General features: G+C 41.0%; 9 protein-coding genes and 2 long non-coding RNA genes across 15 annotated transcripts in view; 5 read left to right on the top strand and 6 right to left on the bottom strand.

The window, feature by feature from the left end:
- Window positions 1-5494: 5494 nt before the first annotated feature.
- Window positions 5495-13043, bottom strand: LOC134219724 (serine/threonine-protein kinase pelle-like). The gene is made up of 5 exons (XM_062698562.1): window positions 12591-13043; window positions 12396-12505; window positions 11715-12307; window positions 11010-11139; window positions 5495-6138 (listed from the first exon to the last, which is right to left on the bottom strand). Exons 1-5 carry the CDS (start codon window positions 12765-12767, stop codon window positions 5622-5624), a joined length of 1527 nt encoding a protein of 508 aa, XP_062554546.1. The 5' UTR covers window positions 12768-13043; the 3' UTR covers window positions 5495-5621.
- LOC134219725 (uncharacterized) lies at window positions 10411-11014 on the top strand. The gene is made up of 2 exons (XM_062698563.1): window positions 10411-10731; window positions 10794-11014. The coding sequence occupies exons 1-2, from the start codon at window positions 10450-10452 to the stop codon at window positions 10998-11000; spliced, it is 489 nt and encodes a 162-aa protein (XP_062554547.1). The 5' UTR covers window positions 10411-10449; the 3' UTR covers window positions 11001-11014.
- A 17204-nt stretch (window positions 13044-30247) lies between the features above and the next one.
- LOC134227335 (thiamin pyrophosphokinase 1-like) lies at window positions 30248-32762 on the top strand. Of its 3 annotated transcripts, none has more exons than XM_062708735.1 (4): window positions 30248-30478; window positions 31334-31503; window positions 31581-31744; window positions 31895-32762. In XM_062708735.1, exons 1-4 carry the CDS (start codon window positions 30474-30476, stop codon window positions 32363-32365), a joined length of 810 nt encoding a protein of 269 aa, XP_062564719.1. In that variant the 5' UTR covers window positions 30248-30473; the 3' UTR covers window positions 32366-32762. The 3 variants fall into 3 exon arrangements, with proteins under 3 accessions (XP_062564719.1, XP_062564720.1, XP_062564721.1); XM_062708736.1 differs by having other exon boundaries at window positions 31368-31503; XM_062708737.1 differs by having other exon boundaries at window positions 31376-31503.
- Window positions 32763-44925: 12163 nt separating this feature from the next.
- LOC134228016 (asparagine--tRNA ligase, cytoplasmic-like) lies at window positions 44926-77005 on the bottom strand. The gene is given in 4 exon segments (XM_062709777.1): window positions 44926-45436; window positions 45438-45827; window positions 45929-46796; window positions 76766-77005. Coding segments are annotated over 4 exon segments (1659 nt in total). The 5' UTR covers window positions 76785-77005; the 3' UTR covers window positions 44926-45054.
- A 123-nt stretch (window positions 77006-77128) lies between these two features.
- Window positions 77129-78529, top strand: LOC134228017 (uncharacterized). Its single transcript, XM_062709778.1, has 2 exons — window positions 77129-77273; window positions 77386-78529. Exons 1-2 carry the CDS (start codon window positions 77195-77197, stop codon window positions 78522-78524), a joined length of 1218 nt encoding a protein of 405 aa, XP_062565762.1. The 5' UTR covers window positions 77129-77194; the 3' UTR covers window positions 78525-78529.
- Window positions 78526-81257, bottom strand: LOC134228015 (nibrin-like). 2 transcript variants are annotated; one of them, XM_062709776.1, is made up of 5 exons: window positions 81198-81257; window positions 81072-81130; window positions 80427-81002; window positions 78852-80359; window positions 78526-78680 (listed from the first exon to the last, which is right to left on the bottom strand). In XM_062709776.1, exons 1-5 carry the CDS (start codon window positions 81206-81208, stop codon window positions 78624-78626), a joined length of 2211 nt encoding a protein of 736 aa, XP_062565760.1. In that variant the 5' UTR covers window positions 81209-81257; the 3' UTR covers window positions 78526-78623. The 2 variants fall into 2 exon arrangements, with proteins under 2 accessions (XP_062565760.1, XP_062565759.1); XM_062709775.1 differs by having other exon boundaries at window positions 78526-78654; window positions 81198-81255.
- A 10209-nt stretch (window positions 81258-91466) lies between these two features.
- LOC134228018 (uncharacterized) overlaps window positions 91467-144179 on the bottom strand; it is a 593534-nt gene continuing 540821 nt past the window's right edge. Inside the window, exons 1-5 of one of the 2 annotated variants that reach the window (XR_009983820.1) lie at window positions 93092-93425; window positions 92901-93021; window positions 92450-92831; window positions 92271-92385; window positions 91469-92167 (exon numbers count right to left, since the gene is read on the bottom strand). This is a non-coding gene — a long non-coding RNA (uncharacterized LOC134228018). The other variant, XR_009983819.1, reaches the window with a different exon arrangement.
- Window positions 98880-117922, top strand: LOC134226710 (adrenodoxin-like protein 2, mitochondrial). The gene is made up of 2 exons (XM_062707667.1): window positions 98880-99326; window positions 117265-117922. The coding sequence occupies exons 1-2, from the start codon at window positions 99133-99135 to the stop codon at window positions 117599-117601; spliced, it is 531 nt and encodes a 176-aa protein (XP_062563651.1). The 5' UTR covers window positions 98880-99132; the 3' UTR covers window positions 117602-117922.
- LOC134227519 (adrenodoxin-like protein 2, mitochondrial) lies at window positions 121197-121742 on the top strand. The gene has a single exon (XM_062709074.1). The coding sequence runs from the start codon at window positions 121212-121214 to the stop codon at window positions 121605-121607; it is 396 nt and encodes a 131-aa protein (XP_062565058.1). The 5' UTR covers window positions 121197-121211; the 3' UTR covers window positions 121608-121742.
- LOC134227629 (uncharacterized) lies at window positions 137044-139229 on the bottom strand. The gene is made up of 2 exons (XM_062709262.1): window positions 138422-139229; window positions 137044-138013 (listed from the first exon to the last, which is right to left on the bottom strand). Exons 1-2 carry the CDS (start codon window positions 139000-139002, stop codon window positions 137470-137472), a joined length of 1125 nt encoding a protein of 374 aa, XP_062565246.1. The 5' UTR covers window positions 139003-139229; the 3' UTR covers window positions 137044-137469.
- LOC134220182 (uncharacterized) lies at window positions 141605-143501 on the bottom strand. Its single transcript, XR_009981796.1, has 3 exons — window positions 142881-143501; window positions 142263-142810; window positions 141605-141735 (listed from the first exon to the last, which is right to left on the bottom strand). It is a non-coding gene; the product is annotated as an uncharacterized LOC134220182 (long non-coding RNA).

Below are 144179 nucleotides of genomic sequence, written 5' to 3' on the forward strand. Positions count from 1 at the left end.
ATGGTGGGGTGCAGATGGCGGACGGTACGTGGAGGAGGCGATTGAACCACGAGTTGCAGCAGCTGTTGGGAGAACCATCCATCGTTCGTAACTAATCAGAGGGAAAACTGGTTGCTTTGCAAACGTGTTAGTCTAGTCATGGCCTACCGATGCTCAATTCAAATAGGGGAATTGGGGGGAATATGAACACCATAAGCAATTTTGTTATTTTTTACTTTTAGAATCAATTTAGTACATAATTAGTGTCACACAATCAAAATAGGATTAATTTTTCATGAAGTATGATGCCAAATTGTATGATATAAAGCATAAAATATTGATTTTTATCTTATTTCAAAAGTCATCCTTGATGGATGCAATCTCAAACATGTGGGTAAAATGAACATATAGTGGGGGTAGTATGGACATACACAGTGGGGGTAAAATGAACATACAGAGGGGGTAATACGAACAGATACTGGGGGTAAAATGAACACTATTTAAAATTATTGTCTTAGCAGTGTTAGATAACTGGTTATAATATGCTTATTATACAGCTTATGTGTCATAAGGGATATTTTGGATGTAATTAGCCATGAAATTATACCCCTCCTTAATAGCTATGTTTGAAGGAAAAAGTTCAAAGTGTGGGGAGTGAGGACTTATATAATCGTCTCATATAAAATTTAGGGAAGGGTAATAAAAAACTTTAGTGTAACATTACCATGGCCTTTATTCATTCATAAAATTGAAATAACAATAACAATTCATTAGTCAAACGAAATTAAAAAAAAACAGTTCTGTCAATCAGTGTATACTACGAATAGTAGATAATCAATTAAATACACAAGCGGCAAACCAACATATCATCTTTGCTGCAATCGGCATGGAACCATAGCAAACAGCGCAGGCACTTGATCCATCCAAAACCGTCGACCGATCTGGAAAAGCAAGCACCGCATAGTTCACATAAGGTGTCTTCGAGTATTTCCTCAGACTGATCCTTCTTAGTTCGTTTTTTCGATGATTTTTTGCCCTTAGTAATCGATTTTATAGCTTTTGCTGCTTCAGATGTGGCTAATCCTTGTTGATATTCATCTGTAGTTATTTCGACTGCCTTTTCCGATTTGCGCTTCCGCTTCGTTACCCTAGGAAAAGACATTTTTGGCAAAGGTAAAATTTGCGCCGGTGTTACATCAAACGATGAGACCGGAAAAATTTCGCAAGCCGGGTCTGTATCGACGAGCTCTGGATCCTGAGATGAAACGGTAATGAATGTTGAGTTTACAGAAGTGTCACACACCGGTGTAACCAAATCTGCATCAGCTTCTTCTATATTTGCTTGAATCATTGAAAGCCCATCTGGATCAGCTTGGCTCCTAATAAGACCAGTTGTGATGGCCGAATCAACCGGAATTTCAACATGTTGCACTGTGGATGCGTCAACTATCATCGGGTTCGTTACAGTATTCTGTTATAGTTCAGTTATAGTTTCGGTTGATATCCAACTTCTGAGGGGGCAAAGTCCTGGTCGCTGAAGATCTGCCTGTTAAACGGCCAAATACCAGTCTTCCGAAAACCGCTTACTGCCACACTAGCAGAAGCGGCTTTGAGAAAAGCTTCTCCCATCAGTTCAGAGACATCGTAAAAGGTGATCACTCGTCCCGGAAAACGACGCATGAACTCCTCTGAGGTTTGTGCGTAGTAGGATTTGAAAGGCCCCATGAACGCCACATCTAATGGCTGAATTTTATTGCTGCAGTGGGGTGGTAACACGAGATTGTCGATGAAATTTGCACGAGTTCTTGCAGAAAACATATTTTTTTCGTATGGGAGCTGTGGCCGTCTATTATGAGGAGCGCAGGATTTTCCTTCGATGGGCTGACGTGTACGATGAAGTGATCCAACCAATCAAGAAGGATTTCACTGTTCACGTAGCCGGATGGATTGCAGCAAAACTTTGTTCCATTCGGTGCTCCTTTTTTGAGACCGTCATGCATGCGAACACGGGGGAAAATCATAAACGGTGGAAGATGTTGTCCTGTAGCCGACATGCACATTATGGCCGTAGTCAGTACTCCTCTTTCGCCAGAGGTGATTGATCCTACTTGTTTCTTGCCCTTCATAGCAGCAACCTTGAGCTTTTTCGGTGGTACCTGTTAAAATATAAACGTGTTTTTTACGTAGTAACAAAATTTTAAAATACTGAACCGCCGTACTGATTCCAGTCTCGTCAGCGATAAATATGCGTGACATCGGGAACTGCGTCTTTTGTTCTTTGAAGAAGATCATAAAAGACATTTACCGATGGTTTATTAAACTCTCTTGCACGAGCCGCAGATGTTGCAGAAAGTATCGGATTACGTTTCAGAAAAGCATCCAACCAGTTTATTCCTGCCATTTTGCGTTTGTGATTGAACGGATGCTGCAGTGAGTTTTTCTCGGCTAGTTCGTAAGCCAGCTTCTGCACGTCTCGCATCGTAACCCCGTAGAACCTGGACTCCAAATCTAACAAATGTTGTACCAGTTCAGTTTCCTGGCTTTCCGTAAAGACGACCTTTTTCGACCCCAAGCGTTTCTTTACCACCGGGCGCTTAAGCCAGCGGGCCAGAGTGATTCTTGGAATCTGGTACATTTTTGCAGCAGCTCGTACCGAGACACCACAATCAACCGCACGCTTTGCCTCGAGCATTTGGCTTTCCGTCCAACTCTGCCTCTCGGTTTTTCGTTTGTAAACACGTGGCATCTGAAGATAAAATGAATCTGTGTTATTAAATGTTTCACGGTGTTCATATTACCCCCATCAATAGCTGTTCATTTTACCCCCAACTCAACAACTAGGTTGAAATACTAATATAGGAAGTATTTGTTATTTAAAAAACTTACTGTTCACGTTATATCCTTAAAAATAGCTCAGATTACACGGTTTAACACACTTTAAATGTTATTTCACTTGGAAGGTGCACAAAAACCTTACTTTCTGTAAATAAAATTTTACATTACGCGTATAACCGGCTGGCTGTATTGTGGTTTTGTTTATTTTTTCACGTTTGGCAGTTCTCGATCGCTGTAGGGTGATTCAAATAGTTAGAAATACATAGACAGAAGGGTGCTGCTATATTTTGTACCGAATTAAACCAATATTTCCGTAAAACGATAACCTGTTCATATTACCCCCCCTGTTCATTTTACCCACAATTCCCCTAATGCCGCGTTGGCGCGGTTGCGTATTGCGTGTCACGTGAGACGTAAGATCGATAGGACTACGTTAGGATAGATATCGACAATGGATAGGTATTATGCATATTACACACTGTCGAACAAGAATTCAAATAACTATAAATTTATGGCACTCATCTCCCTTCTTTTCAAATAAAATAAAACTGCGCCTGCGTTTCACAGTTCAAAAATGATTGAGGAGTAAAATTGCAATTTGATTTCTTTGCGAAATTATTATTTGATTTCTTTACGCACACATAAATTAATCCAAAATTTAAGTTGAAAATACTTACAGATGAAAAAATTGAATAAAATTTCCCTCAAAACTGTGATAGATTCTTTTTTTTATTTCTCATGATTGTTATCAAAATTGTAACGACCCAAGGACTCTTGGAATTAGTTGACCTGCTCCAGACTGATGTGGAAAGTGATAATAAGATCCACACAGAATCTTTCGGCATGTAATAAGGCCTGCTGCCGGAAGGGAGTGGTAGCGATCTTCTTCTACATCTAGGCTAGGATTGCATTCAACTGTGAGAACGTTATAAAGCAACCTAATGCCTCGTCATCAGTTATCGCATACAGTTAGGCCAACCTTTTTTGCACCTTTACGCCTTTACTAAGATACGCTGCATTCAATTGACAGGGAAAGTTGCGGTGTCCCAGATGCCAGATATTACAAAATAAACGATGCAGTAGTTGAGAGTGGTCAGCGGGTTGAGCGGGTCAGCTAAGAGCATCTCGGCTGATATGCGATCGACCCCAGGGGCTTTGTTCGATTTCATGCTTTGGATGGCCGTTTGAATTTCTAGCAGTCATGGAGGTTCAGTATTGATCCAATGTATACGTCGGATCCTAGGCAGATCATGCCGAGGAATAGCAACTTAGCTGGTTACTTAAAAAAGCTTTTCAAAGTGCTCGCCAGTCAGTTGGATCGGTCAGTAGCTGACCATTCGAATCTTTCACAGGCATCGTGGCATTCGTCTTCGCCCCGTTTAAGGACACTCCTTACGGAATCCAAACTCACAAATGCTCGCGTTTTCAATGGCACACCACTCAATACGGAAGCAATGCCCAACTGTCGTTTTTTATTATTAGGGGTGATCGGGGCAATATGGGCCACCTAAGGAAATCGTTCCGAAAAGCGCTGAAAAGCTCAAAAAAGCATCGTTCAAATGTAGTTGACTTATACTAGAGAATGTTACCTTTCATATTTCGTCGATGAATGACGAAAAATGCGTTTGGAAATTGTTGGAATGCACTTTTGAAAATGTATTGATTTCAATGTGTGTTCCCGACTATTTGGGGCAGTATGGGCCACCCTTCCAAAACCTTTATTTAGGCGAAAAAAGTATCGTAATATAGAAGAATATGATATTCCTACAACAGTTGTGAGTATTCCATACCAAATAAAATGAAAAAATTGCACAACAGCGGACTGAACTGATTTGCCACTTTTCACCGTTTGAACAGCCACATTTCAATTGGTCAATGGTCATTCTTTCTGTTTCTATCGCAGTAATGCGCTGTTGTAATTTTTCGTAATGAATCTTACATATTTGATAATATTCTTGTATTTGAATACTGAAATTTGAACTTATTCGCATTTTAAGGCCAGATATCTTGTTCTATGCAGGTATGCCCATATTGCCCCATAGAGGCTGGTTTTGGGAAAAAAAAAGTTTGATGATAAATTCAGATTTGTATCAATATAAACATGTGTGCACAATATTCAATTTTAATATATCTTTTGATTGTGGTGTATTTTTGACCTGTATTTTAATCAGTTTTGTGTCAAAACCTTATTTATAAACTTGAAATCTTATAATAATTTTGCCTATGCAGTGCAAATTTACATTTTCAAGTATATTTTTATGTTTGAATTGAATTTTAATGCGGTTTTCACGTTGATGCATATGTGGAGCATCCTCTTAAAGATCATATAACTTTTACATGATAAAACTTGTCAATAGACTCAAAATGAGGGTGGCTCATATTGCCCCGACTGCCCTTATTTCACGCATGCTGCGTAAAGTCACTCGATATAATGTTTGGCAGAGTGAAAGCGGTTAGAGTTTCTATTATCAGAAAAAATCTTGTTAGATTTTGGCAACCTTTGAGAAAGTTCAAGATGCCGCAGTTTTGTTTTGGGTACTCAATCCACCTTAACCTTAACGCTTAAAATCTTACATGATTTCGTGATGGTCCCCAATTTTAAATTCTTATTTCACATCCAGTACTTTCGGGTAAGACGTTGTCCAACGTCAAAAGAAGAAGAAAATAAGATTTGGTCTAATGTTCTTTTGTTCTATTTCAAAGAAGTCATATTTAAAGAAATTTAGTCTTTGAATGTATAATAAAATCTGTTCAGTGATAACCCAAGCCATCCTTAACAATTAAAAAAAGCAACAATTTAGTTGTTCTTATTCGCCAAAGAACTCCACTAACGATTTATACACCTCCACCATTTCTTTCCGCCTATCCGGTTCATCTGCTGTGCAAAACAACCCCGTCTTCAACAGCATTGTACAGCTGGGTACGGTTCGGACATCGGCCGATCGCCACAGAACTGGATCCATCAGCTGGCGTATATCCGCGTTGGACTGCATCGCTGATGTAATGACGGCTTTCAGATGCTTCGGCACTCGCTTATCGTCGTACACTCGCTGCCCGGTGAAAATCTCGTACAGGACCAACCCGTAGCTGTAACTGTCCACCTTGGTGCTCAGCTGCCGCTGCGAGATGAACTCCGGTGGAATGTACGGGCGAGTACCGTACACGCGGGAGACCTTCATACTGGAATCGCTAACCGCCAGCTCTCGTGTTAGGCCAAAGTCACCGATTTTCGGTTCATTATTGCTACCTAGCAGAATATTGCCTGGTTTGATGTCTCCGTGGATTACCGGTTTCTGCGCGAAGGTGTGGAGGTATTGGAGACCCCTGAAATGTTGGGTAGATCTTGAATATTTGTGCTGTCAAATTGGATTGTCTTGAATTCTATAGTATAATAGATAACGGTTTCCAGTTATCCTTGCGAGCAAATGCTTAAGATTGCCAATCCGGAGAAGGAAAGTTTGATTTTCAGTCCGGTTTAGGATGACTTCCAATAAGAAGAAGAAGAAGGATGACTTCGGGTGGGATACATTTTCGACTCCCTGGACATAGTGTATCCATTGTACTTTGCCACATAAAATACATACTCATTAGGGTGGTTCAAAAAATCGATTTTGCTCCACACTGCCGTCGGACGCATAAATGTCACATGTTACAAACGAGAAAAATGTGAAAAACGCATTTGAAGTTTCAAAATGCATTCATCCTATTATCGCAAAATTTCGCTTTTTTATTGACTATTACGCAATAAACTATAGAAGAATATTTATATTCGTTGAGCCAGACTTAAACATTGCCAAAAATAACTATTTTTTCCACGTTTTTCCAATCAAAACCCGAATGTGACACTTATGCCGCGAAATTCACTGGCCAGGCGAAAAATGTACGCATATTTGTCACACCGTGAACTGAGAGATAGTTGTTGTTAATTTGTTTTTACATTTCGCGAGCGACAATTGTATTTCTTTGGTGTGATTTTTCCCTGTCGGTAGAAGTGGAACCGGAAATGGAATATCCAATACAGATAATCCAGTGGCACGAAATCGGAACAGGACTTCCTCGGGTTCGATTTAAAAAATGACACAGGTGATCGTTTTCCGTTTGCGGAGCCGGCAAACGTTCCATTACCGGTCCCAGAGGTTGACCAACCGGTTCTTAGCGGCAGTGGCGTAGTTTCAAGGACAAGGACATGCACTACATCTTCAACGTCCAAAGGAATCACGACTGTCTTTTCGAGATGATGGTTACAAAGTGCTAGCAGGTGAAGCAGTTTTTCTGTGCATTTACAAAAAGTTCTCTATTATTTATAAGAACTTATTTTCTAGGTTAGCAAGAGCATTATTTTCTCGTAAAGGGTGCTGGTCTTCAATGAGAGTTTTGCACCTGTTGGCCTCTACATATGAACATTCCCATTGTCTACGTGCATTTGGTCCGAGTCAGTTAATGGTCTCACAGACAACAAAATCCTTAGCTGTTTTTGCTAAGTTATGAAGGGGGAGGGAGCTTGGCAGAAGGAAGGTCGTGTGATATGTGCCATCACAAATATTGCCCTCCGCTCGCTTTCAAATCGACTTCTATAAAAACATTCTTCATGCCTGCCGTATCCTAACGGAACTATCAATTCTATACTTTCGCCTCTAATTCTATCATGAACATGTACGTCCAAGTTTGGAAGATGATATTAGCATTTCCATATCATAATATAATACCTCCTCTCTTTTTTCATGGACAACCGTCCATATAAATTCTGAAAGTAGGGAAAGACCTTGCATAATTACCAGCCACCCTTCTAAACTATCCACGTGGACTGTAGATGGCCGTAAAATCATGGTATATTTTATGAACAGTCCTCAGGACACATCACGCAGTGCTGTGTTTTTTTGCGTGATTTTTATACATATCTCTTTTTTTAGTGTGACAAATGTGCGTCCATTCATCCCAGTGTGACAAGTATGCGTTCATTTGTTCGAATGTGACAAATTGACTTCAGATTTTTTCGAGTTTTCTAGAATAAAACCTCTGTTCTGACAAAATATTTCAAAAATACGTATCAAATTATGACGTTAGACATCAAAATCTCAAAAATGTTAAAATGTAACATGTGACATTTATGCGTCCAACGGCAGTGCTCATTTGATTCTTTACCATGTTCTGAGTGTCCTCTGAAAATTTGAGCTCATTTGGATGAAAACTGATTTAGCACAAGCCGTTTCAAGTTTGCATGCAAATAAGTATGGGGAAATTTATGTTATCACTATACTGTTAATGACGTTTCCCCATTAAGCGCAGGTTAAAAGAAAACCTACATAGCTAAAAGGGATACTCAACAGCTTTCACCCAACGAAAACCGCATGTTGGTTAATCGTCCCAATAATTAGTAATCGATTTTAAGACAGGTTGCGAATCTTTAGTCATGATCGTTAAACTTCTTTGAGGGCATCACTGAAATATGCAGTGCAACATAGTAGCCTGAATTTGTGTGTGCTATCTTTCGCGCCACGAGCAGCAATGTTGCCTGTTGATGAGTTATGCAATTAGCTCCAGAAAACCACGGTATAGATTAAATTCGAATACTAATTATTGGAACGATTAATTGAGATGCGGTTTTCACTGAGTGAAAGCTGTTGAGTATTCCTTTTAGCTATGTAGGTTTTCTTTTAATATGCGCTTGATGGGTAAACGTCATCAACAGTATAATGAAAAAAATATTTTCCCCATACTACCGTGCTGTGCCCTTATTCCAATCAGCGCCTAATTCCGTTCACGCAAGACAAAATGATAAATAATAAAGAGTTTTTGTCTAAAAACAACAGAAAAATATCCTTGTATTTTTCTATGGTTATGTATGCATGAAATGAAATGAAAACCAGCGTCATTTTTAGCGAATAATAGTGAAAATTTAAACAAAATTTGTTGGTCGTCACTACGAGCGCCATTTTGACTGTTTCCATTAACCCACTTGTTAAGAACGTCTGTCATAATATTTAAGCATTTTTAAGTAAAAATTTGCCCTGGATTTCGAACACAGCAGCATAACAAAACAAAACAGGTAACATTATAGCGTATTACCAAATTGTTGCCTGTATTTTCCCGATAGAAAATGCTGAAAAGTGTAAAATATCTTGACCGGAATAAGGGTACATCTAAATCTACTCGTTCCTTATTCCGTTCATTGGGTTTGGAGGATGGATTCCGAAAATTCTGTGTTTGAGAATAAAATCTATGAGCAAGAAAAGGTACATCGTACATGAAGCCATATGAATGGTGAACATATGAAATTCTATCCCGCAAGCAGGCAGACCGAAAGGAATTCCGTTAACGACAGGTTATGGGACCTTTTTCAACTCGTGCCGGGAAAATACAGGTTTTTCAGTTATCAGTTATGATTTAATGATGATTTATAAAGTGAATGCTGGACAATGTTACGAAAGGGTTTCCGGAAAATACGGACAATTTTAAACAGCACAATCCATAATGGTGGCTTTCTGGTTTAAAAGCTTTATCCGGAAATTTCTTGGCGAATTTCTACTAAAAAAAACTGCCTTCTCTGAGCTGCTAATAAGGTTATGTTTTACCAAAATCCGTTAATACTTCGTAGAAGTAGGGTTATCCGGTACTTTAAACAACCGGAACTTTATATTCAATTTGAACGAAACAGTGGTACGAACAATTCCAAACAGAAACATTGCTTTGGAAGGTTCAGGTTAGAATTAAAGGCCTAGTATCCAGGCTCTAGTCAAAATTACGTTGAGGATAAGGTGTAAAACTCCGATAAGGAATCGTATATATCCTTTTCTGTGGTACCTAATGCAACTGGGCAGCTAGCATCAATGTTCATGTTGAATATATCTCGAATGGTAAGTGAAACAAACGAAAAAACAGTCAACTTGGCTATACCAAGGAAATATTATTCATTGTTTTTTTTTTAATTTGGAAGGAAATTACATTTTAAGCTTTTAATTTGCAATATTATAATAAATGAAAAGATGGATTTGTGAGAAAAATGATGTCTGGTATTAGCATCTCCAAGAAATCAAATGTTTTTCGGGTGATTGGAATTAGGAACACGAATGAACGGAATTAGGAACAATGCCATTTCAGATGATTGGAATTAGGACCACAGAATTGCTCAAGTTTGTTCTCACTATGCGAACCTAAGTCTATGAATGCATCCCAACATATTTTATTTTCAATTGTATATAGCAAATGATAATATGTAGCGAAATTGCAGCTTCAAAATACTAAACGGCTGTTTTTTAGAGCTTTTAGACATAGCGCATTGTCTTAGGTGAACGGAATAAGGGCACAGCACGGTAATTTGCATGCAAACCTGAAACGGCTTGTGCTAAATCAGTTTTCATCCAAATGAGCTCAAATTTTCAGAGGACACTCAGAACATGGTAAAGAATCAGATGAGCACTGTGGAGCAAAATCGATTTTTTGAACCACCCTAATACTCATGCAATGGCGGTTTGGTGCCAGTTCGCCAAAAATGCCACAACGTTTCAAATTTTCTGAATCTGGTCGTCTTTTCCTTTTCTTTTACACTTCTAACACCCCGAAATCCAAGTAACCCTACTGATAGTATAATCACAAATAGACTGTCATTTACAAAATTTGTTTTTTTTTTGTGCCAATATGACCAATACAATGGAGGAGTTATTGAAGGATTTGAACTATGATTTCAACTATTTATTGTACGAAGTTCGTAGAGCAATGCGAAATCTCAATTTCGAAAATCGACGCACAGTAGAAGCTTGGATACATAAACTGTCTACAGCTAACCAATCTTTGGAGGAGGTCCGCCTGAGAAATGATTTTTTGTTCTATCTGGGAAGGAATTGCGAGGAAGGAACTCTTTTACCTCCGTTCGACCAAACACCACCTCCTGGATATGTTTTGAATTCTACTCATTTAATGGTAATAATTAACTTATACTAGACTGTAATATATTTTTCAATCGATAACTTTGTGTTTTATAGCCAAGTTTAGGTACGGAAATGACGGCTTCCGCCAGTAGCAGACCTATATACGAGACCTACTCGGGACCCTCAACCTCGGCTCAGCAGTTACAAAATGCGGAACTACTCAAACGGTCACCGGACGGCGGTTCATTTTTGGTATCGCAACCAGTGCCCCGATGTGGGGCATTTTGCTACATTGCCGTTGTCAGTAAACAACCGAAATAGTACACTTACCTGGCGGTCCCTTTTGCTACCTTGATGCGATCTTCGATCGTCAACACCGGAATAGCGCTGCTTTTGGGGAACAATTTCACATCCAACGATCCACCGGGCATATATTGGTACACTAGACAAGGCTCACCATCTGAAATTTTAGATATTGAAAATATATTAAATTATTTGTGTAATTTTTTAAGAAGCATTGCCATATAAATTTAGACAACAATAACTTTTTGGATGATTCTACTGAAAAATTGGCGAACTATGTTCAACCTAAATGATTTTTAATTTCTTCTGAAATAGTACCGTGCACGCACCATACTTTGCGCAGTTAAGGAAATACAAAATTGAATAAACTCGTACAACTTACAGAAAGTAGCTATCTGCCTGAAATAATTTCCATGCTGTAGTATTATTATTATATTATTGTTTGAGAACTAAATTTGGTACAAAAATTTAAAATAAATAGTAAATTGAACTTCAAAGCAGACCCCTTATTATATGCCTAACTGTGCGCACATAACTTGTACTCTCTATCTTTCATTTAAGTTTTTAGATGCAGTACTCAAACTATGGACTGAATAACCCGTTATTAAAAATATCGACATTATAAAATATTGTATGACATAGCCTAACATCAGTATATCTACGTACATTCTATTAAATGTATATTTGATTGCAAATTGTTGGCAGGCTGTTTGCTTTGTCATCAGTACTTACAATCCAAACTGTATCCTAATAGCGAGACAACATTGTCGTGTCGACATGCGTTCAAGTACTTCAATTCGTTCAGACTCTGCCGCAGTTCAGTCCGCGCCGATTCCGTAGTGATGCCTTTGATTTTCTTGATCGCTACATAAGTTTGCTTAAAATAGCCTTTGTAAACTACACCGAAGCCCCCTTTGCCAAGTTCGTTGCTCGTGTGCCAATTCTTGGTCGCTTCCCGCAGTTCATCGCCGCTAAACTGCGGCAGCCCGCCCACTGCGGCCGCGATTTGATCCGACGGGGAACGTCTGATGCCGGGGTAAAGAAGTCCGGGGAATGGCACTGGTGCTGCCGCAGGAACTGGGGGTGCGTCAACTACCATAATGGCCGGAGCAGCAGGCGGTGACACCTTTTGTGCGAAATCGGCCTTCTGTTGGGCACTCTCCGAGTTTCCATCGGTCGTGCATTCCTGAATTGGATTTCCGTTCGTCGCTGGAGGGCCGTTCATCACTTTGCACGAATCGCTCGCTACGGGTTTCTTCATTAGGATGTGATACTTTGGTTCTACGAACCGTTTAATTACCTCCATGGCAGGTAAGATGCTTTCTCTAGAACATTAATAATTGATTGAACAACTTGTGCTGGTTTGAAGTACATATAACAAATCAGTAATAAGTTACAAAGTGTATATATTACCTGCAGAGGACAACAAACAGTTCCACAATCGTGTGGTTCAAATTGCCCCATTTTACAAGCAGCTGATCGGCAGCGGATTGGCCCGTTTGGCAGCAACACCGTCTAATGCTCTTGAATACAAGATTTAATTAAAAACTGGAAATTCGACGCATGACACGTTACTGGGAAATACCCATCATTTGGAAATCCACCTACCTCAACATCGTCTGCACTGTAGCCCATTTGTCGCAGCGCCAATCCGACCCATTTAGCATCCTGGTCTAGAAGGTTTGCCAAGCGTTTCCTCTCCATCAGCGGAATATCGTAAATAAATTTGAAATTGCTAGTGAAGGTCCCCGGACTTTCTCTGGTTTGGGGATGATTAGTTGACATTGCCCTATGAGTGCTTTCTGGCAAAGAATTAGTTTGTTCCACTATTGGATAGATATTTATCACAGTTTATCACGACAGTTGACCAATAAAAAAAATGTAACCAAACTATCATATGTATTATGAAAAACACTAACGACCAGATACCTATTAGCAAACTAGAAACCAATAGAGGTAGTTCTTTAATATTTGCTTCTGACTACTTTCACGTAGGTACATATATAGATTTGTTTATAGACGAGGAATAACACAGTGCTTACAATCTCTTACAATACAGTCACTCCAATGCATAGGTTGAACGGTGGAACTGAAGCTTGAGAGCGTGATTGAGAAATAATTGAGGGTTTACACGATAAAACAAAATAGACTAATCCGTGCATGGTTGAAAAAGAAGAAAATGGATGGTGTCCTTTTACGGATACACATGATATGGCATAGAAAGATTACTTCGTAATACTTCTTAATTTTTTCTTTTTTTTTAAACAAATTGTATTCTAAGATTCATTTTTTAATATTTTTTCTACTCTATTCCTCATGTGTTAACAGCATCTTTGGTCTTATTCTTTTTTCATAATACTGAACAATCCTTACTCCTAATTTAACACATACAATTTTTTGAACGTTTTTTTTTGTCTTAAAGAGAAAAGTTAAAAATAAAACTTCTTATGCTGTACTATGTGTATCTCTAGAAAACAACACTTACAGACAATGCAGGTAATAAACAAGCGTATTGAAAATCTTGTCTAATGCTCTGGAATAATGTTTTGACTAATAACTTAAAAATAAAAAAATGGTAACAGTTATTAGTTTTAATAAATCTTGGTATCAGTCTTTGAGTGACAATCTCTTGACACCATCAATAGGCCTAGGAAATGATATTGGGTCATCGATTTTACCGACAGCCTGGCGATCTAATAACGAAATCGCTTAAATAACTTTTCTTATAATTTAGGTTTCAATTTAATACTTTCATATGGGTTACTAATTTAAGTGTGTATGCAACGTTTTCTTATACCGTACTGGTCCTGGTACGCGAGAAAGCACTCTCCTGCGCTCACGCTCTCATCGAAGTGCCATGCCGTCACTCTGGACCTGTCAATGGTATTATCTTTGCATCTATTCTCAACATTTTGTGGCTCGTTGGCATATCTGCTAACTCTATCCGATAACGTACTACCCGACATATTTTACTGTTGATTTACATTAATTGTTGCCGAGAGATTTTGGAGCTTGTGGTTGAGAACTGAACTTTTTTCAGCAGATTAAAATACGTTGATTTGTCTGATCAGCTAAAGCTAAAGATAATGTATTACCAAACAATTCATAACAATTCTAGTTGTAATTCTTACATTTTTTTCAGTGCATCCATAAGTACTCTTACTCCAACTCCTACTCGGCAAACTTGGTTGGCATCGGCTAGCGCCGGATCCAGTGTTTAACGAATTCTTACTATTTTAATAGAACAATTTCCACGATCCCGATGGCACAGCTAATCTTTTGGTTATCACTACATACCAGGTTCACTGTGCTCATTATTGCACTACTCATATTCATACTTTCTATACAATGTAACGTACAAATCGTAACCTCTTAGAGCGTTCCTATTATTGAATTAAACCTAGCGAAATTATATCGCAACATTAATGTTCATTCATACAGCAAGTAATGTTTTCTGTCAGTGATCATGGTATGATGTTGACAAACATATTTTGATTTTGACATCAAATTGAAATCATAATTAGTTTTCAAATATGAATCATCATGGTTGATTACATATTTTGATCTCAATTGTATGATATGACATCAAAGTGTGTACTTATTTCGTTATCGGAACCAACATCAAAATTAGTTTTCGATTTGATCTCACCGATAGCAGGAAAAGTTTTCTATTTGATGTCACAGTAAGAATTTTCTGCTATACGTTTTGTTATTGGTCGTTTTAACGGTTAACAAAAAGATATCAAATTAGGTAATCATAACTGGCGATTTGTCTTATAATTATCTTTCGAAAGGCTTGTTAGAACTAGATTATGAACACTTATGAAATTTCACTAAAGAAATAAAGTAATCACATGTTTAATTGCATTTTTTTTGCATTTGTATACACGATGATATTTTTATGCCAAGAGAAGTTGAGAAGATTTTCAACCAGAAAATGTCCTAGACCGGACCAAGACTCGAAGCCATTCCGTGCCGATAGTTCGAACGAGCCAGACGTGTGTGCTGTGTCTCATCGCGGATTGTGTTCGGTAGTGAAAAGGCTATTGTGTGGTGCTCTTACCTACGGATCCAAGGCGATCGCTGTCGGCGAGTGAAGTAGCTGCTTCTGGCGACGCCAGTGAAGCAGGCTATTGTTACTGCTGCTACCTACAGCAGCAGGGGCAGATAAGTGGCAAAACTTTTTATTGTTCTCCCTTCTGTTTGATACAGAGTGGGACTGCTTAGAATTAATCAAATTAGTTTTTTTAAGTTTTTTTTTCTAATTTGCTATTAGTTTTAAGTTAGTATAAGCAAAATTATCCTTCCACCTTGCGGGGTGAGAATGGAGGCCGAGACAGGAGAAGGCAATGTGCCTGCTAAAGATGGAGGGCGCACTCGATTGTACCATGCGGCTTCGCCTGGGCCTTGGGTTGTTTACTTTCGGCAGAAAGTAAAAAGTATAGATAGTAGAATCTATAGATGAGCGAAAGCATGGCTGAGTCGATTTTTTTGCCCGTGCACACGCGCATATGACGTCACAGCCCTTAACGTTTCCATTGAAATAGTGACGTCATGCTCGTTTGGAGACACGTTTGACAGTTCGTTTGGAGACAGAGGATTTATCTTCGCTCATCTATATATTCCACTATCTATAGTAAAAAGTCTAGATTTTCTCGGCATTAAACGAGATTTGACGCGTCGTTTTCCGAAGCTTGATTTTAGCCAGATCAACAGGAACAAACTACGCATCACCGCACCTACATACCAGGTGGCGAATGAAATTGCTGGCGACAGGGCGTACAATGTTGAATATATGGTTTATGTCCCCTCGCGGGAGGTCGAAATTGAAGGTGTGATAAACGCAGCGAGCCTGACTTGCAAGGATGTACTTGCGGGAAAAGGCCGCCTAAAGAATGCAATGGAGTCTACCGTGGATATTCTGGACTGCAAGGAATTGCATTCAGCAGCCACGGTAGATGGAAAAAAGGTATATTCCAAGTCAGGTTAGCTTCGGGTGACGTTCACCGGTTCGATGCTCCCAAAATATGTTGATATTGAAAACATGCTATTTCCGGTGCGTCTTTTTGTGCCAAGGGTATTTAATTGTACCAATTGCAAACAACTTGGTCACACTGCCGAGTTTTGTGACAACAAACCACGTTGTGGCAAATGTTCTGAAAGGCATCGGGAGGAGTCCTGCCAGCAACAGGCAACAAAATGTGCTTATTGTGGTTTGAATCCTCCTCATGGTTTGCAGGAATGCCCGGTGTACAAAAAGAGCACCCAAAAAGTGAAGCGCTCGTTGGTACAGCGCTCCAAGCAGTCGTATGCGGAAATGGTTAAGTCGCAAGACACATCCGCCACAGCCACTGCATCGACTGCTATTTCAGCCACCGTTCGTGTAAGTGATTATTATGATTCCATATCCATTGATGAATTGGACTCTGACGCAGCCGATATGGATGATCCTGCGGAGGTACACGTGCCCGAAAAGAGGAAGCAACCGTCTTCCCCGGGATCGCGCCGCAAGAGAACAAAAATCATCCATAAAAGCTTGGCAAAATCTGAAGGTAATGGGGGTTTATTTAAAATCCCGAAGCAACCTGTCCCTACTGCTTCTTTTGATCCTAGTTGCAGTAAGGCATTCCCGCCATTGCCAAAATCCGATGTTTCGACATCCGGCTAGGAGAATCAACGAAAGAAAAAAAGTAATTCGCACTTCTAGTAAAAGTATTCCGTCCAAGCGAGGATTGATCTCCTTTAAGGACCTTGTGGACCGTTTTTTGAATTTATTCAATATTCCGAATTCATTGAGGCCTATCATTGACCTTTTTATACCAACAGTGGAAAGTTATCTGAAGCAATTGACTGTTTCATGGCCCCTTCTTGCAGAAATTGTATCTTTCGATGGATAATACGGCCATACAAGATACAATCACTGTGCTGCAGTGGAACTGTCATAGTCTGAAAAACAAATTAGACGTGTTCAAGTTTTTGATTCGCAATTCCGATTGCGATATATTTGCACTCTGTGAAACATGGCTTTCTTCTGAAGATGAAATCAACTTCCACGATTTTAATATTATTCGCCAAGATCGGAATGATCATTATGGTGGCGTTCTTTTGGGGATCAAAAAATGCTACTCCTTCTACAGAATTCCCATTCCGACTGTTCCCGGCTTAGAAATCGTCGCATGCCAAGTAAATGTGAAGAATAAAGATCTTTGCATAGCTTCAGTGTACATTCCTCCAAATGCCTCTATTAATCGTCGACATTTTTGGAGCGCAGTCTCCTCCTATCATCTCCAGTATTGATATTGGGTGATATGAACGCACATGGTATTGGATGGGGCGAAACGTATGACGATTATAGAGCGCCTATTTTCTATGATTTGTGTGACGATTTCAATTTGAATATTTTGAACACTGGTGAAGTAACTCGAATAGGACCAAATGGCCAACAAAGCCGTATTGATCTGTCTTTATGTTCAAATTCACTATCATTAGATTGCACGTGGAAGGTAATTCAAGATCCCCATGGTAGTGACCATATGCCGATAGTCACCACAATTAAGAGTGGCTATCAACAATCTGAGCCAGTTAATGTTCCTTTCGATTTCACGAAGAACATTGACTGGCAAACATTTGCATCGGTGGTATTGGTATTGACTCAACTGATACTCTTCCACCTTTGGATGAATATCGATTCCTTATTGAGTTGATTCAAAAAAGCGCACTAGAAGCTCAGAAACGACGCGTTCCAAGTACATCTGTCATCAGAAGACCAGCCACTCCTGGATGGGATGAAGAATGTACTAAGTTGTATTCTGAGAAATCTGATGCCTTCAAGGCCTTCCGTAAACACGGAAGGTCAGAGCTTTTGAAGAGTATTTGAGGCTCGAAAGAAAACTCAAAAATCTTCTCAAGGCAAAAAAACGTAGCTACTGGCGACGTTTTGTCGAGGGACTATCACGAGAAACCTCAATGACAACACTTTGGAAAACGGCTCGTAACATGCGGAACCGCATTTCCAACAATGAGAGTGAAGAATACTCCAATCGATGGATATTCAACTTCGCAAAAAAGGTCTGCCCAGATTCCGTACCAGCAGAACCGCTATTTCGAGAATCAGTCACTGATCCCGGTTCTTTGGGTGGACCATTCACAATGCTGGAACTTTCTATGTCTCTTCTTTCATCGAATAACTCTGCTCCGGGATGCGATAACATCAAATTCAATCTTCTTAAAAACCTCCCAGATATCGCAAAAGACGATTACTTGACCTGTACAACTGTTTCATGGAGTACAACATTGTGCCACCTGAATGGCGACAGGTCAAAGTAATAGCTATTCAAAAGCCTGGAAACCAGCGTCTAATCACAATTCATACCGACCGATTGCCATGCTATCATGCATGAGAAAGTTATTGGAAAAAATGATCCTTTCAAGAGGCGACCATTGGGTCGAACAAAATGCATTACTCTCAAATACTCAGTTTGGATTTCGAAAAGGGAAAGGAACAAACGATTGTCTAGCGTTGCTCTCTTCAGATATTCAGCTGGCCTTTGCGCACAAGGAGCAATTGGCTTCAGTATTCTTGGATATTAAGGGCGCTTTTGATTCAGTTTCCATAGAAGTACTGTCAGGACATAATTCTACCGGCTCCGGATCTCCAGGAAATCCAGGAGGAGATTGGCCGGCTGAAGAACAACAAAGCCCCCGGGGTTGACCAACTACCAGGAGAGCTATTTAAACACGGTGGTGAGGTACTGGCTAGAGGGCCGCACTGGGTCATTACCAAGATTTGGGAGGAGGAAGTTTTGCCGCAGGAGTGGATGGAAAGTGTCGTGTGTCCCATTTACAAAAGGGCGATAAGCTGGATTGTAGCAACTACCGCGCAATCACATTGCTGAACGCCGCCTTCAAGGTACTCTTCCAAATTTTATGCCGTCGACTAGCACCAAATGCAAGGGAGTTCGTGGGACAGTACCAGGCGGGTTTTATGGGCGAACGCTCCACCACAGACCAGGTGTTCGCAATTCGCCAAGTACTGGCGCGAATACAACGTGCCCACACATCATCTATTCATCGACTTCAAAGCCGCATATGATACAATCGATCGGGACCAGCTATGGCAGCTAATGCACGAACACGGTTTTCCGGATAAACTGACACGGTTGATCAAAGCGACGATGGATCGGGTGATGTGCGTAGTTCGAGTTTCAGGGCATTCTCGAGTCCCTTCGAAACCCGCAGAGGGTTACGGCAAGGTGATGGTCTTTCGTGTTTGCTATTCAACATCGCTTTGGAAGGGGTAATACGAAGAGCAGGGATTAACACGAGTGGTACAATTTTCAATAAGTCCGTTCAGCTATTTGGTTTCGCTGACGACATAGATATTATGGCACGTAACTTTGAGAAGATGGAGGAAGCCTACATCAGACTGAAGAGGGAAGCTAAGCGGATCGGACTAGTCATCAACACGTCGAAGACGAAGTACATGATAGGCAGAGGTTCAAGAGAAGACAATGTGAGCCACCCACCGCGAGTTTGCATCGGTGGTGACGAAATCGAGGTGGTAGAAGAATTTGTGTACTTGGGCTCACTGGTGACTGCCGAAAATGACACCAGCAGAGAAATTCGGAGACGCATAGTGGCTGGAAATCGTACGTACTTTGGACTCCGCAAGACGCTCCGATCGAATAGAGTTCGCCGCCGTACCAAACTGACAATCTACAAAACGCTAATTAGACCGGTAGTCCTCTACGGACACGAGACCTGGACGATGCTCGTGGAGGACCAACGCGCACTTGGAGTTTTCGAAAGGAAAGTGCTGCGTACCATCTATGGTGGGGTGCAGATGGCGGACGGTACGTGGAGGAGGCGAATGAACCACGAATTGCATCAGCTATTGGGAGAACCATCCATCGTTCACACCGCGAAAATCGGACGACTGCGGTGGGCCGGGCATGTAACTATTATGTCGGACAATAACCTGGTTAAAATGGTTCTCGACAACGATTCGATGGGCAGAAGGCGAGGTGCGCAGCAGGCAAGGTAGATCGATCAGGTGGAAAATGATTTACGGACCCTCCGAAGACTACGTGGTTGGCGGCGTGTAGCCATGGACCGAGCCGAATGGAGAAGACTCTTATATACCGCACAGGCCACTTCGGCCTTAGTCTGAATAAATAATAATAATAAGAAGTACTGTCAGACAATCTGCACAGTAGTGGATTACCCGTTATTTTGAACAATTTCTTGTATAATTTGTTGTCAGAAAAACAAATGAACTTCACACTCGGCACTCTGACAACTTCCAGAAATAGCTACATGGGCCTTCCCCAAGGATCATGTTTAAGTCCCTTGCTTTATAATTTCTATGTTAAAGATATTGACAATTGTTTGGAAGGACAATGCACGCTCAGACAACTTGCAGATGATGCCGTGGTCTCTCTAAGAGGTCCATGTGCAGCTGTCTTGCAAGGACCATTGCAAAATACCCTAGATAATCTGACTGTTTGGGCCAGACATCTAGGGATCGAGTTTTCACCGCAAAAAACTCAGTTGGTTGTGTTTACTAGGAAGCGGTACCCAGCTCAACTGACACTAAAACTGTTGAATGATGACATCAACCAATCTTTATCTTCTAAATACCTTGGGGTCGTGTTTGATTCTAAATGCACATGGAAACTCCATTTTGAGTATTTGATACAAAAATGCCGGAAAAGGATCCATTTTCTACGTTCTATCTCCGGAACCTGGTGGAGTGCTCACCCGGAAGACCTCATCAAACTCTATAGAACGACTATTCTCTCTGTTTTAGAGTATGGCTCTTTCTGCTTCCTCTCAGCAGCTGATTGCCACCTGATCAAATTGGAACGAATTCAGTATCGTTGTTTGCGTATTGCCCTTGGCTGCATGCATTCAACGCATAACATGAGCCTGGAGGTGCTTGCTGGAGTCACTCCTTTAAAGCACCGTTACTGGGAGCTCTCACTTAGAATACTCGTCAAATGTGGAACAAGTAACACACTTGTCTTAGATAACTTCGATAAAATGCTTGAACTGACTTGTCGTTCAAGATTCCTTAGAGTCTATCTCAACTACATTTCTTCAGATCTTTGTCTTCCGTGTTATAATCCACCTCGAGTTCACTTCACCAACGACAGTTCCTCAATTGAATACGATCTGTCCATGAAATACGCTATTCAAGGAATACCAGATCATCTTCGACAACTATCTATTCCCTCCCTTTTTTCAGAAGAATATGAACATGTCAATTGCATCAACAGATATTTCACTGATGGTTCTCGCATTAACGGATCCACTGGCTTCGGTGTTTTCAATGTAACTTCAACCACCTTCCGGCAACTTCAGGAACCGTGTTCGGTTTATGTTGCTGAGCTGGCAGCAATTAACTTCGCTTTGGGGATAATTTCCAATCAGCCCGTAGACCATTATTTCATCTTCTCGGATAGTCTTAGTTCTATCGAGGCACTCCGGTCGATGAAACCTGTTAAGCACGCATCTTACTTTCTTACAAACATAAGAGAGCAGATGCGTGTTTTGGTCGAAAGATCATTCAAGATTACCTTTGTTTGGGTCCCATCTCACTGCTCAATCTACGGCAATGAGAAGGCAGACTCGCTGGCAAAGGTGGGCGCACAGGAAGGTGAAGTTTATGATAGACAATACTCGAGCAACGAGTTTTCCCCATTAGTCAGTCAGAGTACTCTTCAAAGTTGGCAAAGAAATTGGACACACAACGAACTTGGACGGTGGCTATTTTCCATAGTTCCAAAAGTTTCTGGGCGAGCGTGGTTCAGAGGTGAGGACTTAAGTCGAGGCTTCATTCGCACGATGTCGAGGCTTATGTCCAATCACTATTCACTAAACGCACATCTGTACAGAATAAACCTTGTCGATAGCAACTTATGTAGGTGCGGAGCCGATTATGATGACATCGATCACGTAGTTTGGTCCTGCTCGGAAAATGACGCCTCCAGAGAGCAATTATTGGATACCCTTGTGGCCCGAGGTAAACAACCCTTCAGGGAAGTTCGCGGTGTTTTGGGAGATCGTGATGTTGTCTATATGCAGGCCATTTATAGTTTTCTTTGTGCTTCTGACATCAAAATTTAATATTTTGTTTTTTTCTTCTTTCTTCAAAGTTTTTTTTGTTTAGTCTCTGCCTTTTTGTTCCGTAGAGCTCCATAGCTCTTGCCATCCGGAAGATGCTCCCAGTCGAACCATTCCTCGAGCATGACGACACGCCACATCGTCACTGACGCCAAATGTCCGGATGAGAAGCTGAAATTTCCTTATCCCAAATCCTAAGCCCCGTCCATCCTTAAATATTGTAAACTTACCTCGAGTCACCACGAGTACGCTGGCTCCTACCTCTCTATTATTAACTGTATAATAAAATGATATTGATTGTATATATCACAAAGAACCATGGCTCCGTAAAGTGTTATACACGCCTGAGCCTACCAAATAAACGAACTTGGAAAAAAAAAAAAAAAGACTCGAAGCCTGACACCTTCAGCATAGTCTTACTGTATAGCCGCGCAACTTACCACACGGCTAAGGAAGGCTTTGATATCACTACATAATCCAAATATCAAAATAATATAAAATTAATAAAATTTCATTTGTTTTTGCTCTATATAAGTATTATCATAATGAAAACTCATTATGTAATTCAAACATAAAATACCCGAAATCGGATTTGAATTTGGGTTAAATTTGAGTAAGGTGTGATATGGATTTGGATCAGAGTTGTATTAAATTCACATATTTTATATTATTTGATTTAATATTATATTTGCGGGTGATTTAGAATGTATTTGATTTGAATTTGATTCAGATTTTGTTTGCATCGGATTTTATTGGATTTTGATTGGATTTACATTTGAGATTAGATCATATTTAAATTAAATTTGGACTTGAATTGAATTTTGATGGGATTTGTATAAGATTTAGAATAAGTTTGGATTTTATTTGAATAGAATTTTGATTGTATTTAATTTGGATTGGATTTTAAATAGATTTGGGTGATTCGAATGGGATTTCAATTGTGTTTAGAATAGATTTTAATTTTATACAAATATTGAATTAGATTTGATAGAAATTTGATTTAGAATAAAAAATGATCATATTTGGATTGGATTAGACTTGAATTTGGATTGGATGAGATTTGGAATGGGATTAGATTTGAAGTGATTGTGGTGAGTTTGTTTATGATCGCTTTTAGAGTGTATTTGGAGCGAATCGCTTTAGAACTTTATCGATTTTTCTCGTTTTATGAGCCGGTTGCTTTTCGGTTGCTTCAGGCATAGCGAAGAAGGAATGGATAGCGAGAATATTTCTTCAAGGTTCTAGGATATATAGCTATCTAGTTATTATTTGTTTATTACAAACCTTAAGAGTAGAGGAAGGAAAGAATGTAGTGTATAAGATCAAGATTACAAAGCTATCAGGAATGGCTATCGTGGTTTTTGAATTACTTAATTTCCAATTAGAATATACTCTTCTGTAACTGTAACGCAAGTGTAGCGAACTGTTTTAGAATGCGAGAAAATTGCATTCAATCCACTGTGTAAATATTTTAGAATGATCGTGTAGAAGAGAAGTGACATTCAGTTTGCTGAGTATTGTAGTGACGAATGGTTGAGTCTGAAACACTCGGCCGGGTCACGACAATAATCAGTTTTTTCTTTGTTTTCAGTGATATCAAGAAATGTTAGCATTTTGTTATTTTTCATACAACTTTCAGTTCTTATTTTTGATGTGGTTACCATTAATTCGACCACAGGGTCACCACAATTTTATATTAGAAATGAAAGTATCAATATCAAAATGAATTTTCAGTTTGTTTTAATTCTCTGCTCGGGTAACCACTTCCTTCAGTGGGGTTTGATCCCACGAAACCAGTACGCTAAACAGGAAGGACCTCCATCGTCCTCCGCAGCTCAGAAGTCTACTCTGCCACAAAAAATATCTATATAAGATATATGTGTCGCCGTTATAAATTTTTGCAATAGCTCCACCCAAATATAATCGATATCCAGTTTTCCGCGAGCGGTAATGGCCGCCAGCTTGCCTGCGGGTTAGTCTCTGATTTGACGTCTGTGGAGGTCAACTGCACCCACCGCTCCGAGCATTCTGACCAATGTGGCATATAAGAAGGTGCTGATTAAGTGAATTCAAGCCTTCTTATATACCACATTGATCAAAATGCTCGAACGGTGGGTGCAGTTGACCTCCACAGACGTCAAATCAGAGACTAACCCGCAGGCAAGCTGGCAGCCATTACCACTCGCGGAAAACTGGATAGAACCACACAAAAATTAAATAATTGCTAATTCAAGATCACACATAAAGTTTTTTTGAATATATATTTTATTAGTAGTTCGCGTGGAGAATGGTTATGTGTGCGCTGATATACATCATACAGTTAAATCTATAGATTTTTGCCAATAAATATGTGTGGATTTTTAGTAGTGTACTGATGAGATCAAATTTCCAACACCAGGCAAATAGCCGAACTCTCGCAATCTATTTTTAGAACCAACTCTTTCACACGCATTTTTTGTGCAATGCTAACCGAGTAGGATGAGTATTTCGTTATGTCTGGTATCCACACACAGCTTCATCAGCAATTGCGCTAAATGAAGTAGGATTGTGTGATCGTGCCAGTTTGGTCATCAGATCCCATCCCGACCACATAAGCGAGAAAAGATATCGTCACTCAAGCTCAGTACATAATCAAAGTTAATTGCCTATATTACTAGATGCCTATATTACAGTATGCTAGACAGGTGCTTTCCAGGTGATTATGTATAAATACCTTCTTAGCCGTGCGGTAAGACGCGCAGCTGCAAAACAAGACTATGCTGAGGGTGGCTATAGCCCAACAAACATTCACTAGTTGAACTAACATCAGTGTGATGATTTAATTCAGCGCTGTGTTGAATTATGTCTGTACTATTTCTTATCACAACTTCTGTTCAAGCTTTGTTCACACAATTTTGGCGAAGTTATACAACTACAATTAATATCTCATTTTGAAAAACAACTTTATTAACTGATTCGTTAAACCTTTAATAAGCATTTTACTAAGCCTCAATTCAGCTACATGTGAATTCTTCGAAAATAATATAGAAGGTATATAGAAGGTAACATCATTAAGATCTCCAATGAACATATTTCAAAGTAATTGCTATTTTCATATGATCATTTTAAAATTTTCCTAAATCGGGTCTCGAACTGCTGTCATTTGATCATCTGCCGGTAACGTTGTCATCCGCGCCATCCTTGATTTGTTAGATATGGCTCACTCAATGCATAACATAAATAAACTTATTGCTGAATATGAATCATAATTGGACTCTTATTCAATAAGTCGATCTGTCAAACTACAGTTTGTTAATAACTGTACAAGATTTTTTATCAACCATTGTTCAGCCAGTCATAACCATCGCACACTAGGAAAAATACGTAGAAATAATGTCGATAAACGATAAAATAAAATCCGTCCCCAATGCTATTTATGAATTTATGAAAATAAAATCAATGTATATTCGGCCTTCCTCAGAATCTCTCGAAAAACGGTTGCGATATTATTGTCAAATGCTAAGATTACTCCAATTTCATCAACATCCATGCGATAATATTGGGATTCCACACATCAAAGATTCAATTATTTTCCTATAAATCATATTTTTCAGATCAAGAATCCAGATTTTCTTTCAAACTGAAAAGCATAATGTTTTTTACCACTGTGCGATAGATCAGATAAATGTGAAATCCAATGGTTAAGAAGGACAACGGTTAAGAAGGATGTCTAATGCTTGCTTATTAACTTACTATTCAAACTCAATTCGACCACCCTTTCAGAGCATCACATCATAGTCGAACAGAGAACTTTAAAAATCATTAGTTCAGCATATTGTTAAACTTCCCCAATATGCTGAAATGTGATAAAACGAAAACGTTAGTTCGACTTCAAATAAAGGTAGTAAACAAATAAATAGGCCATGTCGAATATTAGTTAGATTAAATGCTGAAATGAAATCTGTCTAGCGAATTATTCAGCATCCATTTTATTCAGCTACGAAGATCACAAATAAACAATAATTCAACCTAGATGCTTATTTGTAGCTTGTCGTTGTTTGTTGGGAGGTTCATTCCCCGGTGCCGGTCTAGGCAATTTTCGAATTGGAAATTGTCTCGACTTCCCTGGGCATAAAAGTATCATCGTGCTAGTCTCATGATATACGAATGCAAAAATGGTAACCTGGCTTAGAAACCTCGCGGCTAATAACTGTGACTAAGCTGCGAGGCGGCTCTGTCCCAGTGTGGGGATGTAATGCCAATAAGAAGAAGACATAATCGTAAAATATGCTCGATTTTTTGTAGGCGGCATGTGACATGTATATGAGGCAACCGGAATGCTGCGATGGAGGCGCGTTATTTTTTACGTAGAACCACGTCTGTCTTTTCTATATTGAGGTACACTTTACGATTGCAAAAAATCTAAAAACGTCACGAAAACATGATAGATTTTGATCGTTAATATCTCAGCCGTTTCTCAATGGATTTTCAATTTTCTTAGACCATTCGATCAAGGAAGAGTCAACGCTTCATACTCGATGTACACTTGAGTCATTTTTTACGCGTTTTGTTCTTACACGAATCGCTTTTTATGCAATTTTTTTCCATTAAAATTTCGGGATTATCGCGATTCATTTATACATTTTATGGAATTTATGCGGCTTTTTACGTTGTTTTAATTCACGCGGCCCATATCCTCCGCGTAAAAGCAGACTCCAGTGTGTTACAATATTTATGTATGATTATTTACTAATGTACACTTGCTAACAGTTTAGCAATCGGTTTTGGTGAATCAGTCAAACTAGCAAGTGCATCGCAAGCTTCTTCTACCATAGCACTACATTCCAACTGGAACTTGGCCTACTTTTCAACTTAGTAATCTATTAGAATAAGGAAAATAAGTTCAAAAGTAGCATTTATCAATGCTTCGAATCGAGATACAATTATCGAACGACTTTTACTTTAATGCTCACTCAATCTCAGCAGACAGACAATCACAAAAACTACCAGTACTGCCACGTAGTTCAACGTCACCTTTGCGTACAACCCGATTGGGCTGCACCTTTTAGTTTTTACTCTACGATACCAAAACGACCCACCGCCACCACATGTTGTTCGACACTTGCACTTTCAGTCGAGTTGGTTTGGTAGGTACCTATACTACCGCTAACCGCAAGTCGAGCACATCTGTATATGGGCCTCCATATATAGATGTGCTCGACTTACGGTTAGCGGCAGTATACCGCTTCAAAAAAGCGCATGCGCGATTCGGTGAAGAGCGCCCGACTGGAACAAAATAGACAAGGGGCGACGATCAAATACATTTTCTGCTCTCTCAAAGCGTTTCAAAAAATAATACCAAAAATTAATATGCAAAATACTTTAGGCATAACAGGTATTTCAATACCAAACGAATAATAATTTGTGATGTATTGTACACGGTTAGAAAAAAGTACCTAATATTAGGTACTTTTCACTCAAATCGGGGGTTCAGTGTGGGAACCCAAAATTAAGTAATTTTTTCTTGAAATTAAGTAAAATTCACTGAATATTACGAGGGGGACGCCACTTTGCGATTGCACACTTAATCGCTGCGAGATCTTATAAAATTCTGGTTGAAAAGCCATCGCTTTTATTATCGCAACTAATCGCTATGTGAATCGCATAATCGCGTCCCATCGCGCTTCATCGCAACCGCTTATTGCTCGAATCGTAAGTTGCGATCCATTGTTACCAGAGTAACCAACCAAACTTGTTTTGTTTATTTCGAGTAGGTGAATTCAGTGGCATCGATGACAACTGAAACTTTTAATCCCCCGCAAGGACACCGACGTATTAACATCCTTGGGCTTCGGCTTCTCGCTTTTGCCGGTAAATGCCCTAGCAGCATGGTGACAGGAAAATTCGGCTTCGGAAGCGCTTTCGTAATCGTCGGTGGTATGGACTGCATGGCCACAATCATCATATGTCAAAAGATGTTCCGGTGGATCTCGTACGAGTGAATCATACGTCAGAACACGGGCGATTAGCGAGAAACGATCTATTCAATTAACAATGTAGTGATGGTATGGAATAAACATTATGCTCAGTTAGCTGGCACTTTTTTTTCAATTTACGCGGGCAATTCTCTAAATTATTTCCAAGAAGTTTCTCGGTAATTTCTCAAAATTTCTACTGTAAAGCATTCGTACTTTCCACAGAACTACAAATTTCCCATTTAATATATTGGACATTGGACATTATTAGGTAAACTTTCCAAAAGAACCTGCTATCTTTGACAGTAGCGCTTTCTCTCCGTTTATTATTTTGAAATATTTTGTAGCAGTAGGTCCCCCACAGAGAGGTTTGCGAGTTCCAACAGCTCACGAACATCAGCCTAGATCTGCCTTTCGGTGAGGTCTTCCGATACTAGGTTTACGAAGCCAGTCTTTTCTAGAATTCTTTCAAATGGGATGGTATGGTACTGGAGTGTACCTTTCCATATTCTTTAAAAAATAGTCTGCCGGTTTATTATATTACTTTTTATTATCATCCATTTGAGAAACATAATCAACAGTCATTACCTCCGGATTATCCATGTCGGACGTCGTGTTAGGTAGAATTTCTTGAACAGCCTGTGTTGGTATAAGGTTCTGCACAGATCTATCATAGATGCCCAATCAAGTGACCAACTGGAACGCCGAAACGGGTGATCAGTGTGGAGAACACTCCGAATAAAATCCGGAACAAAAACACTTTCATAATCTTAGGTCTTCTATAGAGTCTACCGAATATCCTAATGGAACGCTGCAGCGAGCAGAGAAGAACGCACCAGAACATAGACACTGACAGAAGCTCACAATTTCCGTAGAGAGCCAAACAAGGGACTAACGAAACGCGAAACTGCAGACAAGCAGCATAGAACACACCGGAAGGACCCGGAACTCCGTCAACTCAAGTAAAATTGCTATTGAAAAGCGAAATTGTTGTGAAAATATACTGATCTAATATCGGACAGCAAGAAATGTCATCATTTTTGACAGTCAAAATTTTCGAGCAGTTTTCTGCTGTCAACGCGTTTATCGCATCATTATCGCGCTATCATCGCGATTAATCGCGCTAATCGCAGGTGAAAAGTTTCATCGCAAAGAAAATCATTCTAATCGCGAAAATCTTTGTGCCAAGGAAGCTTCATCTACGGTTCATCGTGGAAGTGGCGCACCCCTCGGAATATTAAGTAAAATATACTTAATTTCAAATAGAAACTAACCAAAAGTTAGGTAAATTTCACTCAACTTTTGTAAACATGAGATTACTCAACGTTGGGTTCCCACACTTTAATGCCCATGTTGAGTGGTTTTGCTCTTCATTTTATGACAACAAAGGGAAGAGGGAGTGAGATGCAAGAGAAAAAAAGTACCTAAAATTAGGTACTTTTTTCTAACCGTGTACATATTAATTTTTGGTATTTTACCTCTTATGCAAGGCTAGTTCATAACAGTACAATAGCATAACGTACGTTCTGAACTCCAGGACGTTTTGGATGACAACACAGGCCTGTACTAGCTTGTAAAAGTGATGAGTGAAATCTTATCGGCTTAATGGACCTTTTGGGATGTTCAGCGATGCACGAATACATTGTTCAGGAATGGTTGATCGGGTAGATCGCTTGTTCTGAACTCCAGGAGGTTTTGGAGACCCTGGAATAATTTGCGTTTATTCAAAACTCGATCAATCACTGTCTTATGATCACATATATATTTTTGGACACATATCTCAACTTGGGACATTTTGTTTCTAAGACACATTTTCTGATACATTCAACGATATGTACTCCAGAACAGTTTGATGGGGCTAGGACATTCGAAAAAAAAATATTTCAAGCCTCGTCAGTTATCAGGCAGGATCCAGTGAGAAAAAAAACAAATTTTTACGTAAAATCTTCGTCTTAAAAAAAAGTCGTCCTGTGAAAGGGTTAATTATCATCCGTTCCATAGTACGAATAATCGAAAGGTTTATTTAATTAAATAAAATAAAATAGAAAAGGTTTATTTTATTAAAAAAAATTAAATAAAAAATATTTTGCGTTATCGGATAGAATTATTAGCGAATGTGTTAACGTGCCATTAGAATTTGTTTTTGCGTTTTATGCCCCACGCCGCTGCACTGACAATAAACTGAACTTGTCACAGCACCTTCCTTCACTAACTGTTCGAGTCGCCATGGCCGTAAACTTGATTTCAAAAGTGGGGTGCATAAAATTTGCGAACATTGAATAATATTACTTTCGCAGACCTAGAATTTGACATTGATTACATAGTGGATGCGTTTGATAGTGCAACTGCTACTGTGACATATCTATTAAAGCACGTGTTCTATAGTTGATGTTGATAATGCTCTTCAACAGTGATGACGTAAGTGATATATTGTAAATAATCAAATAGATAGTGGCGAATGTGGTTATCGGACGAACATTGTATTCGCAATAACTAAACAGGGTGGCGCAAAAATTAAATACTTTACATTGAGCGCATTCTTGTAGAACAAACCGATTTGTACTTTCCACTTCCCTTAAATTTCACCACTTAATTGAAACTTTACAAATCTGAAATGTTACAACAAAGTGGTGAAATTAAATGGAATAGTACTAACTCGTCTTCGGACATGTAAAAATATTCCACCGAAAAGCTCCTAAAATTTTTGTTTTTACTTAGATTGCACCCCTAATGTTATATAGTGACATAGCCGTTCCTGTGGTTGGCCAATATAAAAACCATCAAACATTAGTTTTGTTTCAAATTGATAGAAGGTATTAACGCCATACACATTTTTTTTGTACACAATCGATATAAAGTATTAACAAATCGGGACCGATTTGCAATTTGGGCGTAACTTATATTGTAAACAAACATTATTTTATGGATTCCGTCGAACGCAAACATTCTTCTCCAAAACATAGGTACCTCGCGGTTTTCGCCTTCCAGTATTTGTTTACGAAATCATGTACGCTCAAATCGCAAATCATTTTTCTTTTGGCATACTCTATTGCCATATGACTACATTCCATGTAGTGCGCAGTATTTACCTATAGCCTATATAATGGTGTTCAATATGTTTTGTGATATCGCTCTAATAATTTATTTATGGAAACTAAACAAAGTCGGCGAGAAATGGTTTCCCTGACGGTTTTATCTTTTCAGATAGAATAACCTCTTGGATTTTTAAACAAAATTTCACTGAAATGATAAAATGAAGTTCTCTTGCCTAAGGCAAATGGTTTTTATCCGAAGCTGTTCGTTTCAGCTACCCAGCCCAGTAGTCACGTGGTCTCCCGCAGACCTGATAGAAGCCCGTAATTGTGGAAACGAATTGGCCGTCGTGTTGCTGAATCGACCGATACTTTTCAACAAGGATTACTTTAGGACGATTTGGAACAATGGTAGGTCGGAAAATGTGCGATCGATACCAATCACGCAAAGCAGAATGAATTATTCTAATTGAACGACACTCTTTCAGCCAGCGTAAGGGTCACGGTTGACGGAGGAACGAACCGTTGGGTGGATTTTGTCAAAGAACAAATCGCACCTGATGACCAGTTAAAGCCACCAGACCTAGTGACGGGAGATTTTGATTCATGCACTGATGAATCGATGGCATATGTGACAAGGTTGAACTGTAGGGTAAGTAAAATAAGTCAGAATCGAACGCTCGGTTTATATATTTGTGAGATCTACCTGGTGCTCAAACACGTTATGCTTGCCATTAATAAAATCAATGCTGCCAAATTTGCTGACATCATTATAAGGGAAGTGTTCTTTTCTTTCCTACAGATCATCAAAACTCCAGATCAAAATGCAACTGACTTCACCAAATCTTTGATGGCACTCCAGAGCACCGGATATGCGGACAAAATAAGTCGAGTGCTGGTACTGTGCGAAAGTTCCGGTCGCTTGGATCAGATAATGGCCAACATCAACACGCTATTTCTGGCTCAGAAAGTCCTGCCCCACAAAGCTGTATTTTTGCGATCTAGCAATTCGCTGAGTTGGCTGCTTCCATCGGGAAATCATCTGATAAACATTCCCTCGCGATTGGTACATGAACGCATCTGGTGCTCACTGATACCGATTGGGCATCGGGTCATCGGTAGCACTATCGGACTGCGGTGGAATCTTGACAACCGGGTCTTGGAATTTGGTAACTTAGTGAGCACGTCGAATGCCTATGCAGAGCAGGAAATTAAAATCATTAATGACAATTCCTTGCTTTGGTGTATGGGGACGTCGCCGAAAGATATGTGATAGATGGTGCTTAATGTGGAACAAAGTTCAATTTTATTGTAAATCGAATAGTATTTGCCTTACAGTTATGAGGTTTCAGTCTATGAGCAATATCACTTGAGTAACTAGTTTTCAAAGATCACAAATCACTATATGACGTACTCTTATATTACAAGCGATATAAGCTCAAAGTCTGAATACCTCATTGGAATCTTGCGTTAGAATCTACAACTTCACTGTAGACGGTGTTGTTTGTAATTAAAAATTGTGGCAGTAGGTACTTCTCTCTGTTGTTAAGATGTTTCCATTATTTATGAAATATTTGAATAGTATAGGAGAAATATATTATTGAATAGCAAATTTTTGTATAATTATTATACACATGTTATGCGAATATATAGAATATTACAGAAAGAAATATTTGGAAAATGATAAAGCACATGACCCTTTTGACTCAACATCGATTTTCATTGAGTAATTGATGACTGTTATGACGGCAAATATGAGAACCAGTTAGGAGAAAACAAACGAGAAACTGTACGGTCCAGCGTCCAGGAACGAATAAAACTGAAAACAAGCGTCAATGAAAAATGAGATTGTCAACTCATAAAACAGTCACATTGCTCTACTATTCTTCTTCTTCTTATAGGCATCACATCCCCACACTGGGACAGAGCCGCCTCGCAGCTTAGTGTTCATTAAGCACTTCCACAGTTATTAACTGCGAGGTTTCTAAGCCAAGTTACCATTTTTGCATTTGTATATCATGAGGCTAACACGATGATACTTTTATGCCCAGGGAAGTCGAGACAATTTCCAATCCGAAAATTGTCTAGACCGGCACCGAGAATCGAACCCAGCCACCCTCAGCATGGTCTTGCTTTGTAGCCGCGCGTCTTACCGCATGGCTAAGGAGGGCACCTCCGTAGTATTTAATGGTTTAAAGCAGGCGAATTCATCCACCATCAGGAAGGTACCCCCGTCTTCTGTTATACTACTTCCTAGGCGGGTCCTGTAGCGCTCAGGGCCGCCCACTTCCAAAGGGGCAAACCAAACAATTTGCTGAATGTGTTGATTGAGAATCGTACCCCGGCTGCTACATTCGACAATCCCCATGACACCTCGCAATATTGAACAGCACGCACGGAAGTCTGTTGTCGGTGGGATTTAGTTTAAAAATTGGAGGGTAACCACTTCCCTCGGTGGGGTTTGATCCCACGAAACCAGTACGCTAGACAGGTGCTCTCCCTACAGGTGCTACGAAGGACCTCCTAGTAACTTTAATTTCAATGTGTGTTTCAACTCACGCTTTTCCCAATAAACAATGTTATGTTTATTCGAAACAGTCGGTTAAATTATGCCTAAATTATGTCTAGCATTGTGTAGTCTTTGGAAAAGTTTTTTAGGCAATTTAACGGCATTTTTTTTACAATTTAACGCAATGAGCAATAATTACAATTTAACTTTTGATAAATCCCACGTTAGATGCCTTTCGCCATACAAATTTCTGGCGGTAACTCAAGCGGGCTTTTTGCGCAAATACGTTAGCGCCTGGAAGCTGGCAGTGGCGGGTAGGAAACCAGCCACTGCTATTTTATTACCAGACTAAGGCCGGAGTGGCCTGTGCAATACACAAAAGTCTTCTCCATTCAATTCGGTTCATGGCTGCACGTCGCCAACCACGCAGTCTGCAGAGGGTAAGCAAATCGTCCGCCACCTGATCGATCCACCTTGCCCGCTGTGCACCTCGCCTTCTTTCCGTCGGATCGTTGTCGAGAACCATTTTCACCGAATTGTAATTCTGGCTACGACAGTAATTCAGGCTATGTGCCCCGCCCACCGCAGTCTTCAGATTTTCGCTATGTAAAGGATGGATGGTTCTCCCAGCAGCTCATGCAACTCGTGGTTCATTCGCCTCCTCCACGAACCGTCCGCCATCTGCACCCCACCATAGATGGTACGCAGCACTTTCCTTTCGAAAACTGCCAGTGCACGTTGGTCATCCACGAGTATCGTTCCAAGTCTCATGTCCGTAGACAACTACCGGTCTAATAAGCGTTTTGTAGATAGTCAGTTTGGTATGGCGGCGAACTCTATTCAATCGGAGCGTTTCGCGGAGTCCAAAGTACGTACGATTTCCTGCCATGATGCGTCTTCGAATTTCTCTGCTGGTATCGTTATCGGAAGTCACCAGTGAGCCCAAGTACATGAATTCTTCAACCACTTCGATTTCGTCACCACCAATACAAACTCGTGGTGGGTGGCTTACGTTATCCTCTCTTGAGCCTTTTCCTATCATGTACTTCGTCTTTGACGTGTTGATGACTAGTCCAATCTGTTTAGCTTCGCTTTTCAGTTTGATTTAGGTTTCCTCCATCTTCTCAAAGTTACGTGCCATAATATCTATGACGTCGGCGAAACCAAATAAATCGCTATTTCTACCTTCTACCAATTCTCTACAAAATTGAATTTTATTTCAAGTCCACCGACTGACCAAGGTCTAATGGCGATTCCGAAGCTAATTCGATCCACTCCAAAGTAAGGTTCTTCTTGATGTAGCTACGTCCGATCCACTAATGCGTAAAATCACAACAAGGAAGTTTTGTGTTTTTTTTTGGCGGTGACACACTAGTGTTCTTTTATTTGCGTAGGTTTATTCATGAGGGAAGTTAAGGACCCAACTAACATTTAATGTCAATGTAAATGTTATTTCAACTCGTCTATACGGCTTCAAGCTGAATATGTGTGCTATACATATGATCAAGAACTTCTATTCAATGCTTTTACCAGCAAATCATGAATCTATTCAGCTGTTTTTGACGTGTCTGCACAACTACTTTACAGCATGTTACACGATTTTTTCTCAATCTTTACTAAACACCATTTAGTAATATAATTCGCTTCAATGGCGCTTATTCAGATTTTTTGAATCTGTTAAATAAGTTTTATACAGCCATTGAATTCAATTTGATTAAATATTATTTGAGAGGAGAGTAAATTTCGGAAGTTTATTCAATGTTTTTTTTTTGTGAAAACTCAAATATCAATTTTGTTGCTACGTAGATTCGAACTCCTGATCTCCTGATTCAATGGCCGCTGCTCTGTCATCACTGTCACTTTGACATATGTAAATAACAAAGAAAATTATGGATGTGCTTCTTCGCATACCCTATACATAGGTTGTTTTACTAACGCTATTTTCAGATTCATGCTATATAAACGTTAGTGCTGCTTTCAGCAAATAAGTTTAAAGATTATGCTTTCAGCATTATTCCAACCATTATTCAAACATCTATCAGCATGTTCTGTTGCCTAACTTTTATGCATCATCAATCGCTGAAATTGTTTTAGGCAACATTTTCTCGATCTGTGTAGATGCTACTCTGCTGCTAATCGTTTAACAGTAGCCGTCAACAGAAATATCGCTTCTAAATGGCTTGTTTTCTTACGCTACTGCTAGCATTAATGACAGCGCTTTGTCAGTTGCTATAAGAGCAGGTGAATACCATTGTAGCTGCATTACAGAAATCAATAGCTCATACACAGCTCCGGCAACAAAAATCAAATGTAAACATTGCGGTTTTGACGTTCCATACTGATAAGCTATAAAAAGAAGCAATATAAGGTTTACTTAAACGTTGTGTAATCTTCAAAGATACAGAAGTTGCCTTAAAGCTTCGTTAGTTCATTTATAGCGCCATTACGCTATATTGTTAGTGCTATAACAACAGCGAAAACGTTTTCATTGTGAATGTTACTCACCGTAATGTGGGAAGTTGCTAACAAGCAATTAGTTACATACATGAGCTCTTAACCGATAAGCTTTGTTGCTAATTCAGACAGAGCTGTTTTATGACTATATGAAAGCTGCATAAACGATAAAAGATTAAATATATTCGGCACACTGACTAGCTGATAGATATTTGGGTAATAGTCGAGTTGAAGTTTAAGGGATTATTTGCAGAGGCTTTTCTTTTATTCAGCATTGGCTGCTTTTATTCAAATATTATACAGCCAAAGGCTAGAAGTTGAAGCTTTTAGCACCAAAATTGTTAGTTGGGATGCGATCCAACAGCTAAAGACCAATAAAGCAGCTGGTAAAGATGGTATCGGAGCTAAGCTCATCAAGATGGGCCCGGAAAAGCTGACCACTTGCCTGCTCAAACTGATAGTCAGCATCTGGGAAACTGAAAAGCTACTGGTGGAGGAGTGCAAGGAAGGGGTTATATGCCCCATCTACAAGAAAAGCGACAAGCGGAGTGTAAGAACTTTCGAGCGATCACCATCCTCAATGCCGCCTACAAAGTGATATCCCAGATCATCTTCCGTCGTCTGTTACCATTCGTGGAAAGTTATCAAGCCGGTTTCGTTGACGGCCGCTCGACAACGGACCAGATCTTTACTGTACGGCAAATCCTTCAAAAATGCCCGTGAATACCAGGTCGCAACGCACCATCTGTTCATTGATTTCAAAGGGGCATACGACAGTATAGACCGCGTAGAGCTATGGAAAATTATGGACAAGAACAGCTTCCCTAGGAAGCTTACCCGACTAATCAAAGCAACGGTGGATGGTGTGCAAAACTGTGTGAAGATTTCGGGCGAACACTCCAGTTCGTTCCAGACAAGTTAATGGACTTTCGTGCCTGTTGTTCAACATTGCGCTAGAAGGTGTCATGCGGAGAGCCGGGTGTAACAGCCGGGGTACGATTTTCAACAGATCCAGTCAATTTATTTGTTTCGCGGATGACATGGAAAATGTTGGCCGAACATTTGCAAAGGTGGCAGAATTGTACACCCGCCTGAAACGTGAAGCAACAAAAGTTTGACTGATAGTGAATGCATCGAGGCGAAGTACGTGCTTGTGTGCGGAACCGAGCGCGACAGGGCCCGCCTGGGAAGTAGTGTTACGATAGACGGGGATACCTTCGAGGTGGTCGAGGAATTCGTCTACCTTGGATCCTTGCTAACGGCTGATAGCAATGTTAGTCGTGAAATACGAAGGCGCATCATCTGTGGAAGTCGGGCCTATTACAGGCTCCAGAAGAAACTGCGGTCAAAAAAGATTCGCCACCGCACCAAATGTGTTATGTACAAGACGCTGAAAAGACAGGTAGTCCTCTACGGACACGAAACATGGACAATGCTCGAGGAGGACTTGCAAGCACTCGGAGTATTCGAGAGACGGGTGCTTAGGACCATCTTTGACGGTGTGTGGTGGCGAAGAATGAACCACAAGCTCGCCCAGCTCTACGGCGAACCCAGTATCCAGAAAGTAGCTAAAGCCGGAAGGGTACGATGGGCAGGACATGTTGTAAGAATGTCGGACAGCAACCCTGCAAATATGGTGTTTGCTTCCGATCCGGCAGGTACGAGACGACGTGGAGCACAGCGAACAAGGTGGGCAGACCAGGGGCAAAACGACTTGGCGAGCATCCGAGTCGAGTCAAGTACGAGACAATAAAGACGTCCTTACTGTTGAGGTCGAAATACATATCTGTCAAAGGTACAATAAAGTAGTAAAATTAATTGGAATTGTACAAACTCGTCTTATGAAAAGTAAATACATTCCACTAAAAGCTTAAAATAATTTTCGTACATTCATCTACCCAACTCCCCATTTTTCCATTTCTGCCACCATGACGAACTGATGTGAAAAATTCATCAAAGGTGATTTTTCGATCGTAAAAATCACCTTCCATAGCGCCTACCTTATCCAAAGAGTCCGCTTTCTCATTTCTTGGGATCGAGCAATGAGAAGGGATCTAGGCCAATTGATTTTTAAAACATCCCAGTTTTTATCATGCTATTTGTTTTGAACATGCATGGAAGTAAGAGGCGCCATAAAAAGGTTTCTCCAAGGGCGCTGGGAGTCCACGACACGACTATGAATATCAGAGAGATCTTTTGAGCCTTATAAATCTGCAGGACCGGACGGAATAATTCTAGTAATGCTTCAAAACGGAGAATCAGTGCTGATTATGCCGTTAATTGAGATTTTCAAGGCAAGTCTAAGACTCAATTATATTCCATCTTCATGGAGGAAAGTAAAAGTTCCCAACTAACAATTTTGGTGCTAAAAGCTTCAACTTCTAGCCTTTGGCTGTATAATATTTGAATAAAAGCAGCCAATGCTGAATAAAAGAAAAGCCTCTGCAAATAATCCCTTAAACTTCAACTCGACTATTACCCAAATATCTATCAGCTAGTCAGTGTGCCGAATATATTTAATCTTTTATCGTTTATGCAGCTTTCATATAGTCATAAAACAGCTCTGTCTGAATTAGCAACAAAGCTTATCGGTTAAGAGCTCATGTATGTAACTAATTGCTTGTTAGCAACTTCCCACATTACGGTGAGTAACATTCACAATGAAAACGTTTTCGCTGTTGTTATAGCACTAACAATATAGCGTAATGGCGCTATAAATGAACTAACGAAGCTTTAAGGCAACTTCTGTATCTTTGAAGATTACACAACGTTTAAGTAAACCTTATATTGCTTCTTTTTATAGCTTATCAGTATGGAACGTCAAAACCGCAATGTTTACATTTGATTTTTTTGCCGGAGCTGTGTATGAGCTATTGATTTCTGTAATGCAGCTACAATGGTATTCACCTGCTCTTATAGCAACTGACAAAGCGCTGTCATTAATGCTAGCAGTAGCGTAAGAAAACAAGCCATTTAGAAGCGATATTTCTGTTGACGGCTACTGTTAAACGATTAGCAGCAGAGTAGCATCTACACAGATCGAGAAAATGTTGCCTAAAAACAATTTCAGCGATTGATGATGCATAAAAGTTAGGCAACAGAACATGCTGATAGATGTTTGAATAATGGTTGGAATAATGCTGAAAGCATAATCTTTAAACTTATTTGCTGAAAGCAGCACTAACGTTTATATAGCATGAATCTGAAAATAGCGTTAGTAAAACAACCTATGTATAGGGTATGCGAAGAAGCACATCCATAATTTTTCCTGTTATTTACATATTCAAAGTGACTGAAGTGACTGACTGACTGACAGAGTAGCAGCCATTGAATCTGGAGATCAGGAGTTCGAATCTACGTAGCAACAAAATTGAAATTTGAGTTTTCACAAAAAAAACATTGAATAAACTTTATAAACTAATAAACCGAAATTTACTCTCCTCTCAAATAATATTTAATCAAATTGAATTCAATGGCTGTATAAAACTTATTTACCAGATTCAAAAATCTGAATAAGCGCCATTGAAGCGAATTATATTACTAAATGGTGTAGTAAAGATTGAGAAAAAATTGTGTAACATGCTGTAAAGTAGTTGTGCAGACACGTCAAAAACAGCTGAATAGATTCGCCAGATTTGCTGGTAAAAGCATTGAATAGAAGTTCTTGATCATATGTATAGCACACATATTCAGCTTGAAGCCGTATAGACGAGTTGAAATAACATTTACATTGACATTAAATGTTAGTTGGGTTATCTTTATATACCAAAAGTAGGAAAGAGAGATAAGACGCATCCTAAATCATTCAGCCCCATTAGTCTTTCATCAGTTCTGTTGAAAACTATGGAAAAGGTGTTGAGTGATTATATCAACTCAAATTACATGATTAAACATCCACTGTCTAAGTTCCAGTTTGCTTACCAGTCCGGTAAGTCAACAATTACGGCACTTCATACAGTGGTATCTAAAGTGGAAAAAGCGATATCGGTAAAAAAAATAGCACTTTGTTCTTTCTTGGACATTGAAGGAGCTTTCGATAACGCTTCTTATTCGTCAATGGATCGTGCCATGAAGAAAAGAAACTTCGACACGAACATTATCAAATGGATTCACACCATGCTTGCAAAAAAAAAATCTCTTCAGGGCTGGAAAGTTCGTCTCTTACAGTATGGGCAACAGAAGGTTGCCCCCAAGGAGGGGTCCTCTCACCACTAATGTGGTCCTTAGTTGTAGACGATCTACTAGGAAGCATAGAAGAAAAAATGTCGAGGTTGTAGGGTTTGCTGATGATATTTTCATCATAGTGAGGAGTGAAATTCGACAATATCATTTCTGAAAGAATGCAATGGGCTCTACATTTTATCCAATTGTGGTGTATTCAGGAAGGCCTTAGCATTAATCCGTCAAAAATTGTAATTGTACCATTTACTAGGAAAAGAAAACTTGATCTAAAAGCTCTAAAGCTTGGCGGACTAGAAATTCAGGTTAGTGAACAGGTCAAATACCTGGGAGTCATTCTGGATTCTTAACTGAGCTGGAATGCTCATATTGAGTGTGCGATCGGAAAAGCAACTAGTGCATTCTGGATATGCTCTAAAACATTTGGAAGAAAATGGGGCTTAAGACCAAAAATGATAAAGTGGATCTATACTTCCATTATTCGTCCAAATCTGACATATGCTGCTCTTGTATGGTGGCCAAAAACAAAAGAGGCTACAGCACAGAAGAAGCTGACAAAACTGCAAAGGTTAGTGTCCATTGCTATAACGGGAGCGATGCGTATTACTCCTTCAAAATAGTTAGATGCAATTCTAAATCTGCTACCATTGTATGAATTCGTGCAGTTAGAAGCGAAAAAGAATATGCAAAAACTTAAACGATTGAAGTTATTCAAGTCAGGCGATTTAGTGGGCCACTTGAGTATCTCACAAAATTTTCAATATGGGCCAGTGATGAATATGAATGGAGACTGGATGAAACCTGTGGAGAACTATGACATTCCTTATAACATACGTGAGCCATCACGTATGGACTAAGGAAACTAAGGAAAAGGCAAACGAGCTTGCGAAACGAGGTTCAAACACACAGTTTATTGGTCCAAAACCTTTCTGCGGTATATCACACTGTACTATAAAAATGGAATAGAAATCCTGGGAAGCACAAAGGTTGATGACCAACTGGTTGGTTGCCGAAAAGTGTGCTCAATCAAAGAGATTTATAATTTCCAATGTTAAAATAATCGCAAAGCTCTTGGAGCTCAGCAAGAGAGCTCTTTGCACCTTCACTGGCCTAATAACCGGACACTGCCCGAGCAGATATCACTTGAAAAATATTGGCCAGATTCATAATGATATCTGTCGTTTCTGTAACATGGAACGTGAAATCTCGGAACATCTGCTTTGCAATTGTGATGCATTGTACAAGAACAAGGGTAGATCTAAATTTCTAAATAGTGGCTTTATGCAACCAGGAAATATTTGAACTGCAAATCCTGGAAAGGTAGTGGGATTTATTAACTCAATTATACCGGACTGGGAAAAGACGCGTCTTAGGTTGTTTACTTGACAAATTGAGATCAACCTACAAAATGCGAATACATAGTTAAGAGTAATCAGGGGCATACTTCAAAAGTTCAACTCAATGGACGCAGTGGTTCTACGCCCCAACAAAAAAAATTGATATCACCATTAATTTATTCCTCTAGTCCATCCCTCTCCGAACATACACCAAAACCGAAAAGAACGAACCAACTAATGTCTATACTTGTCCGTACGTCGCTCGACAGCCGGATCGGGCGGAGGGAAACGATACATGCGGTAGTTGGATTACCATTGAAAATCGATAAATTTTTTGATCATTTTTTTAAACAAAAAATACAGCACCAATTCCGTCGCTTCTTTTTGCTACCATATGTTCACTGCTGGAAAAATTATAAAAAGGACAAACAAATCAAATTTGATTTCAATTAATTCATTGCTTGGTTTTTCGTTGGATGAACAGCTATGAGATAAAGTTCAGGAGCGGTAACTCTATTGATGATGATGATGATGATACTACCATCTATTGTAGCAACGCACCTGCCGATAGCACTGGCCATATCTGACAAACGATTTGATCATAATTATACTATTGTTTGTATTTCGTCAAACTCCTGTATAAAGGGCCAAACATGGGCGGGGAGGTTCCATAAGCAGAAGCACTTATGCGAATCCACGGGATGAATAGAGAATCTCGTTCCAGAAGAAAGTTAGTACCGTCAACTGGGGGGAAGATGATCATTGAGGTGAAGATGATCATTTGATGTGTCAGTCAAAAGTGCCAAATTTTTTTATGAAACGGTAGTCAACAATATTCTCCGTTCAAGTAATGTTATCGCTAGGTAGAAATCTGAATTTTTCGATTATAATCATGAAAATGTATTTTGTGGAAGAAAGAGAGAGATAGTCATAAATGACGCTATTTTCGTTTCAAATATTGACTTCGTAGACTTCTTTACGTAGTAAATTCAACATTCATACAAATAACCTAGAGTATTTTGACTACTAGGTCATAATGATTTTAGTAGAGCTGTCTTGATCAACTTCACCCCAAACCAGATTACTCAAAAAATGTGTGATAAATTAATTTATTTTAATAAATGCGAATGCATTTCAAAAAACTAAAGTTGTTGATTATTGCTACGCATAGCAGTACATGTTTTGAAAATATTTGTAAAAATGTAAACACACATTGTTATTGCATGTTTTGTCTTAAAACTGATCATCTTCCCCCCAGTTGACGGTACATACAATGAAATAATATAGCCCTCGTTTCCCAGATTGACCCAAAGGATGGGGAGAAGAGCCCGCCCTTTATCCACGAAATGTTAACAATAGGAAGTTGGCAATCCTATTCTTCCTATCCAAATCGCTTCAATCGGGTGCCGTGATGGTATTTTTGTATATAATCATATAGTTTCGATGTAAATGAATAATCTATGTAATGGAATTCTCTCACCAAATTTCAATTCAATTGTCCTGGATGTGCGAGATCCTTTCTTCAACACCAGTTTGTTTCGAAATTCATTGTCTTCAGAGTTGAAATAGTCACTCGTCCGTCGAGAAATATCCAGGTTAAAACCAGGGAATATGTTTCGTTTTGATTGAAGATTGAAAAATAGAATTAACAATTCCTGATCAGAAATAAAGAAGTAAGGCAGTACATACATACATACATACATGAGTGTTTTTGATCAAATTCAATATGTCAATATGAGATTTTCCTCATCATCATTTAAAAATATTGTTGATTCGAAGAATGCACATGATGTACAGATATAGTAAGAATGACCAGCAAGCGTCCTGCGAAACGTGGAACGCCTATCTGGATTGCGTCACTGGCTTGAAAATGAATCCCTCAAAAATGCATTTCGCATGGATTTTGCCCAAAAGAAAATTATAAAAATATTTGTAAAGCTGTATAAATTGGAATAAATTTGTAAAACGATGTTGAAAAATGCAAAATGCATGTCTAGAAGAACAAAACAACTGTATGTAATATAATGGGGGGACTTTCTTAGCCGTACGGTAAGATGCGCGGCTACAAAGCAAGACCATGCTGAAGGTAGCAGGGTTCGATTCCCGGTCCGGTCTAAGAAATTTTTGGGTTGGAAATTTTCTCGACTTTCCTGGCCATTAATATCATCATATATTATGATATACGAATTGTAACTTTACTTAGAGGAGCGGTAACTCATAATCATATCATTTTTTTGTGACGCGCTCATATTTCCAACTTGTGAATTGTACTGATGTATGCGCTTCAAAAACAAAGAGGTATTCTGTGAAAAGATCATGATGGGTTACTCTAATCAATATATCTATATAGGGGAACTGTTCCGTTTTCCATCTCACTGGACATATATTCTTCTCATAGCAAAATAGATAAATACAGCACCAAACTTGTTGCTTCTTTTTGCTAACATGCGTGCTCATAAAAATAAATAACAAATCAAATACCTTTTCGTTACTTTGTTTTTGATGGGATATAAATGGGAGCTATGAGTGGCGAACCGTTCTTGTATGACAGCCCCACCATTGAAAAACAAAGTAGGTGCATAAGTAGATAAAAGGGATGGTGATATAATCGATCTGATAGGGGGAAGTGGGGCAAGATGGCCACCCTAAGCGGTAATCTTTGTAAAATGGTGAAACTCCTACGAATTCTGCTGATTTGTCCATGAAACACCTTTATGATGACCGACCTCTGACATAAGTATCAATAAACATTGATTAACGATATTTCAGTATCTTATAAACTGGTTTTAAAAAAAGGTGTTTTCATGATGCCTATATTTACCATATGGGGCGACATGGCCACCCCTCGGGGTAAGACGAGCGAGGACCAAAAAATATATTAAAAGTGTGCTGAATTTATTTAGAACGGGTGACACATTCCTTGCACTTCTAGGGATTATGTTCACATGATGTTTCGTTTGAAAATGCGTATTCCACGTTGATTTGTTGACCTCTGTCTCTACTGTCTACTGACCTCTGTCTCAATATCTGAAATTGCTCAAATTATTAATGTAGATAGGCTATAGTTATATGGAAGCCTTTGTAAATATTAATGTGTGCTGAAAAATGAGTAATTTTCGCTTCAAACCTTAAAATTATAAAATAATTCGAAATTCAAATTATCTTTAAATCAATATTTCAAGAACAAGTGAGGTTGTCAAAGTGCGTTTTTTAGTTGTATATCCCTTTTACATTATTGTTAAGCATCCCTCGTAATAATAATGTGAATATAATGCTCACTTAAGTCATAGGCTAATCAACGTTGGCTGTCTTGCCCCATATGGCGATCTTACCCCACTTTCCCCTACTGTGCAGTTGAAAGCAAACGCTAAGCTCAGAGCCGATTTATTTCACGTCATATCTGTAATCTTATGCGAAAGGGTAACCTCATAGCTTAAGATAGATAATAAATGCTTAAATGGTAGTACACTGTTTCAAAAATATTTAGGGTTTGCATCTTTCCAGGAAACGTGGATACAAACATACCTCTCGAATGTGATATCGGTTCAGCAACCAGCACATGAAGCGCTCCAAGCCAAGACCATATCCTCCGTGGGGCTGCGACCCGTAGACACGCTGATCAACATACCAATAGTACGGCTTGGGGTCAATGCCTTCCCGCTTGTAACCATCCATTAATTCTTGGTAATCCCAGGACCTCATCGATCCTCCGACGATTTCACCCACGTTTGGTAGCAGGACATCGACACTCTCGGTCAACCGTTTATCCTCCGGACACTTGGCCATGTAGAACGATTTAATTTCAGCAGGGAAACGACACAGCATGATTGGTTCATTGATAGTATCGGTCATTTCCGTTCCGGTCCTCCGGGATGTCTTCACCAAATTCATAAAACGTTCCATCCTCCTTTGTCACGTTGTTCTCCTTCAACCAAATGATGGCATCCGAATAGTTCATACGTCGAAACGGGGTCTTAGGCGGAACGAAATTGGGGTTCAGTTCTTTGACCATGTATCCCCATGGTGACTTGAGCACTCGGTCTACGACATCGACCACTAAATCTTCCAAGCGGTCCAACAATTCGTCAAACGAGATGAACGGACATTCAGCTTCAACGTGGCTGTATTCTGCCAAATGACGACGAGTGCGGCTCTGCTCTGCACGGTAGCTTTGTGCAATACAATATACGTCTCCAAGCGACGGCAGACATGTTTCCAGATACAGCTGCGAGCTCTGAGTCAGGAAGGCTTCCTCTCTGAAAAAAGGATCATTGAACAATTGATTGTGACAAATTTAGGATGAAATTTACATGAACTTTGAATAATTCTATAAGTTACTATAATAAAAAAAACTCACCCAAAATAATTAAGCTTGAACAGGGTAGATCCGCCTTCGACCTGGGTTTGAACCAAAGTCGGTGGCGTTACTTCCGTGTATCCGCGATCATGGTAATGAGCACGGAAAGCATCCATAATCACATCTCGCATTTTTAGAATTTTGGAAGTGTTCTCGCCACGGATAATTATATGACGGTTATCCAACTGCACATCCGGAAGAGCTTCCTCGTTGAGAATCGCGTCAGCGCCACCAGCCGGAGCCAGACCGATTAGTTCCCAATAATCGACATGCAGCTCGTGACCTCCAGGAGCACTCTTACCCTTTGGTACTTCCTTAAGTGTACCAAACAGCTGGACGGACGATTCCGTTGACAAAACCAAAGCATTGTAGGTTTGGCACAGCAAATCGTTCAGAACGCACTGCAAGAAACCGGTCCCATCACGGAGCGTTAAAAACATCAAACCCTTTCCCTGCCGTCTCAGCCGGTGCACCCATCCGTAGATCTTAACACGAATGTTACGATAATCACCACTCTTGAAGATCTTGATCAGCTTGGCTGGCTCCAACGACGGATCCTCTTTGATGGCGATCTTTTTCGCCTCTTCCAAATTTTGCTCACGCTTAACAGCGTCTTGCTCTTCGCGCTTCTGCTTGTCGGCAGACTTGGAGCTCTCCCGGACCCACAGCTTTTGGATCTTCTTCAGCTGTGATTTGGCCGCTACTTCGAATGGCGATTCTGCCTTTTCGCCCTTGGCGTCCACGTAGATGGTCGGAAACGGTTCCTTTCCAGCATGGCGCATAGCCTGGAGGATCGTTTTGAAGGGTTTCTCGGCGGTGCCATCGCCGGATTCGTCGCTACCGTGTTTATCCGAGGTATACAGTTCTTCTGAAAATAATATGAAGACATTTTAGATATGGAAAATTACCAGATTAATCCAAATAATAGCTACAATGGCATTTTTAAAATCGAATATTCACAAAATTAAGACCACCTAACCACCTCGCCTCTCAAAATAGCTAGTACCAAGAGTCAATCTATATACCTTGATCTATACTCTATACCATTCGTTTGCGTCTATTCGCGAAATTTCAACGCCATTAACAAACTTTCCGGAACCCAATACTAAATGCACTTGCGTTTTCAAGGGCACCCCATTCAAAACGGAGTTCACGCACAACTGTCATTTTTATTATTCCAGCTTTGCGACTCCAGAATATTTCACGTGATTATAGTTTTCACCCAGATCGCTTTGAATGCCATTTTTTACAACATCAGCATTGAATCCTGTTGCACACTCAGCAATAATAGAGTCGTTTTTCCCGTTTCTAAAAGTTACTGATCCTGTGTGTTTTCGGATCCAGTTTACTATTCAAAAATTTCCGAGTATCATCGCTACTCTATGGTTGGACTCTTTCGGTTTAATCACAATGACCGGACGAGCCTTACGAGTGACCTTTACTTCCTTAGGCGCAGTGACTTTTTTCGTTACTTTAATGTTATTTTTCCCATCATTACTTTTGACAATATCCGCGAAACTAACATTTTCTGGCATTGCAATATCAGATGTAATGCCAACATTTTGTACTATGCGCTTTTTCGTTTTGGGAGTCAAATTAGGCCCCGTAGCCTTTCGCGATGTACCTTGCTGCATTCATTACAGCTACATTTCTACTCGGGTTAAATTTAAAAAATGAGCATTTCATATTTTCCATTTCTTTGCTGATCGATTCTTTGAGACCATCAACAGCCTCGTTCAAAACTTCAGATACATTTTTCTGCAATTTCACGCTGTCTATTTGGGCAGCAATGTGATTCCGAATATCATCGATCGAATCAGAAATAGACAAAAGTTTCTTCGTCTCTTCATCGAAACGAATGGTATTCGGAACCTGTACATTATGTCCGTCGCAAGATCGACTAGATAGGGCTGCGTAATGGTGAGTTGACATCTGGGAAGGAGCGACCTACACAGCTCTGGTCCTCACAAGTTCCAATCTCACGCTTCCACGGGTCTTCCGATGACAATTGACCGCCAGCTAAGGGTTGCGTACTTAGCTGGTAGTGCAGCCTGGGCACTGTTGTCCTTCTGACATCAGCTAGAGTGAGTAGGTGCGACCAACGGGACCATCGTCCCTAACCCCTAATCCCAAGGCGTTAAGCGAAATAATGAGCTAGGCTCCCTCCACAGTAATTGTCCCTTACCGCGTCATGGTGGGCTGTGGCGTGGTGGACCTCTTTTCCCGAGCAACTCGTGGGACCAAAATGGAAAACCAAATCAATTCTTCAATTAGTGGTAGTAGTGTAAGCGACAACCCCTTCGCAAGAGGTGGGTTGTTCAGGTCTCCGCCTAGGAGGCCAGAGGCAATAGTCGGCAGCTCAGTGCGCAGCGCCAGCGTGGGTCACTTAACCATCTCCCAGGTTCCGCCGGTAGAGGTTATAGACGGCCCATGGCTTGTGAAGGCGATGAACCGCAAACGCGATGGGCTTTCGGCCTTCGATGTGGCGACAGAACAACTGGACGCCATCATCGACTTTGCGTCATCGAAGCATAATATCAGTAAAGAACTCAAGAGGAGCTTGCTAAAACTTCGAAAGTCGATGCTGGACGGCAAGCTGGAGAGGGCGGTCGGGACGGCCAAGTGTAAGCCCGTGAAATCCGTAGAGTCGAGGTCTACCCAGACTGAGGCCCAAGGATTCGCGGACTCGGGCAAGGTCGAATCGACCGAGGGCGTGCCAGCGAAGACGGTGGTGCCAAAGTCTACCCAGACTGAGGCTCAAATATTTGCGGGCACGTCGGGGGTGACTGCTCCAACGGAGCAGACACAAAAACGGGGGAGACAGTCTCCAGGGGATAAGCTCCCTGGGGGCCGCTCCAAAACGCGGACGGTAACTACCCCGAACAAGGGTAGTGGGGCTGGGAAGCTGAACCCCGGCCAGGTACCTCCAAAACCGGTGGAGGAAGGACCTGGAAAGGTCCGTCCACCAAGGAGAGACGGTGGTAATGGGTTACGGCAGGCTGAGAGCTCTCAGCCGCACCAGATCAGGGAAATAGAGGGGGATGACGCCTCCAAGACCCTGGTCAAGAACAAGAGGAAACCGAAGACGTCAAGGGCCGAAAAGAAGGCCCAGGCGAATGAGGGTAGCAAGAAGTCTAGGGTAGGCGCCAATCGCTCCAGGGGCGATGCCCTAGTCATCACGGCGGACGAGGCTAAGTACTCGGACGTCTTAAAGGCGATGAGGAGTGACGTCAAGCTCGGTGAACTCGGCGCCGACGTACGTCGAATAAGACGTACCCGGATGGGCGAGACGATCCTCGAGCTGAACGGAGGTGAATCTAAGGGTTAAAGACCTGGACGAGATCACCGAAGTCGAAGAGCTCGTCACGGCACTGCGGCGACAGTGTGAAGTGGAGACGCCCACCGCAGCCGTTCGGCTACGGAAAGGTTCGGCAGGGACGCAGGTAGCATTGGTTCGGCTATCTGCAGCGGACGCCTCCAAGGTAGCCAAGTTAGGGAGCGTCAAGGTGGGATGGTCGGTGTGCCTTGTGGGCATATACGAGCAACCCGAAGTTTGCTTCAAGTGCCTGGAACCGGGGCACAAGGAATGGGACTGCAAAGGCCCTGACAGAAGCAATCTCTGCCGACGCTGCGGATTGGAGGGATATAAGGCACAATGCTGCACGAACCCTCCCAATTGTTTGATTTGTTCCAGCAAAACTGTGAACAACAAGCACCCCATGGGGGGTTCGATGTGCCCGGCGTTTAAGCGTGCTGCAAAATCACAGTGCAGGTAACGCAGCTGGCTTGCTCGGCCTCGCCCGAGTGTTTGGTGTGCGCAGGTTTAGAGGAAACGGCGGAACACGTGTTGTTCGTGTGCTCACGTTTTCGGACACTACCCCGGACAACCTATTTCGGAGGCGTAGGCACCGCATCGGCAAGTCCCTCTGTGTGTTGGCGAATAGACCCTGTCGCAGAAAGGTCAATTTGGGGTGCACGCGGCATCATCATTCTTGATACCAGTCGTGCAGAGGGAAGCAGGCGCGAAGTCGACCCTTCCCACCTTCCGAGGACATAGGGCGTGGTAAGGCCACCTGGAAAGCCGGCAATGCGCTGGCACGATACCATGGTGTGCTGCAAGGACACGCAGCTAACCTCGAGGGTGCGTTGTGCACTGGCTCCCCTTTGAAGCATTTCTTTCTGGTTGTACCGAAGGGACTATGGGCTTGGGCAATGGGCAATGGAAACGGTTTAGCAAGTCGGGGATGTAGTCCTGCCTCCCTCGTTTGCTGTTGGAGGTGGTCCCTAACCCCGCACTTCCTGGACAACCCAGGATGTCTGTTGAGCAGGTTTCCCCTCCAATGCTTAGGAAGAAAAAAAAAAGATCGACTAGATAGACAGTCACAACACTTGAAAAAAACATTTGCTTTCTCCGTAATCAATCTAGCCGCTGCTTTCGCTTTAATAGGAGAGCAGCGGGCATGAACATATTTTCGACATTGAAAACAACACAGTGGGAAATCGTTGATTGCGATCCCCACTCTGCACTTTTCGCACTCCATCCTCTACACAGCAGTGGACTCAAACATGCAACAACACACTACACTATCCACAGAGAATAAAAAAAAGGAAATGAACAACAATAGTGTCGGGTTTTATCTATAAATATTAACAATTGAACACAAATTTTAATAGCATCAAGTATTTTTTTCAAATCCCTTTTTTTCACTTTTTTTACATTTTTTCCGCACTCCTTTTTACCAACCGTACTCTACACCATTCGTCACAAAACAGAGCTCTTTTTTTTCGAAAGATTGTTCAAGTCAGCTCGATTCTGCTCTCCGCTCATATACAATCTTTGGCTCTCGTTGAGTGTTTCCTGGGGACCAACACCCTAATTAATTGTCTAACACTTTTTGAATATGAATGAAGTTAAACATTCTCAAAAATAAGATAACATTATCGAAATGTGAAATATTCATACTTTCTTACATACATAATCTTACTTTCTCGCATGGCGTATTTCGTTCATGTTTTACTCCAATGAAAAGGATGAAATAATTTTAATTCTAATTTTAATATTATCATTATTACTATTATTATTATACTGCTTCTCTACATCCTTCTCCTCCTCTACTCTAAACCATTAGTTTACACATGGATTTCTGCAATGGGGGTAGCGAAATGGAGACCATATTTTCGACACATATATTCCATGCGCCCGCATGCATTACATGAGTATTCACACATACTATCCATGTGTGAATTTGTATGCAATTAAGTACAGAGCTTCAAATATTCATCTTCATGAAGCAACTTCGGTCCGAATTTTGACAAACATCGCATGAATATTCAAAACATAGTATGACATAGTCAGACGACTACTCCACGAACTCATTCATTCGACTGTCACTGAGTGTGTTTACTATGTGCAGAAAAAAACATAATTAGCATTGTTTATGTCGATGTTTACCGTTGAAAGCACCTCGCGGTTGAAAATCGGATTCAGTCCTGTGTGATAAATCACTTTACTAGCATTGAATTCGCATTCTATACCGTCCCGCCCAGACAGTTACTGGGGGGCATGGAGTGCGATCCTCTCGTTTAATAAACAATGTGCACTCGCTTGGCTGTGGGTATACAATAGTAAAGCACATGTGGAGATTGGACAAATCAAGCATCCGAAAGATATTCAATTTGCAAAAAAGAGAGCTAACCGCGGTGGAGGTTGGTACTCGGATTCTGATGGCTTTTCAGCAAACGTGACCTTTAAGTGGTCTTGTTGTGTAGGGGTTATCACGCCTATCTAGAGAGTAGGAGGTTGAGGGTTCGAGTCCCTCCAAGACACGTGGATTCTTTTTCGCAAATTTCATATCAATTTGTCCATTTCGAAACATATGCTGTGCATATGCACAGCCAAGATATTTAACAAAAAAATGGTTTTCGTACGGCCGAGTTGCCGAATAATATGCAATTAATTGCACTTTACTCATTTGAAACGTGTTCAGATTTCAGATTATTTATCAATTTGTAAAATGTGCTTAAATATTCAATGACTAATATTCAACTGAATATTGACTGTCCAGAGCCGACTATGTTATGAATGTGTCGGAAGTGAACTGACAAATGAAAAATTCAATAGTGATCAACAAGTCTTTGTCCCCTGTCGAATGAAACTTGTTGCGAGAAAATCGGTTAAAGATTACTATATGAAAAGTTGTCTAATGTTTTTCTTAGCTTTTGTGCACACACATACACACATACATACACACGGACAGACAGACATGTGCTCAGCTCCTCGAGCTTAGTCGATTGGTATATAACACTACGGGTCTCAGAGACTTCTATAAAAAGTTCGTTTTCGGAGTGAAATGATAGCCTTTCGGTACAACTTAGTTGCACGAGAAAGGCAAAAAGTAGAGTTTGTGTGATTAGGAAAAAGCTTGAAAAAAACTTGAAGTTTTTTTCTCTTTCTCTTCGTGAAATAACAGATGCAGCTGCAATGCCGGCGTTCAAATCCGGAACTGATCTTAGAAGTGATTGGTTGAAGTGGCGTAGAGCGTTTGAACGGTTCATAGTGGCAAACGGTGGCGAAGACGATGACGATAAATACAATCTGTTGTTAGTGTTAGGAGGAATTGAACTGCAGACGTATTAGGTCGAGTCGAGAAGTCGAGAGTCGTAAGTCGAGAAGCTCCATGTTGGAATCCCAACTGGAGAAGGAAGTTCAGATATAATAGTACTCAAATATGAGTCAGCAACTCTGTCATTGGAGAAGTACTTTGCACCTCAGCTCAATAAACGTTTCGAGAGACACATGTTTCGAGCGTTGAAGCAAGATGTAAGCGAGAGCTTCGATGATTTTGTCTTCAGATTGAGAGAACAGGCAAACCGCTGCAAATTTGTTGGCATCGACGATATGATTGTTGACCAAATCATAGAAGGTTGTAGCTCTGTTGAGGTGAGAAAAAAATGTTAACAGAGGAGAAGAATCTCTCTGAAGCATTGATGATAGGTCGAACGATTGAAAATGTGCAAAAGCAGACTAAACAATACAATTCCTCACCTTCCGGATTGGAAGGGACAGCACTGGTTCAGAAAGTTTTCGATAGAGAAACGCCCTCGACTTCAGGTTAATCATTTCAGAGCAATGCCAGGAAGTGTTACAATTGTGGTCGATATGGACACATCGCCAAAGATGTTCAGAGATGTGCGGCTAGAGAGGCGAAGTGTCATAATTGCGGGACAAAAGGTCACTTCAAAATCTGTTGCCAGAAAAGGAAGTCTACGGAACCTCGAAACAGTTCAAATGCGAAGCGTAGAGTACAAGCGATCGAAAATTGTGAACCGAAATCCGAAAACGGCGTGTTTTATGTAAGCCAGGATGATGACGAGTCAGAAGTATTGACATTCCTTGTAGGAGGGGTGAGCACAATTATAGTGGTGGATTCTGGATCTCCAGCGAATATAATGAAAGAGTGCACGTACAAGAAGATGAAGGAGTCTGGTGCTAAGATGTTGAACGAGAGGGATGCGGCTAGTATGAATCCACAGTTCGAGGGTTTCGCTTCGAAGGAAAAAAATCGTTTTTCGATCGCATTCGAAGCAGAAGTCACGACACCGGGGGAAGAAAACGGTATATGGGCCCACTTCCTTGTAGCGCCAATGGGGCAGTCCAACATATTGAGCAAATCAACCGCTTATGCTCTTGGAGTACTAAAGATCGGCTACAATATTAATATGGTAAACGAGGTCGGTCAAGCTCAATTACAAGAACTTCCGAAAATTCCGGAGGTGGCTCTGAAAATTCAAATCGACGAAACGGTTACTCCAGTAGCTCAAGCTGCTAGGCGTCTACCGATAGCTATGGAGGCAGATGTCGAGAAGGTAAGTCTAAATTGAGAATAATGTGAAAACAAACAAATACTGAATAAACATAAATTAATAAATAAATCGATCAAATTGAACAGGTCATTCAGGAGTTATTGGATAAAGGCATAATCGAAAAAGCTGACGGTCCTTTGACTTGGGTGTCCCCACTTGTGCCAATCCGAAAGACAGACGGTAAAATAAGGCTATGTGTCGATATGCGGGAAGCTAACCGTGCTGTACTACGAGAAAATTACCCCATCCGAATATTGATGCAGCAATTGCATCAATTCACAAAGTTTCAGTGCTGTCTAAAATTGATTTAGAATCAGCATATTATCACTTTGAGTTGGAGCCCCAAGTCGAGATATAACGACTTTCGCCGTCGGGTCTACAAATTTCGTCGGCTTATGTTTGGAATAAATTCAGCTCCTGAATTATTTCAACGCATCAATGGGTTAGTCGTATTCATTGATGATTTTCTGATATGAGCATGAGCATGATGACCGTGCATTTCGTAGTTGCTACTCCGTGATCGACCAGAACAATCGCAATTGCACAGGGAACCAATGGATGGAAGCATGGGATTTGCTCTCCAACCTCAATGTGCACAGTCCGAGAGCTCTAGTATTTTGGATGGTCGATAACGGCGCTGGCCACGTCCTCACGGTCATCGGGGATGGGAAGGAATTGATGATGCAGTCACTCGCCCACTGCAAGCCGAGAACACCTCTGCACTCGCCACGAGTGCCTGCGGAATTTTATTGGAATCTGGGTTGGGTTTTATGGCAGAGGTTCGTCTTGGTTAACGGGTTGCCAATGTGATAGTAATGAAAGAGTGGTATATTCTAATTGGATGCCGAAACGAGCTTTTTCGCTCATTTCAAATTCTAACAGTAACCTGCTAGAACTAATCAAGCTGTAGGTATAGGAATAGAAGATGGAAACGGTATGAAAGCCCATTTCAAGTTCTAGCGATTGCTAGAACATGAGAAATATATGAAAGATACAAAGTAGGAGGAATGGAACGGACCTGGGATTGAACCCACGACCTCCTGCGTATGAGGCAGAAGCGGTAGCCATATGACCACCAAGCCCGTTATTCATTGATGATTTTCTCATATACGGAGAAACAGAGCAAGATCATGACCGTACACTGCGAGAAGTAATGAAGCGTCTTAATGAACTGAACTTGAAAATCAATGAAAAAATCATAAGGGTTGTGTACAAGACACGACCGCCCGACGTAAACTACGTAAAACAGTTTGGTGAAATGAAGAATCTAGTGCCAGTGCAAGAATACATATTTGCAGCAGCTCTACAATACGCGCTCGTTATTCTGCTACGAACGGCAACGTAATTCTGCTACGACGTCGTACTTTGAACAAATTCGTCTCGCCTCAATCTTCCTATGTTTAAAATGGTGTCCATGAGAAGAATCGATTAATTCCCAATAATGCATATTTCGAATCACGATCACACGACCCACGCCATAGGCTGGAATAACAAAACCAAATAAGAATCTTGAAAGAATTAAACTTGACTGCCACTGAAGCCATCCATGCGAATACATAATAGCATCTCCCTTCGACGCGACGCGCGCTCGTGATTCTGCTACGGACGCCAGGCAACTTTATGGCGTCTCCAAGCGGTTAATTTGCACTTTTAAAAAAAAGTTCGCCTCGCCTCAATCTTCCTTTGTATAGAATGGAAGCCCTGAGAAGAACCGATTTTTCCAACATCCCATATGTATTTGGAATAAAATTTGTGATGTCATAAAATCTCGATTAATCGATTAGTAACTAATCGATTACTCTCGATTCTTGTCGATTATTGAATCGATTAATCGTTGGAAGTAATCGATTTAAAATTAATCGATTATCACAACAAATAATCAAATAATCGAAGTAATCGATTAATTTGCGACATCTCTACCGATGCTGGGACCGCTCTCCGCGATATTTCAAATGAAATGCCACACGCGCGGAGAAAGCAGTTTTCTTATAATCAATGAAGATGGTTCATTAGTCCCGCCTCTTTGTTGTCCGGTATGACTGCAAATATTGTGTACCCGTCACACACTTACTAAAGGGGCGTGACTACAGGTTTAACTTTATTGATTACAAGAAAGCAGCTCTTCCGCGCGCGCGAGCCATTTCGTTCGAGATGTCGCGAAAAGCAGATCGTAGTCCCACCATCGGCTTCGGCGGAGCTGCTACCGGAAATTTTATTCTCATCGATGGTGTGGTTCATGCGGTCGTTCGCGCTCAGATTAAATTTTCTTGTCTGGAGTACTAACGATTGGCTACCATCAGAGAAAGTAGCTCTTAAGTCACAACTTGAGGCGAGATGAATTTTGTTCAAAGTAAAACTTAATTGCTTGGTGATGGCAGATTGTTTTCCATCGGTAGCAGAATCACAAGCGCGCGTTATAAAAAGACGCTGCCGATAATTATTCGCGTGGATAGCAGTAACAGTCAAGTGAAATTTCCCATCAAGATTATAATTCTAGTAGGAAGCCTGCTACTTGTTTAAGGTTTTATTTCCATCCATGCGAATACATATTTGCAGCTTCTCCTTCCGACGCGCGCTCGGACCGGCAGTAATGCTATGATTCCGCTACCGATACCAAACAATTATGCTTTGTTCTATGAATAAAGTTCGTCTTTTATCAACTTTCTCAATCACTTATCAATCACTGAATCATTGTTCAAAATTAAATCCACAGCAAGAAGAGTATTTAGTGCTAGTGACAAACATCATATAATTGAGCTCAGAAATACGCTAGAATATTTCACTGAAAATTTTTTAGTTCCTAGCGTTTGCACTATAGACAAATTATTTCAACTTAACCTTCCTCCTAAACATAATGGTGGTTCTGAAAAGATCCAATTCATTCCCAATTATGTGCCTCACCAACAACAACTACTGGACTGCGCGACAACCATCTGATGATTGGGCTCTACGCACGCCGTTAATTGCCAGATCCAAAAATGCTGCTTGTAACACGGATGTAAAGATGTACTGCTGTTGCCACGACCACCACCACTATCGAGCGAAAAAATTTCATCCGCACCACCACAGCCGTTGTCGCTAGGACCGCTTCTGAACGCCTTGGTCCGCTTTCCATGAAATCCAGAATGAAAATGACGCGCGCACGCGAAACACGAGGCTTTTTATACACAGGAAAAACGAAGCAGTGGATCAAAAAGCCCGTACCTTACTGCAATCTGATGTCCGTGTTGGGGATTTATGAACGGGATTGATTTTTTGATTTTTCACCCGGTTTGGAAAGAAATAACATTTTCAATAGTTTGCCGTTGATAATGAATAGTTTTAATACAATTAGCAAATTGGTGGAAAGTTTCCGAATCTATTAATAACAAAATCTCCAAAATCCGTCGAAAGATAAAGTCGCCATTACCTTTTAATATCTTACATGATATCGTGACGGTCCCCAATTTGGAAATTTTCATTTTGCACCCTGTATCCGAGGCTTCCCCTTAGACATAGTTAACGTCAAAATGCGCGAACAAAAAATACGTCCGTACGTGCTGCTGTCTCGAACTCTGGAATGGGCCACGCGCGCGCGGGAGTGCAGTTTTCTTATAATCAATAAAGATGGCTCATTAGTCCCGTCTCTTTGTTGTCCGGTATGACGCCCCCAAAGGGGCGTGGCTACAGGTTCAACTTTATTGATTACAAGAAAGCAGCTCTTCCGCGCGCGCGTGGTACCACCTTCGGCATCGGCGGAGCTCCTACCGGAAATTTTATTCCCGGCGATGGTGTGGGTCGCGCGGTCGTCGTCATTAACATTAGCAGCGCTCAGTTTAAATTTTCTTGTATGATGTAGGAGGAATGACGGCTTTGGCAGGTTTTGTTCTATTATTGTCAGGGGGGTTTTTGTTGACCAAATTTTATGAAATTTGGCCACAATATTCTTTGATATGATATGATATTTGATATGAAGTACTAACGTACTACTAACAGTACTAACGTCTTGGGAGCGTCCACAAATTACGTAACGCTTAGAGGGGGGGGGGGGGGGGTTGGGAGAAGTGTGACGACCCATACATAATTTTTAGATGCTTCATGCCAAAAGTGTGACATAGGGGGGGGTTAAAAATGCCCAATTTTTACGTAACGTAATTAAAGGATCTTCCCTTAAGGTGACTCGGGGAGGCACTACACACCGTGTTATTTTTCCTATCTTTTGTCTCTTTCTAACATTGTCACCTCGTAATTTTGGAGTGGCGTATTTCGGTTTTCAGTTGTTTGATGTAACTGTAAATGTATCAGCATGTAGATTGCGAGTAAGCACGCGCCGGTGATACTTTTTCAAAATCATATTTGTTGTAGAAAAAAGTTAAGCATTCAATGATAATCAATAGTATCAATAGAATTGGCAAATTGCTGAAGGGTTTCCGAATCGATTGATAAGCAAATGTCGAAAATCCATCGAAAGATAAAGACGCTACTAGCGTTTGAAATCTATCCTAATTTTTGTGACAGTCTCGAATTTGGAAATTTCCGTTTTAAACCCTGTATCTGAGTCTTCCCCTTAGACGAAGTTTACGTCAAAAAATCTGTAGCAAATATCAATACTGACGCCATACAATTTTTTTCAGTCATAATGCGAATCAATTGTTTGCATGGTCTCCTTCCGATACTTGCGTGGGATTCAACTACCGACGTTAGCGTTGCGCTATGAATAAAGTTTATCTCGGAACCGATTTCTTTTTCAATCAACAGGAAAAATACAAAATTAGTCTCGCGGGAAAATTTCATGTTGTGCCGACAACATCCAAATCGTTGCAAACGCCACATTAGTGAATAAATTGCTGTAGCAATCTTCCGATGACAGCCTATGCTCGGACCGGCACTAATGCTATGATTCCGCTACCGATGCCAAACAATTATGCTTTGTTCTAAGAAGAAAGTTCATCTAATATTAACATTCTCAATCACTAAAATCATACAACTCGAATTACGGTAGAAAATTTCAACGAAGAATTTTCCAGTTCCTAACGGTTGCACTTTAGGAAAATTATTTCAACTTAACCTTCCTCCCAAATATAATGATGGCCCTGAAAAGAACCGATTAATTGCCACTTATGTGCCTTATCAGCAGCCACTGGGCTGCGCGACCGCCATCCGATGATTCGGCTCAACGGACGCCGTCGATTGCCAGATCCGCCGAAGATGGGACACGGATGAAAATGATGTGCTGCTGCTTCCACGACCGCCACCACCACCGACCGAAAAAAATTCATCCGCACCACCACACCGCTGAGACAGCCGTTGTCACTGGGACCGCTTCTGGACGCCCTGGTCCGCTCGCCGTGACATCCAGAATGAAAATGACGCGCGCACGCGAAACACGGGGCTTTTTATACACAGGGAAAACGAAGCAGTGGATCAGAAGGCCCGTACCTTACTGCAATCTGATGTCCGTGTTGGGGATTTATAAACGGAATTGAATTTTTCACCCGGTTTGCAAAGAAACAACATTTTCAATAGTTTAACGTTGATAATCAATAGTATCAATAGAATTCGCAAATTGCTGGAGAGTTTCTGAATCGATTGATAAGCAAATGTCGAAAATCCATCGAAAGATAAAGACGCTATTAGCGTTTGAAATCTATCCTAATTTCGTGACGGTCTCGAATTTGGATATTTCGGATTTACACCCTGTATCTGAGTCTTCCCCTTAGACGTAGTTTACGTCAAAAAGTCATTGCTCGGCATTCAAGAAGTGACGTTTTTGGGTCACATCATGTTCTCAGATGGAATACGACCAACTGATGACAAGGTTACAGATGCGAGTCCAGTTGGAATCGGTGCTATTTTACTGCAAGTTAAAAACGGTATTTCTCGTGCAGTATATTGTGCATCAAGAGGTCTAGCTTCACACGAAAGAAAATATTGTCAAACGGAGAAGGAATGTTTTACAATCGTGTGGGCTATGGAAAAACTGTATATGTACTTGTATGGCAAACATTTCACGTTGATCACCGATTGCAAACCGCTACAGTATCTGTTCAATCGAGTTCGTTCTAAACCTTCAGCAAGGATTGAAAGATGGATTCTTAGACTACAGGCTTTCGATTTCACAGTGAAGTATGAACCCGGAGACAAAAACTTGGCTGACGCATTTTCACGGATGGCTGTCAACGATGATTCAGAGGACGCAGGAGATATTGATGTAGTCAGTTGGTTAGTGAAAGAAATGATGCCTTCAGCGTTAACTATACGAGAAGTCGAACAGGAGAGTTTACACAATGAAACATTGATATTAGTTCGAGAGGCAATTTCATCAGGGGTCTGGGATAGTGTTCCAATGCAGTACCGAGCAGCCACAATCAAAGATGATCTTATTGAGTATGACAGTTTGATACTGAGAGGAGATAGAATTGTAATACCAAGTAGTCTTCAGGAGAAAACAGTTCAACTTGCTCATCGAGCACATCAGGGTAGTGCAGGGATAAAGGCACATTTGAGATCCAAGGTATGGTTTCCGGAAATGGATAAACTGATTGAAAAAGTTGTCAGCAACTGCAAACCCTGTAAAATGACATCGCTGCCCGATAGACCGAATCCAATTATCCGACGTTGTCCAACGAAGCCGTGGCAAGATCTTGCGATGGATTTTAAAGAAGGTTTACCTGCTGGAAAATCACTCCTAGTAGTCGTATGTTACACGAGTCGCTTTATTCAAATTCAATCGATGAAACCAGCTACATCCCAACGAGTGATTAGTTCTTTGCTAAAAATGTTTGCAAGTTTTGGCGTACCTCGTTCGATAACGGCCGACAATGGCCCACAGTTTAGGTCGGCTGAAATGCAACAATTCTGCAAAAGTTATGGCATCCACCTGAATCTTTCGACGCCGTACTGAACGGAACAAAATGGGGCAGCGGAGCGGCAAATGAGAAATTTGGGAAAAAGAGTGAAAATTAGCTTGATCCAGGGGACAGACCGGGCCAGATGATGTTTGGCCGCGAGATGAGAAATGCTATTCCGTCAATTGGGCAATCTGAAACTCTTAATTGGAAAGGAGCGAGGGATCGCGATATCATTTCAAAGGAAATATGTAAACAGAGGAGTGATGAACGTCGTGGCGCCAAACAACATTCTTTGCAACCAAGAGACATCGTCATAATGAGGAACATGAAACCTGGAGCATTAGAACCTAGATTTTGTGCCGAAGAATACGAGGTTATTAGTGTAAATGGGGGAGAAGTAAAGGTAAAATCAAGGAGAAGTGGAAATATCTATGTGCGTAACAGTAGTCATTTGAAAAAGCTAGGAGGGGTAGATACATCATCACAGGACCGTTCATCAGATATAACAGGAAGCGAGTTAAATAAAGAATCAGAAGAGAAACGAGTAAGGCTCAGTAAGCGGAGAATTAAAATGCCAAAACGGTATGACGATTATGTTTTATAAGATGTTTCTCGAAGTAGGTTTAAACGTTGAAACAACAAAGCGAGGATTAACCCTTATGCGGCCAACAAAAAAAACACACGTGGATGGCCGACAGGGTACCCGTGTTCCCATGAATTGATATTCTCATAACATCAACAATTTTCAACCGATTTGGATAATTTTGACAGTTTTGGAAACAAAAACTCATATACTTTTTGCACATTGTCAGGGTTTACAGCTTATGCCCATGGTTATACAAGAAATCTTTGAAGTAAGGCTCAAGAGTCTACACGCGTAACCAAAGGCCATTCAACCAGTTTCAAATATGCTACAAGCTCTTTGCGCTTCTTAGAATTGAAGGTGTTCACAGTATATGCTTCGGGTAATACAAAAATCCCTGAAATAAGGTCTTAGTCACCCGAGAAATCTCTGGAGTAAAGCTTAAAGATCTACTCGCGTAACCAAAGGCCTATTATGCAAATTCAAATACGGTACATGCTCTTTGTGGTACTTAGCATAGAATGCGTTCACAGTATATGTTCTGAGTCATCCAAGAAATCTCTGGAGTAAGGCCTTAAGGTCTACACTCGTAACCATGGGTCTATGGACTTGTCTCAAAAGTGGTACATGCTCTTTGAGCATCTTGAAATCAAATGTGATCACTACATATGTTCTGCGCAATCGAAGAAATCTCTCGGATAAGTCCTATGGCGCCTTCATCGCATATGTTCGTTCATGGTCATCCAAGAAAACCCTGGAAAAGGCCTTCAGGTCTACATGCGTAACCAGAGATCTTTTAGATGGTTTCAAAAGTGGTGCATGCCCTTTGTGGTACATAGAAAAGAGCGCTTTCATTGCATATGTTGATAGTCATCCAAGAAAATCCTGAAAAAGGCCTTAAGATCAACACGCGTAACCAGAGATCTTTTAGTTTGTTTCAAAACTGGTACATGCCCTTTGTGGTACATAGAATAGAACGCCTTTATTGCATATGTTCAAGGTCATCCAAGAAAACCCTGGAAAAGGCCTTAAGATCTACACGCGTAACCAAAGATCTTTCAGATTTTTTAAAAAGTGTTACATGCCCTTTGTGGTTCATAGAATAGATTGCGCCTTTATTGCATATGTTCATGGTCATCCAAGAAAACCCTGGAAAAGGCCTTAAGATCTACACGCGTAACCAAAGATCTTTCAGATTTTTTAAAAAGTGTTACATGCCCTTTGTGGTACATAGAATAGATTGCGTCTAGGGTTTTTAGTACCGACCTGTCTTAGCGAGTCCCGGTACTACGGTACTGAACCCCTCACTACCGGGAGTACCGGAAAAATACCGGTACTGGAAGATTTTTTTTCGAAAATCATTAAAATCAATAAAAAGTCAGGATTTAATGGTAATGATTCAAACTTTATTCATTGCTTTGTATGTATTCAACACTTGTCTTGCGGCTTGTCCTTATCCTTAAAATATGCTTTCAAAACGCACAGCATATTCAATGTTTCGTCAGACATACGGGATCGTGTTTTAGTAGCGAAGCTTCCAGAAACAGAGAAAGCTCTTTCTGAGTCTACAGAAGTAGGACGAACTGTTGCTAGTGAATCATGAAGCATTGACAAATATTTTCCTTTCAGCTTTTTCTGAGTCGTTGTAAGTTAACTCTTGTCTTACAATATTTACGAATTTTTGTGCAGTAATCAAACTTACAGGAATACCCTTGCCTCAAGCGGGGACAATTTGGAAAAATACTGCTGAAGTGTGACGATTTTTTTGGGATGTGACGATGTCGTTGCGGTTTGATTGTCTTGAGGTACGTCATCGGACGCCTGACGTTTGTCCTAATTGATTGTCGCTGTCGTCATTGGCGAAACATCTTTTGCTGGCAAGGATAGGGCACTAAATGTCAACGAAGGAGAAATGAGGACGTTTTGATAGATATAGCCAACATGTTTGGGGACCGCAGCGACAATCGTCCTCTATAGTTTATTACCTGTATTATCAGGAGTTTGAAATTTTAGTAAAAAAATTAATATCTTTTTTAATAGCTGCTGCATTCAAATAATGTGGTTTCAACCAGGGGTCGTTCAAAAATGATGTCACAGCTTTTAGGGGGGGAGGGGGTCTAAGATTTTGTGACAGTCCATGTACTAGGTATACAAAAAAGCGTGACAGAGGGGGGGAGGGGGTCTAGAACTCCCAAAAAGTAGTGGACGTCATATTTGAATCGGAAGTTTTAACCAAAACATTTTTCCTTAGTACCGAAAATACCGGTACTTTCATTAAGCCAGGACCGGTATTTCGGTACCTAAAATTGGTCGGTACTCCCGAGAAATCCGGTACCGGTACTCCCGGTACTAAAACCCTAATTGCGTCCATTGCATAGGTTCATGGTCATCCAGGAAAACCCTGGAATAGGCCTTTAAATCTGCATGAGTACCCAGAGATCTTTTAGATTGTTTCAAAACTGGTACATGCCCTTTGTGGTACATAGAATAGAATACGTCCATTGCCTATGTTTATTGTCTTTCAAGAAAATGCTAGAATAGGCCTCAGGATCTTCACACGTAACCAGATACCTTTCGGATTGTTTCAAAAGTGGCATATGCCCTTTGTGGCACATAGAATATACCGCTTTCATTGCATATGTTCATGGGTATCCAAGAGAACACTTGAACAATCCTCAAGAACTTCACGCGTAACCAGAATTCTTTCGGCCTATTTGAATAGTTATACATGCCTTTTATGGTACGTAGAATAGAATGCACTCATTTCGAATGTTCATGGTCATCCAAGAAAACCCTGAAGTAAGGCATGAGGATCTACACCAGAGATATATCAGACTGTTTTAAATTTGTTACATGCCTTTGGGGTCCATGAATAAAATGCGTTCATGGCATATGCTAATGGTCATCCCAGAAATTTATGGAGTAAGACTTCTAGGCTTACAGGCAAGGATGTTATCGATCATTTAGTAATTCGCGTTCGATCATTTAGTAGTTTGTCAATAACTCATTCCAGAAGCTGAATTTCAAAATGTGTTGTATGGTGGACTTCTAGTGCGAAGGTTTTTCTGCAACTCTGCCTTATGGTTCGTTGTTTGAATTCCACTAGTAACGGAGTTATAGCGCTAGTTGCGGTAACTTAAACTAAATGATTGGAATTTTGTTATCATTTAGTCTAAGTTACTGAAACTTTAGTTATAACTCCGTTACTAGTGGAATTCAAACAACGAACCATAAGGCAGAGTTGTAGAAAAACCTTCGCACTAGAAGTCCACCATACAACACATTTTGAAATTCAGCTTCTGGAATGAGTTATTGACAAACTACTAAATGATCGAACGCGAATTACTAAATGATCGATAACATCCTTGCTTACAGGAATATCTAGAGGGTTTTTAAGGTCACTCCTTACGGAATCGCACAACTGACATTTTTATTATTTCACGCATGCTGCGACGCAGCAAAGCTAAATCAACAAAAATGACAGTTGTGCGCCGCCTCCGTATCGATTGGTGTGCCCCCGAAAACGCGAGCACTTTGAAACTTGGATTCCGTGAGGAGTGTCCTTAATCTAATTTTAATATGGTACATGATCTTTGCGATATTAACCCGTTTTATCCCTCACGTTCTGTAATAGTTTTGTTTCAAGAAATTTCAATTTTAAGCCACAGTGCAATTTTGCCCATCCTCATTCAAGTAAATAAAAAATACATTCGATTCAAACGTTGCCACCGAGCAATGTAGAGCGCATTTTCTCTACCTATGCACTATAAAAGAGCCGCCGTTCGTCACATCGAGGTCAGAAAGTTCCCGTCGATCGGCAAACATCGACTAGCAGCAGTAGCAGCAGCAGCAGAAGCCCAAGATGGGTTTGGATCGCTGGTAATCATCGCTTGCTGCTTGCCGTCGGGACGATCGACCAAGGGAGGCTGATTTGCAGTCGCAGCTGGCTGTGCTGTAGCCGTCATGCGGTGTACCTGCCCACCACCAACGATCAACATGAGTCGGGACTTGTAGTTGTCACTACGCCCGAAATTCTAAGAGTAATTAAATAATTTTGCAACATGTGGTGTGGCTGAGAGGGGCGAGTGGTATCATACGCACAACTGGAACCGACGTAAGTTAACCCTTAAAGGCGCAAGGCGATTTTTTTAGAAATCGTCGGAAATATTTTTAACGTAAATAACCATTGAATTTATTAACATTAAACGTATTTTCGGTTTGTTGTTTTAAAACAACATTGCGCATTTAAGGGTTAAAGTGAAATTGTGTAAATGTGATCGGAAAATTAGTGTTTGTTATTGATTCGTAGCGCAATGCGGTCGGTTCTTTGGAGTTGCTGAGTCAACTCAATTTCGTGTATAAATGTCGTGAGATAGTTTGAATCGGAATAGTTTTGAGGAATGAATAAAGTGATTGTGGCTCGATTGTTAAATTGAAAAGTGTAGAGAACAGATTCCGCAATAACGGTTTTCGGACCACGACGTGGCCGACTAGCAAGCTGGGCAAATTAAAATGAATCTTGGCAATTCCTTTCGAGGAATTGGCGCAAAAGCCAAGTTTTTAAGCGGAATTTGTTCGTCTTCACTATTTTGATAATTTTATGATGACTCCACCGGAATCAACCGTTACATTTGGCGCCCAACGTGGGGCTGAATAGGCTAAATAAGGTCATCTGGTGGAGTTTTGTGTAATTTTGAATAATGTTATTTTAGGAAATTTTTAGTTTTCACAAATTGGTGAAACATGGTTTTTGTGTAGAATAAAGTCTTTTGTGAAAGATCAGAAGCATTCTCAGGTCATTAAAAGTCTTCGATGTAAGTTTCGGAGCATTCAGTACAAAAATCTTCTGTGAAAGACCAGAAGTACTCAAGTCTTCGACAGTTAGTTTGGAGCATTTTTGTAGTTTAAAAAGTCTTCTGCGAAAGAACAGATGCATAAAAGTCTTCGGCATTTGCTTGGAGCACCATTTCGTAGCATTAATTTTTTGATTAGGTTTAGTATTACTGAATAATATAAAATTTCCTAAAGCAAATTTTCTCTTTTTTACCCCGGGAAAAAATGAATGTAATAGTTTTGTTTCAAGAAATTTCAATTTTAAGCCACAGTGCAATTTTGCCCATCCTCATTCAAGTAAATAAAAAATACATTCGATTCAAACGTTGCCACCGAGCAATGTAGAGCGCATTTTCTCTACCTATGCACTATAAAAGAGCCGCCGTTCGTCACATCGAGGTCAGAAAGTTCCCGTCGATCGGCAAACATCGACTAGCAGCAGTAGCAGCAGCAGCAGCAGCAGAAGCCCAAGATGGGTTTGGATCGCTGGTCATCATCGCTTGCTGCTTGCCGTCGGGACGATCGACCATGGGAGGCTGATTTGCAGTCGCAGCTGGCTGTGCTGTAGCCGTCGTGCGGTGTACCTGCCCACCACCAACGATCAACATGAGTCGGGACTTGTAGTTGTCACTACGCCCGAAATTCTAAGAGTAATTAAATAATTTTGCAACATGTGGTGTGGCTGGTACAACTGGAACCGACGTAAGTTAAAGTGAAATTGTGTAAATGCGATCAGAAAATTAGTGTTTGTTATTGATTCGCAGCGCAATGCGGTCGGTTCTTTGGAGTTGCTGAGTCAACTCAATTTCGTGTATAAATGTCGTGAGATAGTTTGAATCGGAATAGTTTTGAGGAATGAATAAAGTGATTGTGGCTCGATTGTTAAATTGAAAAGTGTAGAGAACAGATTCCGCAATAACGGTTTTCGGACCACGACGTGGCCGACTAGCAAGCTGGGCAAATTAAAATGAATCTTGGCAATTCCTTTCGAGGAATTGGCGCAAAAGCCAAGTTTTTAAGCGGGATTTGTTCGTCTTCACTATTTTGATAATTTTATGATGACTCCACCGGAATAAACCGTTACAGTTCTCGGCGTGAAGTTGTATCGTTCCAATTTATTTACATTTTGCATTTATTTTGCATAATAGGCTAAATAAGGTCATCTGGTGGAGTGTTGTGTAATTTTGAATAATGTTATTTTAGGAAATTTTTAGTTTTCACAAAGTGGTGAAACATGGTTTTTGTGTAAAATAAAGTCTTCTGCGAAAGATCAGAAGCATTCTCAGGTCATTAAAAGTCTTCGATGTAAGTTTCGGAGCATTCAGTACAAAAAAATCTTCTGTGAAAGACCAGAAGTACTCAAGTCTTCGACAGTTAGTTTGGAGCATTTTTGTAGTTTAAAAAGTCTTCTGCGAAAGAACAGATGCATAAAAGTCTTCGGCATTTGCTTGGAGCACCATTTCGTAGCATTAATTTTTTGGTTAGGTTTAGTATTATTTAATAATATAAAATTTCCTAAAGCAAATTTTTCTTTTTACCCTGGAAAAATGAATGTAATAGTTTGTTTCAAGAAATTTCAATTTTAAGCCACAGTGCCATTTTGCCCATCCTCATTCAAGTAAATAAAAATTACATACGTTTCAAGCGCATTTTCTCTATTTATGCACTATAAAAGAGCCGCCGTTCGTCACATCGAGGTCAGAAAGTTCCCGTCGATCGGCAAACATCGACTAGCAGCAGTAGCAGCAGCAGTAGCAGCAGCAGTAGCAGTAGCAGCAGCAGAAGCCCAAGATGGGCTTGGATCGCTGGCCATCATCGCTAGCTGTTTGCCGTCGGGACGATCGACCATAGAAAGGCTGATTTGCAGTCGCGGCTAGCTGTGCTGTAGCCGTCGTGCGGTGTACCTGCCCACCACCAACGATCAACATGAGTCGGGACTTGTAGTTGTCACTACGCCCGAAATTCTAAGAGTAATTAAATAATTTTGCAACATGTGGTGTGGCTGAGAGGGGCGAGTGGTATCATACGCACAACTGGAACCGACGTAAGTTAAAGTGAAATTGTGTAAATGTGATCGGAAAATTAGTGTTTGTTATTGATTCGTAGCGCAATGCGGTCGGTTCTTTGGAGTTGCTGAGTCAACTCAATTTCGTGTATAAATGTCGTGAGATAGTTTGAATCGGAATAGTTTTGAGGAATGAATAAAGTGATTGTGGCTCGATTGTTAAATTGAAAAGTGTAGAGAACAGATTCCGCAATAACGGTTTTCGGACCACGACGTGGCCGACTAGCAAGCTGGGCAAATTAAAATGAATCTTGGCAATTCCTTTCGAGGAATTGGCGCAAAAGCCAAGTTTTAAGCGGAATTTGTTCGTCTTCACTATTTTGATAATTTTATGATGACTCCACCGGAATAAACCGTTACAGTTCTCGGCGTGAAGTTGTATCGTTCCAATTTATTTACATTTTGCATTTCCAAAGAATAGACAACTTCATATTAGTGATATGAATGAAGTTTGTATACTACCTGGAACCAACAACAACAAGACAATAATAGCTACTTGGAATGCTCATATATCAAGATGAGGTTTCACATCTTGTTTATTCTTCAATATCTGCCCAGAGCTAATCTGCCGCGATTCGCATAAGAGTCCCATGTCGATTTTTGACGATTTTGATTTTCTTTCAGAAATAAGCTTAAAATAAACTCAACTTTAAGAAAAACTGATAAAATAATAGGCTATGTTCTAGAAATTTGAAAATCCAAACCCACTTGTGTTGTCCCATCTTGCTATTTATTCGCATAACAGTCACATTCCAGATTTTGATACACTCTCGCACAAAACATCAATGTAATTATGGTCCATTTAATTGTTCCATAGCAATGTATACAAATAAAGAGTATTATGCCAAATTTTCAGAAAGATTGCTGGTTTTATCGATTTATTAGATTTTATTTCATTTCGCCATGTTAAACGGGTTTGAAAAATTCAACGGCATATTTCTCAAGCTGAAGAAAACTGACATGGGACGCTTATGTGAATAGGGGCAGTAATGACAACAACTTGAACTACTTGAAATGCAAACATATACCAATAGCCTTCCGTTCGTGGGTTGATCTGCAGATCATTCCTATATGGAGTTCATAGACTACCTAGTACCATGGCAAAAACAAAAACTACAGCAGACGTTCGATAACTGCAAGCCATTTAACTGCAATGCTTTTTAACTGCAATTCGATAGTTTCAATAGTTTTACAGTTATCGGACCGCTAAACTTCAAACCGATGTCAGACTCAATGACAGCTGCATTGCGCTGTACATTTAGATGCACTTGCACAATTTGCCGCAAACAATTGAGATTTTCATGAAATAACTTTCACTGCCTCTAGCTTATTATGAATCATTTATGAGTACCTGTTAATAAGTTCGTAAGTCTCTTCGACAAAAAAATACGGATTCCATTCACGTGTTTTGCCTTGTCTTCATTACGTAGCCCGCGACAATGAAAACAACTACTTAAAATACAAACATATACCAAGAAGGGGTCTCACAACTTGTTTATTTTCAAAAAAACTGCCTCCATGAAGGAGGTTGATCTATCGACCTTGACTCTATTTCATAGACTACCCGGAGCTCACGACAACAACAAGAACTACTTGGAATACAAACTTATACCAAGATGGGGTCACAAAACTGGTTTATTCTTCGATAACTGCCTCCATTACGGAAATTGATCTACAGAACTTCGGTGGCGTTTGATCCCACGAAACCAGAACGCTAGAGAGGTGTTTTCCCTACTAAGCTACGAAGGACCTCCGTCGTCCTCTGCAGCTTGGCGGGTACTGATGAAATCAAATTCACAGCACCGGGCATGTAGGCGAACTCTCGCAATACATTGTCAGAACTAACTCTCTCATATATGTTTTAGTACAATGCCAACCACGTAAGATGAGTATTTAGTATTATCTGGCTCCTACACACTTGCTTCATCACCAACGGCGCTCGATGAAGTAGGGTTGTGTGAGATTGTGCCAGTTGGTCGTCAGATCCCAACCCAACCACATAAGCGAAGAGAGATCGCCTTTCGAGTTCAGTACATTCAAAGTTAATTGCATATGTTCCGGGTATTGAGCCACCCGGAGTGGAAATTAATTACTATGTCTGAAACTCGATTATGCATATGCACAACATGTGATAGATTAAGTTCGGAAAAGGTATTGGAGGAAAACCGCTATCTTCCGTCCCTCCCAGTTGTTCTTCAATAACTGCATCCGTTACGGAGGTTGATCATCCGACCTTGGCTCTATGGAGTTCGTAGACTACATGGAGCCCACGACAACAACACAAACTACTTGGAATACAAACAATTGATCCGAAGATCTTGACTACATGGAGTTCGTAGACTACCTGGAACTCACGACAACAACAAAAACAACATGGAATACAAACATATACCAAGAAGGGGTCACACAACTTGTCTATTATTCAATAACTGCCTCCATTACGAAGGTTGATCCACAGACCTTGAATCTATGGAGTTCGTAGACTACCTGGAGCCCACGACAACAAGAACTACTTGGAATACAAACATATACCAAGAAGGGGTCACAAAACTTGTTTATTCTTCAATAACTGCCTCCATTACGGAGGCTGATCCACCGACCTTGAATCTATGGAGTTCGTAGACTACCTGGAACCAATGACAACAAGAAATACTTAGAAAACAAACAAATATCATGAAGGCGTCACACAACTTGTTTATTCTTCAATAACTGCCTCCGTTACCAAGGTCGAACCCCATACCTTGACTCTATGGAGTTCGTAGACTACCTGGAGTCCTCGACAACAACAAGAACTACTTGGAATACAAACATATACCAAAAAGGGGTCACACAACTTGTTCATTCTTCAATAACTGCCTCCATTACGGAGGTTGATCCACCGACCTTGAATCTATGGAGTTCGTAGACTACTTGGAGCCAACGACAACAACAAGAACTACTTGGAATACAAACATATATCAAGAAGGGGTCACAAAACTTGTTTATTCTTCAAACGCTGCCTCCGTTATCGAGGTTGATCCCCAGACCTTGACTCTATGGAGTTCGTAGGCTATCTGGAGTCCTCGACAACAACAAGAACTACTTGGAATACACACATATACCAAGAAGGGGTCACGCAAGTTGTTTATTCTTCGATAACTGCCTCCATTACGGAGATTGATCCGATAATCTTGACTGTATGGAGTTCGTAGACTACCTGGAACTCACGACAACAACAAGAACTACATTAAAAACAGATATATATATATATCAAGAAGGGGTCACACAACTTGTTTATTCTTCATTAACTGCCTCCATTACGGAGGTTGATCCACAGACCTTGAATTTATGGAGTTTGTAGACTACCTGGAACCAATGACAACAACAAGAATTACTTGGAATACAAACAAATATCAAGAAGGGGTCACACAACTTGTTTATTCTTCAATAACTGCCTCCGTTACTGAGGTTGATCCACAGATCTTGACTCTATGGAGTTCGTAGACTACCTGGAGCCCACGATAACAACAAGAACTACTTAGAATACAAACATATACCAAGAAGGGGTCACACAACTTGTTTATTCTTCGATAACTGCCTTTATTACGGAGATTGATTCGAAGACCTTGACTGTGTGGAGTTCGTAGACTACCTGGAACTCACGACAACAACAGGAACTACTTGGAATACAAACATATACCAAGAAGGGGTCATGCAACTTGTTTATTCTCCGATAACTGCCTCCATCACGAAGACCTTGACTGCATGGAGTTCGTAGACCACCTGGAATCAATGACAGCAACAAGAACTACTTGGAATGCAAATGATCTGGAACTTATACTGTGAAAGCATTATATGCTCAGCACCATAAAGAGCATGTACCGTTTTTGAATTAACACGATAGACATTTGGTTACGTTAGCAGCCCATAAGATCTTATTCCAGGGATTTTTTGGATGACTTAGGCCTTACTCCAGAGGTTTTTGAAGACCCAGAATATATACTGTGAACACCGACTATTCTAAGAAGCGCAATGAGCATGGAATATATTTGAAACTGGTTTATAGTCCTTCGGTTACGTGTGTAGACTCTTAAGCCTTACTTCAAAGATTTCTTGTATAACCATTAACAAAAGCTGTAAACCTTGACAGTGGGCAAAAAGTATATGAGTTTCTGTTTCCAAAACTGTCAAAATTATCTAAATCGGTTGAAAATTGGTAAAGTTATGAAAATATCAATTTAGTGGAACACGGGTACCCTGTCGGCCATCCGCGTGGTAAAAATAATCAGATGCCCCTCCCCACGTCCCTCCTCACTGTACCAATGTGATTTTCTCACAGATGCTACATTTTATGGAGTTCTTAGATGTCACCGAGTTTCAGCTTTCAGCTATAAAAATTCATTGAAATATCACCACTTGAATTTGAAAAAGGAACACGGGTACCCCGTCGGCCGCATAAGGGTAAAGACATAGAATAAAAGGAAATGTATGTTTGTTTCATTTTCTGAAAACAAGGAGAGATGTATCGGATGTACAGGTATTGGTTATACTAAGTCACATCAGGTATATATGCATTATTGGTGGTAGGTATAATATCGTGTTACGAGCAGTAGATGCATATATGTATTGGTGTCACTGGACACAGGCGGTTAGAGAGCTATAGTGATTGCGGAAGGTTGACTCAGGAGGCACGTCCCGAGACGGATTAAATTCGGCTGATAATCTATCGTCCGAATCGCAGACGATACAACTTAGAGCCCCTCGCTGGCGATCGGACGATGATCAGCCGCAACTAACATGGAGAACAGACGCTGTTGTGAACCGCTCCAAACATGAAGAACAGACGCTCAGTGAGATTCGCACCACCGAAGAGGAGCCACCCCCCCCCCTTTCCCTGTGAGCACTCGACCATAGTTCCAACCGGGGTTGGTTACCCGAACCCGATCTACCCTAAGGTTGCTCACTGACCCATATTCATTCCGAAAATTGACGGTGCAGAGCCGAATATAAATATGTTTAGAAGTGAAGTGACAAAGAAGACCGGGCTGATTGTACGACATTTCGCGGTAAAACAATCCGCGGTCAACCATTTCGCTTTGTACCAGTTCGCGGTCTACCATTTCGCGTTCAGTATCATATCGCGGTATAACATTTCGCAGTTTATATTATTTGGCGGTATACCATTCCGCGGTTAGTACTATTCCGCGGTGAAACTTTTCGCGGTCAATACCAATTTGCAGGTTTAATTTTACTAATGTTACAAGTAGTTAAATAATGTGTTCTTTAACTTTGTAAAGTCTCAAATTCACCAAATTATTATGTAAAGTGAATAATCATTGAGTTTACACCAGACTCATATAAATTCAAGTCCCAACAAAAAAAAATGTTTTGAAGCAAAACATATTTGCAAATACGACTACCGCCACCGCACCGGTAGTGACAATGGGTCTTTTTTTTTACAAGGGAGAATGCATTTACACACTAACCCAGTACACGTGCATTGTAGTTGCCAAACTGCCACACGGAAGTGTACTGGAGTGTCGGACTCGACCATACCTTGGGCTCCACCATCGTTTCCCCCAGGAACTACCTCCCAGTACTACTTCTGGGGGATGGCAGTACTAAACGTACTCGCTCATTATCGCTCACACAGGCACCCGTCCCATGCGAGGCTGACTTGGGTGCTCGCACACCATTCACACCATCTGAGTGCGCTTCGAGGTGACAATAGCGGCGACGCGCTATGACACTCCTGCCTCAGCACAAACAGATCACTCGCTCCCTGCCGAAGCAGCTCACGCGCTACCCTACCGAAGTAGGGACACTCCCCATGCCAATTGGCACTCCCTGGGCTTTTGTGCGCTTTGAGCGGCGCAAGGTAGCTTTGGTAGGGCCTGCTTGCGGACACACCAAACCCCACCACGTCCTAGACAGACCCCCTGACTCGCAGAGGCCGTGGGGAGGGTTCGTAAGGCCCTTGGACATAGTCCTGCTGCCCTGACAATGGGTCTGGGGGTGAGAATGGGTCATCGCTTTCGCCGACAGTCAGGAGGTCGAAGAGCAAAATCGTCTAAAAAGGTCTCTTATCTTTTAATCTTCTTGCCCTCAGATGCATTCAATCCAATTTACAAGCATTCTAAGTGGTTGAAACAGTGACCCATTCTCACCCCCATTTGACCCATTGTCACCCCGATGACGGTATGCAAAGAATGCGAAACAATACACTTTGCCTTATACCGGGCAAATGCAAATATTTAAAGAAGGCAAAACATCACAATTTGCCTTATACCGGGCAAATGCGAACATTTGAAGAAGACAGCACATGATATTTAGCCTAATACCGGCTAACATTTAAGGAAGATACTTTTTGCCTTATGAATAATTTTCTGTCATTCCATCTTCTGAATTCTACCAGAATACCATAGCCTTTTAAGGTATTAAGACAGCGACCTTTATCATATGATATAGTGTATCTTGATGACAAAGTTCACACATCTAATATCGACAATAATGTATACTGCCCGTAACCGCATAGTTGTCCCATCTTTGCTGGGTTTCCTATTCATATGGGACAGTTATGCGATTACAGGCAGTATATGTCTTTTGAAAATAACATAAAATAATGCGTAAAAGAAAAGAGAAAAATACTTGAAAGGGAAACGCAATGAAAGAAACGGCCATATAAAGAAGAGAAAATTAATAGTTGGTAGAAAAGAATGGCAAACTCTTAAAAATACAAAAAAAAAGTTAAAATGATAATCTAAGCTTGAATACCGCGAAACGGAGCACCGCGAAATAATATATACCGCGAAACGGAATACCGCCAAATTGTATAAACCGCGAAACAGATTACCGCCAAATGATACAGACCGCGAAATGGTTAACCGCGGAATGTTTTACCGCGAAATGTCGGACAACCGACCGGGCTTCATAAAAAAAATAATCGAATATTTAAAGCTCTGGTGGCAAGTATATTGCCACCAATTTTTCAATGTTTCTGAACTATAACAAAATATGGTTTAATACCATGTGAACATTGTATCTTTTTGATGTTTTATTTTATTTTATAGTTTAGATTTGTCTGCCTTATAAAGCTGATAAGCTGACGCAATTTATAACCGGGTAAAGCCGTAGTGGCCTATACAGTACCTAAAGGTTGTAGGTTGAGTAAATTTCATAATTAGAATCAACGATTTAGCGTTTACAGAGAAAAATGAATCATCGAATAGAAGCTAAATAATTTCTAATTCCAAGAAATATTTGCTACGGCGGAGTCTACCACTACAAAACTCATATACGTACATATACACGCTCGTCTGGCTCAACTCAAATTTGGGTCAGTTTAACTCAAAATCGGAAAAACTGGCTCAAGACAAAATTGAGTTCATGGCCTTGAACTCAATTTTGAGTCATGGTGTAAGATATTTAATTTTGAGTTATATCTACTCAATTTCATAAAATCGAATATTTATGAAATTGAGTTTGTCAAACTAAAAGAAGCCCATCATTTTAATTTTTTTTTTAAGCAAAAACAAATTTTATTTACGTTTATCAAAGTGAATGCATACAAAGATTGAAAATAGCTTATATAATTATAATAATGTCGTATCTTGTCGTATAAAACTCGGCATGAAGGAGTCTTCAGAATTTCCGAATTGGCCAATTTCATTTACATCTCGGGGGGATATTTTAGGTTCCAATTCTGCATTGTTTTGCGCCGAGCATCTGGCGAGTCTTCACCGGTCTGTCCGACGTCTTCCAGTAACATTGGATTTTTCTATTAGGTCGTCCAGTCATTAACTTTCTCCAAAATTCATCAATCCGGAAAGTTTGGAAGTAACTATAAATTCGAATCAAAAAAGGTTATTATTTTAACTTTATTCATGAATATGAAACATGTCAGAAACTTACTCTATAAGCAGAAGTGACCGCTTCTTGCCATCTTTGCTATAAGACCACTCTTTGTCTTGGCTATTACCGTTGCGAGCAAAGACAGGATTACCGATACGGAGATGGCGAGTTTTATTTCCGATATCTGGCCTATGGGCCTGTATAGGATGGGATGGAAAACATTCTCGGGTCGAGTGTATCTGTTGTGCTTGCCACACAACATGTATCTTATGCAAAAAACGAACATATACAAATTATTCCAATAAATAATTGTGGAAATGGTAATAGAACACAAGTTGAAATGCAGGCCAAGTTCCAGTTGGAATTGTAGAGCCATTGAAGAAGAAACCTATATGATAACCTATATTGAACTGAATGTGAAAAACATACAAGTTGCTGACGTATGTTGGCTAAACTTACCGAGAAACTTACGTATTTTTAATTACTATATTTTCCCACTAAAGATTTTCACTCATATAAAACGTTTAGATTGAGGTTTGGACTTCGCCATTTTTCTAACATTTTCTCGGTGAACTCAGTTTCATATTTTAGCCTTTTTATATTATTTTGAGTGACAATTACTCAAATTCATAAATCTCAGTTACTCAGCGTTTGACGTCTCAGAAGAAGTTATGAATTTGAGTTAAATCGACCCAAAATTGAGTTCAGCCGGACGAGCGTGTAAAGAACTCGAGATTTTACGATACATACTCAAAATCGACAAAAGTGCCAATGCTACAAAAATTGCGATAACGTATTGATAAAATTTTATCGGCGATGAAAAAATGTCATACTTATGGTTAGGTTTTCCATCGCTGTCTTCCTCCTGCTCCTGCTAATCGTCGATCAAAATACTATCTTTTTGTATCCGCAAAAGCTAATCAGCAATGCAATTTTATGAGTCACTGCACCAGGATTTGCTGGAAGAAAACTCTGCGGCAATAGTCTCCAGCTGCAAAAATATGCACTGCACAACTCCACCGCACCGAAAACGAAATCAAAACTGCCACACGCGAAATTTCGGATCTCGGACGTTATTATGATCTGTCATAATAATGTCAAAAACAATCTTCGGGCTTGATCCAGGTGAGCCCTTTTCCAGCCCGCCCGTTAATAACACACGTGTTTTCCACTCGGCTCCATCAAGTCGTGCCCGCGATCGGATTTGTTTTGCAAACAACTCGTTCTAATTCGCTTCAGTTTTGGTCAATCACGGTTTAATAATGGAAGTCTGGAATAGAAGGGACCTTGTTCCACCGGTACTGAATACATTTGCTTGTGCAACTAAACATAGTAAAGATGGTAAGTGTTCATAATCCAATCATTATCAAGAGCATCAATTTGTGTGACAAGCGTGCTAAAGCAATGATATAAAAGTCGTTTTCCTTTTCCATTCAAATGCATCCAATTTCAGAGATTCGCTGCCTCATCAGTACCATCACCGATGCTCTACGGTACTTCGAGTCGCAGGCTTCATTCGACCAAGCGGCCGCATACGTCAGCCGATTTTGTGTTCATTGGGATAACCGCTTCTACAATATGCACGGTTTCCGGCTAATCAAACAGTTAAACCAATCGTTGCTTCGGTACCGTACGGTGGACGTCGTTCATATGCTTTCGAATTTCCTTAATTTACTGCCAGATGGGAATTATTTGGAGAAAATAGTGCAACTGCCAACACGAGGCAATCTGGATTATCTTCTGGTGCGCTGTCAGGGATTGGCGAAGCTCTTTAGTCGGATTGCGTCTCTGTCTGAGAATGCAGCTCGGTTCTATGTCAGATTTATGTCCACCGGTTCTTTCTTCAATGTTTGTTCACTGTTCTTGTGTCTGCTGGCCGAAGTGTGGTACAAATCGATTTATATTTGCCAAAAGATAGTTCAAATCTACAACAAACTGTACCCGTTCCGTTCACTTCTACAAAATACAGCTGAAGATTGGCCACTTGGCATTGATTGCTTCTACCCGGAAAACTTGGGCATTTGGTTAGGAAAGGAATACAGCCAGCGAATAATCGCATGTGAGGAAGGTGCCCAGGATCTTAAACTGAGTTCTGATTCTAATCTGTTTCTTTTGCTTTCAAAAGAGACATCTGATCGAACCACTAGCAACACAATAGACGCGCGCATTAATGCCACACTGACAAAGCCTACAATCGAAACAGACATGTCTGCTTCTATACCAAAGGCTATTCTCCTTAAACAGATCCAGTTCGACGAAGGAGAGCGTATTGATCGAATGCCATTCGCCAAAGCCAAGCAATTGCCCAACAAACCCCATTTCGACGCACAAAGCGTGAAATCCAAATTCGACGTGAAAAATTTCCTGGACGAAGAAAAGACAAAACGACGACAGAATCTATCACAAGCCGTCACCCAAAATTTGGCCGATAATGCGTTCAACGCCTTTGCCTCCAGCATGGCAAGAGAAATGAATCGCATGGGCACCAAGGATTTGCTGCAAATTTTCAAACAGGAACTGACGGAGCTGATAGGCAGGAGTCCCTCGGGTGGTAAAGGGAAATCGAAAATGAATAAACGTTCCTCAAAGTAGATTAACATTTGTGTAACATTTTATTCGAACCAATGAGCGAACAACCTTAGAAGTGGTCATCCTGGGTGTTGTCCAGCACGCACACTGGTTTCGTTCGAACTACCGTTTGCTGCGGCTTGAAGTTTTGTTTCTGCAAATAGAAATATGGAAACGTGTCTGGTCGGTTAAAATTTGGCGTAATTTATGTTAGACTTCATCGTTTTAGGGTTTCCAATCTTTAAACTATTCACATGTTTGAAGAATCAACATTCAGTTATATCTCTCGTATATTCCGAAAACTAGTCAAAAGAATGGAAACTTTCATATCCCAAAAAAAATATTACTCACCTTTACGAAGGCCTTGAAATTGTTTCGACCATTAACGGTAGAGTTTGCATCACCCGTTGAGTAGAGGCTTGCTGCCTCATCCCCCTCTCCACCGTGCGGCCGATGCGATGTCAAATTCATGCATTTCACCCGTACCTGGAACATCGCCTCCATTCCGTCCACCCAAATCCGTGTCTTCTGGTCTTCGCTCTCATCGTTTGGTTCTTTTTTTATCTTCGTTGGACTCATGGAATCACTGCTGATCACATCCCCTGGCTCTTCCTTCTGACTTTTGATGTTCAGATCACAGAACGTTGACGCCAACCACCCATCCATTGGTATCTGGATAGGTTTGATAAACTGTTTGTACGTTTGAACCGAAGCAGAAGACCCATTCGTCGTACTAGGATGGGTTGCTTTTGTTAACAGGCGTGGTACCGATTGCTGATCACATTTTTTCTGCTTCGAACGCTTCGAGCTTCCACTATCGAACGAAAAAAGATCATCGTCTTCTGCTTGTTGGTGGCGAGATCGCCTCTCGCTAGCTTGGGATTGTTGCTGCGAACTTGAAAACGCCTCGGAAATCGATGCCTGGCGTTTGGCTCGCTTTGGAGCGGTTTCATCAAAATTGAACAAATCACCTTCACCATCATCGAGCAATAAATTCAAAGGTCGTTTCTGTTTCTGCTTTTGCGTTGCTTCCTCTATGACATTCTCACGGTTCACCGATAAGAATCCTGAAAAGTTGGACGCTTGTGAAGGTTGAATACTAGCAGGAGTCTCCGGAATATCCAACTGACTGGGCAGCACCTCATCATCTATCGGGGCGTACTCCGAACGAACTTTTTTAGTCTCCTTTGGACTAATGTTTTCTTGTGGAATTTCCTCCCGCTTACGTTTTTCTTTTCCAGTCTTGGCCATTGTTTCGCTGGGTTTTGCGAAATCATGAACCTTACCTTTTTCTGAAATCTTCAAAGGCTGCTCACTGTAGTCCATTGATTCTGTAGTCAAACTCTTGTGAACGTCAACATTTTGTGAACTATCTCGCGATTCTGTCTCCGGAATCGAGATACTCTCTTTTACGCCGACTTTCAACGACCCGACACACTCTTCACTATTCTTCGCCAATGTTTCACCGCCTTCTGAAAACGGAATCGTTTCCAAATCTAACACATTGGTGAACTTGTACAGAGGGTTGCAATACTTTTCCAGCGAACAGTGCAGAATTGACAGACCGATTTCCGCATCCGGTATTAAGCGTCGGCCAGCGTTCGACACAATCTGCGTTAAACCATCGACGGCCCGCGACGATGTCTGCGACAGCTGAGAATCCGACCCGGCCTGCATCACGATCACATCCTCACTGGTGAAAAAAGATTTCGCAATCTTTCGTTTCTGAGCGCATATGCTGTTTCCGCCGGCCAATTTAACGATCTCTTCATACTGACTCATATGCTTTGGTTTTATGAAGACAAACGTCTTTCCCTTGAATAGCGTTTTCCTTTCGGGCACTTTTCCAAATGACATACCTAGAGGGTTAGGTACATATTAAATTAAATGATTATACAATTATCACAGTTGATGAGGCCAGAATACCTTCACTACGGACGTACGCTTCGGCGAATTCCGGAACAAAATCGCTTTCATTGGGAAGCTCTCTTCCTCGCTCGACTGCTTTCACACATTCATCGAAATATTCCGGTTTAACCACGGGAATCTGATCGATCAGACACAACAGCAATTTGGGCGTGGTCGTGATGGCCTTCATGATCAAATATCGAGTGCTTCCTTCCTCGAACGCGTCCCGCACCTCTCCACCAAGGAACTGCAATGCTTGCTTCAATCGTGCATTCACCGCAATCGTTGATGTGATGCAATCGAACTCCTTCCGACCCACTGTCCAGACACTCTCACATTTGCCGAAGCGCAACCGATCGCCTTGTCGCAATTCCGAAGGGCTGTCTTTGGCTATTGGATCCCGCTCCGACTCGATGGCATCGTTGATAAACGTTCCGTACCGCGACCCGGCGTCAATCACTTTGAGGGTATTCGCTTCAGGATAAAGAAATGCATGGTTCCGGCTTATTGAAGGATCTCCTTGGATGATCAGCTCGCCCGTCGAACGGCTTACCGTGTGTTTAGCGATACTCGGCCGAACGTAGTAGATTGTCCCTGGATTTAGAAAAGCAGTTTGTAATCGAGTTTCACGTCAAAACTTGTACATTATGAAACTGGTAATACCGTTTTGGATATTTCTCAAAAACCACATAATTAACTGGTTATTAAAACCGAAATTACTTCTGCAATTAATTATTTTACGTATCGTTTAAATATAAGAACCTGAGATATAAAAGAACAAGAACTAACCGGACTAACATGACATGACAAGGAACGATCGACCTTTCTGTTTGTTGTTTATTGTTTTCTTGTTTTGACATAAGCAAAACAACAAAAAAGGCAGTGTCAGATTGGATTGGAAGAGGCGGGATGGAAAAAACCAAGACCAACATTTGGAAACGGCGTAAGCTGACTTATGCCAGAAGGGTGAAACGCCTGTTGTTGCCTGGGTGCTGCTGAATCTCGTGAAATTTCGTAACGAGTCCTTTTTAATTGCATTCCCACTAATTTTCCACTCGAAATATAATGTGAGAATATTTGTTACAAAGAATACAAAACTCAAACAAAGTTTATTTTTATTTTTTCCCAAAATAATAACAATACTTCTCGATATTAGATCAGAAACGAACATAACCACAATCTTCAATGTTTGGCTCCGGCACAATAGAAAATTTTGGCTTCAGTTTGACAACCAAATCGATTCTATCCGCACCACCCAGGTTGTTGCCGCCGGCCGCAAAGGGTTACCTAAATAGGCGAACGCTTTGATAGGAGCAGCGAACGCGCTCCACTTTGTTGTGTTGTTGCTTTCGTATAACAGCAACACTTATGGGCCAAACACAATTGATACGTTTGCGTGCGTTTTGACAGTTTTGCCATGGGAAAACTGTCAAAACGCACGCAAACGTATCAATTGTGTTTGGCCCATTAGCAGCAAGCGATACGATGTATGCGGGAGAGACGAGCAAATTGAATGTTTATTGTGTATTGTGATTCTCGAGATATTATAGCATTTTGCTCATTCACCTCTGCCTCGCTTAGTTGTGCGCCGCTAAGGTATTGTGTCATATTATGGTACTTTACTCAATTTAAGTGTAGAATATTACATCACAAATTAAACATAATTGCACTACTAATATCCACTTAAACAATATCCCGAACGCAACACAGGCGAAAGAAAAGCAAAAAACTACTAAACCTCGAACAATTTCACTTAAAAATATCTTTTCGTAAAGGGACGACAATATGCTACATACCTTACAAGCGAATGTGGAAAAGCTTACCGAAAGCTCACATCTATTTGACATTGGTTTATTTACTTTTTGCATGGCGCACAACTCGGCGCATGGGACCCGGCGCGTAACTGGTGAGCCAGTATGCTAATTTTAGAAAAGAATCGCAATATGCTAATTTTAGAAAAGAATCGCAATATGCTAATTTTAGAAAAGAATCGCAATACTGCCGAGGCAGAAGATGGTGTTTCGTCTATCGTTACAGTGAACGTTCGCTAATTGGGGTTTTTCTAGTTGGGGCGCTTTTTAGTTGGGGGTTCGCTAATTGGGGCGAAACCCAATTAAAAAGCAGCTGAACGTCAGAGTGGGATGTCAAAAACGCGTTGACGTTTTGTTTCCGTGTTTGGCGGGATCGATATTTTCTGGCGCGTAAAATTTTCTTTTATTCAATGCAAAAAGTAAACAACATTGACGCTTGTCAAACCGCCCCAATTAGCGAACGGCATTCGCTAGTTGGGGTGAGGTCGTGCCCCAATTAGCGAACGATCACTGTATTTGTTCGTGATCGAAAGCTGTAATATTGTAATTTGATAATAATTGTTTGATTTGTAATATTATATTAATTGTTTATTTGTGTTAAAGATTTCCTGTTTGCCATTAATCGTCCGTCTCCCGCACAGTAGGTGTGTTTGTTCCACTACTGTTGCTAACTGTGAGTTTAAGTTTGAATCGTATCAGTATGAACGTTTGTGATAATTTGTTGAATGTAATTGGGTTCTAAAATGAAGAATCGATATTCGATTTTCTTTCAGGGAACGATGAAGGTAATCATTCTAAACGTGTCAGTTTTTCTTTAGACTCAAAAATCGAAAAGAACATTGTTTAATTTGAAATTGAAAAATAGATGAAAAATGCTTCCTCGACATTTTCGGTCTTGTTTGACTTACGGATTCAAAAGCAGTAGCAAAACACCGCAGGGCACTTGACTCAACCTTTGACAGTTAATATATGGGGCTGACGTTTTGAGCTGATGGTTCATTCGTTCTGAAATGTTCCCAAGAAACAATTGTTGTTTGAAGAAATGTCTCTTACAGCTACGCTATTCAGCTGTATGTTTAATTATGATTGATTTATTGCATTTGATACTACTATACCAACCTTGTTCGCCCAAAAATGGAGAATCTGTTCAACAACAGTAGTTCTATAAGCATGTTGAAATAAATGTTTAAGCTATCGCCTTGCCTCGATTGTTCAACTGCAAAAACAATAAAAGAGCTACAACAACATTAATTCAACGCTTGTTACTACAAAGCTCATTACCCGAACTAATAAAGCGTTTGTTCAATGTTTTACAAATAAGGCAGTTTGATATACTGTTGTTTGTGTAATATAGAAGATTGGAGGAAACTATTATTCAACATTAGTTTGAGAAGTAACGTTGGTTTTGGTGGCTATAATACATCTCAATTGTTGTAAGGAATATCTCAAATAAAGCTTATTACAAGTTGCCACAACAAGCATGTTTTTTATAAAAATGTTAAAAGAGAACTAATTCTTACGGATAATTTTTATCTTGATATTATTTTATGGCTTTCATGAACTATCGATTTTTCAACTAATTCATTTTTAGAATAGTGACTTGTTTTTTTTACACCAACTAGCCATTACTACAGTTATCACAATCTCGAACGATGCGAGGCTCGAACCCAGGACCCTTCGATTGACATCCGCCTGCTCTTACGCTGCTCCATGCAAGGTCATATAAATCGACCATGTTAAATCTAGTTATAAATTATTTAATACCAAGTTGAACAATTTATTGCACAAACATTGCATAAACAACATTTGAACATGTTTATTAAATAGAATGTACATGACAACAATATTGCTGAAAAAGTTTGCACAGCAACGTTTATACAAATTCAGATAAGCATCGAATGTAGTTGCCCCGATTGCAGTTTAAGAATCGTTGAATAATGAATTCTGAAACAACCTGCTTCCAATTAGGTTCTGCAGCATGACGTCACGAATGAATTCGGTCCTCGTCAAATGAACTTTTTTGACAGTTCAGTAGTACTATCCACTGACTCCGACAAGGGTCGAGCTCGTGATTGGTTGGCTGCCCCCGAGTCCAACGCGAAGTACTACTAATCTGTCATCAGTTTGAGGTTACGTACAGACGCTGCAGAACCTAATAGTCAATCCGTGCGCGCATCTGTTGCCCATCACTGTCAAAACAGCAACAACAAACAGTGCGGTGCAGTAATCAAAACAAATGAGCCAAAGTATAAGAAGTTAATTTATTGTAGATTTCTTTCTTGTTGTGGAGACAATCGATGCCGGCAGACTTTTTGAGGTAATTGCAAAATTCAATTGCACAGGGCCTTCTTCTTCTCCTTCAATGGCTCTACATTCCAACTGGAACTTGGCCTGCTTTTCAAATTAGCATATCTGCTGTATTATATTAGCATTTCCTAAGTTATTACTTGAAAGCTTTTCTATGCCCGCCATTGCATGAGTATGTATATTGTGTTGCAAGTACAATGGATACACTGTGCCCAGGGAGTCGAGAATGTTTCCAACCCGAAAACATCCTAGACCGGACCGAAAATCGAACTCGCGATCTCCTGATTGACAATCATACGCCTTTGCTCGCAAGCGCAAGGCTACTGGAGACCCATCTTTGCAAAGGTCCCCCACGATTGAATTTTGAGAAGGTTTACATTTTGGTTCTTTATATTGATAAGGTATCAATGTATTGTCTCGCGTATTCCGGTCTGAAATTATGCTATCATACAGTAAACTTATTTCACAATTAATCAACATGTTTGGTTCAAAGACTTACAATCTAATATAAGACACATTACTTCATTGAATTGTACAACTTCGGCAGCGCTGTTGAATAACAAATTCTAGCAAATGTTATTAAGCATCACATATACATGTTATTCAATATCAACTTGATTACACAAAACAGGATTTATTTTGGTGGAATAAAGTATATTTACAGTGAATAACACAACTGTACTTCACCCTGCCAGGGAAATTTTAGGGCTACATTTGTTAAACTTTTATTCGATGCTTTATTCAAATAACAACAAAACAGGGAACAAATGCAGTGATTTCAATCAGTATAACATTTATTAAACAACTTCTTAAACATGCTTTATTGTTCAACTACCATCGCTTCTATACAACAATTGTTCAACAAGCTTGTTGATTTATGCCTATGAATTGTTTCTTGGGTTGCACAGCCCAAATTTTGCCTTAAAATGTCTTAAACACAAAAATATTATTTTTACTGATTTAGAATTTTACCAGAATTTTTATAACAACGGTACAAGTATTCTTGACCGATGCACTATCGTTTGCAACCATAAACGAGGTAGGGCTTTAGGACCCAATTAGCCAATTAGGTCACCGCGAGCCCGGAGGTAGATGTTTGTTCGATTGTAGCCGGAAGGAAAACTAGATTGTAAGTTGATTTGTATAGTTTGTAAATGTTAATTCTTACTGTAAATATATTTTTAGTTGAGTATAATAGCTCATCGATACATCCGAAGTTATGTTATCATGAATTAAATGAAATTAAAACAAAAACATTGTACGCCATATTGAATGAATGGTGGGTAGACGTATTAGCCTTCTCTTCAGTCCCCTGATTTATGCCCCAGCCAGAATGGTGAGCGCAGCGCGCAAATATTGACAGAAAATAAATGGGTTAACTGTCGCGCCACTGCGCTCATCATTCTGGGGACCCCTTTAAAGGCTAAGTTACACGCTTAGATCAGTTGAGATAAGACATCTCACTGTCCCTTTTTGAAACCATTTGCCTGTCAGAAAATACCATTTTTTATTGGACGATTTGACAGACGCCGGCAAGCGAAGCGTTGCTTTATTGTTCAGGTGGGTATTTTGTTATTGATTTCGTGGTGTTGCTAGTAGTAGGAGCTTTTCCAACTTCTGATTCGAAAGTAATAAGTCAACATCCCGCATCCCAGGTAACCGTTAAGTACTGTATTATGTATTCATTTTATTACTCTCAAACTGATTAAACTTTTCATGCAGTGTATACATATTTGCCAGTTGTGACTGACGCACAAAAATAAAGCCGCGCGCGTTTTCGATACGATGTAAAAAAGTACCAGAGAATTTGCGAATAAAGTTCTATATACATTTCACGGTTCCTCAAGTCCCTTATTTGAATATAACCGGAAAAGGGCCGCGGACACAATAAGTGGTATCAGAAGTGAGATAGTTCGTAACAGCCGCGCGTAAAAGTGTATAAAAAGTGAGGTTAGAACGTCCTGAGAAAGCAAATTTCCTCTGAGCATCAAAATGGCGGAGCCTAACCTAGAATTCATGGAGGCACTTTCCGATATGATTGCCCAGGCCCTCAGACAAGGGGTGTCTCACCCAGATTAAATTGAATTTATCTGCAGAAATTAACGAAGTAACCAAAGCGACTTTATTTCGATATCAATCGATTGCTGATTGCTGATTTTAGCAACGTAACGTATGAACCATCTGTCAAATTGAAAGATGACAGTAATAGAAAACAAGTATTATGGAAGGAAAATATTTATAGGTTAACTATCAGAGAACGTCTATTAATTACAGCAAGCAAGAAAACATGCTCATTGCCAGCCCTTAGTGAGAGTGATAGTCCCAGATATTTACACCATTTTAACGAAAATAAGACTCTATAGTTCTTCCTGGGTTGTTTTAGACTGCGTTTCATATCAATGAGCTTCACGCGAAGAGATTAAGTATAGGAAGCAAGACTCACTTCACAAAAGTAGATGTTGCATATATGTATGTACATATATTTCGGACGAATTCCAATAAACGAAACATATTCAATTTCTTGAGCTTAGTCAATAAATCTAAATTTCAATCTGGAGTTTAAACTGTGAAGTCCAGCTCATCCCACATCATACGCATTTCGTCCGACGTAGACGTTGTGGTATAGGAATTGCAGAAGCCCGGAAATGAACAATATATCCTCGGGTATCTAATAGGAATTAAAAACATGAACATCCAAGTATTTCTTCATAGGACCACAGCATATCAATAAAGTTTTTTACAGGCATACGAATATGAAAGTTGTGCTGTCAATAGAATAACACATATGGAGACAACGGGATACAACATAGTTTAGTTTTTGTTAATATTGCTGAGCGTAATAAAATTCCCAAAGTTTTTTTTCCGCTGTTTCCTTGTGAATCATCTCGGCAAGGGTTAGTTTACAATCTGAAATAATAAACAATATATTAGGTATTAGATTAAGTAAAAGAAAATCAAATCAGAAATCATGTCCATTTTCTTGTTGATAGAAAAATAAACAACTTGATGTCATTGGTAACTTATAAAAACCACGCTTGCTTGGACAAAAAATACAGTTCAGTGTCACAGAAGGTGTGTTGCAAAATTGATCAAGCAGTGGCTATGAATGCCATTCGCTTTGAATCGATTTTTTTTCGATTGAAATTCGCTGCGATTGTTAGCAGTGAGACACCCCTTGCCCTCAGAGCATCAATCGGAAATGCTGTTCAACAGGCAGCGAACCAGAATCCGGATCCAGTCGCGCCTACACCGAAAGTTCCTCCGTTCACAATGTCCGAATACCGATCTGCGGAAGAATCGTCTGTGTTGGACTATTTCAAACGTTTTGAGTGGGCACTACAACTGAGCCGCATCCCGGCAGACCAGTACGCAAACTATGCCAGAGTGCACATGGGGGCTGAGCTCAATAATGCACTAAAGTTCTTGGTGAGCCCCAATGATCCCGCACTGATTACGTACAAGGACCTACGCACCACGCTCATTGAACATTTCGACCAGGTCAAAAACAAATTCGTCGAGAGCATCAAGTTTCGACACATCGTACAACAAAAAGGCGAATCCGTCGCCCAATTCGTCCTTCGATTGAAGCAGGGCGCTGCTCATTGCGAATACGGTGCGTTTTTGGACCGGATGCTCATAGAGCAGTTTCTACACGGACTCGAGGCGCGAGACACTTGCGACGAAATAATTTCAAAAAATCCACCAACGTTCAAAGCTGCATACGAAATAGCACACGCGCTAGAAGCAACCCGTAACACGGCACGGGAGGTCAATGCCGGAACACCAGCGTCAATCCCGGAGAATACGAACAAGCTCGGATACGAAACACCACGCACCAAGAAAATCAGCCGGAAGCCGTCGCCGTCGGAACGTACCTATCGCAGAGAAATATCGAACGAAACTCATCGCCAAGAAAATCAAGAGAGAAGATTGAGCTTGTGCAACGGTTGTGGTGGAAATCATCAACGGAATTAATGTCGTTTCCGTGACGCCAGTTGTAATAAGTGTAATAAGAAGGGTCACATAGCCAAGGTATGCAGATCGGCAAAGTCGACGTTCCGGAAGTATCCCACCGACCAAATTGAATCATCAGAGAATCCAGCTTCAGACTTCAACGTGGTTAAAACACTGGGACAAGTCCACGACGCATCGATTACAAAGAAAATGATCAACGTTGTCATCGACGGCCATTCCTTGCAAATGGAGCTAGACACCGGAGCCCCATGCGGTATCATATCGGAGATGAAGCTGAAAGAAATCAAACCAAGAGCTGCTTTGCTACCATCCGACAGGCAATTTGCAAGCTACTCTGGTCACCGTCTTAATTGTCTTGGTCGTGTACCTGTGAATGTATCCGTCGGAGCAAACTCTCACAGGCTAAATTTGTACGTGGTGTCTGGTAAATCCGACTCGCTTTTCGGACGCGAGTGGATTGCACAGTTTGTTGCAGAAATCGACATGAATCGTATGTTCGCTCCAGAAGCATCAGTCAACGAAGTTTCCCACTCGGAACTCTCCGCGGATCAAGAAGCAAAATTGTCAGAACTACTGGATAACTTTAAGGAAATCTTCAGTGACGTCGCCGGAAAACTGGTTGGTCCACCAGCCAAAGTCCACTTGAAGCCACAAGCAACTCCAATATTTGCCAAAGCTCGAGATGTGCCTCTAGCTTTACGAGATCGATACGCAGCTGAAATTGAAAAGAAAATCAACGCCGGTTTCTACGAGAAGGTGGATTATTCGGAGTGGGCATCGCCGACACACATAGTGGTGAAGAAAAACGGTAGCATTCGGATCACGGGCAACTATAAGCCGACCGTTAATCCTAGGATGATAATCGATGAGCATCCAATACCGAAAGTCGAATGCATTTTCAACAAACTGAAAGGAGCAACGTTATTCTGTCATCTGGACCTGACCGACGCCTACACGCACCTTCCGATTGATAGTGAATTCCGTCATGTGCTCACACTCAACACCCCGACGCATGGACTCATCCTCGGACTCATCAGACCTACGAGAGCTGTATATGGTGCGGCGAATATTCCGGCTATTTGGCAGAGGCGCATAGAAACCATTCTTCAAGGCTTGGACAACGTCGTCAATTTCTATGACGACATTATAGTAGCGGCTAATAACTTCAACGACCTTCTGCTGTCTCTCTCAGCGACTATGGATAGGCTGAAGCAAAATGGCCTTCGACTAAATCGAGCAAAATGTATTTTCGGTGTCTCTTCTCTGGAATGTCTGGGTCACAGAATCGACCGCCACGGGCTTCACAAGTCCGACAAACACATCGAAGCCATCCGTGACGCACCACGACCGGAAACGCCCGAGGAACTTCAGCTCTTTCTGGGTAAGGCAACGTATTACAGTGCATTCATCCCGAATCTCTCCTCCAGAGCACGTAGCATGCGTGATATGCTGAACTCCGAAACGTTTGAGTGGACTCCGGAGGCAGTCAAAGCCTACACAGATTTAAAGCAGATCCTAATTTCACCGCAAGTATTGATGCAGTACGATCCAGCTCTACCGCTTGTATTGGCCACAGATGCAAGCAAAATCGGCCTAGGAGCTGTACTTTCACATCGGCTGCAGAACGAAACTGAACGACCAATAGCATATGCCAGCTGCACAATGTCCAAGACGGAGCAACAGTACCCACAAATCGACAAAGAAGCCTTAGCGATAGTGTGGGCGGTGAAGAAGTTTTTCCATTATCTGTATGCCCGTAAGTTTACCTTGATTACGGACCACAAACCACTAACGCAAATTCTACATGCAGAGAAATCACTTCCCACACTTTGTATTAGTCGAATGGCAAACTACGCTGACTACCTGTCGCACTTCAATTTCGACGTCATCTACAAGCCAACCAAATTAAACACCAACGCCGATTATTGTTCCCGAATTCCCAGCAAATCAACACAGTCGGAGGTCAACACTCTGTCCATCGATGAATTCGAAATGTTCGCGCAACTCCAAATTGAGCAACTGCCAGTCCGAGCCGATCACATCGCACGCGAAACACGAAAGGATCCTCAACTAGGTAAGATCGTACGAGACTTGGAATTGGGTAATAATCTTACACATGCAGGCTACACTCCACCGGAATCGAAGTATACGATAGCTGCGAATTGTTTGTTATTTGAGCATCGAGTGGTTATACCAGCTGTTCTCCGTCCTGCAATCTTGAGTGACTTACACATAGCGCACTTTGGCGTCGTCAAAATGAAAGGGCTTGCCAGGTCTTATGTTTACTGGCCAGGAATCGATTCCGATATAGAACGGACAGCAAAATCTTGCACGGAGTGCGCACGTCATGCATCAGCACCACCAAAATTCAGCAGCCATCATTGGGAGTACCCGAGCGGTCCATGGGAGCGAATCCATGTAGATTATGCTGGTGCAGTTGCGGGTGCAATGCTGCTAATAGTCGTCGACGCGTTTGGCAAGTGGGTCGAAGTTAAAGTCACCACATCCACTACATCGGCGGCTACAATCAAAATTCTCGATGGATTATTCTCAACGTATGGTGCACCGGTAACAATTGTATCGGATAACGGTCCCCAGTTTACGGCGTCGGAGTTCAAACGATTCCTACAACAAAGCGGTGTTAAATATCACAAGCTATCTGCACCTTATCACCCGGCGACAAATGGACAGGCGGAGCGTTATGTACAAACGGTGAAGAATGCCTTGAAGGCAATGGGAACAACACACGATAATTTGCAGGCTAACTTGAACGTCTTCCTACAGCAGTATAGGAAAGCTCCTCACACCGAAACTGGTGACTCGCCAGCGAAATTGTTCCTGGGACGGAACATCCGAACACGGTTGGATCTCGTGCGACCACAGAGCATCGCCACCACAATGAAGGAAAAACAACAAGCTGCGTTTCAACCGTCCTTCCGATCGTTTACTCCTGGGCAGCGGATTTATTTCCTATCGGGAAATATACACTGCCAAAAAAATCTATATAAGCTTTATGTGTGGCCTATATAGATATTTGCAATAGCATAATATTAATGCATTTCATGTGTACATCATATAACAAATGTATAAGCGCTACACATAAATTGGATTATTGATTAGTAATGCATTTCATATGGCCTATCGATAAACATGAATAGCAGACATTCATAAAATTTATAACTAATCATCTATATAGTTTATTTAGCTAAATAAAGATTTAATCATTCTTTGGTCCCAGTAAATAATACAAAAATTGAAATTTCTTCAACTTCAACTTTTATTTTCAAGACAAAGAAAAAATGTACATTAGTTGGCAGCTTTTGTCGGTTTTTTCGCAATTCCACATGTGAATTGTGTGCTGCTACTACTTCCATACGACGAACTTCAACAGCCACCGCTACTTTATTGTGAGTAGCCCACATTTCTCTTCAGTGGAATCGGTTGAAATCTGTTTCCTATCCTTGGTGGACAAAACCCTACATTCGAGCAGTGTGAAATTTCCAGCGGTTTCGGTTTCAGCCTCGAAGCTACCATAAAGCAATAAGTGAATTTTGTCGAGTGCTTCCAGCAAGTTAGGTCCTCGTGAGCGATTATTTGATACCGACAGCAGATATCAGTCGATGCACTCCAAACTCCATATGAATTCGATGATCAGCTCATAAATAACTGCAAACAAGAACATGATTTGGATTGTATGTTCAGTGGATATTATCGCCTTGTGGCGGTGCTTCTATTAATGGTTCCTTTGGCATTTATAAGGAGCACTTACCTTGCGTTTCATGCACCTGATGGTGAAAATCATCTCCAGCATCTTCAAGAGGCTCGCAGCGTTTAGTCTATCCATTCAGCGACAAAATCATCGCAGCCCAGATGTGCTGGAAGATCTGGTGGGGTGCGACACCTCGATGAGATGGAAAATGGGTAGCAAGCTTGGTATTTTTTTCTCACTACTACTGATCGCATCCATAGTCAGCTGGTTACTCTGCAACGGAACACCGCCGGAAATACGGTTACTGAAAGCTCCAGCAGTACACATATGTAGCTCCTTTCAGGTAGTTGAAAGCGGTTCGAATTGCACTCCAGCATCGTCATAACCAGTAACAGTCCGGGCTCCGGAGTTGATGTTTAAATTAAACCGAGGCAGGAGTTTGCTGATGAAAACGAACACAGGTATGATGATATGATGGCAGAAATCTGGCGCGGATAATAATACAGCAAGCTTAAGGAGGGCAGCTGGCGATACTGCCGGGAATTTTTATATACGTGCCTTTTCTGGTGATTTGGTCTCGACAGGGTCTCCGCCAGCGTATTTAAATGACGATTTCAGCACCTAGAGAACCATATGAAATAAACAATAATTATGATAATCTAAACCACTGAGATTTTTCAAGCATATTACCGATATTACTTGCCAGCGCACGATTTTTCACGGAACGATTTTCCAGATGCTGAAAGTTGCGAACCAACAGCATTGTTTGACTATTTTGTTTGTGGTTTCGGGTTTGTCATGATGCATTACACTAAAAGTAAATACAAGAAGGTATTTAAATGAAAGTTACTAAATAAATTGATTCAAAACGTATAAATTACCTCCATATTTTGAACTGAATGCTGAACTTATTTAGCATGACAAAATCGGACTTCTTTCACGCGCCATTTTGTTTTTTTGTTTCACTTTGTTCTGTATAGGTTCGGTGATCATTGTAATTATCAAAACAATCAATTTTATGTGTCAGACGATATGGATTTTTGCCATTAGGCCTGACACATATTTTTTATTTGTTATGATTGTAATAGTGATTGCGCTAGCTAATTAAGCATATATGCATTACTTTGAATAGCATAACACGCACATAAATTATATTATCAGTGTGTTTGGACTATTTTATTAGTCGTTACACATGTTTAAAACTATTCGTTTTTTAGTAGTGTACGGATGGACAAGTGGATCCCGGGAACTGTTTATGTTCGATTGGGAGATTTGCACTACGAGATTGTTTACCAAGGAAAACATTTCAAACGTCACGTTAATCAGATGCGAAGTTTTGGACGGAATGACATTGATGACAGTGGGAGTGAAGGAAGCGAATTGACACCATCAAAGCAACCCACAATAGCACATGGCACGACATCATCAGGTGAGGCAGCCAGGCGCGCACGCTTCTATGGAACTATGACGTCGCAAAACCCATCGTCCAGCGCAGAATCCAGAGCAACATTCGGAAGAGTCCCAGAGTCAGCTGATTCATCTGATGAACAATTCTTGACACCAAATAACAGTCCGGAGCAGCCGAGAGATCGTCGCTTAGAAATTTCACCACCCGCTTTGCGTCGATCTAATAGGGTGCGGCGAGCTCCGCTGAGGTATTCTCCTTAACCTTTGGATTCCTTTCTTAAAGGAGGGAAGAAATATTATGTATTCATTTTATTACTCTCAAACTGATTAAACTTTTCATGCAGTGTATACATATTTGCCAGTTGTGACTGACGCACAAAAATAAAGCCGCGCGCGTTTTCGATACGATGTAAAAAAGTACCAGAGAATTTGCGAATAAAGTTCTATATACATTTCACGGTTCCTCAAGTCCCTTATTTGAATATAACCGGAAAAGGGCCGCGGACACAATATACTGTAATATGCCGCATTTGTACCATATAACAGCTTTTCAGTGCTTATAAGTTCTATATATGTTTTTCAAGTGCTTATTGGCAGCAGTGTTGTAAAATGTCATTTGCATTCGTTTGTATAATTTTCTCAGAACATTTTTCAGAAGTTAGCTATCACTTCCTGAGGTATGGCGAACTTGTAGCGCTTAAATGTGCATACAACTTTGTCTAACAAGACATTGCTGTAAATATGTAATCTGGGGCGTGGGAGGCAAAATGTCATTCAAATGACATTATGTCAAATGACACGTGACATTTTGGAGAGTTTTCACTTTCCAGCCGCAGATGTTATATTTAGAGTAATGTACCCTTGAACAAAAATATAGTCCTACACCAAACACATGCGACGCGACAGTCGCGACAGCTGCAATACGCCTTTTCACCTCGCGGGTAACATCATTATCGCACGTCACTAATGTTCCAAGATACACAAATTCTTCTACCACTTCAAATTTTTCACCATCCAGCACCATTTTGCTACCACCACCACTAATGAACCCACGTTGATTGCCAGCGACCATGTACTTCGTTTTGCTGGTATTGATCGTGAGTCCAATCCTCGCTGTTTCCCTCTTAAAAGGCACAAAAGCCTCTTCCATGACACGGCGATCAATTCCGATAATATCGATATCGTCCGCAAATCCCAAGAGCATATGCGATTTTGTGATAATGGTACCGCTTCTTTGCACACCAGCTCTCCTAATCGCTCCCTCGAGCGCAATATTGAACAGTAGATTCGAGAGTGCATCACCCTGCTTTAATCCATCTAAGGTAACAAATGACGTCGATATTTCATCCGCAACCCTTACATTTGATTTCGATCCGTCCAACGTTATACGAATCAACCGTATCAGTTTCGCCGGAAAACCATGTTCAAGCATAATTTGCCATAATTCATTCCGTTTCACTGAATCGTACGCCGCCTTGAAATCAATAAACAGATGATGTGTCTGCAAGTTGTATTGTCGCGCTTATCTTTTTCTAGAATGCTGCGGCGGTCTTACACTCGCAGGCTCGACTGCGAAGGTAAACGTCAAGATAGCCACCGTGTTAAAAGTTAGGCAGAATTTTCCCGCTCAAAACAAAACCACGTGGTTTTCGCGAAATGACAGCAGTGTTCGATTGTATTAGTGAGAGGCAACTGGAGTCACTGAGTACATGGAGAGTGTTTATCATGGCAAGTGCATACGGTGGGTGAGATTTTCATTGACTCTGTTGAGTTTAGTGACCGTTGCGATTACCTGAGAAGCAACCAGCAGGAAGCCGCAGTATTCTATTTTATCTCGAGATGCATATTGTAGATTTACTTGACCAATGGATTCGAAGGTCAGTTCACTTGCCTATTTCAAACGTTCCCTTTTCCAGCAAGGTTTGCCAAACTCAATAAATGTTTGGTAGATTACCTTGTTTTTTGCTCCTTGTCTATCAACACAGATGTCAAAACATCGGAAAAAGAAAGAGAAGTCCGAGGGAAACAGCAAAAAGCACGTGGCAGACTTGCCAGTTTTGACAGATTTTACAATGAAGATGGGTGGGAAGGTGAAAACGGCGATTTCAACGACCGTTCAAGGAGCGACTATTTCGAACGGTCGGGTCCAATAGGGAAATCCACGTACAATAATACTCCCGGAATTTATCAAGGATTTCTCGCTTCACTTTTCAAAAGGACCTAAGTAAAAATTTTTTCATGAATTAATTTGAATAGCGCAATCAACAAAACAACATGAAAGCTATTGATTGCACTACAGTCGGGATTCGCTGTTTGGGATCTTAATACTTGGGTCACTTTTTAGTTGGGCCTCCGCTGGTTGGGCCAATGCCCAACTAAAAAGCAACCGTACGTCAAAATTCAATGTAAACACGGAAAACGGGATTGGGCGTCACTGGACATCATTTGTGATGTTCAAGTCGAAATACACGTGTTCAAATGGCTGTCAGTTGGCCCAACTAAAAAACCGAATTCGTTAGTTGGGCCGAGGTCGTGGCCCAACCAGCGAATCGCGACTGTATTCAAATTAATTCATGAAAAAAATGTTACTTAGGAGCTTTTGAAAAGTTAAGCGAGATTTGTCTCACACGCTAACTTGAAACAACCCAGTGGCCGGGTCGTTTGTACCCGGATTTTTTCGATGTTAGCAGTTGTCAAAATCTGGGTATGTCAACAAAATGGATCTGAGTCAGACCAACCCGAGATCTGGGTAACTGGGGACTTAAACATTTTCGGATACAGCAACATGGCGTCGACTGGCGTCGAAGTCTTATGCTCGAATAAAATGTTCGGGTTTTGCACTGAATGCAACAAGAAACAGGTAAGAATAGTTAAATTTATCATTGCGGAGCATTGTCGGCACTGCCGGCAAATGAAATGGGTTGGGAAAAATGTTTTGTTTAACAGTTTTTACATAAACATTATTTTCTGCAGCGAAAAGAGCTGGGTACCGGTTACCCAGATTTTTCGCTTGCACGGTAACCCAGATTTGAGTCAAGGTATTGCGCATAAGCCCCAAAATTTTATTCCCACCTTTGGGTTTCCGCGCCGAGCACTCAGCGCCAGACTCGGCGACAAGGAGATAGTGGTCAAGTTGGTACTCCTGATTTTTGACAACTGATGTCGATTAGTTGTGTGAGTGCACCGGTGTAAAAAAATAGAGCTTTTGGCTGAAAATTTAGTTGTCAAATGCACATTTTGACAGCAATATAGATGTATGAGTGAATGAAATATGCAAATGCTCTCCCAGGTAACCATTACAGTGAACGTTCGCTAATTGGGGTTTTTCTAGTTGGGGCGCTTTTTAGTTGGGGGTTCGCTAATTGGGGCGAAACCCAATTAAAAAGCAGCTGAACGTCAGAGTGGGATGTCAAAAACGCGTTGACGTTTTGTTTCCGTGTTTGGCGGGATCGATATTTTCTGGCGCGTAAAATTTTCTTTTATTCAATGCAAAAAGTAAACAACATTGACGCTTGTCAAACCGCCCCAATTAGCGAACGGCATTCGCTAGTTGGGGTGAGGTCGTGCCCCAATTAGCGAACGATCACTGTAGCACTTTATTTCGCCTTTTCGGCTATATAGGGCTATTGTAGAGCCAGTATGAAGTTTGTTAGCTCTGTGGTAGCCTTATAGTAGCACGTATGGCTTATTTGAATGCTTATGGTTACCTGGGCTATCACGGAAGAAGTCGCTGAAGACAAGTGTCAATGGTTTCAGTGGCGAAACGAAAAGTTTCAATGCAAAAAGCAATACCCTTACCCAGATTAGAGTAACCACGGTTTTACCGAATCTGGGTCACTTTGACATAATTTTGGGTAGATCCAGGTTAGCGTGCAGGGTAAACATTTGATCCGTCGTTGATCGGCCCTCACGAAAACCTGCTTGGTATTCGCCGACGAAGGACTCTTCAAGCGGTTTCAATCTGTTGAACAGAATACGGGACATAATTTTGTACGCCGAATTAAGGAGGGTTATTCCTCGGTAATTGGCGCACTCCAGTCTGTGCCCTTTCTTAAAGAGAGGGCAAATGAGGCCGTCCAACCAGCTAGCGTATTTTCGACATAATATGGTGCAGAACTTCATAAAGCTGCCCACTGCCATGTTTGAGAAGTTCAGCCGGGAGCTGGTCCTTCCCCGCAGCCTTATTGTTTTTCAGCTCTTTAACAGCTTTTTTAACCTCATCTACACACTTACCTCATTTCACCGTATTTGGTAAATTTTACCGAAATCTCAACAGCAGAACTGTTCGGTAATTTATTTTACAGATTTTTTCACCGAAGATCAAGTAAATTATTTACCGAACAGTTCTGCTGTTGAGATTTCGGTAAAATTTTACCGAATTCGGCGATTTATTTTAAGTGTGTAGTGTAGGTGACTCCACAGCTTGTCCATCGTCGCTAATATTTATTCTGTTCACCGATGCACCGTCATTTCCTCCATTCAACAAAGTCTCGAAGTGTTGCTTCCACCTGGCAGCCACTTCAGTTTTATCTGTCAGCAAATTCCCTTGTTGGTCGTTGCCGTCGTTGCACATGACTTTAATGCGACTATAGAACCGAATTAATGTCATTTTTAACGGCTCAGTCAAGGGCTCAGCATTGCTCAGTATGGTTACTTGGGTGGTGTGCGTGTGCCAAACATCACTCTATTCTAGATTGCTTTGAGAATAGGTCGTATGTACAAAAGAGAGACTCTCTTTGTTCACGCTCTCTTTCGCTAATAGATCGGCAAGTTTAGCATTTTCTGCAACATTTTCACTTTAGCACGCTAGACAAAGCTATTGTCGTTAGATATCTGCCAAAAAATCCAACGTAAAATTGTGCATAGCTTTGTAATAATCGAAAGAGAATGGAACCGAAGAGAGGCTCTCTTTTGCACATACGACCTATTCTCAAAGCACTCTAGTATTAGGGTCTTGCCGACATTTCTCACCAACACGAACGCACGGTTCGTGGTTGAAAACAATCTCATTTGATTTTGCCGTGACAGCTGCTCGTGGTTGCAAACAAACTGAGTAAAAGTGTGAGTGAAATGTGCGTGTGCGTACACGCTCGCAGAAAGCCTAATTCGCTGAATTTGTATATGACGTAAATTTTAAACGACCCCTTGTCTGGAAATAAGAGCTAACTTTGCTCTCGTATTTAATTATAACGGGCGGGATATATTTTTGGTGGTCGCAGCTCTTGCACTAATTTTATCATGCATGCTCATATGTCAAATTTTGATCTTCGTTCGGCTCGCACGGTTTGGGGGTCTGGGCCACTGAGTCTATCGTACAAACTGAAACCTGAGCATAGTCAGTTGTGTATTTTATTTAAAAGCGTGTGCGAAAAAAAGAACTTGGCTGAGCTAAAGTCGAGTCGTCTAGAACCCGGAAGCGATGCTCTGTTAGTTGTGCTTGTTGGTAGATTCCTGTAGCAAAGTGTTCCTAAGCAAAATATCGTTCCAAGTGAAAGTAAACTTCCTCGTCGAGAAAATGTTCAAGTTGATTACATCACGTACCACTCAGCAAATAATTAGGAAGAGTCTGGCCAAAACCTGTTTGATGGATGCTGTTGGAGCTAGCAGCAACCGTGCCATCAGCAATATAATCACGTTCCAACAAATGCGTCTGATCCAGAGCGTCTCCAGAAGTTTGTCCACATCCCAGCCGAAGCTGCAAAACGAAGAGTAAGTGCATACTCTTTTCTGTGTTGCAATCGACATTGCATTGTTTACCACCGCTTCTGCTCGCTATACCTATGCGGCTGTTGTCGGAGGCACTTGGAGCACGAAAAGACCCAGGAAGAGGTTAGTGCTTACACGGTTTTTGGGTCGACGTCGCTTATGTGTTTGCGAGCGTGGAAATGAGTTACGAAATTTCGGTACCGAGCTTTTTGCTTCGAAGATGGAAAGAGTTTATATGTGGTGGAGTTGCGAGTTAGTTTTGATCACGTAGGTGATCGCTAAAATTTACATAAATTGCTATTCGTTTGACATTTTGCCAATGAAAAAGATGGAACGGAGATCGCCATAACATACGTATATTTATACTTCCTTGACCTAAGTAAAAGTCCTGTAACTGGTAGGCTATCGTAACAAATAAATATACTTATACTTATGTATCTTCTTATCACGAAATCGTCAAGTATGGCATATCACTGATTGTGAGAACGGTAACTCCTCTTTATCAGTTAAAATGTTATTCGCCTTCAAGGTTGCCGTATAATTATTATTATTATCGTCTTTATTTAAGAGGTTTTCAGCCCTTGGCTGGCTCACCTCTTGCCGTATAATTCACAAATATTGGAATGGAGGCGAAGTGGTTAGTAAATCACACCTCGCGAAGTATATACCTATTTGATAATGGCTTTTATTTGGATAGCAGAATGTAATTTTTTTTTATCGTTTGGTTGACAATTGAACAATCATAGGTCGTAAATAATAGATGCCAGTAGATTATCGTACTCAATAAGATTACAATTACAAAATAAAAAAAATTGCATCTAACCCATTGAGGGATATTAGGAAAAAGAGGGGCAATGTGAGCTACCCTTTAATTTGACTATTGGCAAGTTTTATGATTGTCCTGTTAAAATCGCATTGAAATTCAGTTCTGAGATACAAATATATTTAAAAATGTTTATTTTAGATACATATGCAAAATTTATTACGTTTTACGAGACGCACAGTACTAAAGTCACTAGATACTATTTAGTGACTTTAGACAGTAGTGGGTATCAAATCCAAATCTAAGATACGAAGGATTTTGTATGTTAACCCTTTATAAGGCAGACGAATCTGAACAATAAATTAACAAAAACAACAATAGGACACAATGTTGACATGGTATTAAATTTATTCATTGTTATACATTGAACAGTTCAGAAACATTGAAAAATTGGTGGCTGTATAGTTGCCACTGCCCGGCAAGCGGGAAAACAGGCAACAATAAAAATAAACAAAAGATTTAAAAAAAAAATGGGTTTTACGTAAAACCAGTCAAATCAAGGCACGTTACATTTTTTGGTGAAGAGTCCTAGTCGGAAAACGCATTATAAGTGAAATTGTTTCGCGCTTTTGTTCATAAGGGGAGGGGGACCCTTGGAAAAAAAAAAACACAATTTCGTCAAAAATCCAAAAAAGAAAGGCAAAGCTTTTTTCACGCTAATCACGTAATAATCTAACACAGGAGATTCAAAATAATTAATACCAACGGGAAAAAATATATCTTTGTCGTTTTTTTAACGAATTACAACTGAAAATCCTTCTTCCACTCGAAACTTACGATCTGTTCGTAAAAAAACTGTTCTCAAATTGACATTTTAATTTTTTTGGGGCTCAAATTCATCTGGGGTGTTACTAGGAAGAAAATAAAGTCACTACATGGAAAATAATAAGTAGAGCTCTTGTTAATAAATAGAAAAAAAATAATTTGTTGGTGGCAATATAGTTGCAACTGCCTTATAAAGGGTTAAAAGCGTTCACATCAATCGGATGGAAGCTCTCCACCAATTTGCTAAACCATTTGCAAGTATTGATAAATAACGATCAACTTTTCGATGATATGGAAATGCTAATATCATTCTCCAAACTTAGACGTACATGTTCATGATAGAATTAGAGGCAAAAGTATAGAATTGATAGTTCCGTTAGGATACGGCAGGCATGAATTTTTGTTTATTGAACTCGATTTGAAAGCGAGCGGAGGGCAATATTTGTGATGGCACATATCGCACGACCTTCCTTCTGCCAAGCTCCCGTATGAAGGGGGAGGGAAGAATATCAGTGTGGAAGCCAGGGCTGGTAGCGATAAATGCCGTTTAAAATAGTGACTTAGTGACCAACGATGACGAAAAAAGTGACCAAATAGTGACTTTCAGATGCAGAAAAAGTGACCAAATAGTGACTTTTGTATGAAGTATTAACTAGGTAGTGAAATGAGTTGCATTTGCATTGTCACTGTGTAACTCATAGTAGATTGTAAACTAGTGATATCATGTTTTTCTTTTGAAATGCTTATCTAGAATGCTATCAGAAATCAAGAAAAGACATAAATTATAAAATCATGAGGATTACTTTTACTGGCCGTACCCATCTTCACCGTAACTAGGGAGAGGATGGAGCTTGGCAAGAGGCAACCGACTTGACAATACCCTCATAAATATCACAAAGTTGAATATTTAGGAAGGTATCTATTGGGTTAGCTAGAGGTTAGCTATATGACCATGGTAAACATTATTCCGTGACACACCACGTAATGGTATTTACCCAGCGTCGCAGGAGAACACTAAACCAAGTTTATCATTTCAACAATGATTTTGAAGATTTTTCCGTGCAACTGCAGCTTGTGTATGAAAATGGCAGAATGATATCTCGGGTACTTATTCAAAAGGACGTATGTGATTTTGTAAACAAAGATTCAAACGTCGATTAGTCCAATCTGATGGCACTCCCACGCAAACCACCACCACCATCAGGTAGCAGATGGCTTCCTCTACCTGTCTGTGGTGATGGTTTGCGTAAGAGTGCTATCAGATTGGATAAATCGAAGTTTGAAACTTTGTTTACAAAATCACATACGTCCTTTTGAAAAAGTACCCGAGATATATGTATATCCAATTTTGCGTCGTCCTTCTACCGGTTAAAAATATTGTCTTACTAAAATATATTCCCACCAGTTTTACCATTTATGTATAAGGCCGATACAAATATTTAATATCTATTTTGTCCTCCCCCCCTCCGATTTGTTTTGCCAAAAAATAATGTTTTGAGGGGGCAACAAAATAAAATTTGGATAATTTTGAGGATTTTCAAAACATTCTTGAACAAATCCGAGGAGTTTTTTTTTATTTTTTTCGTTTTAATATTTATTTTTTATTATCCCCCCCTTGACCTTTCAGAGACCAGTAGGACAAAAAGTCAAATAAATATTTGTAACGGCCTAATTGGATGAGCTGCAAAAAAGTGTGAAAGAGTGCAAGAACGATGTTTTAGATTGTCTCTGAAGACGAGCCAGCCTAGGGCTGTAAATCTGCTTAATAAAGACAATAAAATGTTTTTGATTGTGCTTTCGCTAATTTCTATGCAGTTAGACGTGTGAACATTTGTGTTGGCACGTTGAAAAATTATCGGTTCTTCGATAAAAAAAGCAATAAAATGATCTAATTAATTACTAGACAAAGAATTATTTGGAATCACAAAGCTTATTAATCTTTATCAGCACAAATTGTTTCAAAAAACTTAAAGAATTCAAAATTATGAAGACATTTTTTAAATACAATTTTTAATAATTATTAATAACATTTTTAATAATAACAAATTGTATGCCCAATTGTCATTTTTGGAGCTTCTGGTCTCGGTTGCGCGTGAACCGATTTGACTAAAAATTCAACCTCAGATATAACATGAATTTTAACATACCTAAGTTTCGACCGGCGCGAAATCCGCGCCAACTAAAATCAAATACGTGACATTTCCGCGCGACATGAAATCCAATTCGCGCCAACTACGCGCGAAATATCAATTTTTGTTACCACAATTTACAGAACGTGTTCTCTTTCAGTACGTTTCATATAATATAACTTTGATTTTCTACATGATTTTACCACATTGAAAAGAAAAAAGAAAATATCCATTAGTATCACATCTATTCTGGATGGTCCTGTTCACCAACGTTCTAACTAAGCAAACAAGTATGAGGCAGTCAAAATGATTTCTATAATCAACGTTTCATACAGAAAATGATGGTTGCAGCTTTGTTGTAATTGTTGTTCATAAGCTTACTTACGTAAAAATTAGGTAATAAAATAATGTTAATTTGTTTTTCGAACAAAACTTCTGTATACAAATTAGTTGAATTCATATAAAAATATGAAAATTATTTGGATATATATCCAGTCCAGAGAGAAATAATTCAGAATCTTACAAAGTTGTTTAAGTTTCGTAAAATGTAATCCATGGTGTTCCATCCATTCTGAAGTTTTTTTTCAGAAATTTCAGCACAAGTTTCTGTGGAAAACCTTGTGGAAATTTCTAGGATTTTTTAAAAGAAATTGTGCGGAAAATACTTCAATTCTTGTGAAATATTTCTTCAGGAGTTCGGACGGAATTTCCAACAGAAATCCGATATCAGCACAAAAATTTCCGGAAATTATCTCATACCATAAATTCAAAACGGATTATATTGCAGATATTCCTGCTGTCTTTCTGGGAATCGCAAAGTTAATTTTTATAAAAACTTCTCCAGCAATCCATGAAAAAAAAATCTTCCTCAAATACAAGCAATTTTTTCCATGGATTCCGTTGGAAATCGCTTCGAGAATTCCTGTAGATATTGTTTAGTGTATTCTAATTCCTAAGAAAAACCTTTCGAGAATTATTTCCCAAATGCAAGACGGAAGTTTACGCAAAGATTGAGGCAGTCATCGCTACAGAAAACAGTGAAAGTTCCTCCAAGAGAAAAAAAATCTATTTTTTTGGAGCAAAGTTCAGCAGACTGAAAAAGAGTCTCATCGAATTGTTGAAAAAAAAAATCAACGGGAATTACTTTCAGAATAATCAGAAAAATCCTATTTCTGTACAAGAAACAAGGAACATATTTGTGTTTCAAATTTTTGTATAGACCCTGTTTCTTTCTAGATGAATGCTATGAAAACAATATAAAACCTTCAATACTTTAAACTAATTCCTGACAAAAAAAATCGAAAAATGATGGCATGTTTCATGCTGTGTGGTTCGTCGTAGAGGGGTTAATCAAGAAGAAACTAAGACATATCTCGGAATTATGTCAAAATTGACGTGACAAAAAATGGATATTCAAAAACGATGAAAAATGACCACAAGTGAAGTTTTTACCCATATAATGCTTGTTAAACGAGTGCTCAAGAGTATAATGCATTCAATATTGGCTTGGGGAAGGGGTGGCTTGGGTAAGCATAGACTTCAAACGCGGAGTCCATCTCAACAACATTTTGCTATCGTAAACTACGCTCCTTATTTATTAAATTTCCCTCCAAAACTAATTCCTTGCGAAGCCTTAAAACCGTTATGTTCATCTGCATCAAATCCGCAAAAACCGCGAATTCTGCGTAGTCGTAGTCGTAACAATCCTGCGCTTTATATACGGAGTTGCCTAAACGTATGTCCATTGTCCAAACTTCGCTGTGTGGTCTGCATACAGGCCTCTCGATCCCGACGATCCCACTCTGCCGCACATTGCTTCTTTTTTAAATTTAAATCATCTTTCATAAGACGGCCTTTTGATTTCTTGTGGCAAACTTCCATAAAGCGTTTGATTGAAATTCGTACGTCCAGTTTCCTCAGTGCAGAATTACTTCTGACATATCTTGCTTTTCAATTTTTGTTTACTAGTTTACTTTTACTTTTGTTTACCCCGTATGTTCATATGGCCCCTCCTGCCCCTACACAGTTTTCAGCATGACTGTCTCTAGCGTTTGTTTACAACATATGTAACATATTGTCGTTTTCGTTTTTGTGGTGTAGCTACACCGGAAAATGCATAATTTTGCACCACATAAACGAACATTTTCAGTGCAGTCCCAGTAAGATTGCGAAAGTATGTGTGACATCGGCCATCTTCCATGCTTCTGTCATATTTGTTTTTGTTCTTGCTGCCTGCTTTGAAATATGTATGTTATTCCAATCATTCTTGTTGGGATTAAATTGAAATTGTATGAATAGTGTCACTCTTATAGACATTTTACTTTTACTTTCTGTTTAATTGCATCGATTATCTAAAGCTGAACACAGTACTCACTGTCTGACAGATCATGAAAACGATGCATGATATTTCAAAACGAATCAAATATTGCAAAATTTCACGGCCAATGATTCATTAAGAGCTTCTTTGTTTCTGATGGAAGTATTAAAATATGCAAAAGCATATTTCAATTAATCACAATACAAAACTACAAGTAGATTGATTTTTGGGTTTTCATTGGGAATTCTTGGGCCATTTCAGGTTTTTGAGAAGAATGTTGGATTCTTAGGGAAACGTTTGTTTGTACTAACCTTAAATTTGCTATTATATAACAATGCGGCGAACTTCGGTTCGTAAGAGACATACATTTTTCTTAGCACTCACAAATTAAGTGGAAAGTAGAATGTATTATAAATGAAATTGGTTTCCAAAGTTTTCCAGTTTTATAAAATATTGCTTTGCAAAGATATTTATTGAACGAATTAAAAAAGCTCGAATCAGTTTATACATTCTAAGCTCGATTCTAAACTAATCTTGTTATACATGTACATTCGTGATATGCTGATTGAGCTAATAGCCGTTTAAAATTGCGCCATTTATTATAATAAATATGATAAAGAGTAACTTGATGCCCATCTACATACATTCAATTTTCAATTCCACTTGTACACGATATTTATTAAGATTAATGGCGTAATCTGAATAGGCTATAACCTGTCTGGTGACCTGTCAGCCATTTGAACATATGTACTGCGACTTAAACATTACAATTCACAAATTATGTTCAATTATGCTAAATATGCTCAATTCCATGGATTAACCAGCAAAGGCTCAACTAAAAGGTGGCCCATGTAATAAAATGTGAGCTAGCAAGCAAGACTGTAATTATTGCTATTGAGTCATTAGATTCTATAAGATAATAAAAATTAACAAAATCTCAATAGATCAAAGCTGAATATTCAAAATCTGAAAAGGTTGTAAAAATCCTTTGCAAATACCAAAAACTTGGAATTCAAAAGAGTTTATGGAATGATTCTTCACCTCAAGCTAGTTGATTTTTCCAAAAGATACTTCGAAGAACAAGTTCTGATGTTGGTTCAAAAGTTTGGAACTATTTTCAAGTTCCACAAAAAAAACTTCTTTATTAGAATAATTTCATGACTAATAATATATTCAAACCGATGGTCAAAGTAACGAAAGATAAAATTTAATAGCAGGAACATGAATTAGTATACAATACAACTGGTTGAATGTAAGCAATTTCTTTTACCTTGATTCATCGCCTAACTTTTATAAACTAATCGATTATTAAATGTCCTTCACTGTTTTTAATTATCCTTCTCTTATGACATACATAAAACTACATTTTTATTTATTTTGTATTAGATAAATAGAATTAAAACACGCAATTACCATTCCCACTTTATTAAAAAAAATCTAACTCCAACGCGCACCCGGTACATCAAAACCGAAGCCAAAACAAAACAGAATTTGACAGCAACAAGCACGTGGCATGCGGCTGTATTGGTAACACCACCATTCGAACAAGCTACACTCTCGATTTTATGCGTGCTACACTTTCCATACGGTGCACGAAAAAGTGGGGTTTGAGTGTAGAGCGAAAACCAAAAACGAACAATTTCAGTGCAGAAAGTGTACACCCGGTGCAGCTACACCGCAAAAACGAAAACGACAATAGTAAGTATATAGCTGACATACGTTTAGTTTCCCTTAGAGCAAGATTACCGGTGGTGAGTTTAAGCCGTTTGGCAGCGCAATATCATTACTTGACACTTTACCGGTCGCTACTAAACGCGCTGCTATAACAGTAGCGCGACTGACAGGTGACCAAATTTGGTAGCGCGATAAGAGCGCTGCTATTTGATGTACTGTCAACTGTCAAACGTCACCGGTACGGAATACAGCAACCAAATCAGGGGACTGAAGAGAAGGCTAATACGCCTACCCACCATTCATTCACTATATGGCGTACAATGTTTTTGTTTTAATTTCGTTTAATACATGATAACAAAACTTCGGAAGTATCGACGAGCTATTTTTCGACATAAAGAAGCCATACAAACACAAAAGGCTCGATGTACCTCAACTAATTGTAAGTTTTCGCCAGGAGAAACTTATTGCCGATAATTAGCACTAACTGCGTACAAACCAATCACCCAAAATGATGGTTGAATTCGGGTATACTACCCATGAACTGGGTACCAAAAAACAGAAGTACCAAAAACGATGTTGGGTAGAGCGCCATCGTACCGCGGATGACAGGCGTTTCACCCTCCTGAACCAAATTGAGAGCCGAAAATAGTAACCGATACGGAAACGAGTGACGAAACTAAAATGAAAGCGCTGCGCGGGTGATTAAAATGCTCGCGACCGGTAATGATGCTCTTAGTATAGCTTGTAACCAACGTAGATAGCACCTTTGGATTCAAGACAAAATTTTCAAAACGACTTATATGCTTTTGTAAACAAAGATTCAAACGACGATTTGACGAATCTGAAAGCTCTCCCACGCAAACCAACACCACCAATAGGTAGGTGAAGGTTTCCGCTACCTGTTGATGGTGTTGGTTTGTGTGGGAGAGCTATCAGATTCGTCAAATCGTCGTTTGAATCTTTGTTTACAAAAGCAGATAAGTCGTTTTGAAAATTTTGTCTTGGATTGGTATTCTAGGGAGCACTAACATGAGGGTATAGAAATTAGATTAGATGATAAGATCAGAGATTAGAATTAATTTCCATTTTGTTAAGAACATTATTTTGAGCTTTTTAGTGGAATGTCTTCACTTGTCATAAGACGAGTTTGTACAATCCCATTGAATTCCACCACTTAATTGTATCTTGACAGATACGTTTTTCGACCGTATGCCGCTCAAAGCGCACAAGCCCAAGTCCTGGTGTTAGGTGGGACGCTAAACAGCCCTGACACGACGGCCTCCGACGAGACAGGAGGTTTGCGCAGGCCCAATAAGCCGCCTTTAAAAACAACTATTACGAACGACATAGAAGATAATACGACTCGATACAATCGGCAACGACCTAGGCGACGAATAAAGGATCACGATTGGAAGCTTGGACCATGGAACTGCAAGTCGCTAGGCTTCACAAGTTGCGACAGGATAATCTACGATGAATTACATCCCCGCAACTTCGATGTCGTAGCGCTGCAGGAAATCTGCTGGACAGGACAGAAAGTGTGGAAAAGCGGGCATCGAGCGGCTACCTTCTACCAAAGCTGTGGCACCACCAACGAGCTGGGAACCGGCTTCATAGTGCTGGAAAAGATGCGCCAACGCGTGATTGGGTGGCAGCCAATCAACGCAAAGATGTGCAAGCTGAGGATAAAAGGCCGTTTCTTCAACTATAGCATCATCAACGTGCACTGCCCACACGAAGGGAGATCCGACGACGAGAAAGAAGCGTTCTATGCGCAGCTGGAGCAGACATACGATGGATGCCCACTGCGGGACGTCAAAATCGTCATCGGTGACATGAACGCTCAGGTAGGAAGGAGGAAATGTATAGACCGGTCATCGGACCGGATAGTCTGCATACCGTATCGAACGACAACGGCCAACGATGCATAAACTTTGCAGCCTCCGCGGAATGGTAGTCCGAAGCACTTTCTTCCCCCGCAAGAATATCCACAAGGCCACATGGAAATCACCTAATCAAGTAACGGAAAACCAAATCGACCACGTTCTAATCGACGGTAAATTCTTCTCCGACATCACGAACGTACGCACTTACCGCAGTGCGAATATTGAATCCGACCACTACCTCGTCGCAGTATGTCTGCGCTCAAAACTCTCGACGGTGATCAACACGCGTCGGAGTCGTCCGCCGCGGCTTAACATTGGGCGGCTACAAGACGGTAGACTAGCCCAAGACTACGCGCAGCAGCTGGAAGTGGCACTCCCAACGGAAGATCAGCTAGGCGCAGCATCTCTTGAAGATTGCTGGAGATATTCGATCCGCCATTGGAAGCACCGCAACCGCTGCACTAGGCACGGTGGCTCCGGATCAGAGAAACGACTGGTATGACGGCGAATGTGAGCAGTTAGTTGAGGAGAAGAATGCAGCATGGGCGAGATTGCTGCAACACCGCACGAGGGCGAACGAGGCACGATACAAACGGGCGCGGAACAAACAAAACTCGATTTTCCGGAGGAAAAAGCGCCAGCAGGAAGATCGAGACCGTGAAGAGACGGAGGAACTGTACCGCGCTAATAACGCACGAAAGTTCTATGAGAAGTTGAACCGTTCACGTAAGGGCCACGTGCCACAGCCCGATATGTGTAAGGACATAAACAGGAACCTTCTTACGAACGAGCGTGAGGTGATCCAAAGGAGGCGACAGCACTACGAAGAGCACCTGAATGGCGATATGGCAGACAACGGTGGCGGTATGGTAATGAACCTAGGAGCACGCGCGCAGGACATGCGACTTCCGGCTCCGAATCTCCGAGGAGATCGGCCGGCTGAAAAACAACAAAGCCCCTGGAGTTGACTAACTACCAGGAGAGCTGTTTAAACACGGTGGTGGCTAGAGCGCTGCATTGGGTGATTACCAAGGTTTGGGAGGATGAGGTTCTGCCGCAGGAGTGGATGGAAGGTGTCACCAATTGCAACACCAATTGCAAGAGAGTTCGTGGGGCAGTACCAGGCGGGATTTATGGGTGAACGCTCTACCACAGACCAGGTGTTCGCCATACGTCAGGTATTGCAGAAATGCCGCGAATACAACGTGCCTACACATCATCTATTTATCGACTTCAAAGCCGCATATGATACAATCGATCGGGACCAGCTATGGCAGCTAATGCACGAAAACGGATTTCCGGATAAACTGATACGGTTGATCAAGGCGACGATGGATCGGGTGATGTGCGTAGTTCGAGTTTCAGGGCATTCTCGAGTCCCTCGAAACCCGTAGAGGGTTACGGCAAGGTGATGGTCTTTCGTGTCTGCTATTCAACATCGCTTTGGAGGAGTAATACGAAGGGCAGGGATTGACACGAGTGGTACGATTTTCACGAAGTCTGTCCAGTTATTTGGTTTCGCCGACGACATTGATATCATGGCACGTAACTTTGAGAGGATGGAGGAAGCCTACATCAGACTGAAAAGCGAAGCTAAACGGATTGGACTCGAACCCATGACCCTACAGTAGGGGTAGGGTCATGGATTCGAGTCCCATCGAAGGGAAAGTGGTTACCTCCAATACATTTTCCAAATCAATATCTTCCACATAACGTACATATTCACATATGAGTTTTCATAACATTGTAAATGGAAGGATTGTTAGTCCGACTCTCGTTGCTACTAGAGACCAAGTATACCTCTGCATCTCCACGATTGTCTTGGGATAGGATATCGTTTCAGTTACAAAGGATAATTTATCTGGATTCACTTTGGTAAGCGATGCGATCTATGAGATGGGAAATAACACTAATACGAGTTAAAAGTTAAAACATGCACGCCCGGTGGCATATGAAAACTGAGGAGATTCGCGTTTTGGACGACCGCACGGAAGCGCAGCACCCCGTACTCACTTGCCCGATGGCTACAGCAAACTATTGAAGAACGCGCTTTTTTCGACCGCGCGCGACATGCGCATGAGCCACCGAACACAAGATAGATATTTTATTTTATCTCCCGACGACTAAAACACGCACTGCACTTACTTGTTCGATGGCTACTCTTTTTACCGGCCGCGCAATGCAGAACACAATATTTCGGTCCGAAACAAGAGAAATCACGCACTGAACTCCGTCCTGTAATAATCTAAAATGTAAAACTTTCTACCAAAGCGCCTGCTGAACGCAAGTATGCAGAAGAACATGCATTAAAAGACTCTTCGTAACATGCGCCTAAACACGTTTAAATTGATTCAAACGGAAATCTTGAGGTTTTACAGCCAAAGTTTGATTGTAATTGAGATACTGGGTAAAATCAGCAGTGATTCAAATCGTTCGGGGCTGTCAGTTTGAATATGAATCTGAAACATTCATTTTCCCAGCAGGCTGTTCTAGATTCATTTTTATACCAGTCAAATGTCAAAGAAATAAAACTGGTATAACGCTCCGTTCTATTTTCTGCAGATGAGCGATTCCAAGCAACAGCATCAAAATTTAAGAAAATTTTTAATTCATGATTTTCTATTGAGTTGAAACTTTGCACAGTTTTTCAATTTCATCTAAATCGTCATTTTTCGATATCAAATCTTCATATTGAGTCACGACTAACTTTTCAAAAGGGTGTATGTGAAAATGGTTCAAAAATATTTAAAAAGCTGCACAGCAAAAACGGAATGTTCGATTGTTATGATTTTTTCAGCAAAGTTAGACAACTAAATGGTGATTCTTAAGAAAATGTGCACAGTAAAAAAAATTTTTTGCCTTTAAAATATCATTTTGTCACAAAAACTCAAATATCTCAAAACCCTATCTTTTTCGAACGTAATTTTTTAGGGAAAACGGTCCATTATATTAGCTATCTACCATAAAATTTGGTGATGGTAAACTAATAAACAAAAAGTTATGACATTTCAAACATTTCACAATTTTCACATATAGTAAACAAAAAAATTTCCGTGTATTTTTTTTTTCAAGAATCGCAGTTTGATGCTGATTTTATTGTTAAGGGCCTTGCGTGAGTTAAACAAGTTGTTTGTATGATATTCCATATTTATGTATTCATCGATATTATGTATATTATATGTATAAATATTATATGTATAAATAAATAAAAATGAATTAATATTATCCTAAGTATTAAATTAAATGTGGCAGTTACACAATGTTGTTATAGAAACTCTAAGAGTTTTGGGTTTGAATTTTGGTATGGGTTATGATATCATGAAAACAGTTTATTAATACTTATTTTTATTTATTTTTATTCAAATTTTTAAAATATCGAACACTTTTGAATTATTATCAGCACAGTTTGAGTATAGTTTTGCTTTAATTTTATTTTCCGACAATGGAATGAAACAGTGAAATTTTTGGGTTCCTTGGATCGTTTTCGCGTTATTAAATTGCTCGCTGAGCTCTGAAGCCTTTATTTCGTACTCTTCAGTAGTAGTAAAACAAAATGATAATTTGGTTAAATCTTTTCTTTTCTACGATTTGCCCAATCAAAAGTTCTTTCGCAGTTTTAATTGGATGCTCACGTTCTTTGGCTAAACTTGCTCTTGTGGCCATGCGCTTTATTGTTCCTCCAATAGCATCACAAGGACCTTTGCCATGTGATGTAGCAAAAAAATGCCATTCTGCATCAATTCCGTACATTGATTTAAATTGACATAGGCTCGAAAAATTCTTACGATTTTTGTACTGCGACGCTGCTCCATCAGACATGAAATATATCTTTTTAACTTCTTTATGCTTATCAACGCGTAAAAAGTTAATCATTTTTTCAATGAACAAGTTTACGGATACTGAATCGTGTCTTAAATCTTCGGAAATTATAATAAAACTTAAGTGTTCAATTTGCGTACTTCCATTAAAATAAATAACGAATGGATGAATTGTAGCTTGTTGTACGTTCCAGTGATGGGACTGCACTTCATCTTGCAATACAAAGCTGTAATTTTCAGAAAATCACAAATGACTAAAAATTCACCATTTTGTAAATGTATTTTTCGTATATTTTAAAAAGCTGGATTGTTCTGTTTTAATGAAATCGTGAGGGATTAAACTTTCTAATTTCAAGCAAAAATATGACACAAACTCATCTACAGGTTTTACAATAGTTTCTATGTCACACCTATCCGTGGTCACCCATTGCTCAAATGATAACTGATCAATATATTTTTCTTCAAACTCAGCGAATAAAGTATTTTCCAATGATGAAGAATCTGGACAATCCGAACAAGATCGTAGATAGCAATTTGATGTTGTATTTTCACACAAAAGACTACCAGTTAACATTTTAATATCCTTTGTTAAATTGATTCTTTTCAAACTATGTAAAATAAGATTAATATTCTCATGGGTTGTGCACAAACACACATTATGTGTTCCTGAATTGGAAAGAAGCTTACATTGCCTTGGCCGAAGGCTTGCAAATGAGGAAAACCCTATTTTAATATTATCGTGAATTTCCTTGAAGCGTGTGTACGCTTCTTTCAAAGTCGTCATCATTAATCGTTTTTGGATTGCTTGACGCTTTCCATCTTTTTTTACTGATACATAATCTTTTTGACCAGGCATAGCTCGACTTACTTCATCATCTTCAAAATATTGAACTACTATTTCTTTTGTCTCATCTGTTGATGCAGTACTATACCTAGTATTTTTGGTTGAAAGACAGTTATTCTTCAATTGTTTTGCCTCTTTTACTGTATTTCTATTGGTTTTGAACTCATCAATGGCATCCTGAATAGACCACGAACTTGGCAGCATCGACAAAATCAATAATTTTTCTTTCCTTGTCGTGGCTGCATTCGAGAACCTTTCCTTCATATTTATAATTACCTCATCGTAGTCTGTATTTTCCACATCATCAGGTCCTAATTTGAAGAGGTTTCTTCGTACAGCTTCGTTTATTTCACGGTATTTTTTCTCCGGGTAATAAACGTAGTCCATCTTACTCCATTTAATCGGAGTCACTTTTATCCCAGCTATGCCCTCGTTAAAGCGTTCGATGTTGACCTTTTGGATACACTCATCTTCCGATTGATTTGTTGAAACAGATTTCGCTGATGGTACGGTGGCAAGGCTCTCAGCACTTAATACTTCTGGTAATTCCTCAGTTGCTGTCGATACATCTGGCAATTCCTCAGTTGCTGTCGTTTTCGAACTTCCTGCGCTCTGCTCAACCGATGATATACAGATTGCTCTTTTGTCAACGTTTAGACGGCAGGACGTGCAAATGCGTAAATTTGTATTCAATGTGGACATTGGAGCATAACCAGTCGCTTTCAGTTTATCTATGGTGCTTTCTGTGAGATTTCGTAACTTTTTTGAACACTTTTTTCCATCAAACGGCCTACAACAGTTGAGAAAGCGGCTACTCATGTTGTTCGTCATATTTCAATAAACAAAATCACTTTTAAGTTTTTACTGACTAGTTTGGTGTCATTTGCTTGACTGAAGAAAAAAATTACTATAAGATCTTTAACAACCTTAGTAGTAGTAATTTTTTTGCTTTTTCGTGAGCATTGTCATGGTATGTACCTATCATGCATTTGTTGTTGTTGAAGATACCCGTTTCCTCCCGATTATAAAGTCTATTCTCTAAGAGGTATATTTTTTGCAGGTAAACTATAGACGTACACGTGTATATAAATATTTGATTTTGCAGCTTTTGTCTTAAAAATAACATTTCTGATATGTTTCTATCAACGTTATTATCAACAGGTTTCAACACTATTAAAAGAATTTTTCGTCAGTCACGTGCAATGAAAATTATGACACTATCAATAATTTTGATCACAACACTGGATCGTGTCTAAGTTTCTTATAGATGCTATGAATAATTAAATCAAAATATCATGAAAACAACTTGTTTAAATCACGTCCCTTAACAATAAAATCTGCATCAAACTGCAATTCTCGAAATAACTTACACAGAAAAATTTTTTTTTACTAAATGTGAAAATTGTGAAATGTTTGAAATGTCATAACTTTTTTGTTTATTAGTTTACCATCACCAAATTTTTATGGTAGATAGCTAATATAATGGACCGTTTTCCTAAAAAAATTACGTTCGAAAAAGATAGGGTTTTGAGATATTTGAGTTTTTGTGACAAAATGATATTTTTAAAGGCAAAAATTTTTTTTTACTGTGCGCATTTTCTTAAGAATCACCATTTAGTTGTCTAACTTTGCTGAAAAAATCATAACAATCGAACATTCCGTTTTTGCTGTGCAGCTTTTTAAATATTTTTGAACCATTTTCACATACACCCTTTTGAAAAGTTAGTCGTGACTCAATATGAAGATTTGATATCGAAAAATGACGATTTAGATGAAATTGAAAAACTGTGCAGAGTTTCAAATATTTTCGAAATGGTCGCTCAGGATCGACTGACATGCCCCCGTGGAATGCCTCAGATTTGAACCACGATTGAATCACGAGATTCAAATATTTTCCAATTGTTTTGGTGTATGAATGCGTCATTTTATCTACGGATCAATCCACTTTGCAATTACGGCGCCTTTCTTGGCGCCAACATGATGATTTCATTTAATTGAAAATTTGAAAAACATGAATAGAACACTGCTGGGGAAACCAGCGAGTTTGTTCTATTTGGCTCCAGATTTAAACTAGAATAGTGGTCGAAAATTTGGAATGAAACTGAATCACTCCTGATTTCCCTATGATCCCATATCAGTCCCATCTTTGCTGGATTTCCTATTCATATGGGACAAATATGCGATCTTGGGCAGTACAGTACATGGATAGACCATTAATTACCAACTTTCGAGTTGTTTTCAATGCTATCGATACGATTGCGAAACAATGTAAATTTTTGGTTTAATCTATGTCAGTTAAGTAAATAAATGCATTTAAATGAATGTGGATACGTGCCATTTTCAAGTCGGGAGAAACTTGAGTCTGTCCAAAATATATGCATTTTCCATGTCGAAATAATATATTTGATGTCCAAAAAGTAAATATTTCAGTTCGCAGTATATCACAGTTTGCACCTAGTCAAAGTAATTTACTAAAAAATTGGACACTGTAGACACAAGACGGGTAAGCGGGTGGCACCGCCCCCTGCTGGTCGAAATGCCGCCGGAGGAAGCAGTTCCAGATGACAATCGGGTAGAACTGCTCTCTACTTTGATTATCGTTCGGAGGTAGCGGCAATCGCTCCGATTAGGAGCGGTGGTTGAATCGGTCACGACAGTTTCCAATTGTTTTATTCTCTTCAATCTCGATATATTTTCTAATGAATGTCCTGTGCTTGTCCAAGTGACATCATTTACCCTAGTCATCCAGTTTTCGATTAGGTGTATCGATCATTTCCGCTGCCAGTAATTTCACCTCATTCAGATCCCCATCAATTATCGACAGGACTACGTACTCAGCAAATCCAACGCTCAAGACTCCTTTGGGCAGCCGTGACCATGATCGACCTTGGCCCGATGATTGTTTCAAAAGTCAGGACACCGTTTTGCTCTAGAAAAACCTGCATAAGTACGTTAGCGCTGTAACACGCGTTCTTAATATCGATCGTTACCACAGCACTGTACCGACCAGTTCCTTTTTTTTTTGCTTGGAGGACATCTCGGTCTTTTGAAAGACCACTCGAATTATGTCGATATGCTCTTCCGGACTCCAGTAAAAAACAAAAAAAAAATCCCCTATCTTGTCTTTTACCTATATGGCAATTTCTCTCCGCTTAAGATAAGTAATCTAATCGGCGTTTTCGCTTTCAAAAAAATGCTGCATCATCCACAAACATTCTTCCATACTTGGTCATTCAAGATTTGATATTTCTCATTTGTTCGATAATCAATGGACTCTTTGTTAGATGATAAGTGAATCAGTAAGAGCCCACGAAGCAACCCACTGATAGCTGATAAGATTAAAAAATTATAATTTTCGCACTGCTTTGATAAATTTCAGGAAATTAGCGCAAACATTTGTTGATCCAACTAGTGGAAATATTGCCTTTCTCTGTTTTCAGCTAAGACAATCTGAACATAGATTAATGATTTGTGTATAGATGTTGTACGCAATAAAAGTCTATTCCCTAATTACGTTACGCTAGTTTTAGTCATTTTTGATACACCACAATCGTATGTGGACGATAAAAATATTTTAATGTAGCGTGACGTTCTAGCAGATTGCCTGCCTCTATATAATTCTCAATGTTCATACCATTATTGTCGCTCACATTTAATCGTGTTTCATTTTTTTTTCCTCTCTCAGGGTTGAGGTCACATTTGTGCGAGCCAGTGGAGACCGGATAAAAGCCAAGGGCAAGGTCGGCGATTCGCTGCTCGATGTGATCGTCAACAATCAGATCGACCTGGAGGGCTTCGGGGCGTGCGAGGGCACGTTGACCTGTTCCACTTGCCATCTGATCTTCTCGCAGGCCGATTACGATGCACTGCCGGAGAAACCGGGCGATGAGGAGCTGGACATGCTGGACCTGGCCTACGAGCTGACCGATACTTCCCGGCTCGGGTGTCAGATCGTGCTGTCGAAGGAAATGCAGGGATTGGAAGTGCGGGTGCCTGCCACTATCAACGACGCAAGAAGTTAACACACCGTCGAGCGGAACGACGCACTAAATGTTACCGGATGCATATACGTTTCTTTTGTTATGGCAATAGTTCCGTTTACTTGATAGATGTTTTTCCTTTTTTATGTTAAAATAAAAGTACACCATTCAATGGATAGCGAAGCGCAATTTAATGTTATAGGAATCGATTCAAACGAAATGCAAGATCATCTTGGTTGGATAGACAAGATATAATCTGGCAAGCAAACAGTCCAAGTAAACACAGTGCGGAAGCAAATAATTTTAATTGTTTATGAAACAGAAATGTGTTTTAAATAAATGGGTAAATGTTATAATTGCATTTAATTTATCTAACGGAAAACTCTACAAATTCAAATGGTTCGGGTTTTGCTAGCTCAAACGAGAAAGCCATTAATTTAATTTTATTATTGGAATGAACAATTGGTCGGGGTTCAGCGAAACCGCACCAAGCGCCTTTTTGACTGACTCGTGTTATTTTGATCGTAGAAGGAAAGGAAATGAATTCATATCAATTAATCAATACCTACGTTTTTTGTGGGATATCCACAATTATAGCGTGCAAGTATATCCGATACGATTTGTTATCAATTGGATCTGATACACTAAATCTTGTGCAAGCAAATGGGTAGGGGCAATATGAACCACCCTCAATTTGAGCTTACTGACAAGTTTTATCATCTCAAGGTTATATGATCTTCAAGAGAACGCTCCACATAAGCCTCAACGTGGAAACCGCATTAAAATGCAATTGAAGCATGGGAATACACTTGAAAATTTATTTTTTTGCTACATAGCCAGCATTATCATAAGATTTGAAGTTCATAAATAAGGTTTTGACACAAAACTGATTAAAATGCAGGCTAAAATGCACCACAATCAAAAGATCTGTTATACTTGAAAATTGAGCACACATGTTTGTGCTGATACAAATCTGAATTTATAATGAAACTTTTTTTCCAAACCACTCTCTATAGGGCAATACGGACATACCTGCCAGAATACCAGAAGAGGAGCGTGTTGAACGACGGGTGGCGTTCGTGGCTGCTAGAGCCGCTCTGAAGACTGAGATTAGATCAAGCAAAAAAGCCTGCTTCGAGGGCCTGTGTCAAAGTGCCAACGCGAATCCATGGGGTGACGCCTATAGGGTCGTAATGGCCAAGACACGTGGGGCGATGGCCCCTACAGAGCGGTCTCCAGAGATGCTGGAGAGGATCATCGCGGGGCTCTTCCCACGTCACGACCCAAGTCCCTGGCCTCCCTGCCACGGGCCAGGGTGGCCGACGAGGGAAGAGTAACGGTGGCGGAACTTGCGGGGATTGCACAGTCCCTTAGTGTAGGTAAGGCGCCAGGACCGGATGGTATTCCGAACCTGGCCATCAAAGCGGCCATTGCCGAGGCTCCCGAGATGTTCAGATCTGTTATGCAGAGATGCCTGGACGAGGGAGTCTTCCCTGAAGCATGGAAAAGGCAGAGCTTGGTCCTATTGCCAAAAGCGGGAAAACCACCGGGGGATCCGTCGGCATATAGACCAATATGCCTGCTTGACACGGCGGGGAAGGTGCTCGAGAAGATCATCCTCAACAGGTTGTTGATACGCACGGAGGGTGCGGATGGTCTATCGAGTAACCAGTTTGGCTTCCGAAAGGGTAAGTCGACCGTAGACGCTATCTTGTCGGTTACCAAATCCGCGGAGATAGCTATCCAGCGTAAGAGGAGGGGAGTTCGCTATTGTGCAGTAGTGACTCTCGACGTGAGGAATGCTTTCAATAGTGCCAGTTGGGCAGCTATTGCAGATGCGCTCCTGCGTCTTGGAATTCTCGAGTACCTGTACAAGATTCTCGGAAGCTACTTCCAGAATCGAGTACTGGTATACGACACGGAGGCGGGTCGGAAGTGCGTTGACATAACCTCAGGGGTTCCGCAGGGTAAACACTGGGTCCGGTGTTATGGAACGTCATGTACGACGGTGTCTTGAGGTTGAAGTTCCCGGTGGGCGTGGTAATCATCGGCTTCGCTGACGATATTACGCTGGAGGTCTACGGCGAATCGATCGAAGAGGTGGAATTGACTGCAGCCCACTCGATCGCAATTGTGGAGGAGTGGATGAGTTCCAGGAAGTTAGAACTGGCTCACCACAAGACTGAGGTGGTTGTTGTTAACAACCGAAAGTCGGAGCAAGCAACTGCACAGTCACCTCTGAACGCTCCATCAAACTCTTGGGGGTAATGATCGACGATAAGCTCACCTTTGGTAGACACGTCAATTACGCCTGCAAGCATGCATCCACAGCTATAGCGGCATTGTCCCGGATGATGTCCAATAGCTCTGCGGTTTATGCCAGCAAGCGCAAGCTTCTGGCTAGCGTTGCTCTGTCCATACTGAGGTATGGGGGGCCAGCTTGGGGCACGGCCCTGCGTATTAACTGCTACAGAACGAAGTTAGAAAGTACGTATAGGCTCATGTGCCTAAGAGTTGCGAGCGCGTACCGTACCGTGTCGCACGATGCACTTTGCGTCATCACCGGTATGATGCCTATCGACATAGTTATCGGTGAAGACATAGAGTGCTTCGAAATGCGCGGCACGAGAGGCATCCGTAGGACTGTCAGGTTGGCCTCCATGGTCAAATGGCAGCGTGCGTGGGACAGTTCCACTAAGGGTAGATGGACACATAGGTTGATACCGGAGATAGGTACGTGGGTCAAGAGGCGCCATGGGGAAATCACTTTCCACCTGACCCAGGTCCTTACAGGCCATGGTTGCTTCAGACAGTACCAACACCGGTTCGGACACTCGGCCTCGCCCGAGTGTCCGGTGTGCGTAGCTTTAGAGGAAACGGCGGAACACGTGTTGTTCGTGTGCCCGCGTTTTCGCACAATGCGTGACCACATGCTTGCCACATGTGGTCTGGACACTACCCCGGACAACCTAGTCCGGAGGATGTGTAAAGATGAAGTTGGCTGGAACGCCGTTTTATCGGCTATCGTCCAAATCGTCTCGGAGCTACACAGAAGGTGGCGCGTGGACTCGAGGAATGGCTAGTTCAGGCGCAAATAAGAGGTGGTCCAAGGGTTCGGAGTCGGCTTCATGGGTCATACCGGTGCCCTGTGGTCGAACTCGATCCTTTTATCGAACAAGTGGCCGCGTGAAGAACAACATGGTATCGTCGCTTTCGCGGCGTCGGTCAACCAGGCGGGCTCCGAGCCCGAGGACGGAAAGGGGTCCTCGTCAAAGGCTGGGGCAGGCGTAGGCACCGCGTCGGCAAGTCCCTCTGTGTGCTGGCGAATAGGCCCTATCGCAGAAAGGTCAATTTGGGGTGCACGCGGCATCATCATTCTTGATACCAGTCGTGCAGAGGGAAGCAGGCGCGAAGTCGACCCTGCCCACCTTCCGAGGACATAGGGCGTGGTAAGGCCACCTGGAAAGCCGGCAATGCGCTGGCACGACACCATGATTTTTTAGAAATTCGGTTTGTTCTACAAAAAATATCCAGACAGGTATATCTTTCATTTCAGGGTTGAGCACCATGACTTTTCGAAAATCGATTTTTTTTGGGACACCCTAATGTAGCGTGACGTTCTAGCAGATTGCCTGCCTGTATATAATTCTCAATGTTCATACCATTATTGTCGCTCACATTTAATCGTGTTTCATTTTTTTCCTCCCTCAGGGTTGAGGTCACATTTGTGCGAGCCAGTGGAGACCGGATAAAAGCCAAGGGCAAGGTCGGCGATTCGCTGCTCGATGTGATTGTCAACAATCAGATCGACCTGGAGGGCTTCGGGGCGTGCGAGGGCACGTTGACCTGTTCCACTTGCCATCTGATCTTCTCGCAGGCCGATTACGATGCACTGCCGGAGAAACCGGGCGATGAGGAGCTGGACATGCTGGACCTGGCCTACGAGCTGACCGATACTTCCCGGCTCGGGTGTCAGATCGTGCTGTCGAAGGAAATGCAGGGATTGGAAGTGCGGGTGCCTGCCACTATCAACGACGCAAGAAGTTAACACACCGTCGAGCGGAACGACGCACTAAATGTTACCGGATGCATATACGTTTCTTTTGTTATGGCAATAGTTCCCGTTTACTTGATAGATGTTTTTCCTTTTTTATGTTAAAATAAAAGTACACCATTCAATGGATAGCGAAGCGCAATTTAATTTTATAGGAATCGATTCAAACGAAATGCAAGATCATCTTGGTTGGATAGACAAGATATAATCTGGCAAGCAAACAGTCCAAGTAAACACAGTGCGGAAGCAAATAATTTTAATTGTTTATGAAACAGAAATGTGTTTTAAATAAATGGGTAAATGTTATAATTGCATTTAATTTATCTAACGGAAAACTCTACTAATTCAAATGGTTCGGGTTTTGCTAGCTCAAACGAGAAAGCCATTAATTTAATTTTATTATTGGAATGAACAATTGGTCGGGGTTCAGCGAAACCGCACCAAGCGCCTTTTTGACTGACTCGTGTTATTTTGATCGTAGAAGGAAAGGAAATGAATTCATATCAATTAATCAATACCTACGTTTTTTGTGGGATATCCACAATTATAGCGTGCAAGTATATCCGATACGATTTGTTATCAATTGGATCTGATACACTAAATCTTGTGCAAGCAAATGGGTAGGGGCAATATGAACATACGGGGCAATATGAACCACCCTCAATTTGAGCTTACTGACAAGTTTTATCATCTCAAGGTTATATGATCTTCAAGAGAATGCTCCACATAAGCCTCAACGTGGAAACCGCATTAAAATGCAATTGAAGCATGGGAATACACTTGAAAATTTATTTTTTTGCTACATAGCCAGCATTATCATAAGATTTGAAGTTCATAAATAAGGTTTTGACACAAAACTGATTAAAATGCAGGCTAAAAATGCACCACAATCAAAAGATCTGTTATAATTGAATATTGTGCACACATGTTTGTGCTGATACAAATCTGAATTTATCATAAAACTTTTTTTTTCCAAACCACTCTCTATAGGGCAATACGGACATACCTGCCAGAATACCAGAAGAGGAGCGTGTTGAACGACGGGTGGCGTTCGTGGCTGCTAGAGCCGCTCTGAAGACTGAGATTAGATCAAGCAAAAAAGCCTGCTTCGAGGGCCTGTGTCAAAGTGCTTTAGAGGAAACGGCGGAACACGTGTTGTTCGTGTGCCCGCGTTTTCGCACAATGCGTGACCACATGCTTGCACATGTGGTCTGGACACTACCCCGGACAACCTAGTCCGGAGGATGTGTAAAGATGAAGTTGGCTGGAACGCCGTTTTATCGGCTATCGTCCAAATCGTCTCGGAGCTACACAGAAGGTGGCGCGTGGACTCGAGGAATGGCTAGTTCAGGCGCAAATAAGAGGTGGTCCAAGGGTTCGGAGTCGGCTTCATGGGTCATACCGGTGCCCTGTGGTCGAACTCGATCCTTTTATCGAACAAGTGGCCGCGTGAAGAACAACATGGTATCGTCGCTTTCGCGGCGTCGGTCAACCGGGCGGGCTCCGAGCCCGAGGACGGAAAGGGGTCCTCGTCAAGGCTGGGGCAGGCGTAGGCACCGCGTCGGCAAGTCCCTCTGTGTGCTGGCGAATAGGCCCTATCGCAGAAAGGTCAATTTGGGGTGCACGCGGCATCATCATTCTTGATACCAGTCGTGCAGAGGGAAGCAGGCGCGAAGTCGACCCTGCCCACCTTCCGAGGACATAGGGCGTGGTAAGGCCACCTGGAAAGCCGGCAATGCGCTGGCACGACACCATGGTGTTCTTCTGAAAAAGCGAGTCACGATGTTCGATGCTGCAAGGACACGCAGCTAACCTCGAGGGTGCGTTATGCACTGGCCCCCCTTTGAAGCATTACTTTCTGGTTGTACCGAAGGGACGATGGGCTTGGCGGCAATGGAAACGGTTTAGCTGGTCGGGGATGCAGTCCTGCCTCCCTCATTGGAGGTGGCCAGCACTTCCTGGTCAACCCAGGATGTCTGTTGAGCAGATTCCCCCTCCATTGTTTAGGAAGAAAAAAAAAAAAAAAAAAAGGACATACCTGCACAGAGTATCATATTAGGAACTTATATGCGAATAAGTTCAAATTTCAGATGCCGAATACAAGAACATCATCATTATGTTAGGTAGATTCACTACGGATAAATTACAATATCGTATCACTGCGATCGGATCCGACAAAATGACCATAGACCAATTGAAATGTTTCTGCGCAAATGGTGAAGAGTGACAAATCGGTATGGTCCGGTGTTGCGCGGCTTATTAATCTCATTTTGCATGGAATACACTAAACTGTTGTACTGCCGTCATACATGCGACAGTTATGCGTATAGGAATGTAGGAAGTGCAGGCAGTGTAGGAATATCATATTCATCTACAATACCAAATCGTTGGAAGTTAATACGGTGACCCCTTCCAGTTTCACAGTAGCCGTGCAATCAGTGGAAAATGTTAAAAGCTTCCAATATCTTGGTAGCCAAATGTCGTCAGACGGCGGTACCAATATCGACATAGGCGCACGGATCAAGAAAGCAAGAACTGCCTTTGCGAGTTTAAGAAATATCTGGAAAAACAGGCAGATAAGTAAACGCACCAAAATACGAATTTTCAACTCTAACGTGAAATCTGTGCTGTTGTACGCTAGCGAAACATGGTATTTATCAGTGAACTGTCAAATTGCACTGTCGCGTCGGGTCGTCGCGTTTACTCTGGCTTCACCCTAAGTGATATCATCGCCGCGACGGCGACAACTAGTCGCTGCGATTCTATCGTTGGGTCACTTCAGGCAATTTTATATTTAATTCTCCCCCAGACCTAAGCGATTTCATCGCCGCGACGGCGACAACTAGTCGCCGCGATTTCATCGTTGGGTCGCTGCAAGCAATTTGCTATTTACGCTTCCATATTACCGACGACAGAATCGCTGTCGCCAAGCTATAGAATCGCGTCGCAACTACCGCATCGCGTGTGTTTGGGGGAACCTTTACCCCTCCATATCAACGGCGACAGAATCGCAGTCGCCAAGCGATAGAATCGCGTCGCGTGTGTTTGGGGGAACCTGGTGAAAGATTAAGTTCGGCGATGAAGATCGGAAAGCGAAAAGTCTGACCGTTGGATTCCTATTGGATTAGGTTCTGGAAGTCGTCCGGGACAATGGCAGCGCGAAGGAGATGTGGTCAAGCTAGAGCGACGTTTTCACGTAGAAGTCTGTGGCCAGGCAAACGCTCCTGCGGAAACAGCTTGGTCGCCTACGGATGAAAGAGGGAGCATCGTCCCACCTCTTGACGCTCGACGATTTGGTAAGGCAACTCAAAATGGCCGGTGCGAAGTTGGAGGGCAGAGATCTCGTGTCTCAGCTGTTCATTAATTTGCTGGACTCGTACGATTCCCTCGTAATGGCTCGTAACTCGTCAAGCAACGGCTGCTCACGGAAGAGCAAAAACGAGCGGACCGCATGGACGCGACCATCGACGACAGGCCGGCGGCGTTTGCGAGCCATTAGCGTTACAAGCGTGCAAAAACCGGCCACATGAAGAAGGGCAAGCAAGCTTTTTAAAAAGTATATGCTGCCACGAACGAGAAAGAGCCGTGACCACTTACCAGCCTTCCACGTCAAACGGTGACATCCTCCATTTCAAGCTGGAATCCATTCGAAGTTGGATATCGCTTGGTGAAGGATTGTTGTTACGCGATCGTCTCGAAAATAATTTCATACAGAAGTGGAAGTGATTCATAACGGAGTTATAACAGTGTATACAAAAACGATTTGGTAGTGAACGTAGAGAATAGCAACTGATCGGAAATACGCTAGATTGGTAGCAAAAATTGACTAACCGGTGGAAAAGACGCCATATTGATTTCAATAGGAGAAAAAGTGTGAAAAGAGAGAGGGAGAGAAGAGGGAAGCAATGATGGGGTCTTTCCACCTGATCCGTCAATAAATGATGGGTTACGAAGTTGGTATTTGGATGCAATCAACGACGGAACAAGAGGACAATTCACGGGAATGAACGACAGGAATGGAGCTGAAGCCACTGCACGAGAAAACTTCACCTACACATGCAAAGACAGTCCGCCGTACAGGGTTTACATGGAGCTGAAGGACAAGGACAGCAAGATCAACAAGTACACCGTGGGTTTGATGATTCGAAAACATGAAAAATTCAACAAATACGTGACAGACATGAAATACACTGGCGCACGAAGAATCATGGTCTACCTGAGCAACTTTGAGAAGGCAAATCAAATGGTCGAAGCGCTCAACGCAGTAGATTCGCTCTATCGAGCCTATGTACCGAAACATTTGGTGGCGATAACAGGAGTCATCTCAGGAATTCCTGAGGAGATTACAGACGACGACATACTCGATGGCATCGATTGCGACGTACCAGTTCTAGGAGTCAGACGACTAACAAGAACGGCAGAAAAAATACCTACAACGAGAGTCAGTGTCTCATTTCGAGCCAATCAGCTACCAGATTCAGTTCGACTCTTTTGCTGCAAAAGCACAGTTCGGCCTTTCTACCAGGGTTATCGTTTGCGGGAAGTGCTTGAGATTTAATCATCGAGAGAGTAACTGCAAAGGTCGTCGGCGGTGTGAGAATTGCACTGAGCAATACGACACAAGTGAGGAATACGTACAGTGCAAGAATAAGACCAAATGCGCCAACTGCAACTCATGGGAACATTCATCGAAAGACAACGAATGCCCGGAAAGGGAACGACAAGCCAAAATCAAAGGGCTCATGGCTAGGAAGAACATCACATACACGGAAGCGAGGGAAATCATACCAATCGTATCGGAAAATCTCTATGAACCGCTGAACCATCGGGATGAGTTCCCCACGGTTTCAAACTCCTTTGAAAACATGACTAGTGGAAGCTTCCAATGGAAGAATCCACTAAGGGAAGAATGGATTAAATCAAACCAGGAAAGGAAGGCAATCAAAGCAGCGATTGAAATTGAAAAAGAGCGAAAGGAGCAACAGAAATCGAAAATGAATGGGAAACGTCAACGAAGCGACACAAAGGAACAACATGTTTTGGCAACGAAGGCACTGAAGACCACTGAAGAACGGAACAGCTTGTTATCAGAGGCTACTGTCAGCACCAACACAGTCGGCATGGGCTTGAATAACCAGCACGTAGTAGGACAACAGGAGAAATGGGAAAACTTCTGAGGCAGACACGGGAAAAAATGGAAGCTAAAGCACAATCTGAAATCAGAAGAGCGGAAGAGAAGCGTCACGCAGATCTTATTAGCTTCTACACCGATTACGTCACAAAGTTGGGAAGTAATGAAACTGCTAAAGCACATTTTAACGAATGCACAACGAAATATTTCGACTTAGCCAATGTTGTAGTACAGAATAATGATCAGTCTGAAGCTGATCAAGAACTAGGATATCAAGAAGTATAAACTAGGAATAATTAAATCACATTCAACAACTCAAATAACTTAAAAATAATTCAATCTAATGTTCAAAGTCTTTCTAAAAATAGGGCTGAAATACATAGAATAATGACAAGTGAGGGCATAGACATCGGTCAGAGGTTTGGGCAAATGAGAACCACACAAATACCAACAAGTACAATATAACCGGATACCATACAATCACCGATTCAAGATCGGACGGATATGGTGGAGCAGCGATATTGCTATCGACTAATTACAATTACATAGTTCATAAACTACCAGTTACATCGGATATGACCCAGGCTGTGTGCATTGAAGTGTTACCCAAAAATATGACGGTTCTATCCGTTTATATAAGCCCATCCATCACGCTAGACGACTTCAACAAAGACATCAACACTATCATAGATTTCGCAGACAAATTCCCCAAAGCCGTAATTGGAGGCGATTTCAACGCCCACCATCAAGCATGGGGAGATGAACGTTGCGATAGCAAGGGAAAAGGCCTGGCAGAAAAAGTAGACTCAGCCCAACTGATCATATGTAACGATGGGACGCCCACCTTTGTTCCAGTACAAACGGATAGGAGATCCAGTGCCGTAGATATCACTTTCTGTACGCCGAATATATATCAAGAAATAAATTGGACAGTTACGGATTGGAGCATAGGTGGACATCACATGGTGATAAAAATTGTGCTTGGAAAAAGTGAAGAGAGCAGATCACATGTGTACATTAACAGGAAAGAAGTCCTGAAAAGCATTTCCGCTTTGGATTCAACTGATATCAAGCATGTGGAAGATCTAATAAGTAAGAACAGAGAAATCACGAGACGGAATAAATTCCAAACTACTCGAACTCCGAAGTATTGGTGGTCGGATCAAGTTGATCGAGCGTGGCGGGACAAAACGGAGGCACGACGTGTATTAAACCAAACATCAAGTCAGGAGAATCTCTTGTTATTGACGGGTCACAAAAGGCGAAGAAAGGAGAACAACTTATTATTCGACGTCAAAGAGGCTGCTGAGGCCTTCTTAGATACACACTTCGAGGGACACAATGTGGTACAAACTGGAAGCTACGGAAATATTGTTGCGTTTCCTCTAATAACCAGGGAAACATGGAAAACCATCGTCTCAAGTAAAAACAAGAGATCAGCTCCAGGGGTGGATCTCATCTCCTACGAAACGTTATCTAGCCTAAGTGCGGAGGCTACTGACGAAATCGTCAAGGATATCAACAATATGTGGCACAGAGGCGCCATAAGCGATACCCTAAAGGTGATTAAAATCGCCCAGTACCTAAACTAGGTCGGGATCAATCGACGCCGGAAGGCAAGCGGCCTATATCACTAGTTCCGACTATCACAAAAGTTGCGAATACAGCAGTTCTCCAAAAGTTACAGAATTTCCTGGAGGAGAAAAACATACTTCCTTCAAAATCATTCGGATTCCGACGTCACATGTCAACTACGACTTGTGTGGCATATCTCATCAACAACATTAAAAAGGCGAAAAGAGAAGGAAAAGTGGTAGCACTTGTTGCAATCGACCTGTCCAATGCATTCAACGCAGTGAAAACGGACAAATTAGGCAAAATACTGGCCGATTTAAGAGTACCAAATGAAATACAAATTTAGATTGAATCTTTCCTAAAGAATCGTAGGTTACAACTTACGATGCGAACTGGATGCATCGAAAGAATAGTAAGCAATGGATTACCTCAGGGAGACGTCATGTCTCTCACTCTGTTCAATAATCATACGCTTGGATTGCACAGCATAATGGTTGAAGATGTCGAGCTAGTGCAGTTTGCGGATGATTTCGGTATCGGTAAAGGCAAGAATCTTTCAGAGGATACCAACAAAGCACAACGACACCTGGACCGTTTCCAAACTGAGGCGGACAAACTAAGCCATAAAATAAATGCCCAAAGAAAGAAGAAGGCTGTTTTGTTCCAAGCGAACAATAAACAGCTATCGCTCCAGATTAATGGACAAGATGTGGAAACAGGCTGGTATATAAAGCATCTGGGAGTCCACTTGGATCGGACCCTAAGTTTCGGAATACATGTCAGGCAGTTAGGAGAAATTCTACGAGACAGACAGAACATGTTGAAAGTACTGTGTGGCATTAAGAATGGTAGTCACCCGCAAGTGACAATACGATTGTATGAAGCATTGATTCGAAGCGTGGTGGAATACGGATGCACGGCACATAACAACGCCTGCCAAACAAATTTGAAGAAACTGGAGACGGTTAGTGCTATCGGAGTCTTTTTTTTTTTTTTTTTTATAGAGGGATGAAGGCAAATCTGCATACAGACACCTGAAATTATCACTCAGGAGTGGGGTTGGCGCAGTTGGCAGAAGGCCAGACCGCCGGACCCACTAAACCCACCCAAGCAACAGAAGGTTACTTGAGTTACCCTCTCTTCTAATACACAATTCCCCAGGACTACCTTTCAGTATTACTTCTGTGGGGAAAAGCAGTATTAAAATTACTCCACCCAAAACCACACTTTTGACGGTGGCTCTCTTCGATGTTATGTCATCCGTCTCAGCCCTTTGGCTCCCTCATGGGTGCCAGCAAGCACACAAGAGCGAGGGCCCTTCGGCCCTGTACGTTTTTTTCCTTGTGCCATTCAGCAACGCATCTACTTTCCTCTTTATTTTTAGAGCCATTTAGCTCTCAACGTGCTCGCAAGCTACTCAGATAGTCCCCGGCGGCTGATCTACCCTACTCCGACGGGGAGTCCCCGGCGGCGGAAGCTCCCCGATACCGACGACCCGCATTCGTGGATGGCTGTTACATTACCAACACTACACATTCACCTGGTATGCATGTTCATAGATCCGCTCAAGTCCTACGCACATTCTCACTTCAACGGGTGACCGGACGAGTGCCGAGGTCAGGCCAAAGATTCCGGGTGGAGATAGCTTCCGGTTCAGTGGTGCCCCGACGACCCGAAGCAGGTGCATTCACGCGGCACGATCTACTCAACTGGTCCCCGGCGTTGGACCCAGCCTACCCGATTAACCGATTTCCCATGAACTGCGCCTTTCAGCTTCTTGCTTAACCGATGAGCCATTCAGCTCTCACCTTGGTCGCGGACTACTCGGATAGTCCCCGGCGGTGGATCAATCCTACTCCGACAGGGAGTTCCCCGACGTCGGAAGCTCCCCCGTAACCGACGACCCGTCTCAACGGGTGACCGGGCGAGTGCCGAGGTCAATCCAAAGATTCCGGGTGGAGATAACTTCCAGTTCAATGGTGCCCCGACGACCCGAAGCCGGTACATTCGCACGCCACGGTCTACTCAGCTGATCCCCGACGGCGGATCTAACCTACTCCGACGAGAAGTTCCCCGAAAGTGGGAGCTCCTCCGAACCCGGCCGTTTCGCCACGTTCTGCGGCTACGCGCTCGCCGCAAGCTGAATACAGTTGCGACGCTGTCGTTCCCATCCATTATCGACATATATATTCACGACTTCCACGACTCATGGTCCGCTATCCGTAACGGCTGCCTGCTGCTGCTCTATGCGCCAACTTCGTTGCAGGATGTCGGCTATCCTGGACGTCGCTCTTGCAACCGCTCTCCACTGTTCTGGGTTCTGGCACATTTTTATGACGATGTTATCGGTGTTGGTGTCCGTTCCGCATGCCCCCAACATCGCACTCCTCTCCGTTTCGAACCGAGGACATGTGAACAGGATGTGTTCAGCCGTTTCTGTCACGTCTGGGCATTGCGGACAGGTGGGAGAAGCCGCGTGACCAAACCTGTGTAGGTACCACTTGAAGCATCCATGGCCTGTTAAGAACTGGGTCAAGCCAAAGTTTAGCTCCCCATGAGGTCTGCTAATCCATGCCGACACACTTGGGACTAAGCTGGTGGGTCCACCTTCCCTTAGGCGAGTTGTCCCACTCTCTCTGCCATTTGGCTACCGTTGCTGCCTTTATATTCCTTCGAGCGTTATCGGTGCCCCTGAGGGCGTAGCACTCCTCGTCTTCCTCTACCACCAGTTTGATAGGCATCATGCCCGCGAGTACACATGCCGCTTCGCGAGATACGGTGCGATATGCGCTGATAACTCTCAGGCACATTAGCCTATGAGTACTCTCCAGCTTTCGCACGTTGCAGTTTACGCTCAACGCTGACACCCAAGCTGGTCCTCCGTATCGTAGTATTGAAACCGCCACGCTTGCCAGCAGCTTGCGCTTGCTGGAGCACACCCTAGAGTTGTTCGCCATCATCCTCGATAGTGCCGCTATCGCCGTCGACGCGCGCTGGCAGGCGTAGTCGACATGACTTTTAAAGCTCAACTTGTCGTCGAGCATCACCCCAATTGTTTCAGAGATCTCTTGGAGGTGATGGAGTCTACGTGGAAAATACTGGACAACGGTTTAGCATTAAACTGGCGTTAGAAACAAGCATTACATCAGCGGAAGTACTAGCGATATCCGAAGCAATGCAGATCATCGAAAGGCAGCAATTGCTCAATTATGTAGTCTACACCGATTCCAAATCATCTTTAATGATATTGGACAACGTCATAGAAGATAGAGAAGGAGAATGTGTAATTGTACAAATACTAGAAACGGCACAGAGATAGAATACCAAATTTCAGTGGATCCCGTCACACGTGAACATCGCAGGAAACGAAATAGCAGATCGTCTGGCCAGGAACGGGTTAACTAGACCATTCACGGTTAGTAGAAACCCATGTTTGCTGAAAGATGCACTGCAGTACCTAAAAATACGTAAAGCTGAAGCAACAAATACATGGTACCATGACTACTCACGGGACAAAGGACAAAAATTTTACGCTGTAATGAAGAAATTTGAATACTCACCATGGTTCAAAGGATTAAACATTAGTGGCAAAGGAATACGACTCCTGAATAGACTGATCAGTGGTCATGACTATTCCAACTACTGGTTACATAAAATGAAGATTGTCGAAGACCCGAACTGCGACATGTGTGATGAAGCAGAAAATGGAGAGCACTTAGTACTACATTGCCCAAAATTTGGGATGCTAAGAAGTGAATACGACTTTGATGGACGATTTGGAAATTTGACGGAGCTTTTCCGAAATGCGATAACAACAAACAATGATAAACTACTTGAACAAATTGTGGACTTCTGCAACAAGGCCAAGCTTAAATTGTGAAGCAAATAATTGCTATAAAAAGACAGCAGGGCATATAGTCTGAGCTACTGGCCCTTTCGAGCTTGACGCTCAAGCAAAAAGAAGAAGAAGAAGAAGCTGGAATCGGGAGCAAGTGACCATTTGGTGACAACGTTTTGCCTTTCTCGTACAACAAAGTTGTACCGAAAGGCTATCATTTCACTCCAAAATCGATCTTTTTATAGAAGTCTCGGAGACCTACGATGTTATATACCAATCGACTCAGCTCGTCAAACTGAACAAATGTCTGTCTTTCCGTGTCTATGTGAGAGTGTGTGGATGTGTGTGTATTTTTAATGAATTTATGATTATTTGTTATACATTAAAATTGCACATACAAAGCACTTTGATGCTTATTTTGACCCCAAAATCCCTTAAATTTCCAACTTTTACCATTGAGTACCCTTCTGTGGATCCACAGTGAAGAGATAAACACAATTTTAGAACAAGGAAGTGCACCGGGTTTGGCCAACTTAGTGCCCAATTTGGCCAACGCTGAAAAATACATATTTTTCCAAAATAATCGATCAGTTGAAAGCAGTGTTGAAGCGTGAGGGATATATTTATTGTTTGAACTAATAAAACCTTTGCAAATTGCTTCATTTTTGGAGTTTTTCGCAAAATTGGCCAAATTGGGAACATGGCCAAAACCGGTACAGTTACCCTGTCTAAAAGATAAAATGACAAATAGTTTGGAAACGCGCGATATATGGGGCACTAGGGCAAAACGAGCTCAATAACTACATACAGAAGCGTTACACGTCCATGAAACAGCACTCACTGAATTCTTTGCAAAATTCCCTTCCGAATTGGCACTTGTTTTCTTCTGGAAGTTGTTCGTGAAGAAAGTTATCAATTTTTTCCTCCTTTGAAATCGGATTTCCTCAGTACAGGTTACCTACGAGGATCCACAAAAATGAGGCACCGTCATAAACTAAATGAAAAGATTCGGATACTGAAAGGAAGAAGACGTTAAATTTCAATATAACAAGCGTGTTGAAAGTGAGAGGAAGAAGAAAGTTAGTGAAGAATTTCAATGGTTAACGTGGATCCCTGAGCGAAATTGGAGATGTTAAGAAGTTTCAACTAATTGTTTGTGAAACTGGCAACACTGAAAGAGGGAAGTAAAGAATATGTTGGGAAGAAAGGAGCGCTAGAATTCAATACTAGAAAGTAAGATTTAAGACGTGAATTTATAAGGTGAATAATTGTGAGAATAATAAATTAAATAATTTATAGCTTTGAAGCTGATCAAAACGAGATCTGCTGTCAAATGGTATTTGAAGGTGACTATTCCCAACAAACTTCAAAGTTTCTAAGGTTATCAAGTGCGCGCTATGGACCAGAAACAAGTATGGAGAATGGAATAGGAAGATACGGAGAGGCGAATAGAACGCGAGTATCAACAAAGCTTGGTGGATATTGAAGAGGAGTATAGAAATCACTAAGCGCGCACAGCAGAATCACGTTTACAATTTTCGATAGCTGCAGGAGTGTTAGGAGTAGTTCCATGGAAATTAGATAAAAAAATGTAAGAAATCTGATCAGGTCAAGAAACATTCAGACGTGTTGCTATGTTAAAATGATGATGATGATGATGATGATGATACTACCATCTATTGTAGCAAGGCACCTGCCGATAGCACTGGCCATATCTGACAAACGATTTGATCATGATTATACTATTGTATGTATTTCATCAAACTCCTGTATGAAGGGCCAAAAATGGGTAGGGTGGTTCCATAAGCAAAGACACTTATGCGAATCCACGGGATGAATGGAGAATCTCCTTCCAGAAGAAAGTTCGTACACACAAAATTATAATCTAGCCCTCGTTTCCCAGATTGACCCAATAGATGGGGAGAAGAGCCCGCCCTTTATCCACGAGATGTTAACAATAGGAAGTTGGCGATTCCACTCTTCCTATCCAAATCGCTTCAATCGGGTGCCCTGATGGTTTCTCTTTTTTTTTTTTTTTTTTTTTTTGTCAGTGGTCATATAATTTGGGAAATATTTATATATATATATCATGTATCCAGTATTTTGCGCTCGGTAATGGCGGCCAAGTGAGCGCCTTTTTGACATTCAAGAGGTAGAAAATATTTACATATTGCAATCAATGTAGGCATCGATTACATGAAAAATATTGGCACTCATCATGTCTGCTTGAACGGATTATTTTGTTTACCATCATAAGTCAAAAATTTCCTTTTTTGATTTGTTTGTTCTTTTTTTATTCGCTTGAAATCTGTCCTGTTTTTATTTATGCATTTTTATTTTCCAGTTGAAGAATCCGATAACAATAGGCATACTTTATTGCTTCGTATTTAACCTGTTCTCCTTGTATGTTGCAGCGAGATGCAATCGTAACTGAAAACTGGAGATTCAGCCGTCAGACGGACTAGATAGTAGATGTACTTAACGGACCGTCCAAACTTCGTACACCCGAAAACCTGGGAGAGCTTGACGAACATTAGGCTTTATTTGTATTCGATGGTTTCCGTTCAACGGACTTGTACATCCTTGTACAGGCATGAACAACAGGAACTTTCTCAAAACTCAATTTTAAGTTTGCGAAAAGTATTTTTCATTAAAACTACAGAGTCATGTACAATCAATACTTTGGGCAAGTGTATCAGTTCAGCATTGCTATTTCAAAAATAATTGTCCTTCAATCTCTGGTGTCTATTGATAGAAGGGAACTTTGTCTGAATCCATAAACACGCCTGTATCTGTGTTATTTGTGTCCGTTGTATTCAAATAAGTGACCATCATCCTAGTATTGAACACTACTGACTCTCCAAGTTTTCTGCTAGTTTTAGTTGTGGCTGCATTTCACTGCTATTGTGAGTTCAGGTTTGTGGTTCAGGTTCAGACAAAACAAAAGGGAGTTCGGCTGCATATTGCTTGTGGCTAACGAATTCTTCAACTAGAAAAGATGAATATTGAAATTAGAATTGTGGCGAATGAGAGAAACAAACATATCAAGGAAGATTTTTGACGTTTAGGGAAACAAATTGTTGATTCAAGGCAGAGCGGATGAGTGCCAATACTTTTCATTGAATCGAAGCCTACATTGATTAAAATAGGTAAATATTTTCTACCTCTTGAATGTCAAAAAGGCACTCACTTGGCCGCCATTACCGAGCGCAAAATACTGGATAATGGAATTCTCTCACCAAGTTTTAATTCGTATATCCTGGATGAGGGAGGACCTTTCTTCAACATCAGCTAGTTTTAGATTTGTGCTGTCTTCAGAGATGGAAAACCAATAGTTCGGGATATTCTTGGATAAATTGCAAAACAGACTTCTTGATTTCTGAAAAGATGAAATAACAGGACAGATGGCAGTATCATAGGTAATTACGTGAGCGTCTTGATTAAAATGAATATGACGTGTTGCTATGTTAAAATGGCCCATTAAGAGAGAGTGTTAACATTAACATTAGTAGGTGTTTGCTATCATGGGAACCAGCACTTTAGTTACAATTGTTTCTTTTTCCTAATATTCACTCCAAACAAGAGCCCTAATTTGAAGACGTTTTAAATAAAACTTGCCCGTTTCTTGTTCGCGTTCGTCTTTCTGATTTAATCCGAGTTTACATCACAAGACAAGAGTAATAAATGGCTACAGCAACCACGGCGTGCTCTTGAATATGCAGAAGGTGCTGTACATTGCGGACCTTTGCGACAACCTGCTGTCGGTGAAAAAGCAGACCGCTGCTGGTGTTGAAGCGCTGTTCCTCCAGGGCAAAGCGGTGCTGAAGAAGGATGGCAATATCATCGCTACCGCTCCGATGAAGGGCAACATGTACGAGCTTGATATCAAGCTGCGTAGCTCAACGGCTATCCTTTGCCAGGTGAAACAAAACGAGCTGTGGCATCGTCACCTGGGGCTGAGACATCTCGGCCAAGGAAGAATGGTCAAAATCGTGCAGAAGAAGATGGCAACTGGTGTCTACTTCAAGCCAGGCCAGAATCAATTTTGCGATGCGTGCGCCTAGGGTAAGCAGTGTCGGGACCATTTTGATGAAAGTCGGTGAACAAGCGAAATATTCACTTTGTTTTTTTAGATCATCTTGAACTTTTGCTACTCTGTCTTCTTTCACCGGAGAGCATTTCTTATCTCATTTTTTTCACAATTTTTTCCACCTATCTCTTTTACACAAAAAATACCACCGCATGTCCAGACCGACTGCGCCACGTCGTGGCCGAGCAAATGTTTTAGGTCTTAGGACATCCGTCGAATATCTGAATTCTATTCGAATGCTTTGAAAGTCGATTGCTTTGATTGGAACATCAAAATTCATTCAAATAAGTCCTGCTTTTTATTATATTTTTATTATTCAAATGCAATATGCTACTACCACAGAATCTATTGGCGCTCGCGACCAACTGGCTGATCTGTTTACGAAGCCTCTGAAAGCAACCCAATTCCAACTGGCTGACATCAAACTCTCCAAAACCAAGATTATTTTATTAGCATTAGCACTTTCATCCGTCACCACAGATATAGATTTGGGACTAATCACTATCACTTAGATGAAAGCAATGCGCTCTCCAATAGTCGAGATCTGTCCTGGCCACGTCCTTGCGAATGCTGAGGAAGGGGAAGGATGGTTAGTTGGACACCTACTTAAGAAAGATGCAGAGAACTCTACGACCTCTCATAGGTGCCACGGGAGGTTTTGGGATTGTGTGGGAGGTTATAACAGTAGGAATCGCTCAAAACCAAGATTATTTTATTGAATAAGAATCAAGAAATGTATTAAAAATTTGATTTTGGCTCCGTGAAGCTTCAGCCTTCCAAATAAACAAAAAATTAATTAATATAAAATAATAAAGACACATTATATTTTGTGATGATTAGCTTCTTAGGATTCCGAAACATAGGCCAATAATATTGACAAATTTAACATTTAAATCAAGTGTAGACATACCCTCTATTCCGGTACTATTCCTCCTTATATATTCCAAAGCGGAAATGTAGATTCCCATTGTGCATGAACTGATCTATGAATGCGATTGTCATGAACTGCGGCAAGTCGAGGTGCAAATTCGAGCCCCCCTCGAACAGGACACTTCCTTTAACGATCCGATTCTTTTGTTCGGACTGCGGGTTTACCAACTCGATGAAGTAATCGTACCACCCTTCATATCCGGCCGAGCACTTGATAAGAAAAGTACCAATAAATCCTTTATTCCTTTTTCCATTAATCGTTACTTCCAACTGCCATGCAACTCCGTTATCATCATTCATCTTGGGTGAGCGCTGGCTTGCAATTTTTGGATTCGTATAGAGCAAGGGACATAAAACAATGGCCGATATTAAACTTCCGCATCTCGACCAGTTCCTCTCGGAGGGATCTAATTTTATTTTTGTATTTGTTTACCATCAGTTCATAGCAGCTCCGCTCGGTTACCGGATCTTCTGGTCCGATACCGCATTTTATTCGCAGTAGATTATCTTTCTCGATAAATCCAGCACTTTGCAGTTGGGGCAAATCTGTTGTTAGCGCTTTTGATATTAGGTGCGACGACGTATCTGGCAACTCAAAGGGTATCTTCATTACGACATTCTTCAAAGGCAGTTTGTTTAGAATTTCCAATTCGAGCAAGAAATTACCGGCCAGTGTTTCTATTTTGTTTGGTTCTATAAGCAACATCAGTTTACCCGCTTGCTTCATCTGTAGGTCCCATCGGATGCCATAACGATCGATGCAGAAAAATTGGATGGACCGTTGTTTTTCAATTTTGAGTTCACGAATACACGTTAAAATCGTTGGAAGCAGTGAGCTGAAATAGAAAAAAATAATGGTTATCAAATTACATAGCTATATTTATAATAAAGTCGACAATGGTCTCGATCATTTTCAGTGAGAGATTGATTCATTTGTCAAACACTCATTTCAGAAAAGTTGTGTGTGATGGACTTTTAACGCCATGTTTCTCAGTCCAATAAAATTGCGTAAAGTATATTATCGATAGTTATAACAAGTTTTTTAAGTCTATTTTTTGTAACTAGCGGGTTAACTCCATATCTAATGTGTAATTGTAAATAATGTTTTATTAAAGGAAATTTAAAAAAAAGTCAAATAGCATTCCTACTATCGAGATGTATTCCTTGACCTTAGTTTTTTTTAAATACCAGTATGGAAAAAAATTACAAGGAAATCATATTTGAAAACCTTAGAAATTAATTACCAGGTAATAATCTCGTTTTCCTGATGCGAATCTGGAGCTTTGTTCACCGACCTGGCCATCCCATCGATCTGTTGGTTGATCTCGACTTGCTGCGCCAGAAATTCTCCTTCACTGAGGCTGACAATTTTTGCCAAGATTTGATCCCGGTTGTGAGCCTTCAGCTGCGTAGTTAAAACCAATGGCTCCAGCTGTTTGGCCAATTTGCTAGATTTTTCCGTAACTTGAAGCCTGGCGTCCACCAGAATCCGGTCCAAGCGTTGCATAACTGAAGCTTCAGTCTTCCGAATGTTTTCCAGTCCCGAAAGTCGATCTTCCACATTTTCGCGCAGCGAAATGATGTGCTGGTTGAGTGTGTTCAGTTTTGACCGTGTTTTCTGGAATCGCGCCTCATAGACATTTTTTACGGTTTCAATTGGGTGCCGATGATGTTCCCGAGAACCAACCAGACATTCCGAGCAAATGACTAGCTCACACATTAAACAGTACAGATCGCCTCGTTTGGTGACATGGGACGAGCAGGATTTTCCGGTTCGACGAGGGAGATTGGTCATCGACGCCGGAAGGAGTATCTGATCGGTCATCGTTTAAAGAATTCCGCATATATGGAATATAGACAAATAGAAAATAAAATATGTAGCCGAGGTTTTTGCCGTCTCAAATGGTAGCACAAAAGAAAACTTTGTACGAGAATTGAAGAACGAAACAACATGTAGCCATGTAGATTATGTGGCTGGCTTTTCCCGCCTTTTCACGAATCGCACGAGACGTTTAAAAACAGCTGATTTTGCCGATCTTTGACAGTTTGCACTAGGGATCCTCATGAAAACATCGAATAGAGATGAGTGAAGTTTAGCGCTCGCACACTAATGTGCAATAGACGAATCCAAGTAAAAATAAGAAGAAGACACACGACGGTGTTAACTTTGACAGATCCTACAGCTCAGCATAGGGAGATCATTTTAAAATGCTTATAATAAATTCTAGACAAAATGTAATTAAAATCTGATTGATGTACGGTACGGAAAAAGTTCTGAATTACATATCTGAAAGCTTATCTTAATTTTTTGAATATTTTCCAAAAATGTATCTATCATACAGTTCGGAACTTTTTCCGTATCATACATCAATCAGATTTTAATTACATTTTGTCTAGAATTTATTATAAGCATTTTAAAATGATCTTCCTATGCTGTGCTGTAGGATCTGTCAAAGTTAACACCGTCGTGTGTCTTCTTCTTATTTTTACTTGGATTCGTCTATTCGTCATGTGTAAAAACATGTTTGTTTTTTTTTTTCTTTCCCTTTTTGTGGCACAGACCTGTTGGTCCATCACTGAAACTGAGTGTGAAGTAAATTTAACCATGGTCGCGTAGTAAAATTCACAATATCAACATGTTGTTAAATGAAATGCACAGATATTTAAAATAACTACAATGTTTTCAAAAATACCATAAACTTTACCATGTGCATGGTAAAAATTACAAAACATTTTCTGTCATCTTTCCCTCTCGACAAAATCAAAGCTGTCCATACAGTTCCTTTGTTAAGGCCACTTTACACCTCGGGAAAATTTTCCGCCGGATTTTTGTCCCTGTGCAATTTAAAGGGGGCCGGGATTTTGATTTTCCGTGTCCAAATCCCGAAAACATCGCTTATGCAAAATTGCATGGGGAAAAATTCCGCGGACCAAATTCCCGAGGTGTGAGGCTACCTCAAGGGGTCAACCACTCGGCACAATGTGCCCGCGGCACAGTATAGCACACTTTCGGCACATCTGGGCACCCTTTCTAGTTTTGACACCTGAGCTTTCAGTGTCAAGCACGAATGTCAAGTGTTTGAAATGAAACAAAAAAGTCATAAACAAACACAAAACACTTTGCTGAGTACTGAGGGTGCTCCGCAATCTCCGTTAAGTTAACTAGTATCTATAGGTTTTTCAGGACATCCTGGAGCATGATATTAAATTTTAACTGTCTTCCAAGTCGACAGTGGGCGACAGAACGAAGCAGAAAGACGGCCATATCATGTATCTTCCCGACGAACGACAAACTTTTGGGAGCTGTTCATCCAGCTGCTGGGCATCGACGTGAAGAAACCAGACAACATACCGCTTTACAAGCTGGCTCACAGACGTTTGAAAACATGTTGATCACGAAATGCTGGAGTTTGGCAACTGGTAACAATCTCGGGTTCATTTCATGCATGAAGGCTGTACTCCAAGGAAGGATTCGATGTGTTAAGCTGCTACTATTCGCTGTGGATTCTCCGTCACTCCGATAGAGACAAACACCGGCAGGAGTTTTGAAGCTGAGCAGTGGGTCCGTTTTTATAGAAGACACGTGTGACAAAACGATAGAACAGTATTCGGGGCACGGCTGCTAAATAAGTCAGCACCCTGTGGTAAGTGGTAACATTATATTGTGCATCCCGAAGGCTGGTTTACAGTTCAGAAACGTATCACGGAATTTTGCTCCCATGCATTTTTGAAGGAGTAGGATTCAATTCACAGGATTTTGGCACGGAAAACAAAATTCTGCATCTTTAAAAATACATGTGAGACCAAATCCTGTGACACGTTTTCCAAACTGTAAACCAGCCTTAACGCACTGTGACCGGAAGCAATAGCATCGCGAAACAAAACGGCGTACCAAAAGGGGATTCGTTCCAAATTCCTTTCCTTATTTCCATTCAACTTTTCTTAAAATTTTGTTTGTTCTTTATTTAAGTGAGTTTTTCTCAGAAGACGAACAAGACGAAAGAAGTGGACGAAAACTACATCGAGGATTTGATAAACTATTCCTAATCGGTCATAAGCTGCGAATTCCACTACAAGTGACATACGCCAACAGTAATTCGCTAATCAAAGTGGCTGGTTGCTCCGGAAGTGATACCAACAGGATATGATGATGAGTGTATCAGTAGGCGATACTTAACAGTACCGACTGCGCCACGAAGCAAAGTGAAATATAAATCTACACCATGCACACCAATATACCCAAGTATCATCATATGCGGAAAAAAAATCTTGATACCAATGCTGTAATTGAATTTGAAAGAAGAGGACTCACGAAGTCTTTATTAGACTGGAGGAAGTGTAAAGAGCGTTTGCCTTGCATTCGACAGATTTTCCATGGGGTCCATTGCAAATTTTGTGCTAGCGTATCAAATCATCTCAACGAGGAACTAAACATGCTAAATAGCTTGTAACCCTATATTTATTCGAAGAATTTAAAAACAAATTAGAAATAATTTTTAACTTACATTCTCTGAAAAACGGCGCTAAGAAGATTGAATTTCCAGTGCTTATTAAATTCCTTGTCCGTCGGTTTAGGGAAGATATCTTCTTCTTCTTATTGGCATTACATCCCAACACTGGGACAGAGCCCCCTTGCAGCTTAGTGTTCATTAAGCACTTCCACAGTTATTGACTGCTACGTTTCTAAGCCAGGTTACCATTTTTGCATTCGTATATCATGAGGCTAGCACGATGATACTATTATTCCCAGGGAGTCGAGACAATTTCCAATCCGAAAATTGCCTAGACCGGCACCGGGAATCGAACCCAGCCACTCTCAGCAATCAGCATAGTCTTGCTTTGTAGCCGCGCGTCTTACCGCACGGCTAAGGAGGGCCGCTTAGGAAGATATATAATGGGTAATTTTCAACCCACCTCCTCCCTATGTCAACTTTTTGTATGAAATATCTGGAAACTTTGTATGGACCGTCACACGTCGGTCAACCACTGTCTGCTTCTCATTTAGTCACAACAAGTTTAGTCTCATTCCGCCACAACCCTCTGTCTTCTCATTTAGTCTTGCCATCCCTTGAATCATTACGTTACCTTAGCCAATATGCATAAACTCTACTCAAATATATGTGAAAATTCAAAGATATTTGCACCAGTACGCTGAAAGATTTGATTTAAGAGTATTTATTTATTCAGGTTTGTACTAATGACACACTGGGTGGTATTCGTACCATGGTACAAGTTGTACCACTAGTGTGTTATCTTGTACCATGCCGCCACTTTGATATTTCCTCCCGAAGTTGTTGAGAGGGTGCTTTTGGTCCGGGACGACAATCGGAAGCATCAATTTCAGTTGTTGCATTTAGACAAACGGTTCCGCATTACTCGACAAGGTATGCTCGGCGATGTATCGTTCCGGAGCACTTCCGAAAAGATTAGGCATGGGACTCCGGTTCAATGGTCGTCGATGGGATATGACGGAGGGTTGATGGTCCGAGTTCGTGCGGCTGCTAATTAGCTGGAGATTTCCCAGGATCGTATAATAGCGCTGGCAAAGGATGAACGTGCATCGGTAGCTTGATCGGTAGTGAATATTCGGGATTTATATTGCATTCATACAGAGTGGCAGCAACATATATTGCCTAATACGGAGAAAGGTGAAACGGATTATATAAATATATTCGCAAGGCTGATTAATTCTAAGAAACTTACTTGTGGGAATAGTAATACGCCGGTAGCTTTTGTGATTATAGCACCCGGTTTCGATGATAGTGGCAGCGATGATTCAGTTGTTAATTTCCCGCACCACATGGGTGAAGCCAAGGTTGTCGAAATATTAGACATATTTTTATGTTTTCCTGCGTGTTTTTATTTAAACTTCCTACGGTTGAATACGGAATATTTCAGCTGCGATTAATGTTCCTTATCGGAAATTCAGAAATTCCTGTTTTTGTTATTTATTTACACATTTTTCCCGTGATGCCAAATAGGTAAATATAAAAACCAGTGCCGCCAGAAAAATTATTATTTTTTAATCGGCACACTTCGGCACAGTTAACGGCACAGTGGGCACAATTAGCCATTCTGAAAGTGTGCCGAGTGGTTTACCCCTTGGGCTACCTTTATAGGTAGCCTCACACCTCGGGAATTTGGTCCGCGGATTTTTTCCCCATGCATTTTTGCATATGCGATGTTTTCGGCATTTGGGCACGGGAAATCAAAATCCCGGCCCCATTTAAAATGCACGGGGATCAAAATCCGGCGGAAAATTTTCCCGAGGTGTAAGGCAGCCTTAAGGTAGCCTCACACCTCGGGAATTTGGTTCGCGGATTTTTTCCACATGCATTTTTGCATATGCGATGTTTTCGGAATTTGGACACGGAAAATCAAAATCCCGGCCCCATTTAAAATACACGGGGCTCAAAATCCGCTGGAAAATTTTCCCGAGGTGTGAGGCAGCCTTTATGAAGTGATTTAATATTGCGCACTTCCCACCTCGTTGGACTCCGCACTTCAGAAGTGCGAGGTAGTCATAAGTGCGAGATGTCAAAATCATTTGTTCTCCCGGTTGGCGGGCTGATGAATCGGGTGAAACGGGTTGGCGCCAGCGAAAGTTGTTTATGTTTTCAAATGAACACGTGGGCTCGGCAGGGTTGCCAGTACATTTGTTTGATAAAACTCTAGAAAAATAATAATGATTTGTAGCGAAAGTTAATCTTTTCGCTACTTCCATGTTAGTTATAATTTGAATTCTTTGTGGAAGCATATTACAATAATTGCAATAGTGGTTCAACAGACGGTAATTTCCATGTTTCATACATTTAGATGAAGCTTGGAATAATAATAGATATTGTTAAACATTTGACATCACTGCTCAAAGTGCGATCTATGATTTTCCCAAAAATCCATCGAGAGCTGGAAATGGCAATAAAACAGAATACGCAAAACAACCGAAAGATGTTCGGAATATTTGTGTACGGATATAGTTGTCTATTCATTGATGGTTTGTAT

This window comes from Armigeres subalbatus, chromosome 3 (assembly GCF_024139115.2).
Source record: "Armigeres subalbatus isolate Guangzhou_Male chromosome 3, GZ_Asu_2, whole genome shotgun sequence".
In the NCBI taxonomy this organism is placed as follows: Eukaryota; Metazoa; Arthropoda; class Insecta; order Diptera; family Culicidae; genus Armigeres; species Armigeres subalbatus.

Coding starts and splice junctions, on each gene's coding strand:
- LOC134219725 (XM_062698563.1), top strand. CDS start 10,450: ATGACCAATACAATGGAGGAGTTATTGAAGGATTTGAACTATGATTTC. Junction 10,732..10,793: donor TGAATTCTACTCATTTAATG/GTAATAATTAAC, acceptor TGTGTTTTATAG/CCAAGTTTAGGTACGGAAAT.
- LOC134219724 (XM_062698562.1), bottom strand. CDS start 12,767: ATGTCAACTAATCATCCCCAAACCAGAGAAAGTCCGGGGACCTTCACT. Junction 12,506..12,590: donor ACAGTGCAGACGATGTTGAG/GTAGGTGGATTT, acceptor CTTGTATTCAAG/AGCATTAGACGGTGTTGCTG. Junction 12,308..12,395: donor CTGTTTGTTGTCCTCTGCAG/GTAATATATACA, acceptor TTAATGTTCTAG/AGAAAGCATCTTACCTGCCA.
- LOC134227335 (XM_062708735.1), top strand. Junction 31,504..31,580: donor TAGGACGATTTGGAACAATG/GTAGGTCGGAAA, acceptor ACACTCTTTCAG/CCAGCGTAAGGGTCACGGTT. Junction 31,745..31,894: donor TGACAAGGTTGAACTGTAGG/GTAAGTAAAATA, acceptor TCTTTCCTACAG/ATCATCAAAACTCCAGATCA.
- LOC134228017 (XM_062709778.1), top strand. CDS start 77,195: ATGGAAGTCTGGAATAGAAGGGACCTTGTTCCACCGGTACTGAATACA. Junction 77,274..77,385: donor AACTAAACATAGTAAAGATG/GTAAGTGTTCAT, acceptor ATCCAATTTCAG/AGATTCGCTGCCTCATCAGT.
- LOC134228015 (XM_062709775.1), bottom strand. Junction 81,003..81,071: donor TTTGAGAAATATCCAAAACG/GTATTACCAGTT, acceptor TTCTAAATCCAG/GGACAATCTACTACGTTCGG. Junction 80,360..80,426: donor AGCGTACGTCCGTAGTGAAG/GTATTCTGGCCT, acceptor CTAACCCTCTAG/GTATGTCATTTGGAAAAGTG.
- LOC134226710 (XM_062707667.1), top strand. CDS start 99,133: ATGTTCAAGTTGATTACATCACGTACCACTCAGCAAATAATTAGGAAG. Junction 99,327..117,264: donor CCGAAGCTGCAAAACGAAGA/GTAAGTGCATAC, acceptor TTCCTCTCTCAG/GGTTGAGGTCACATTTGTGC.
- LOC134227519 (XM_062709074.1), top strand. CDS start 121,212: ATGTTCATACCATTATTGTCGCTCACATTTAATCGTGTTTCATTTTTT.
- LOC134227629 (XM_062709262.1), bottom strand. CDS start 139,002: ATGACCGATCAGATACTCCTTCCGGCGTCGATGACCAATCTCCCTCGT. Junction 138,014..138,421: donor GAAAACGAGATTATTACCTG/GTAATTAATTTC, acceptor TTTCTATTTCAG/CTCACTGCTTCCAACGATTT.